This window comes from Coregonus clupeaformis, chromosome 31, assembly GCF_020615455.1.
Source record: "Coregonus clupeaformis isolate EN_2021a chromosome 31, ASM2061545v1, whole genome shotgun sequence".
In the NCBI taxonomy this organism is placed as follows: Eukaryota; Metazoa; Chordata; class Actinopteri; order Salmoniformes; family Salmonidae; genus Coregonus; species Coregonus clupeaformis.
The window spans coordinates 19,980,578-20,124,756 of record NC_059222.1 but is presented as its reverse complement, the minus strand read 5'-3'; the positions used below and the strand labels follow the sequence as shown (position 1 = coordinate 20,124,756).

At 43.1% G+C, this 144,179-nt stretch overlaps 4 protein-coding genes across 6 annotated transcripts; 3 read left to right on the top strand and 1 right to left on the bottom strand.

Moving 5' to 3' along the window:
* The first annotated feature begins 12,182 nt into the window (after nt 1–12,182).
* LOC121547234 (mediator of RNA polymerase II transcription subunit 24-like) lies at nt 12,183–51,681 on the top strand. Of its 3 annotated transcripts, none has more exons than XM_041858401.2 (26): nt 12,183–12,275; nt 13,085–13,215; nt 13,318–13,400; nt 21,513–21,551; nt 21,666–21,739; nt 23,698–23,921; nt 24,094–24,205; nt 24,294–24,444; nt 24,606–24,719; nt 24,855–24,902; nt 27,248–27,330; nt 27,453–27,539; nt 27,794–27,893; nt 28,241–28,383; nt 28,565–28,602; nt 28,733–28,815; nt 29,190–29,368; nt 29,665–29,764; nt 30,022–30,197; nt 32,249–32,513; nt 40,699–40,880; nt 46,298–46,391; nt 46,517–46,616; nt 50,654–50,734; nt 51,004–51,152; nt 51,361–51,681. In XM_041858401.2, the coding sequence occupies exons 2-26, from the start codon at nt 13,086–13,088 to the stop codon at nt 51,475–51,477; spliced, it is 2,952 nt and encodes a 983-aa protein (XP_041714335.1). In that variant the 5' UTR covers nt 12,183–12,275; nt 13,085; the 3' UTR covers nt 51,478–51,681. The 3 variants fall into 3 exon arrangements, with proteins under 3 accessions (XP_041714335.1, XP_041714334.1, XP_041714333.1); XM_041858400.2 differs by having other exon boundaries at nt 27,245–27,330; XM_041858399.2 differs by having other exon boundaries at nt 24,855–24,908; nt 27,245–27,330.
* Nucleotides 51,682–78,222: 26,541 nt separating this feature from the next.
* On the bottom strand, nt 78,223–84,692 carry LOC121547948 (leucine-rich repeat-containing protein 3B-like). The gene is made up of 2 exons (XM_041859350.1): nt 84,363–84,692; nt 78,223–79,904 (listed from the first exon to the last, which is right to left on the bottom strand). Exon 2 carries the CDS (start codon nt 79,819–79,821, stop codon nt 79,024–79,026), a length of 798 nt encoding a protein of 265 aa, XP_041715284.1. The 5' UTR covers nt 79,822–79,904; nt 84,363–84,692; the 3' UTR covers nt 78,223–79,023.
* Nucleotides 84,693–85,402: 710 nt separating this feature from the next.
* Nucleotides 85,403–108,826, top strand: LOC121546983 (DNA topoisomerase 2-alpha-like). The gene is given in 17 exon segments (XM_045209927.1): nt 85,403–85,525; nt 98,955–99,045; nt 102,382–102,437; nt 102,655–102,739; nt 102,884–102,951; nt 102,998–103,139; nt 103,578–103,675; nt 103,801–103,953; nt 104,559–104,732; nt 104,936–105,037; nt 105,776–105,913; nt 106,033–106,171; nt 106,387–106,544; nt 106,849–106,974; nt 107,414–107,518; nt 107,916–108,009; nt 108,577–108,826. Coding segments are annotated over 17 exon segments (1,971 nt in total). The 3' UTR covers nt 108,696–108,826.
* Nucleotides 108,827–112,744: 3,918 nt separating this feature from the next.
* LOC121548072 (histone 24-like) lies at nt 112,745–113,605 on the top strand. Its single transcript, XM_041859465.1, has 2 exons — nt 112,745–112,882; nt 113,125–113,605. The coding sequence occupies exons 1-2, from the start codon at nt 112,807–112,809 to the stop codon at nt 113,286–113,288; spliced, it is 240 nt and encodes a 79-aa protein (XP_041715399.1). The 5' UTR covers nt 112,745–112,806; the 3' UTR covers nt 113,289–113,605.
* The last annotated feature ends 30,574 nt before the right edge of the window (nt 113,606–144,179 follow it).

Sequence of the window (144,179 nt, the reverse complement as noted above, 5' to 3'; positions counted from 1 at the left end):
GTGCATTCAACTTAGGATAGCCAGTGGGACGACCACATCTTGATCACAGTAAGTACACTTCTTCAAACAAGCAGCTGTGAGCAAAGTCAGTGCAATCAGGGACAACTACATCTCGATCACAATAAGTACACTGTCACACCCTGGCTCTGGGACTCTATATGTTGAGCCAGGGTGTGTTCATTCTGTGGTGTTCATTCTAGTTTGTTGTATTCTATGTTTGCCTGAGTGACTCCCAATCAGAGGCAACGAGTGTCAGCTGTTGGCTGGTTGTCTCTGATTGGGAGCCATATTTAAACTGTCTGTTTTCCCTTTGTGTTTGTGGGTTTTTGTTCCGTGTTCGGTCATTGATACCGTGGACGTCACGAGTCGTTTCTTGTTTTGTATTTCATGTTTAAACTTTAACTAATTAAAGTATGTTTGTTCATCACGCTGCGCATTGGTCTCTCCCTGACGATCGTGACATACACCTGTGTGCAATCTAAGTGTCACATGATCTCAGTATATATACACCTGTTCTGAAAGGCCCCAGAGTCTGCAACACCACTAAGCAAGGGGCCCCACCAAGCAAGCGGCACCATGAAGACCAAGGAGCTCTCCAAACAGGTCAAGGTCAAAGTTGTGGAGAAGTACAGATCAGGGTTGGGTTATAAAAAAATATCAGAAACTTTGAACATCCCACGGAGCACCATTAAATCCATTCTTAAAAAATGGAAAGAATATGGCACCACAACAAACCTGCCAAGAGAAGGCCGCCCACCAAAACTCACGGACCAGGCAAGGAGGGCATTAACAAAGACACCAAAGATAACCCTGAAGGTGCTGCAAAGCTCCACAGCGGAATTTGGAGTATCTGTCCATAGGACCACTTTAAGCCGTACACTCCACAGAGCTGGGCTTTACGGAAGAGTGGCAAGAAAAAAGCCATTGCTTAAAGACTGGGATGGAGGTTCACCTTACAGCAGGACAATGACCCTAAGCATACTGCTAAAGCAACACTCGAGTGGTTTAAGGGGAGACATTTAAATGTCTTGGAATGGCCTAGTCCAATTGAGAATCTGTGGTATGACTTAAAGATTGCTGTACACCAGCGGAACCCATCAAACTTGAAGGAGCTGGAGCAGTTTTGCCTTGAAGAATGGGCAAAAATCCCAGTGGCTAGATGTGCCAAGCTTATAGAAACATACCCCAAGAGACTTGCAGCTGTAATTGCTGCAAAAGGTGGCTCTACAAAGTATTGACTTTGGGGGGCGGTTGAATAGTTATGCACACTCAAGTTTTCTGTTTTTATGTCTAATTTCTTGTTTGTTTCACAATAAAAAATAATTTTGCATCTTCAAAGTGTTAGGCATGTTGTGTAAATCAAATGATACAAACCCCCCAAAAATTCATTTTAATTCCAGGTTGTAAGGCAACAAAATAGGAAAAATGCCAAGGGGGGTGAATACTTTCGCAAGCCACTGTAAGAGTGTGGAGTATAGCAGTGGGTGTAATAATAATAATAATAATATGCCATTTAGCAGACGCTTTTATCCAAAGCGACTTACAGTCATGCGTGCATACATTTTTGTGTATGGGTGGTCCCGGGGATCGAACCCACTACCTTGGCGTTTCAAGCGCCGTGCTCTACCAGCTGAGCTACAGAGGACCACACATGACAGCCAAGTTGAGCTGTTCGCTGCTAGATAGGCAAGTTATGTCATTGGTGTACATCAACAACTTTTTGTCTCTATTTAATCTGCCATGCTTTGCATGAGAGCCCTGGACACAAACTCTTATAAATAATTTAGATAGGAGTGATTAAGTCAACCTCCAGTGAGTGACAGATGTAGGATTAGCGTAGCTAGCTTTGGTTGAGCTGAGGTCGGGGGGTCTGGAGAAGAATCATGGAGTTAGGTAATGGGGTTTGGGTGTGTTGATGTGAGGCTTTGGGGGGGTTTGGGATGTCAGTGTCATACGTTCGGGTGAAGCTGCCGTATGTTGGATTACTGGTGGATAGTGTTAATGAGTACATACAGTACGGTATCACATGAAAACAACCCTCTATGATGGTAACTGCAAGCCATGGTCAGTGAGGTCCTGTGCATGATAGGTAGCACACATACTGTAGATCCAAAATGGCTACCCTTGCAAGATTCAACACAATTCGTTGCCTTTTATAATAGCTGTCATGCTGTTTCCTTCGAGGTTGCTTGAAATTTCAAGGAACGTTGTAACATGGATTAGTGTTACAGCATGTAAAGGGTGCACTCGCACGACATGGGAGAAGATAAAGTCTTCTGTAACTGAGACCAGGGTTACTTTAATCTCAGATATGTTAGAAACATGCCACTATGCAACACTCTGACCTAATGAACCTATTCATAGATAAAGTTTCTGAGCATTTGGAAGGGTTACAAATATACTTTGGTTAACAAGAATGATATATGTTTGTTTGAACTTGCCATGTCTATGCCATGTTTCAAAATGCTGTTTCAATTGAAACCTTTGAAACATAGCAATGTCCGCTTTTGATCTATTCTGCTCATTACCGTTACAATTCCACAACCACACATATATACATATGATGGCGCTGGGAACCAAACATGGCAGAATATTACAAGGAAAAAAGGTTGAATGTGTTCTATTTGTTCTTAATATTTGGCCAAAGGTAAGTAAAAAAAAATGAAACTACAGAAACATTTCTTCAGATTCCAGCATGTTCCTAGCTGTACCCCCTGTGGCTGAAAAGGCTTGAATTCAATAATGGTATTTTAGCAGCAGTCTGAGCCCCTTGGCTGAGTGTCACCACTGCTCCGGCCTCTCCCTTGACACCCATGCCACGGTCCCTGAGAATCAGATCTATTAATTATCACACGGAGGCTGCTCCCTGCCATGTGACACGACGGCCCCCAAAAAATAGCCCGCAGCTGGAGAACCAAACACAACCCAAACACTGAGGCCCACTCACCAATTTGTGCCTGCCTGGCCCTACCCTTTATACATTTTTCCACAGCTTTTTGAGGCAAACAGAAAATATATTGTCTAATAAATACATATTTTTATTTTGACAATTGTTGACATGTCATCAGGTTTTGACCATTTCTACACTCAAAACAGCCTCCTATTCTGCTAAAATTGAGAGAAAAAATTGAGAGTGAGGATGACACCCATGACCCCAAAGAGAATGGCTGCCCCTTCTGTAGTCCAAGTTAGCATGTCCACACATGCCCCGGCCACCTGGGGGCTTTGATTCACATGCTATGAAACAAGAAACAACCCAACAACACACACTTAGAAGAGAGGAGACTGACTGACTGACTGATTATGGGAGCCAGAGTGTGTGGTACAGTACTGTATAGCCAGCGATGCTCTCTGTGAGCCTGCCTATGTAGCTATGTTAATTAGCCCCACGTCACACCCCCCAATGGCTGTGGCTCTTGCAGGGGCTCTTGGTGGCAGTAAAACAATGGGCAGTCGTGTTGAAGGGGATATATAAAGCGCTGCCGTCAAGCTGTGCGGCTCTCCGGTCACTTTCATTGCTCAAAAGTTCTCACTATTAGTTACCGAGATTATATCACTCAGCGATAGACTTTTAGCTCGGAGGTCTCTAGCTATTCAATCAGCATACTTCCGCTTTAAAATACAGTAATAGAAAATTATTCAACTGCAAATCCACCACCTTGTGAGGAGTGTTTGATGCCACAAGGCAAGCTGGATTATTATAATTATGTAAATGTTTCTTGAGTCAAATTTTTGTCACAATTAACCTTGATACAGGAAACATTACTAAGTGGTAAACATACAGTAGCCCTGAATCCAGGGGCTTTGCACCAAGGTAGCAAAACATTATCAATTTCTTCCAACATGAGAAGCATTGGCCAACTTCATCACAATGAAATTTAGTATCAATGGTTTCTTGAGTAACCTTAGTTAGCTCTATTTCAGCCTAGAATAGTGCCCTGCATGGTGAAGTCATGAGAAAAGACCAGCAGCTTATTGGTCTGTCTGGGAGTGGACTGGCCTCCATCATCACCTGCTCTAATAGCCCTTTCACTGGGAGAGAGCAGGGATGGGATTCTCATCTCCCTATCCCTCCTTCCACCCTCCTGTCTCTCCATCTATGCCAGCAGGAGTACTGTCTCTTTATAACCATCCTCTGCAGGGTCTGAAATAACCAAATGCACCCGGTTTTCAGTGGAAATGGAACGTGAGCCGGTGGTGCGACTTCCGCTTTTGGATGTTAACAAGGTGACACTACATCTTAACTCCTCCTCCACATTTACTGGATTAGTTCAACAGTGCAGAAGAGAACCTCCCCCGACAATGTTTTTCTCTCGTCAGGACCAGAAACGAAGAAACGCCTGATACCTTAGGTTACTCTATCAATGACATCACTGTCCCCAGTGGACACAGGCCCTGCTCCGGCCCACACAGAGTCTCCTGTGTCAGGCAGAATGGGAGCCATTGTGGAGGGGGGCTCTGGGGAACAGAACATCCACACAAAGACAGGCTGGGTTGGAGGCGTGGGGTGTTAGGGGGAGACAGCACCTCGCCCAACCTGTCTATGGCTATGCCACTTTAAGCCAGGCACAACAATAACCAGGGAGTCCTGCATTTAACCAGGGAGTCCTGCATTTAATGGCATGCACTAAGGGCACTTAGGGATGGGCCATTGACATAACTCTAAAATGGCATCTGAGATTGGCACACAGAGGACAGAGGACATTGCTGCTGACAGAGACAAGTGCAACTGGAGACACACAGTGACAGGTCCCCATTGCTACAGACAAGGACCTTACTGAGAACCCCAAAAATGAATGTCCCTATTACATAAGAATTCCATTCTTTCTCACGTCATTCATTCACTCTTTGGTAATCTACTGTGGTAAATTAAATAGTTACATTATGTAAGATATCAGATAATAACACTTGTTGTTGTTCATAAATTTGCCAACATGAATTAAACTAGTCATGGTCTAGTGGAATAATATTTAAAACACGTCTATGCATTATGCAGTGTTGGAAAAAGTACCCAATTGTCATACTTGAGTAAAAGTAAAGATACCTTAATAGAAAATTACTCAAGTAAAAGTGAAAGTCACCCAGTAAAATACTACTTGAGTAAAAGTCTAAAAGTATTTGGTTTTAAATATACTTAAGTATCAAAATAAATGTAATTTGTCTGTAGCAATGGGGACCTGTCACTGTGTGTCTCCTATAGAGCTCAATTTTTATGGAATGGTCTGCCTATCCATGTGAGAGACGTTGACTCGGTCTCGACCTTGAAGTCTTTACTGAAGACTCATTACATTTTACATTTTACATTTTAGTCATTTAGCAGACGCTCTTATCCAGAGCAACTTACAGTTAGTGCATACATTTTCATACTCATCTCTTCAGTAGGTCCTATGATTGAGTGTAGTCTGGCCCAGGGTCTGTGCCCAAACAGTTTGAGCTTCTACTTCTAAAAATCCACCTTTCCAGAAATAAGTCTCTCACTGTTGCCGCTTGCTACAGACCCCCCTCAGCCCCCAGATGTGCCCTGGACACCATATGTGAATTGATTGCCCCCCATTTATCCTCAGAGTTCGTACTGCTTGGTGACCTAAATTGGGATATGCTTAATACCCCGGCCATCCTACAATCCAAACTAGATGCCCTCAACCTCACGCAAATTATCAACGAACCTACCAGGTACAACCCTAAATCCGTAAACATGGGTACCCTCATAGATATCATCCTGACTAACATACCCTCTAAATACACCTCAGCTGTCTTCAACCAGGATCTCAGCGATCACTGCCTTATTGCCTGCGTCCGTAACGGGTCCGCGGTCAAACGACCACCCCTCATCACTGTCAAACGCTCCCTAAAACACTTTAGCGAGCAGGCCTTCCTAATTGACCTGGCCCAGGTATCCTGGATGGATATAGATCTCATTCCGTCAGTAGAGGATGCCTGGTTGTTCCTTAAAAGTAATTTCCTCTCAATCTTAAATAAACATGCCCCATTCAAAAAATACAGAACTAAGAACCGATATAGCCCCTGGTTCTCCTCAGACTTGACTGCCCTTGACCAGCACAAAAACATCCTGTGGAGTACTGCATTAGCATCAAATAGCCCCCGCGATATGCAACTTTTCAGGGAAGTTAGGAACCAATATACACAAGCAGTCAGGAAAGCAAAGGCAAACTTTTTCAAACAGAAATTTGCATCCTGTAGCACTAACTCCAAAAAGTTTTGGGACACTGTAAAGTCCATGGAGAATAAGAGCACTTCCTCCCAGTTGCCCACTGCACTGAGGCTAGGAAACACTATCACCACCGATAAATCTACAATAATCGAGAATTTCAACAAGCATTTTGCTACAGCTGGCCATGCTTTCCATCTGGCTACCACTACCCCGGCCACCAACTCTGCACCCTCCGCTGAAACTTGCCCATGCCCCCCCCGCTTCTCCTTCACACAAATTCAGACAGCTGACGTTTTGAAAGAGCTGCAAAATCTGGACCCCTACAAATCAGCTGGGCTAGACAATCTGGACCCTTTCTTTCTAAAACTAGCCGCCGAAATTGTCGCAACCCCTATTACTAGTGTGTTCAACCTCTCTTTCATAACGTCTGAGATCCCCAGAGATTGGAAAGCTGCCGCAGTCATCCCCCTCTTCAAAGGGGGTGACCCTCTAGATCCAAACTGCTACAGACCTATATCCATCCTGCCCTGCCTTTCGAAAGTATTTGAAAGCCAAGTTAACAAACAGATCACCGACCATTTCGAATACCACCGTACCTTCTCCGCTATGCAATCCGGTTTCGAGCTGGTCATGGGTGCACTTCAGCCACGCTCAAGGTCCTAAACGATATTATAACCGCGATTGATAATAGACAGTACTGTGCAGCCGTCTTCATCGACCTGGCCAAGGCTTTCGACTCTGTCAACCACCGCATTCTTATTGGCAGACTAAATAGCCTTGGTTTCTCAAATGACTGCCTCGCCTGGTTCACCAACAACTTCTCAGATAGAGTTCAGTGTGTCAAATCGGAGGGCCTGTTGTCTGGACCTATGGCAGTCTCTATGGGGGTGCCACAGGGTTCAATTCTTGGGCCGACACTTTTCTCCGTGTATATCAATGATGTCGCTCTTGCTGCTGGTGACTCTCAGATCCACCTCTACGCAGACGACACCATTTTGTATACATCTGGCCCTTCATTGGACACTGTGTTAACAAACCTCCAAACGAGCTTCAATGCCATACAACACTCCTTCAGTAGCCTCCAACTGCTCTTAAACACTAGTAAAACTAAATGCATGCTTTTCAATCGAACGCTGCTGGCACCCGCCCACCCGACTAGAATCACCACTCTTGACGGGTCTGACCTAGAGTATGTGGACAACTACAAATACCTAGGTGTCTGGTTAGACTGTAAACTCTCCTTCCAGACTCACATAAAGAATCTCCAATCCAAAGTAAAATCTAGAATTGGCTTCCTATTTCGCAACAAAGCCTCCTTCACTCATGCTGCCAAACATGCCCTCGTAAAACTGACTATCCTACCGATCCTTGACTTCGGCGATGTCATTTACAAAATAGCCTCCAACACTCTACTCAGCAAATTGGATGTAGTCTATCACAGTGCCATCCGTTTTGTCTCCAAAGCCCCATACGCTACCCACCACTGTGACCTGTACGCTCTTGTTGGCTGGTCCTCACTACATGTTCGTCGTCAAACCCACTGGCTCCAGGCCATCTATAAATCACTGCTAGGCAAATCCCCGCCTTATCTTAGCTCATTGGTCACCATAGCAGCACCCACCCGTAGTCTGCGCTCCAGCAGGTATATCTCACTGGTCATTCCCAAAGCCAACACCTCCTTTGGCCGCCATTCCTTCCAGTTCTCTGCTGCCAATGACTGGAACGAATTGCAAAAATCTCTGAAGCTGGAGACTCTTATCTCCCTCACTAACTTTAAGCATCAGTTGTCAGAGCACCTTACCGATCACTGCACCTGTACACAGCCCATCTGAAATTAGCCCACCCAACTACCTCATCCCTATATTGTTATTTATTTTGCTCTTTTGCACCCCAGTATCTCTATTTGCACATAATCTCTTGCACATCTAGCATTCCAGTGTTAATACTATTGTAATTATTTTGCACTATAGCCTATTTATTGCCTTACCTCCATAACTTGCTACATTTGCACACACTGTATATATATTTTCTGTTGTATTTTTGACTTTATGTTTTTTACCCCATATGTAACTCTGTGTTGTTTTTATCGCACTGCTTTGCTTTATCTTGGCCAGGTCGCAGTTGTAAATGAGAACTTGTTCTCAACTGGCTTACCTGGTTAAATAAAGGTGAAATAAATAAAAAATAAAAAGGGGTGCGAAGGTGAACGGCGAGGCACTGGAGCGACGAACTGCCCTTGCTGTCTATGCCTGGCCGGTTCCCGTCTCTCCATTGGGATTCTCTGCCTCTGACCCTATTAAGGGGGCTGAGTCACTGGCTTACTAGTGCTCTTCCGTGCCGTCTCTAGGAGGGGTGCGTCACTTGAGTGGGTTGAGTCACAGACGTGATTTTCCTGTACGTTTTTGCGCCCCCTCGGGCTCGTGCGGTGGAGGAGATCTTTGTGGGCTATACTCAGCCTTGTCTCAGGGTAGTAAATTGGTGGTCTGTTGATATCCCTCTAGTGGTGTGGGGGCTGTGGTTTGGCAAAGTGGGTGGGGTTATATCCTGCCTGGTTGGCCCTGTCCGGGGGTCTCGTCGGACGGGGCCACAGTGTCCCCTGACCCACCCCTGTCTCAGTCTCCAATATCTATGCTGCAATAATCTATGTGCCGGGGGGCTAGGGTTAGTCTGTTATATCTGGTGTAATTCTCCTGTCTTATCTGGTGTCCTGTGTGAATTTAAGTATGCCTCTAATTCTCTCTCTCTCCCTCTCTCCTTCCCCTCCCGGAGGACCTGAGCCCTAGGATCACGCCTCAGGACTATCTGGCCTGATGACTCCTGGCTGTCCCCAGTCCACCTGGTCATGCTGCTGCTCCAGTTTCAACTGTTCTGCCTGCGGTTAGGGAACCCTGACCTGTTCACCGGATGTGCTACCTTGTCCCGGACCTGCTGTTTTCGACTCTCTCTCTCTCTCTACCGTACCTGCTGTCTCTACCTCTGAATGCTTGGTTATGAAAAGCCAACTGACATTTACTCCTGAGGTGCTGACCTGTTGCACCCTCTACAACCACTGTGATTATTATTTGACCCTGCTGGTCATCTATGAACGTTGGAACATCTTGAAGAACAATCTGGCCTCAAATGGCCATGTACTCTTATAATCTGCACCCGGCACAGCTAGAAGAGGACTGGCCACCCCTCAGAGCCTTGTTCCTCTCTATGTTTCTTCCTAGGTTCCTGCCTTTCTATGGAGTTTTTCCTAGCCACCGTGCTTCTACAACTGCATTGCTTGCTGTTTGGGGTTTTCGGCTGGGTTTCTGTATGGCAATTTGTGACATCTGCTGATGTAAAAAGGGCTTTATACATTTATAAATAAATGTGATTGATTGATTGAATTGCTAGAGTATACCTAAGTATTGAAAGTAAAAGTAAAAGTATAAATCATTTCAAATTCCCTATAATAAACAAACCAGATGTCACCATTTTCTTGTTTTTTTTATTTACGGATAACCAGGGGCACACTCCAACACTCAGACATAATTTACAAACGAAGCATGTGTGTTTAGTGAGTCCGCCAGATCAGAGGCAGTAGGGATGACCAGGGATGTTCTCTTGATAAGTGTGCGAATGGACCATTTTCCTGTCCTGCCAACATGTAACAAGAACTTTTGAGCGTCAGGGAAAATCTATGGAGTAAAAATTACATTATTTTCCTAAGGAATGTAGTGAGGTAAAAGTAAAAGTTGTCAAAAATATAAATTGTAAAGTACAGATACCCCAAAAAAACTACTTAAGTAGTACTTTAAAGTATTTTTACTTAAGTATTTACACCACTGGCATTATGTGGGTTGAATACTGTAATAGCATAGAATAAAACAATTAATATAAGTCCCATGATGGTATTGACTGCCCATTACTGCTTATCACTTATTAACCATAATTTATTCACATTACTTTATGTTAATAAAATATTTTGTTGTGTATATTACATTTGTTTTATTTGATGACTTTATTATTTCATTCCAAGTCATCATCTCATCGCTATAGAGATGCTGCCTATGCTTTCTGACAAAGTCACTATTTTGTAGTTCTTCAAAGTAAATAAGGCATACTTTTATAACTGTTGAATACCAACTATCAATCACTTAGATCATGTATTTTCAGGTAGAGATACCTTGAGAACAGTGGAGGCTGGTGTGAGGAGCTATAGGAGGATGGGCTCATTGTAATGGCTGGAATGGAATCAATGGAACGGAGTCAAACATGTGGTTTCCATATGAATTATGTGTTTGATACTATTCCATTCCAGCCAGTACAATGAGCCCATCCGCCTGTAGCTCCTCCCACCAGCCTCCACTGCTCGTGAAACAACAGCTGCTCTCTACATGCCCTCACAATAGTGCATTCATCTGTCTCTTCCGTAACAGGCGTAAAAGAAACACAGACCAGACAAGTAGATGCGCAATGGATTATGGTCATTGTAGTTAATTACCACGTTTTAAGTGCTAAACTATGTAGAATATTGGTCCTGTTGGAAACTACAACTCCGTACTACATCACAGAGTTCAGGCTGTATCTGATTTATCTCTAGAGAAACTGTGCAATGTGCACATTGAGCTCAGAAAAAAACAATTCAAGTAATTGAACCGATGTCGGTCTTCTAGTTGCATAAAAAAACGAAATATAACTGACATTTCGGTTAATGGATCAGCCCTAGTATGCCTATTGTGGCCTTTTTAGTGTGATATGTTTATTTGTTTTTTTACTCCCAAATTGGTAGTTACAGTCTTGTCCCATCGGTGCAACTCCTCTACGGACTCAGGAGAGGCGAAGGTCGAGAGCCATGCGTCCTCCGAAACACGACCCTGCCAAGCCACACTGCTCGCTTAACCCAGAAGCCAGCCGCACCAATGTGTCGGAGGAAACACCGTCCAGCTGGCAACCGATGTCAGCTTGCAGGCGCCCAGCCCGCCACAAGGAGTCGCTAGAGCGCGATGGGACAAGGAAATCCCAGCCAGCCAAACCCTCCCCTAACCCGGACGACGCTGAGCCAATTGTGTGCCGGCTCATGGATCTCCCAGTCACAGCCGGCTGTGACACAGACTAGGATCGAACTTGGGACTGTAGTGACGCCTCAAGCACTGCAATGCAGTGCCTTAGACCGCTGCGCCACTCGGAAGGCCTTAGTGTGATATGTTACCATTAAATTAGTAACATCCATTCAACCATTTTTTGTTATTCTACACCTAACCCACTGTATTCTCTGTGGTGATTTGTCATAGACATAGATAGATTACACGTCTCTGCATCTGTCCTTTTATGGCATCTGTGAGAGCACGTGCAGCACCATTGAGGCCATTTCCATTTTGAAGTAGTCCATTTTTTTCCTCTACTACTGCTATTGGTTGGTAAACATTTACATTTTAGTAATTTAGCAGACACTCTTATCCAGAGCGACTTACAGTTAGTGAGTGCATACATTTTCATTTTCATACTGGCCCCCCTGTGGGAAACGAACCCACAACCCTGGCGTTGCAAGCGCCATGCTCTACCAACTGAGCTACAGGGGACAAACTGAAAGGGCGCATACTGCCACCTGGAGTGTGCTGTTTGAACAGGTATGAAGCCAAGGTTGCCGATATACTGCCCCATGCAGTTATGGTTGGAATGTTTGCTCACAAGTATAATTAATTGGCTGACCCCTCCTGGTGACCTGGATGGAATTATGTGATCCTTCCTTAACCCATAGGAGGCCCCACCCAGTTGACTACTTCAACATGTGAAATTCCTCAATGGCGCTGCCCATGCTAAAATGGGCTTTTGGGCACTAGAGTTGTCTAAGTTGATTTGTTACAAATTTAATTGTTCTGTGGCATGGAGCTCAACATAAGTGTGAAAGTGGTGACATCTAGTGTCAAAAATAGGTGATGACAGGTTTGAACGAAATAAACCAATGGGCTTGCTGTTTACTCAGAACTGTTTCTCTTGACCAATCAGTGCTAACGATGTTGTTCTAATCGTTGAAAAATAAAGATGGCGTTCATTGTCTTGTAAATCTGATTGAGTCCCACATTAGGCTAACTTTACATGTATCTATTAAATTGATACATTCTGGACGTTTCATGTAAGTATTCATTTAACTGGTAGTTTATCATAGTATTCATATTGAATACGCCAGGGCTGTCGTTGCAAGCCACTCGTGCAACTTCAATTTGCCTGCACAGACAGTACAGACAGCTAGCTACTGTAGCTAACTAATGATAGTTAGCTAGCTTGCTAGCTAGCCACTTTGCTGAGGAAGACAGATTGCTCGCTAGTCATGTTTTTGGTAGATAATTATATTTCTCAAATGTACATTGTAATACGTGAACAACTGTCTTGCAAACAGTCTACACGGTAAAAAAAAACAATAAGCTAGCTAGAACGCCTCCCCGGGACCACCCATACGTAAAAATGTATGCGCACATGACTGTAAGTCGCTTTGGATAAAAGCGTCTGCTAAATGGCATATTATTATTATTTATTAGTATTAGTTCTGTCTGGTCCGCATGGCGTTACGTGCGCGGCTGAGCCTTCTTTAACATCTCCTTTCCAGATGTGTTGCCACATTTTGTTTAGTGACTGGCTTCAATACTTTTGCTATTTCTCACCAAAGCAACGATGTTGGTAAAGCGCGCTCAAATTGTTATCTGTCTGGGTAGGGTGTCATTTCTCCAAAATACGAATAAACAACTTTTGAACACTTTGTTTACAACCAGACTGGTTCTGGTTCATGCGCGCGTGTCAGATCTGCACTATAAGCTTAATTGCGGTCCGACGTTTCACCAAGAAAAACGTATATCATGGAGCTTATACATCTTATGACATTTTCATATGCAAAAAAAACAAACACTTGATTTCCATGTGGTTGATAATGTGTGTGGCACTTGTCAGTATGAAGGTGGTCAATTTGAAACAAGCCATCCTCCAGGCTTGGAAGGAGCGCTGGAGTGACTATCAATGGGCCATCAACATCAAAAAGAACTTCCCAAAGGGAGCCACATGGGACTACCTCAACTTGGCAGGTCAGCTGACTTATGTTGATCATCCATGTAAATGCTTGCGAAGTGGAAAGTAAACAATGAATGAGTATGATTTAATTATTGTTGTATTTCCCTATGTTCCAGAGGCTCTCATGGAGCAGGCAATGATTGGCCCTTCTCCCAACCCGCTCATCTTGTCCTACCTCAAGTATGCCATCAGTTCCCAGGTAAGGTTGACATTTTGAAACCCATATTTTACCCTATACATAACCTCAAAATACACACATAGTCCAGGCGATAATGTGAAAAACGTTTTGCTGAAGGCATGAAACTTTGTACACTTGTACAGTTTGAGGCCCTGAACATTTTCAGATATGGAGCGATCGCAAAAACGTCTCATGGCGGCCATTTTCTATTCCGCCATAACCAAATAATGTATTTTGCGTCATATCTCCTGAACCAAACATGATAACATAGAACATGTCATGTCTAACCCTATGTTTTGATGGTCAATGATTACAATGGTGCCATGTACAACATCATAAACAGTTCAGATTATTATATAATGGTGGACTGCCATGGGAAGAAATCCAATAATCGCTTTTTCTGAAAACGTACTCAATAGAATATTATTTCTGTGGCATACTGTTGTCTATTGCTGTGAATGCGGATACTGTGTGTAGGGTTCACACAAGGTGCTTAAAGTACTTGAATTTGGCACTCTGAAATTCAAGTACTGGAATACCTTGAAAATCAGACATTTTCTCAAATTGGTACTTGAAAAGTACTGATCAAATATGTTAATATGAAAAATATTAGAAAAATGTCTTGGTCTAGTGAATTCATTTCCAGGCAGACTACCGAGTTTTATTTCCTCACGTTTCACACTCGGGTTGCTAGGCGAGCTTGCTCATTCCACCCACACTGCCACTCAGACAGGCAGGTACATAACTGACTAATTAGGCGCCGCCAAACGTCAATAGCTAAAATGCATGGCAGGATATTGATGTTTATGAATGGGTTTTGCCATACCCAACCAGGGATGTAGTGGAGGGTAAACGCCGTTTACGCAACTTTTTATTTGTGAAATAGCGTTTACTCACCTTATTATTTTGTTCATTATCATTTACGCACTTATTGTATTCCCAGTTTTGATCAACGCTCAAGGCTTCTTGATCGCGCCTACCTCTGTGAACAAGTGAACGATTCATGTATGCTCGTTACGTTCGCCTGCTCCCCCGGATTTGCCTTGTTAGCAGCGCATTCATTCACTACTCTGTCCAACGGGAAACTCTGCTCTGTCAACAGACATCCCCCAAACAAAACGCCCCTGACTCTCTGAGAATGAGTCTACAACTAAGCTAGCTATAATCAAAATATGGTCTACTATAGGTTCTCATGACAAAATACATTTTCTTTACAGAGAGTAGTGAGACAGACAGTGGTGAGTCAGGCTGCAATGAAGGAGGCAAAGAAGATGCATAGAGAGAGGAAGCATTGAAACAAGCAGGGAGCGAGGTTAGTAGTACAGTGGCTCCCAAACTTGGGGTCAGGGACCCATCTGGGGTCCCCTAAAATGTAAATAGGGTCCCCTGAGAGAATCTTTAATCTTATCAAACACATCAACTTGTTTCTCTTCAAATGGGTATAGAATACAACATTTAGAGTCAACTAAGAGCCTTTTACACTGTTAGAATTCACTTTCATGTCATGTGTTGGGACAGCCTTTGCGACCAAACATTTTGTGAAATATAAAGACAATTTCAATATAAAGACAATTTAATAATATTATAATGTACACTGAACAAAAATATAAACGCAACATGCAACAATTTCAACGATTTTACTGAGTTACAGTTCAAGTAAGGAAATCAGTTAACATCATCAGTACTGACTTACCACTCATGTATGTAGTAAGTAAGTAGTGAAACACGTATTATTGAGTAGAACTTGTAAGGAAGGTAGTGATGAATAGTATGTGGTCCTCTGTAGCTCAGCTGGTAGAGCACGGCGCTTGTAACGCCAAGGTAGTGGGTTCGATCCCCGGACCACCCACACACAAAAATTTTTTGGCACGCATGACTGTAAGTCGCTTTGGATAAAAGCGTCTGCTAAATGGCATATTATTATTATTATTATTATTAGTATGTTTTTTTCTTTTCTTCATGAGGTTGTGGCGATATACTGCCATCAGGTGGCGACTAGAGACAATTGCATAATAGGAACTATTAGAAATTGATGGTCCTTGAAAATAAATATTAGTGTTTGAAAAAGTTATTGAAAGTCTTTGAATTTGACTTGCCACTGTCTGTACGAACCCTGTGTGTAACATTGTAAAATCACAGAACACAGGAACCTTTGTAATTGTCTGGACCCAGGGACACATACAGCATGTACCTCAACTGCTTGTGGGTCCCAAATGCCACACATCACTCCTTAAATTATATTTCAGAAGAGAACATTTCCATTTTTGAGCAATTCACAATTCTCCTTTATGATTGCACTAACAGTCAAAATAACATCAACCAAGCTCGTTTTGAGATATTCATGAAGAAAGGAACAGAAAAGGTGCAAATCCACACACAAATTATGCTTTGGTTCAGCACATAAAAATCAATGAATACAAATATTATTTATATAGCCCTTTTCAAACAACAATTGTCACACAGTTTTCTATGTTATCATGTTTGGTTCAGGAGATATGATGCAAATTAAATTATTTGGTTATGGCGGAATGGTGTTTCTGATGTTGTGCGTGCATGAAGGAGAATTGTGAAGTGCTCCAAAATGGAAATGTTATTTTCTTAAATATAATTTGAGGAGTGGTGGGTGGCATTTGGGACCGACAAGCACTTTCACCATGCTCAACACAATGTTTACAGAGGACACTAATATTTGCGTATACTCTACATACAGTGCATTCAGAAAGTATTCAGACCCCTTCACTTTTTCCACATTTTGTTACAGCCTTATTCTAAAATGGATTAAATAGTTTTTTCCTCTCATCAGTCTACACAAAATACCCAATTTTGTCAAAGAAAAAACAGGTTTTTATAAAAAATGGAAAAATGACATTTACATAAGTGTTCGGACGCTTTACTCAGTACTTTGTTGAAGCACCTTTGGCAGCGATTACAGCTTCGAGTCTTCTTGGGTATGACGTTACAAGCTTGGCACACCTGTATTTGGGGAGTTTCTCCCATTCTTCTCTGCAGATCTTCTCAAGCTCTTTCAAGTTCGATGGGGAGCGTCACTGCACAGCTATTTTCAGGTCTGTCCAGAGATGTTAGATCGGGTTCAAGTCCGGGCTCTGGCTGGGCCACTCAAGGACATTCAGAGACTTGTCCTGAAGCCACTCCAACGTTGTCTTGGGTGTGTGCTTAGGGTCGTTGTCCTGTTGGATGGTGAACCTTCGCCCCAGTCTGAGGTCCTGAGTGCACTGGAGCAGGTTTTATCAAGGATCTCTCTGTACTTTCTTTGCTCCGTTCATCTTTCCCTCGATCCTGACTAGTCTCCCTGCTGCTGAAAACATCCCCACAGCATGATGCTGCCACAACCATGCTTCACCGTAGCGATGGTGCCAGGTTTCCTTATATAGACAGGTGTGAGCCTTTCTAAATCATGTTCAATCAATTGAATTTACCACAGGTGGACTCCACAGGTGGAAACAGGATGCACCTGAGTTCAATTTCGAGTCTCATACCAAAGGGTCTGATACCAAGATGGCGCCGGAGGAGATGGCTGCCGTTTTACGGCCCTCTAACCAATTGTGCTATTGTGTGTGTTTTCACGTTATTTGTAATTTATCCTGTACATTATGTTTCTGCCACCGTCTCCTATGACCAAAAAGATAGATTTTTCTTCAACGAGTCGGGCGCAAAGGATATTCTACAGACACCCGACAAGGCCCAAATCCCAGTCATTCGCATGAGAAAGAGACAGAGATATCGTGGACGTAGGTCAGGGTGCCTTCTAAGGATCCGACGCCGAGCGAGTAAACTGCCTTGTCCATCAATCCTATTAGCCAACGTACAATCATTTGAAAACAAAATGAACGACCTAAGATCAAGGTTATCCTACCAACGGGACATTAAAAACTGTAATATCTTATGTTTCACCGAGTCGTGGCTGAACGACGACATGGATAACATACAGCTGACGGGATATACGCTACATCGGCAGGATAGAACGGCTGACTCCGGTAAGACGAGGGGTGGCGGTCTGTGTATATTTGTAAACAACAGCTGATGCATAAAATCTAATACTAAGGAAGTCTCTAGGTTTTGCTCGCCTGAGGTACAGTATCTCATGATAAGCTGTAGACCACACTATTTACCAAGAGTTTTCATCTATATTTTTCGTAGCTGTCGATTTACCACCACAAACCGATGCTGGCACTAAGATTGCACTCAATGAGCTGTATAAGGCCATAAGAAAACATAAACGCTCATCCAGAGGCAGCACTCCTAGTTGCCGGGGACTTTAATGCAGGGAAACTTAAATCCATTCGACCTAATTTCTACCAGCATGTTAAATGAGCAACCAGAGGAAAATAACTCTAGACCACCTTTACTCCACACTCAGAGACGTGTACAAAGCTCTCCCTCACCCTCCATTTGGTAAATCTGACCATAATTCTATCCTCCTGATTCCTGTTTATAATAAAAAACTAAAGCAGGAAGCACCAGTGACTCGGTTAATAAGGAAGTGGTCTGATGACGCAAATGCTATGCTACAGGACTGATTTGCTAGCACAGACTGGAATATGTTCCGGTATTCTTCCGATGGCATTGAGGAGTACACCACATCAGTCACTGGCTTCATCAATCGTCCCCACAGTGACCGTACGTACATACCCCAACCAGAAGCCATGGATTACAGGCAACATCCGCACTGAGCTAAAGGGTAGAGCTGCCGCTTTCAAGGAGCGGGACTCTAACCCGGACGCTTATAAGAAATCCCGCTATGCCCTCTGACGAACCATCAAACAGGCAAGACTAAGATTGAATCATACTACACTGGCTCCGACGCTCGTCGGATGTGGCAGGGTTTGTAAACTATTACAGGCTACAAAGGGAAGCACAGCCGCGAGCTGCCCAGTGACACAAGCCTACCAGACGAGCTAAATTACTTCTATGCTCGCTTCGAGGCAAGCAACACTGAAGCATGCATGAGAGCATCAGCTGTTCCGGAGGACTATGTGATCACGCTCTCCGTAGCCGATGTGAGTAAGACTTTTAAGCAGGTCAATATTCACAAGGCCAGACCGATTACCAGGACGTGTACTCTGAGCATGCGCTGACCAACTGGCAAGTGTCTTCTCTGACATTTTCAACATGTCCCTGACTGTGTCTATAATCCCAACATGTTTCAAACAGACCACCATAGTCCCTGTGCCCAAGAACACTAAGATAACCTGCCTAAATGACTACCGACCCGTAGCACTCACGTCTGTAGCCATGAAGTGCTTTGAAAGGCTGGTCATGGCTCACATCAACACCATTATCCCAGAAACCCTAGACCCACTCCAATTTGCATACCGCCCCAACAGATCCGCAGATGATGCAATCTCTACTGCACTCCACACTGCCCTTTCCCACCTGGACAAGAGGAACACCTACGTGAGAATGCTATTCATTGACTACAGCTCAGCTCCCTCTACAACTGGATCCTGGACTTCCTGACTGGCCGCCCCCAGGTGGTAAGGGTAGGTAACAACACATCTGCCACGCTGATCCTCAACATGGGGGTCCCTCAGGGGTGCGTGCTCAGTCCTCTCCTGTACTCTCTGTTCACCCATGACTGCATGGCCAGGCACGACTCCAACACCATCAATAAGTTTGCAGACGACACAACAGAGGTAGGCCTGATCACCGACAACGATGAGACAGCCTATAGGGAGGAGGTCAGAGACCTGGATGTGTGGTGCCAGGATAACAACCTCTCCCTCAATGTGATCAAGACAAAGGAGATGATTGTGGACTACAGGGAAAAAAAGAGGACTGAGCACGCCCCCATTTTCATCGACGGGGCTGTAGTGGAGCAGGTTGAGAACTTGAAGTTCCTTGGTGTCCACATGACCAACAAACTATCATGGTCCAAACACACCAAGACAGTCGTGAAGAGGGCACGACAAAGCCTATTCCCCCCTCAGGAGACTGAAAAGATATGGCATGGGTCCTCAGATCCTCAAAGTTCTACAGCTGCACCATCGAGAGCATCCTGGCTGGTTGCATCACCGCCTGGTATGGCAACTGCTCGTCCTCCGACCGCAAGGCACTACAGAGGGTAGTGCGTACGGCCCAGTACATCACTGGTGCCAAACTTCTTGCCATCCAGGACCTCTAAACCAGGCGGTGTCAGAGGGAGGCCCTAAAAATTGTCAAAGACTCCAGCCACCCTAGTCATAGACTGTTCTCTCTGCTACCGCATGGCAAGCGGTACCGGAGCGCCAAGTCTAGGTCCAAAAGGCTTCTTAACAGCTTCTACCCCCCCCAAGCCATAAGACTCCTGAACAGCTAATCATGGCTACCCTGACTATTTGCATTGTCCCCCCCAACCCACCCCATCCCCTCTTTTACGCTGCTGCTATTCTGTTTATTATCTATGCATAGTCACTTTAACTCTACCCACATGTACATATTACCTCAATTACCTTGACTAACCGGTGCCCCTGCACATTTACTCTGTACCGGTACCCCCTGTATATAGCCTCCCTACTGTTATTTTATTTTACTGCTGCTCTTTAATGATTTGTTAATTTTATTCTTTACTTAGCTATTTTTTACTTAACCGTTAAAAAAATTAAAAAAACTTCAATGTTGGTTCAGGGCTTGTAAGTAAGCATAACACTGTAAGGTCTGCACCTGTTGTATTCGGCGTATGTAGCAAATAAAATTTGATTTGATTTGAATACTTATGTAAATAAGGTATTTCTGTTTTCTAAAAACCTGTGTTCACTTTGTCATTATGGGGTATTGTGTGTAGATTGAGGGGGAAAAAACGATTTAATCAATTTTAGAATAAGGCTGTAGCGTAACAAAATGTGGAAAAAGTCAAGGGGTCTGAATACTGAATACAGTGTCACTGAGTAGGCTGATACACCATTTCATGGGTGCACAATCTATAGGTTAGACCAGGGTTTCCCAAACTGGGGGAATACCAAGAGTGTGCAAAGCTGTCATCAAGGCAAAGGGTGGCTACTTTGAAAAATCTAAAATATTTTTTTAACACTTTTTTTGAGTAACTATATGATTCCATATGTTATTTCATAGTTTTGATGTCTTCACTATTATTCTACAATGTAGAAAATAGTAAAAATAAAGAAAAACCCTTGAATGAGTAGGTGTGTCCAAACTTTTGACTGGTAGTGTATATACGAACCCCGCTCTGCTCCTCAAATGAAAACGTGTGGTGGGCAGGGTCGGCCCAGGCTGACCCCACCCACAGCCGATACCGCGGCGAGGGGTTTCTCTAGCGGTTAGAGTGTTGGGCCAGTAACCGAAAGGTCGCTAGTTCGACTCCCCGAGCCGACAAGGTGCAAAATCGGTCGATGTGCCCTTGAGCAAGGCAATTAACCCTAATTGCTCCACGGTCACCGTTGATAATTGCAGACCCTGGCCGTGACCCCACTCTCCGAAGGTGTCTTGGGAGTGGGATATGCAAAAAACACATTGTGAAATAGGACAAATGTAAGCACCTACCCAAATTATTAATATTATAAAGTCCATGGGTCCTGCTTTTTTCAAAGGCCTTCCTGTGTTCCATGAATTTACACAGTATCTACTTTCACTACCAGCGGCAAGACAACAGCAGAAATAATATTCTATTGCGTACGTTGTCAGAAACAGCAATTGTATTGGAATTCTTCCCATTGCTTACCATGGCAGTCTACCATTATATAATAATCAGAACTCTTTATGATGTTGTACATGGCACCGTTGTAATCATTGACCATCAAAACATCGGTGTAGACATCACCTTTTCTGTGTTTGGTTCAGGAGATATGACACAAAATACATGTTTTCGCTATTGGTGGAATGGAAAATGGCCGGCTGGAGGTGTTTCTGCGACGGCTCCATGTCTGAAAATGTTCAGGGCCCCAAACAGTACAAGTGTAGTAAGTTTCATGCTTTTATGAAAAAGTGAACATATCACCTCAAATTTGGTGCATATCGCTTGGACTAATATAAGATCTGGTTGTAGCGATATTGAAGGGTTCATCATCATATTCTTCCCATAGTAGGAAAGACGGTGTAGAAGATTTGCTGGTGAAAAGAGACAAAAGGTGCTTGATTTATGCACAATTATTACTAATGGAAACCATTGTATTTCCTCAGATGGTCTCTTATTCAAGTGTACTCTTAGCCATCAGTAAGGTGAGTTTGGGCTCCTCTTTCTGTCACTCTGGCTAATAACTGTCTGACTGCTACTAGACATGCATGCTTTCATCGGTTGACAACTCTCTGACATGCTCCTTTTTGTTTCCGAAGTTTGATGACTTCTCCAGAGAGCTCTGCGTCAAGTCCCTGTTGGAGATTATGGACATGTTCTGCCACCGTCTCAGGTACTGCACACTTGCTTTATCCCGTCCCACTCTAATCCTGTTATATTCTTCCTTCCTTTCAATTTGGCATTGGTGTTATCCCTTGAAAATGTTTCATCCTGGCTCTGCCGAGAAAGAGATGACACACCTTCTTTTTTTGATTTTTGTTATTAAATATGGTTGAAGCACTAATACAGTCGTATGAAAAAGTTTGCACCCCTGACAATTTCTATGATTTCCATTTATAAATATTTGGGTGTTTGGATCAGCAATTTCATTTTGATCTATCAAATAACTGATGGAGACAGTAATATTTCAGTAGTGAAATGAGGTTTATTGGATTAACAGAAAATGTGCAATATGCATCAAAACGAAATTAGACAGGTGCATAAATTTGGGCACCCCAACAGAAAAATCACATCAATATTTAGTAGAGCCTCCTTTTGCTAAAATAACAGCCTCTAGACGCTTCCTATAGCCTCTAATGAGTGTCTGGATGAAGGTATTTTGGACCATTCGTCCTTACAAAACATCTCCACTTCAGTTAGGTTTGATGGTTGCCGAGCATGGACAGCCCGCTTCAAATCATCCCACAGATTCTCAATGATATTCAGGTCTGGGGACTGGGATGGCCATTCCAGAACATTGTACTTGTTCCTCTGCATAAATGCCCAGGTAGATTTTGAGCAGTGTTTTGGGTCGTTGTCTTGTTGAAATATCCAGCCCCGGCGTAACTTCAACTTTGTGACTGATTCTTCAACATTATTCTCAAGAATCTGCTGATATTGAGTGGAATCCATGCGACCCTCAACTTTAACAAGATTCCCAGTACCGGCACTGGCCACACAGCCCCACAGCATGATAGAACCCCCACCAAATTTTACTGTGGGTAGCAAGTGTTCTTCTTGGAACGCTGTGTTCTTTTGCCGCCATGCATAACGCCCCTGGTTATGACCAAATAACTCAATCTTTGTTTCATCAGTCCACAGCACCTTATTCCAAAATGAAGCTGGCTTGTCCAAATGTGCGTTTGCATACCTCAAGCGACTCTGTTTGTGGCGCGTGTGCAGAAAAGGCTGCTTCCGCATCACTCTCCCGTACAGCTTCTCCTTGTGCAAAGTGCGCTGAATTGTTGAACGATGCACAGTGACACCATCTGCAGCAAGATGATGTTGTAGGTCTTTGGAGGTTGTCTGTGGGCTGTTTTTGACCGTTCTCACCATCCTTAGCCTTTACCTCCGATATTTTACTTGGCCTGCTACTTCTGGCCTTAACAAGAACTGTGCCTGTGGTCTTCCATTTCCTCACTATGTTCCTCACAGTGGACACTGACAGCTTACATCTCTGCGATAGCTTTTTGTAGCCTTCCCCTAAACCATAATGTTGAACAATCTTTGTTTTCAGGTCATTTGAGAGTTGTTTTGAGGCCCCCATGTTGCCACTCTTCAGAGGAGAGTCAAAGAGAACAACAACTTGCAATTGGCCACCTTAAATACCTTTTCTCATGATTGGATGCACTTGTCTATGAAGTTCAAGGCTTAATGAGCTCACCAAACCAATTGTGTGTTCCAATTAATCAGTGCTAAGTAGTTACAGGTATTCAAATCAACAGAATGACAAGGGTGCCCACATTTTTGCATAGCCTATTTTTCACATCTGATTTAATTTCATACAACTTAATATTGCTACACAAAAAATCTTTGTTTGGACAATACCCCAGTACTCAGCTTTTATTAGAAAATGAATGGCATGCCACTGTGATCATTTTCTGTGACGACAGAGTAAATTATTATGCAAGCCTCAGAGGGGTGCCCAAACTTTTTCATACGACTGTAGTTATGAGTCTGCTGGTTGAAGGATTATCTCAGAGCGTCAGAGAGTGAGTGCATTTCCGACATCAAGTCACCTTTCACATTGAAAAATAATACCCCAGAATAATCCCAAACATCAATTCTACCCCCATCCACCCTCCATCCCAGCTGCCACGGGAAGGCGGAGGAGTGCATCGGGCTGTGCCGGGCCTTGCTGGGCGTGGTAGTGTGGCTCCTGACGGGCTGCGCCTGCTACTGCGAGAGGCTCAGGGATCTGGGGCCGTCGGCCAGCACAGAAGCCAACCTGAGGGCCTGTCTGGAGAGGCTAAGGGATTTGGTGAACAGCACGAAGAACAGGGCCCTGGTCCACATCGCTCGCCTAGAGGACCAAGGTCAGTCAGGGGCTACGGAATCTTCTAAGAGGTTTTCCTATAACTACATGCAGTTGGCTGCATATTATTTTGATAAAACTGAAATCACAATATATTAATATTGTTGTAGCATTTGATTTGAATGAATTTCATTGGTATGTTTGACTCCACGTCATATGATATGTTTCAAAAGCCTCCTGGACCAATGTGGAGCAAGCTTTGCTCACAGTGACAGAGGGGCTCAGCAGTCTGACCAATCAGACACTGAGAGGCAAGCTGGAGGAGTGTATTTCATTGGTGAAGAGGTGAGAATGTAGCACTTATGGGGTACAAGCCAATGGCCTTGGTAAATGGCTATTTTTTTATTATCATCTGACCTATCTTCCCCCTTAGTATTCCTACGATGCTGTCCGAACAGTCAGACCCCCCGCACCACTCGTTGTTCCCCTCGGTCCACGCCTTCATCATGCTGGAAGGAACCATGAACCTGACAGGGGAGACCCAGCCACTGGTGGAGCAGCTGATGATGATCAAGAGGATGCAGGTGAGCCTTGTTTGGTCTAGAGTTAACGTATGTAAAGCATATGCGACTTTCACTTTGAGTTTCACTTTGAGTTGAGGGAAATTGTAATTCCGTTTACTTCCTGAATTGACTGAATTGAAATGGAATATTGACCCCCAACCTTGGTGTGTTCCCCTGTGCAGCGTATCCCTGTGCCGCTCTTTGTGTTGGAGATCTGGAAGGCGTGTTTCACTGGCCTCATTGAGTCACCAGAGGGCACTGAGGAGCTCAAGTGGACCGCCTTCACCTTCCTTAAGGTACTTCTCACAATGAATGCCGGATAATTACACTACATTCATGTTTTATTGTCCTTGGAGCAAGCATTTTAATGTGTTCTTTTCATTTGAGCCCATGAGATGTCACCATCTTACTGACGATCCTCTCATCTCTAGATCCCCCAGGTTCTCCTCAGACTAAAGAAGTATCCCCAGGGTGAGAAGGTACAGGTATAGTACTGAGTTATTCTCTCTTTACATCCATAAAAATAAATTGTTATAATATCTGTTTCAAGTTTCTATACCAGTAATAAATACATTGGAAACATGAAAGGGATAATCAACGAGGGGCTATGCGTTCTGAAAATAATAAACGACGACGCGTCAGCCGAGTGGAACTAACCATCCACGGAGTTGCGTGATTTTCCTGAGAACGCATAGAGCCCCGAGTTCATTATCCCTTTTACACCAAGGCTATAATTTAACACATTCGCCGCTAGAGATGTGTTCAACATTCACTGAAGTAGCTAGCAAGTTTACTAGATAGCTGCAGTAGTTGCCTTGGTAACCAAACAGACTTGCTAGCTTGGTTAACCAAACCATCAGTCCTAGCTTGCTATTATGATAATTTAATTCAACAATGCCAGTAATGTTTTCAATTCGACTTTTGCTTTCAAAAGCAGCTCAAACATAGAACATGTAAGAATGAACTTCATAGCCATTGAATTCTACCGTGTATTATAGGGAAATAATGCACGGTCTAGAACAGGGGAGGTACTGCAGACAGATCAAATAAATAAATAAATGAAACAAACAAAAAACATTATTGAATACAGGGCTGCCAACTTTTGAAGATGGCTTGGAGTGAGAACTCTCCTGAATGTCATTGGCTCCACCCCTAGCTGGGGGGTATGGGCATCCCATCCCAGGAAAAATAATCCGTTTTAAAGCCAATTTCCTGCAATTCATATTTTCACATGGCCTAGGCCCATGACCAGGGTGGAATAAAATGTTTTAAAAAATCACAGGTCAAGTGTACAGTCGTGGTCGAAAGTTTTGAGAATGACACAAGTATTGGTCTTCACAAAGTTCGCTGCTTCAGTGTTATGAGATATTTTTGTCAGATGTTACTATGGTATACTGAAGTATAATTACAAGTATTCCATAAGTGTCAAAGGCTTTTATTGACAATTACATTACGTTTATGCAAAGAGTCAATATTTGCAGTGTTGACCCTTCTTTTTCAAGACCTCTGCAATCTGCCCTGGCATGCTGTCAATTATCGACAGATTTTTCACCTAGTCGGCTTGGGGATTAGAACCAGCGACCTTTCGGTTACTGGCACAATGCTCTTAACCACTAAGCTACCTGCCGTAACCATGGTTAACAGAGGAAGAACAATGATTTCAAGCACCACCCTCCTTTTAAAGCTTCCAGTCTATTATTCTAACTCAATCAGCATGACAGAGTGATCTCCAGCCTTGTCCACGTCAACACTCACCTGTGTTAACGAGAGAATCACTGACATGATGGCAGCTGGTCCTTTTGTGGCAGGGCTGAAATGCAGTGGAAATGTTTTTTTGGGGATTAAGTTCATTTTCATGGCAAAGAGGGACTTTGCAATTAATTGCAATTCATCTGATCACTCTTCATGACATTCTGGAGTATATGCAAATTGCCATCATCAAAACTGAGGCTACACTCATTAAAGAAAGCTAGTGATTTCAAAACGATTTGGAGGCACAGTTGAAAAGTTAAAGCACTGAATATTAATCAGAAAATAAAAGCAGCAGGCCTACTTTTTCCAATGCGTTAGAAATAAGAGGTGTGGCGTGTGACCGTGTGAAGAGGGTCCAATGCGTGTCTCACGCCCAATGTGTGAAAGTTAGCATCACTGTTGAATATTACTAACAACAGATGAAACTACTTTTGGCCAAGGGATCCGTGGGATAAGTTTAAAGTGTGTAATACAATACAACACAATGTCATATTATTCATCTACAATTGATGTTCTTAGTCCTGGCAAACATGGGCCTGGGAAGCTCACAGTGATATTGGTATCCGCAGTACTTTACTAATGATCCATTTGTGAATTCAATACTTATTGTATTTTAATTTTTTTACTGTAATTTAAGCTTTAAAACTGCAAAGTTTTCTCTCTGCCTCATGGCAAGATGTGAAGAATTGCAGGATATTAGCTTGAAAACGGCAAAATTTTCTCTTCGTGGCCAAGAGATGGGCCTTTAAAATGTTACTTCCCAGGGCCAAAACTTGTTTAACTGGCCATGCACTGCTGAAGTCATAGTAAAACTCCTATTTTTATCTCACTCAAGTTTTGTTCTGATTAGGAAGGGGAATGCTGATGAATTTGCTATCACAAAAGTGGTCCCCGGCCCCCAACATTTTGAGAACCTTTGCTCTAGAATGCCCTTCCAGCCAATCAGAAACTAGTATTCAAAAATACCATGATATAATACTCAATATTTATTACCACTGAGTGATATGAATGTAGGATAGTGAAGAGTGCTGGTCTCTCTGTCTTGACATGCTTTATGGTCAATCTGCAGCAGGACTTCATGGATGACGTGAACATTGCCTTTGAGTACTTGCTGAAGCTCACACCACTCCTGGACAAGGCTGACCAGAGATGCAAGTGAGTGATAATGGAAAACAGAACAGAGGAAGCATATTATCATGTTATAATCATGTTTATAACACTCTGACAGGTTATAGAGTGTCTGACAAGCTTTTCACTCCATGTCTGTTTTTTTACAGCTGCGACTGTCTAAGTATGCTACTGCAGGAGTGCAATAAGCTGGGTCTCCTGTCGGACTCCAACACGACCAACCTCACTTCTAAACGGTACGGGTAGCCATCCTGCCCCTTCAGATGTGTAACATCACTGGAAGAGAATGATACAGTATAAAATACATCAAGTTTGGAGCTAATATCTGTCATTCTGTCTCCTCTCACTCTTTCCTATCACTACATTACTCTTTCTCTCTTTGCCTGCCTGTCTGTCAGTGTCTCGCTCTCTCCCTCTCTCTCTCTTCTGTCTCTCCCTGTTTCTCCCTTTCTTTCTCTATCTGCAACCTTTTCTTTTGGGCTGAGGACAGGGAGTACGCTCCACGGCTAAAGACTGCAGAAAACGCCAACATCCAGCCCAACCCAGGCCTCATCCTGCGAGCCGAGCCCACTGTCACCAACATCCTCAAGGTCCTCTTTCTCCCCATTCCAACCCTACCTAACCTTACACAGCTTTACAGTCAGCAGGGTCATGTTGTTCAATAGGCACGAAACGGGAAGGTTCTATTTGAACTAGTCTAATAGAAACGCTTGTTGTCATTTTCCATTGGAAAATGTTTCGCTACGGTGTGCCCTAATGAACGTGACGCTGACTTTGACCCTCTACTATATCCCTGAATAAGTACGGATGTTAGGACCGTTAGTTCACCTCATAATAAAGCTCTCCCAGAGCTCCAACTTTTGCTGAACGTCTTCCAAGTCACCCATATCACACTCTCATTACTGTTTTCTATGTCTGTCTTCTCCTGTTGTGTTAGACGGTGGACGCAGACCACTCCAAGTCTCCAGAGGGCCTGCTGGGGGTGCTGGGACACATGCTGTCTGGGAAGAGCCTGGACCTCCTACTGGCTGCAGCCGCAGCCACGGGAAAACTAAAATCCTTCGCCCGGAAGTTCATCAAGTGAGACACACATCAAGCCACTAAAAGTCAATCAGGACTGTTCAATACAATTTATTGACAGACTCAAACCATATTACTGTGGAGAGAATTTTAAAGGGCAAAATGGGAAAATCTACATGATGTAAGAGGGACACAATGTTTAATGGAGATGATTTATTGATGCTCTGTCTTTGCTTCTCAGGCTGAATGAGTTTCCGAAGCACATCAGTGGAGAAGGATGTGAGTACATGAGTGTTGCTGAGTATGGGACTTTTTGAATAACATTAACGTTAGGGACTTGCTGGGTGTGGGAGTTTTTGAAACAGATTTGATATTGACATTGGGGACTATTTGTTCTACCTCGTTGTAGCCAAGTCTGCCTCGGTGCGAGCCCTGCTGTTCGACATATCCTTCCTCATGCTGTGTCACGTGGTGCAGACCTACGGATCAGAGGTTGGTCTCACACCTAGTACTAATGCTATCTATGTAAGTGATCTAGGTCCGTATTCAGAAAGTGTCTCAGAGCAGGAGAGCTGAACTAGGGTCAGGTCCCCCTTGTCAGGTCCCCCCTTGCACTTCTCCTGTAGATTTTGCATCATTGTCCTGCTCTTTCAGCACAACTCCACTAGGTGGCCAAACACCCAATAGCTTTCTGCTTGTGCTATCTGACTGGCACAGCTGCAATGTCTTTGCAACATTCATATGATGTGTAATATGACTGATGTTACATACGTTTAATGGTCAGAACCTGGCCCTCATATAAATTGATATAATATTTCCCACTCCATATTATTATATGATATGAATCTATGTTGTGACCCATCCAGGTGATCCTGTCGGATCCCAGCCCCTCAGGGGAGACCCCGTTCTTTGAGACGTGGCTGCAGACCTGCATGCCAGAAGAGGGCAAGACCCTGAACCCAGACCACCCCTGCTTCAGGCCCGAGTCTGGCAAGGTGGAGAGCCTGGTGGCCCTCCTCAACAACTCCTCTGAGATGAAGCTAGTGTGAGTGATGGGTTCTATCTTTGACTCTAGGGTCAGAATCGGAGTGGAATTCAGTGTTTCTCAGCTGCTGAGTTAAAAAACAAAACAAAGGAAGAAGTCCAGGCTATGGTTGAAATGTTGTCCGCCATGTTCAAATGTATTTTTTGAGGAGCATAATTTAAACCAGTGGGGAAAAAACATAATTTAAACTGGAGTCCTTTCTGCACCATCTCTTTTCCTTCCTTAAATCAATTTATTGGCATGACTCATTGTTTTCCTGAAGCTATACCGATTTGTTATCTACTGCTGTGTGTCAGTCAGATGAAGTGGCACGAGATCTGCCTCAGCACGCCGGCGGCCATCTTGGAGGTGTTGAACGCCTGGGAGAACGGCGTGCTGTCTGTGGAGGCCGTGCAGGTGAGTCCAGTATTATGTGTCACAGTCTATTTTGTCCTACTTTGCGCTCAATACGACGTAGACAGTGAACCATTGAATCACAGAAGTCAACTTGCTCTTGCCATAGTGGAAAATGAGTGGTCATAGCGTGTAGGTCTAAATGACACTGCTGACATAATGGTTACATTTTTATTCTCTTCCTCATTGAAACCATTCATAAAGTTAATTCATTTGTCGTACATGTGCAGAGTTCACACACTTGTTCCCCCCGAGGGTAGAAGATAACAGACAACATCAAGGGCAAGGTATGCAGCATGGCTATCTGTGCTGTGGCCTGGCTGGTAGCCCATGTGAGGATGCTGGGGCTGGATGAGAGGGAGAAGCCCCAGACCATGATCCGTCAGCTCATGACCCCGCTGTACGGGGAGAACACTCTGCAGTTCTACAATGAACGGTACACACACTAGACCGTGCCTTCGGAAAGGATTCAGACCCATTGACTTTTTCCACATTTTGTTATGTTACAGCCTTATTCTAAAATAGATTAAATAAATAAAAATCCTAAGCAATCTACACACAATACCCCATAATGACAAAGCGAAAACAGGTTTTTATAACTTTTTGCAGATTTATAAATAAAATAAAACGGTAATACCTTATTTACATAAGTGTTCATACCCGTTGCTATGAGAGTCGAAATTGAGCTCAGGTGCATCCTGTTTCCATTTTTCATCCCTGAGATGTTTCTACAACTTGATTGGAGTCCACCTGTGGTAAATTAAATTGATTGGACATGATTTGGAAAGGCACACACCTGTATATTTATGGTCCCACAGTTGACAGTGCATGTCAGAGCAAAAAGCAAGCCATGAGGTCGAAGGAATTGTCCGTAGCGCTCTGAGACAGGATTGTGTCGAGGCACAGTTCTGGGGAAGGGTACCAAAAACTTTCTGCAGCATTGAAGGTCCCCAAGAACACAGTGGCCTCCATCACTCTTAAATGGAAGAAGTTTGGAACCACCAAGACTCTTCTTAGAGCTGGCCTCCCGGCCAAACTGCGCAATCGGGGGAGAGGGGCCTTGGTCAGGGAGGTGACCAAGAACCCGATGGTCACTCTGACAGAGCTCTAGAGTTCCTCTGTGGAAATGGGAAAACCTTCCAGAAGGACAACCATCTCTGCAGCACTCCACCAATCAGGCCTTTATGGTAGAGTAGCCAGACGGAAGCCACTCCTCAGTAAAAGGCACATGACAGCCTGCTTGGAATTTGCCAAAAGGCACCTAAAGACTCTCAGACCATGAGAAACAAGATTCTCTGGTCTGATGAAACCAATATTGAACTCTTTGGCCTGAATGCCAAGTGTCACATCTGGAGGAAACCTGGCACCATCCCTACGGTGACGCATGGTGGTGTACAGAGAGATCCTTGATGAAAACATGCTCCAGAGCTCTCAGGACCTCCTTCCAACAGGACAATGACCCTAAACACACAGCCAAGACAACGTTGGAGTGGCTTCGGGACAAGTCTCTGAATGTCCTTGAGTGGCCCAGCCAGAGCCTGCCTGGACTTGAACCCGATTGAACATCTCTGGAGAGACCTGAAAATAGCTGTGCAGCGACGCTCCCCATCCAACCTGACAGAGCTTGAGAGGATCTGCAGAGAAGAATAGGAGAAACTCTCCTAATACAGGTGTGCCAAGCTTGTAGCGTCATACCCAAGAAGACCCGAGGCTGTAATCGCTGCCAAAGGTGCTTCAACAAAGTACCAAGTAAAGGGTCTGAATACCTATGTAAATGTGATATGTAAGTTCTTTATTTTTAATAAATGAGCAAACATTTATCGAAAATTGTTTTCTTTGTCATTATGGGGGATTGTGTGTAGATTGAGGGGGGAAAAAACAATTTAATCAATTTTAGAATAAGGCCGTAACGTAACAAAATGTGGAAAAAGTCAAGGGGTCTGAAAACTTTATTTGTTATTTAAATACTTATTTTCTGTGTATTAGTATTTTCTTATGTGGCCCGAATCAACTACTTCTATTGGAAGTATTTTCAAATAATTACCTATACATTTTCAAATACTTATTTCAAATACAAATACTATTTTCAAAAACCTCGGTTAAATGTATGGGAGTGTATTTTCAAATGCATGCCAATACTTTCCAAGTGCATTTCCAAATGCATTCCAATATTCAACTACTTGTCTTTTCAAATATAACATATCTGAATACTTACTTCGAAAAGTATGTGAAAGTAATTGATTATATTTGAAATAGTATTTGAACCAAGGTCTGACACACACATACAGCTCGCTCTACACATGCACAGCCGCTGGACAATGTTTTTCAACAACCAAAGCATAAGCCTGATTGTTTAGCCTTAGTGTTCAAACCGCTTCACATCGTAACCAGGCAACTCACATAATTCACCACCAGTGTATAGCAACCAGACTGAAGATCACATGAGCACAAGACTCATTAACCCTTCATCTCTCCCTCCCTCCCCAGAGTGGTGATCATGAGTTCCATCCTGGAGAACATGTGTGCTGACGTGTTCCAGCAGACAGGCCTGGCACTGCGGCCGCCCATGGAGGGCCAGGAGCCCATCCCCTACCGCAACCTGCTCTCGGCCAAGGAGCCCATCCACGAAGCCCTCCGCAAGCAATTCCGTTCGGTGCTGTGGAAGGGCTGGGTGGACAGTGGCGCACTACACCTCTTTGAGAGCCTGCTGCACACAGGAGGGGTGTTCTGGTTCACCAACAACCTGGTCAAGGTTAGTGAATGTTATGAGAGGGGGAGGGGGCGGGGGCAGTTGGCCTATATGGCAGTGGAGTTACTGTACTTTGGTATTTTGGAATCCTTGCAAGGTGACAATGGGCTACGATTTCTTTTGATGTGTTTTCACGCCTACAAGATTTTCATCAAAGATGTAGCACTAGTTAAACATGTTTATGCTGAATGTCTTATAGCACAATATGGATTAGACACCTTATTTTCTACTTTTAGACATAACTCAATAAAGATGGCATGGCACACCTACAGTGGCTTTCGAAAGTATTCACCCCCCTTGGTATTTTTCCTATTTTGTTGCCTTACAACCTGGAATTAAAATTGATTTTTGGGGGGTTTGTATCATTTGATTTACACAACATGGCTACCACTTTGAAGATGCAAAATATTTTTGGGGGTAAAACAGAACTTGAGCGTGCATAACTATTCACCCCCCAAAGTCAATACTTTGTAGAGCCACCTTTTGCAGCTGCAAGTCTCTTGGGGTATGTCTCTATAAGCTTGGCACATCTAGCCACTGGGATTTTTGCCCATTCTTCAAGGCAAAACTGCTCCAGCTCCTTCAAGTTGGATGGGTTCCGCTGGTGTTCAGCAATTTCTTTTTGCGCCAGACATAGTGTTTTCCTTGATGGCCAAAAAGTTCAATTTTAGTCTCATCTGACCAGAGTACTTTCTTCCATATGTTTGGGGAGTCTCCCACATGCCTTTTGGCGAACACCAATCGTGTTTGCTTATTTTTTTCTTTAAGCAATGGCTTTTTTCTGGCCACTCTTCTGTAAAGCCCAGCTCTGTGGAGTGTACGGCTTAAAGTGGTCCTATGGACAGATACTCCAATCTCTGCTGTGGAGCTTTGCAGCTCCTTCAGGGTTATCATTGGTATCTTTGCCTCTCTGATTAATGCCCTCCTTGCCTGGTCCGTGAGTTTTGGTGGGCGGCCTTCTCTTGGCAGGTTTGTTGTGGTGCCATATTCTTTCCATTTTTTAATAATGGATTTAATGGTGCTCCGTGGGATGTTCAAAGTTTCGGATATTTTTTTATAACCCAACCCTGATCTGTACTTCTCCACAACTTTGTCCCTGACCTGTTTGGAGAGCTCCTTGGTCTTCATGGTGCCGCTTGCTTGGTGGTGCCCCTTGCTTAGTGGTGTTGCAGACTCTGGGGCCTTTCAGAACAGGTGTATATATGCTGAGATCATGTGACACTTAGATTGCACACAGGTAGACTTTATTTAACTAAATATGTGACTTCTGAAGGTAATTTGTTGCACCATATCTTACTTAGGGGCTTCATAGCAAAGGGGGTGAAAACATACAGTGGGGAGAACAAGTATTTTATACACTGCCGATTTTGCAGGTTTTCCTACTTACAAAGCATGTAGAGGTCTGTAATTTTTTATCATAGGTACACTTCAACTCTGAGAGACGGAATCTAAAACAAAAATCCAGAAAATCACATTGTATGATTTTTAAGTAATTAATTTGCATTTTATTGCATGACATAAGTATTTGATACATCAGAAAAGCAGAACTTAATATTTGGTACAGAAACCTTTGTTTGCAATTACAGAGATCATACGTTTCCTGTAGGTCTTGACCAGGTTTGCACACACTGCAGCAGGGATTTTGGCCCACTCCTCCATACAGACCTTCTCCAGATCCTTCAGGTTTCGGGGCTGTCGCTGGGCAATACGGACTTTCAGCTCTCTCCAAAGATTTTCTGTTGGGTTCAGGTCTGGAGACTGGCTAGGCCACTCCAGGACCTTGAGATGCTTCTTACGGAGCCACTCCTTAGTTGCCCTGGCTGTGTGTTTCGGGTCGTTGTCATGCTGGAAGACCCAGCCACGACCCATCTTCAATGCTCTTACTGAGGGAAGGAGGTTGTTGGCCAAGATCTCGCGATACATGGCCCCATCCATCCTCCCCTCAATACGGTGCAGTCGTCCTGTCCCCTTTGCAGAAAAGCATCCCCAAAGAATGATGTTTCCACCTCCATGCTTCACGGTTGGGATGGTGTTCTTGGGGTTGTACTCATCCTTCTTCTTCCTCCAAACACGGCGAGTGGAGTTTAGACCAAAAAGCTATATTTTTGTCTCATCAGACCACATGACCTTCTCCCATTCCTCCTCTGGATCATCTAGATCACAGGTGTCGAACTCATTCCATGGAGGGCCGAGTTTCTGCAGGTTTTCGCTCCTCCCTTGTACTTGAATGATAAATTAAGGTCACTAATTAGTAAAGAACTCCCCTCACCTGGTTGTCTAGGTCTTAATTGAAAGGAAAAACCAATACCCGCAGACACTATGTGACGATCGTGACACACTAGGCCCTCCGTGGAATGAGTTTGACACCCCTGATCTAGATGTTCATTGGCAAACTTCAGACGGGCCTGGACATGCGCTGGCTTGAGCAGGGGGACCTTGCGTGCGCTGCAGGATTTTAATCCATGACGGCGTAGTGTGTTAGACTGTGGTCCCAGCTCTCTTCAGGTCATTGACCAGGTCCTGCCGTGTAGTTCTGGGCTGATCCCTCACCTTCCTCATGATCATTGATGCCCCACGAGGTGAGATCTTGCATGGAGCCCCAGACCGAGGGTGATTGACCGTCATCTTGAACTTCTTCCATTTTCTAATAATTGCGCCAACAGTTGTTGCCTTCTCACCAAGCTGCTTGCCTATTGTCCTGTAGCCCATCCCAGCCTTGTGCAGGTCTACAATTTTATCCCTGATGTCCTTACACAGCTCTCTGGTCTTGGCCATTGTGGAGAGGTTGGAGTCTGTTTGAGTGTGTGGACAGGTGTCTTTTATACAGGTAAAGAGTTCAAACAGGTGCAGTTAATACAGGTAATGAGTGGAGAACAGGAGGGCTTCTTAAAGAAAAACGAACAAGTCTGTGTGAGCCGGAATTCTTACTGGTTGGTAGGTGATCAAATACTTATGTCATGCAATAAAATGCAAATTAATTACTTAAAAATCATACAATGTGGTTTTCTGGATTTTTGTTTTAGATTCCGTCTCTCACAGTTGAAGTGTACCTATGATTAAAAATTACAGACCTCTACATGCTTTGTAAGTAGGAAAACCTGCAAAATCGGCAGTGTATCAAATACTTGTTCTCCCCACTGTATGCACGCACCACTTTTCCGTTATTAATTTTTTAGAATTTTTGGAAACAAGTTATTTTTTTAATTTCACTTCACCAATTTGGACTATTTTGTGTATGTCCATTACATGAAATCCAAATAAAAATATATTTAAATTACAGGTTGTAATGCAACAAAATTGAAAAAACGCCAAGGGGGATGAATACTTTTGCAAGGCACTGTACATTAAGTTATTAAGTATACTTTTTTTTATGTAACTAAGAAAAATCCCTGGGCTTGATGTTTTCAAAGAGTAAAACATCCATTTATTATTAAATGAAAATAAAATAGATATTTCTGAACATGTAGTGTGACTATCAAATGTTGTGTCTTAGGTCGTATCTCCTGTATTGTATGCACTGCAGCAGAAATGTCCTCTACTCTCCTTGCAGTAGTGGGACAGGGGTGTTCACTTCAGTCTATAGAGTAGGCTTGGTTGCTATCCAGACTTTCATATACCTGGATTTTAGCGGCATAGCACATAAAGGCCCTCTATTACCAGAATGCTAACAAAATTAGCACAAGCTAATAACGAAATCACATAGACGCTGTTAGCTAAATGCTAACGTGCAAAAACAAACTACATTTACATTTACGTCATTTAGCAGACGCTCTCATCCAGAGCGACTTACAAATTGGTGCATTCACCTTATAGCCAGTGGGATAACCACTTTACAATGTGGTTTTTGTTTTGTTTTTTGGGGGGGGGGTGGGTTGGGGTAAGGGAGGGGTAGAACGATTACTTTATCCTATCCCAGGTATTCCTTAAAGAGGTGGGGTTTCAAATGTCTCCGGAAGGTGGTGAGTGACTCCGCTGTCCTGGCGTCGTGAGGGAGCTTGTTCCACCATTGGGGTGCCAGAGCAGCGAACAGTTTTGACTGGGCTGAGCGGGAACTATGCTTCCGCAGAGGAAGGGGAGCCAGCAGGCCAGAGGTGGATGAACGCAATGCCCTCGTTTGGGTGTAGGGACTGATCAGAGCCTGAAGGTACGGAGGTGCCGTTCCCCTCACAGCTCCATAGGCAAGCACCATGGTCTTGTAACAGATGCGAGCTTCAACTGGAAGCCAGTGGAGTGTGCAGAGGAGGGGGGTGACGTGAGAGAACTTGGGAAGGTTGAACATCAGACGGGCTGCGGCATTCTGGATGAGTTGTAGGGGTTTAATGGCACAGGCAGGGAGCCCAGCCAACAGCGAGTTGCAGTAATCCAGACGGGAGATGACAAGTGCCTGGATTAGGACCTGTGCCGCTTCCTGTGTAAGGCAGGGTCGTACTCTCCGAATGTTGTAGAGCATGAACCTACAGGATCGGGTCACCGCCTTGATGTTAGCGGAGAACAACAGGGTGTTGTCCAGGGTCACGCCAAGGCTCTTCGCACTCTGGGAGGAGGACACAACGGAGTTGTCAACCGTGATGGCGAGATCATGGAACAGGCAGTCCTTCCCCGGGAGGAAGAGCAGCTCCGTCTTGCCAAGGTTCAGCTTGAGGTGGTGATCCGTCATCCATACTGATATGTCTGCCAGACATGCAGAGATGCGATTCACCACCTGGTTATCAGAAGGAGGAAAGGAGAAGATTAGTTGTGTGTCGTCAGCGTAGCAATGATAGGAGAGGCCATGTGAGGATATGACAGAGCCAAGTGACTTGGTGTATAGCGAGAATAGGAGAGGGCCTAGAACTGAGCCCTGGGGGACACCAGTGGTGAGAGCACGTGGTGCGGAGACAGATTCTCGCCACGCCACTTGGTAGGAGCGACCGGTCAGGTAGGACGCAATCCAAGAGTGAGCCGCGCCGGAGATGCCCAGCTCGGAGAGGGTGGAGAGGAGGATCTGATGGTTCACAGTATCAAAGGCAGCAGACAGGTCTAGAAGGACAAGAGCAGAGGAGAGAGAGTTAGCTTTAGCAGTGCGGAGAGCCTCCATGACACAGAGAAGAGCAGTCTCAGTTGAATGACCAGTCTTGAAACCTGACTGGTTTGGATCAAGAAGGTCATTCTGAGAGAGATAGCAAGAGAGTTGGCTAAAGACGGCACGCTCAATAGTTTTGGAGAGAAAAGAAAGAAGGGATACTGGTTTGTAGTTGTTGACATCAGAGGGATCGAGTGTCGGTTTTTTGAGAAGGGGTGCAACTCTCGCTCTCTTGAAGACGGAAGGGACATAGCCAGCGGTCAAGGATGAGTTGATCAGCGAGGTGAGGTAAGGGAGAAGGTCACCGGAGATGGTCTGGAGAAGAGAGGAGGGGATAGGGTCAAGCGGGCAGGTTGTTGGGCGGCCTGCCCGTCACAAGTCGCAAGATTTTATCTGGAGAGAGAGGGGAGAAAGAAGTCAAAGGATAGGGTAGGGCAGTGTGAGCAGGACCAGCAGTGTCATTTGACTTAACAAACGAGGATTGGATGTCGTCAACCTTCTTTTCAAAATGGTTGACGAAGTCATCCACAGAGAGGGGGGGGGAGGATTCAGCAGGGAGGAGAATGTGGCAAAGAGCTTCCTAGGGTTAGAGGCAGATGCTTGGAATTTAGAGTGGTAGAAAGTGGCCTTAGCAGCAGAAACAGATGAAGAAAATGTAGAGAGGAGGGAGTGAAAAGATGCCAGGTCCGCAGGGAGTCTAGTTTTCTTCCATTTCCGCTCAGCTGCCCGGAGCTCTGTTCTGTGAGCTCGCAATGAGTCATCAAGCCACGGAGCTGGAGGGGAGGACCGAGCCGGCCGGGAGGATAGGGGACATAGAGAGTCAAAGGCTGCAGAAAGGGAGGAGAGGAGGGTTGAGGAGGCAGAATCAGGAGATTGGAGGGAGAAGGATTGAGCAGAGGGAAGAGATGATAGGATGGAAGAGGAGAGAGTAGCGGGAGAGAGAGAGCGAAGGTTGCGACGGCACATTACCATCTGTGTAGGGGCAGAGTGAGTAGTGTTGGAGGAGAGCGAGAGAGAAAAGGATACAAAGTAGTGGTCGGAGACATGGAGGGGAGTTGCAGTGAGATTAGTAGAAGAACAGCATCTAGTAAAGATGAGGTCAAGCGTATTGCCTGCCTTGTGAGTAGGGGGGACGGTGAGAGGGTGAGGTCAAAAGAGGAGAGGAGTGGAAAGAAGGAGGCAGAGAGAAATGAGTCAAATGTAGACGTAGGGAGGTTGAAATCCCCCAGAACTGTGAGGGGTGAGCCATCCTCAGGAAAGGAACTTATCAAGGCGTCAAGCTCATTGATGAACTCTCCAAGGGAACCTGGAGGGCGATAGATGACAAGGATATTAAGCTTAAATGGGCTAGTGACTGTGACAGCATGGAATTCAAATGAGGAGATAGACAGATGGGTTAGGGGGAAAAATTGAGACTGTCCACTTGGGAGAGATGAGGATTCCTGTGCCACCACCCCGCTGACCAGATGCTCTCGGGTATGCGAGAACACATGGTCAGACGAGGAGAGAGCAGTAGGAGTAGCAGTGTTTTCAGTGGTAATCCATGTTTCCGTCAGCGCCAAGAAGTCGAGGGACTGGAGGGTAGCATAGGCTGGGATGAAGTCTGCCTTGTTGGCAGCAGAACGGCAGTTCCAGAGGCTGCCTGAGACCTGAACTCCAGGTGGGTGGTGCGTGCAGGGACCACCAGGTTAGAGAGGCAGCAGCCACGCGGTGTGAGGCGTTTGTGTAGCCTGTGCGGAGAGGAGAGAACAGGGATAGGCAGAGGCATAGTTGACAGGCTGCAGCAAATGGCTACAATAATGCAGAGGAGATCGGAATGAAATGAACTAAACATCTGGGAAAGGAGAGAGCGGGGCCTCCCTCAGCACAACTCCCAAATATAACTCTCCCAACTTCCACCTCAGAAACTAATTGCTAAGACAAGGTAAATCCAGCTCATAAAGTTATACAAGCATAGATTGTAGCTACCCAATGTCATTTTCTGTGATTGTGGACATTTACAAACAAAAGTGAACGAGAAATTGTGCAAATGAACAAAGTTGTAATGCATGCTTTTCTGAAGGAAGATCAGAGTGTGTACACAGAGCAGATGGGAGTAGAACAGAGGAAAAAACGCTAGTAGGAAACACAGGGAAAAAATGGCAGATATCTGATGGCAAAGATTTAGTACTGAATTGCATACAAGTGTAACTTCATCACCTTATGTGCGCCGCACAGCGTTGATAGATATAGAAGGCTATGGACTCTCAAACTCGCTTTCTCCCTTTGCTATTTACAAACAAACATGTGACTGGCTCAACTGTTCTAGGGAACTACGGTAAGTTTCATAATTTAAACTAATGTGACAGGTGAAATGAAGTACGCAATCTGCTTAACTCCTAAGGTATTGCACAAGTTGACTGCAGGTAATAACTTAAAGTAACTACAAGTATAACAATTTATTGAAAAACTTCAAATAAATAGTTTTGATGGTATTTACAGTATTGAAAAACTATCCCGTGGCTTTTTCCAAATATCCTGGTATACGATATACCGCCCAAGCCTACTATAGAGCCTGGCCCCTCTCCCCTGGGCCCCTCACCGGTCCAGACCGATGAGTAAGCGGCTCCTCATCTTCTTTCTGGCTCTCGTTCTTCAGGTCAGCAAACAGCTGGAAGAAATAATGCAGGTCCATGTTCATCTGGAGCATGTTGGCACTCATTAGGTTGATGATGGACAGGCAGCGCTCCCAGAAGATGTCCCTGGAGCTCTCCACCAGGAAGGGTCTCAGTGGGTAGGAGGTCTCGTTGCCCATGTAGGAGCAGGTCAGGTAGAGGCAGGTGATCACCACAGCCTGCAGCTGGTGCTCTGTGGCTGCCTCGGAGGAGACCACCTTGCGACACAGCATGTAGACAAACACCACGTTGGCTGGGCTGAGGATGTTCTGATTCCCCCAATCGTGGTCGAGCAGGAAGCGGTCCACGCTCTGCAGCCACAGCCCTAGGTCGTTGGGGACAGGTTCAGTAGCCGGTAGCAGTGACGACACAGGAACTCACCAAGGAAGCGCAGCAGCTCGCTGGTGGAGTATGGAGGGTATAAGGTGTGTATCAATCCATTCCTCATTCCTAATTTCTATGTGTGACTCAGGAGCTGCTGAAGGAGACTCGCCAGGAGTGGGCCAACCGGGTGGTGGAGCTGCTCTACAGCATCTTCTGCCTGGACACCCAGCAGATCACTCTCACCCTGCTGGGCCACATCCTGCCCAACCTGCTCACAGACTCGGCCCACTGGCACAGCCTGGCAGACCCGCCCGGCAAGGCCTTGGCTAAGTAAGACTGAGTCCTCCTAGTGTATGCTCTCGGGTTCTCAGTGACAATGTTATGTCTTTCCCATGTGCTAGCTAGCTAAATCATAGGGACTGTATATTGCTAGCTACCTGGCTTAATAGGTGACTGTAGGGGCCAGTTTTCAGAACACAGATTAAGCCTAGTCCTGAAAAGGGCAGTGAGTCAGTGGTTCCTGCGCCACATGCAATTTGCTTTGGAGATGTTGAAAGACTGTTTTGATATTTCTATATGATCAATCCATAAATAATCTAGACCTACATTCAACAGTATCTCTTGTGCATTTGACACTGATTTCACATGTCTATTTCACATGATATGCCTATATACTTATAACCACTACGCTAATAAATAATCACATTTTTCTTTCTATTATTTAATTAACCTACAGTGAGGGAAAAACGTATTTGATCCCCTGCTGATTTTGTACGTTTGCCCACTGACAAAGACATGATCAGTCTATAATTTTAATGGTAGGTTTATTTGAACAGTGAGAGACAGAATAACAACAAAAAAATGTTAGCAATTGATTTGCATTTTAATGAGGGGAAATAAGTATTTGACCCCTCTGCAAAACATGACTTAGTACTTTGTGGCAAAACCCTTGTTGGCAATCAGAGGTTAGACGTTTCTTGTAGTTGGCCACCAGGTTTGCACACATCTCAGGAGGGATTTTGTCCCACTCCTCTTTGCAGATCTTCTCCAAGTCATTAAGGTTTCGAGGCTGACGTTTGGCAACTCGAACCATCAGCTCCCTCCACAGATTTTCTATGGGATTAAGGTCTGGAGACTGGCTAGGCCACTCCAGGACCTTAATGTGCTTCTTCTTGAGCCACTCCTTTGTTGCCTTGGCTGTGTGTTTTGGGTCATTGTCATGCTAGAATACCCATCCACGACCCCAAGATTTGACGGTACATGGCCCCGTCCATCGTCCCTTTGATGCGGTGAAGTTATCCTGTCCCCTTAGCAGAAAAACACCCCCAAAGCATAATGTTTCCACCTCCATGTTTGACGGTGGGGATGGTGTTCTTGGGGTCATAGGCAGCATTCCTCCTCCAAACACGTTGAGTTGATGCCAAAGAGCTCGATTTTGGTCTCATCTGACCACAACACTTTCACCCAGTTCTCCTCTGAATCATTCAGATGTTCATTGGCAAACTTCAGACGGGCCTGTATATGTGCTTTCTTGAGCAGGGGGACCTTGCGGGCGCTGCAGGATTTCAGTCCTTCACGGCGTAGTGTGTTACCAATTGTTTTCTTGGTGACTATGGTCCCAGCTGCCTTGAGATCATTGACAAGATCCTCCCGTGTAGTTCTGGGCTGATTCCTCACCGTTCTCATGATCATTGCAACTCTACGAGGTGAGATCTTGCATGGAGCCCCAGGCCGAATAATCACGCCAACTGTTGTCACCTTCTCACCAAGCTGCTTGCCGATGGTCTTGTAGCCCATTCCAGCCTTGTGTAGGTCTACAATCTTGTCCCTGACATCCTTGGAGACCTCTTTTGGTCTTGGCCATGGTGGAGAGTTTGGAATCTGGTTAATTTATTGCTTCTGTGGACAGGTGTCTTTTATACAGGTAACAAACTGAGATTAGGAGCACTCCCTTTAAGAGTGTGTTCCTAATCTCAGCTCGTTACCTGTATAAAAGACACCTAGGAGCCAGAAATCTTTCTGATTGAGAGGGGGTCAAATACTTATTTCCCTCATTAAAATGCAAATCAATTTATAACATTTTTGACATGCGTTTTTCTGGATTTTTTTGTTATTCTGTCTCTCACTGTTCAAATAAACCTACCATTAAAATTATAGACTGATCATTGCTTTGTCAGTGGGCAAATGTACAAAATCTGCAGGGGATCAAATACTTTTTTCCCCTCCCTCAACATCTTGGTATTTCAAAAAGATGCCTAAATTGGCCATGCCAATAAGTTAAGCAATTGAAGGCATCTAGGGCCTATGTTAACGTTGATTGTGTTCGATTAAAATTATAGACCTTTCAAATGTTTTATGCAACATTATCAGCAAGTGACTTGATGCCAACTGTGCCAAAGCGATTTAGTTTTTTTTTTTTATATGCATGCCAACATATTAGGCAACAGGTGAAAATGATTTCAAACGTTTTACCATTGCAACATTTGATGTACAGTCACATTCACCATGGTTGTATGAAGCGTGCTATAGAGTTCACAGCTGGCGATGCCTCATTGCGATTTGGTTATTCCCCATCATGTGCAACAATGTCAGTGAGCGTCATCACTATCTTTCCTTTGTGGTACCTCGAACTGTTGTGATTACCAGCTGAGAAACTTTTATGAATTGATTTTACTCCTGGCTCAGTTTGTCTGAGCAGTGCCTTAAAGGTCCAATGCAGCCGTTTTTATCTCAATATCAAATCATTTCTGGGTAAAATTTCAAGTAGCAGATAATGGTCCCTAACAGATATTAATGTAGTTGGTGGTGTATATTAACTAATATACATGTCATTGGTTCAAATTGGAGTATTTGTTAGTTTACAATTTATGCTCCCCGCATATAAAAACCACGAAGACTGCCGGAAAGCCCCGAACGCAAGATTGTAATATCTTTGACTCACACGGTGGAGGAACATATTGCCTGTAGCCTACTTTTTAGTATGGAAAACGGCTGTGAGGATTTTTGTACAATATTCACAACATATTGACATAACTATAGAATACAAATCTAATTTAATCAATTACTTGTGGAAATACGTATTTGAGTAACCATTAGAAAGCCAGCAGCAGATGAAACAAAGTAAATTCTCTCCTCTCCCTCTCCCCGGTTTTAGCTTGTGGTTATCACCATCTAGCTGGCTAGGTTTAGGATATTTACTAGCCCATACCAGTAACAAACTTAGCTATGTTATCGACATATGGCAGTACACAAACAAAATCAAGCTCACTTACTTTGCCAGCTAGAAAGAAATAGCCATAAATTCATTCAGAAACAACTGACAACGTTGATCCAAAAATAAACTTTCCCAATGAGCAAAATCCACAATGTACCCCTCCAAAGAAAACATGGCTATGGAGCTTCTCCAAAATGCCACCAGATCCGCGATCGGATCCATGGCCGACGTGTCACATTTCAGTGTAGCCCGCACTCGGTAGGCTGTATATAAAACTCCTGAGCCACAGAATGGCTGAATTACTGCAATGTGCAGCCCCCACAAACACCTTGAAAACATGCTATGTTTCCATTAATTGTCCAGTGATTTTTTTGTTGTTGACATTTAGAAAGTTTGCATAGAAAATAGATTCGACAATTGCCTGCAAGGGTGCTTTTCCATTTAACTATCTTGTGTTGATGAAAACAGCTGGACGTAATGACGTCACACTTACAAAAATAAACGTTTTCACAAAAACCTAGTGTCAAATACAATTTTGGTCATTGAAGTGTTTCCATGACCCATTTAGGCAAATTAATAAATTTCCGACAGCCTGTATGCAATCCCACCTATCTGTTTCATGTCTCAGGTAGCCTGCGAAAGCCAGCATGGATAAAGAGCAATAATTGACTAATATTTGCCATAATTCTCATGTGCCAACGTATCGCCATGGTCCGTGCCATGGTGAAACTTGCACTCCTGTAAATCTGATATAATTTGATGGTGAAACTTGCCAGCCAACCAGAAAAGCAAGGCAAGCAATTCAGCCAATTCTTGAAAGTCAGGAAAATACTTTTCCTGCAGAGAAACATTATTTTTAGTTGAATATTTTTTATTTTGCAAGACACAGGCATTTAGAATGAATTGAATGAAAGCGGAGCTTTATAGTTACGCGGTGACATCACGTGTCCCACGTTCCTTCAAAATGATTAGGCAATCATCATTTATTTGAAAATCACAGATTCCATTTGTTGCAATAAAGTTTGACAGCAGAAAAATCCACCCCTGTCGAATGGATACACATTTTGCCGATCTTTAGAAAATGTCTCCTATATCTGCCATTTCCATTACACGTCGCAATGATTTTCTTTCCGACATTGCTTTTGTTGAATAAACCTGGGTCAATGGAAACCTGCCTAGTGACCTCCATCGCGGCCAAAACTACTCTTTCCCATAGGCTTGTACTGTCTATAGTATGACCGCACCAGCAGTTAGCTACCAACAGCTGGCAGACATGTTTACATTTGGTGAGTTTTATCAGTGTTATTTAGATGGAAGACGTGAGCTAAATGCACTATAGCTTGCTAAAATTAGCATAGAGATAGCAAGCGAGCTCTTTCAATTACCCGGTTCACTTCCATGCTCACTGAAGCCCGTGATAATGCTCGGTCTCTGATGGTGCTGCTGGTTGTTTGAGATGCTTTAGAAGCCACATTTATGGTTTGGACAGCATCCACTTTGAGAAGCAACTTCTTGCTGAAGCTCTCCTTTGATTGTTGATAGCTGTGGAAGTTCTCAAGGATGAAATGTGCCCCGCAGATTGACGAGTAGACGCCCAATTCGCCCGCCTCATTCTCACGAATGTATCCCACTTTTTACAAAGTTTTTCATTTGTGTGACGCTGTCGGCGGGGTGTTATGGGATTGTTTCCGAAGTTAGAGCTGATTTTGGAGAACCTCAAACCCAACTTTTAGAACAACATAATATAACAATTGATTGTCATTTGAGAATGTTTTCTTGGGGTGTTCTAAGTTACTATTATATGCGTTTCTGGCATTGAGAAATAGGTGCTATACTCCCTTTAAGTCCTTACTGTGATTTGTTTTAAATAAAAATGGTCAAAAAGAAACAAAAATAGCTTCTTAGCAAAGAGCAATTTCTCAAGCAAAAATTTAGCTAGGACTATCTCGGAGTGGTCTGAGTGGGGAGGGGAAAACTGAAAACTAGCTGTTATTGGCAGAGAGGTTTGGAACTCTCTTTCTTATTGGTTTATTAACTAATTTACCGCCTGGTGATGTCTCCAGGCAGGCCAAAACTCCATCCCACCAAAACAGGCAAAAATGTCAGGCGGCCTTTTCAAACAGCTCTTAAACTAAAAGGGCATTATCCTGATTTTCACAGTATTATTCCAACCTCATATTATGGAAATATATAGAAAACACAGGAAAATCATGTTTTTGACTGAATTAATACCTACTGAGCTGGGAGTTTTTTGTTATTGTCTTAAAACAGATTTTAACAGTATTCCTAGGACCTTTTCTGAGACGCTTTGTGGATACTTCTCCAGGACTAGGCTTCATCTTTGCCTTGGAAGCTGGCCCTAGTTATACATCTTCCCTGTACAGTATATATGTAATGAATTACTGAATAAATAGGTTTTTCCTGAATCTTATTTTAACAAATGTATTCCTCTTCTCTGCATCTTTACAGTTTTGGTTTTGGCTGTGTTCCATTGTTGATGTCCAGTTGACAGTCTTGTCCTCTTGTTCTCCAGGCTGTCTGTATGGTGTGCTCTCAGCTCCTTCTCCACTCACCACAAAGGCCAGGCCTCAGCTCGACAACGCAAGAGGCAGCGGGAGGATATTGAGGTAACAACACAGACAAACAAATCAATTTATTTAAAGTGCATTTAATAAAGTCACAACACACTATATTGTCATGTTTCCCCAGTGCTATGGGTAATGTAGTCTAACATGCCTCTCGTTAACCCCAGGACTACAGTAGCTTGTTCCCTCTGGACGACACGCAGCCCTCCAAGCTCATGCGTCTGCTCAGCTCCAACGAGGACGAGCCGGTGGTCCTTTCTAGTCCAGGTCAGTTTGCTGTTCTCTGGTGTCAAAGAAAGTACATCAGCGGCAGGTTCAGTGAGCAAACTTTTTGAATGTTGCAAATAAAACATTTATGAATAGAGCTGATATGGTTCCTTATTCTACATGTCAGAGAGGCATGTTTGTTCCCAGCATCATATATTTCTATCTGAAATGTTCCACAACTTCGTGCCTGCTGAATGCAGCCCTGCATACATATAAAGATAATAGGTGATGGTATTATTGTTATATTCTGCTCAATGCAGGAGAGCGCAAGTTTCAAAAGTCTCTTTGTGACGTTGTGAATATACTGTGTCTTTTCATGTGACATCCCCATTTCCTTAGGGGATGAATGCCTTCACCCAGATTCCATGAAGGTTTTTAAGACAGAGTAAGGTTATGAACCCCCGTCAAAAGCAAGTAGACAAGTTCTCTCAACCAAATGACAGGCATACGCAAATGAGCTTGCGTCTGAGCCTTCCAAGCGTTGTAAGACTTTTGTAAAATACTGTCTTCGGAACCTCACTTTGTCAGCAAGTTGACTGTTGCACGGCTCATGGTTCATCAAAGCTTTTGTTATTTTGTAATAATTCAGTGCTCAACAATAACAACCGTTTTTCATGTCGAAAGAAAAAGGGTGACTTTTTTCCCCTGATGTCACTAGGGTGATTATGACATTAGTAAAAACACCACTAGTGTAAGCGTAATTAAACTAATTAGTGTCAGGTAGAAACCCAATGTGCAAAAAGGGGGTGTAGAGGGACATTTTGGGCAAACACACACTTTAAGAGTAGTGGAGGGAAAAAAGTAATTTAGAAACTTGTCTTGACTTGAAATAGGAGGGAGTGTCCTTAAAGACTCACTCCAGTGATAAGCATTTCACCAGTCCTTTTTATGGGAATGGCGCCGGAGGAGATGGCTGCCGTTTTGCGGGCTCCTAACCAATTGTGCAATTGTGTGTGTGTGTGTTTTCGCATTATTTGTAACTTATTTTGTACATAATGTTTCTGCCGCCGTCTCTTTATGACCGAAAAGAGCTTCTGGATATCAGGACTGAGATTACTCACCTTGTACTGGACGAAGATTGTTTCTTTAACGAGTCGGACGCAAAGGATTTACTTCAGACACCCGACAAGGCCCAAATCGCCGTCATTCGCAGGAGAAAGAGACTGAGATATCAGGGACGTAGGTCGGGGTGCCTTGTCAGGATCCAACGGCGAGTGGGTAATCTGCCTCTACCATCAGTCATGATAAGCTGTAGACCACACTATTTACCTAGAGAGTTTTCATCAATATTTTTCGTAGCTGTCTATTTACCACCACAAACCGATGCTGGCACTAAGACCGCACTCAATGAGCTGTATAAGGCCATAAGCAAACAGGAAAACACTCATCCAGAGGCGGCGCTCCCATTGGCCGGGGACTTTAATGCATGGAAACTTAAATCCATTTTACCTCATTTCTGTGCAGCCAGAGAATTCTAGACCACCTTTACTCCACACTAGAGATGTGTACAAAGCTCTCCCTCGCCCTCCATTTGGCAAATCTGACCATAATTCTATCCTCCTGATTCCTGCTTACAAGCAAAAACTAAAGCAGGAAGCACTGTCAATAAAGAAGTGGTCAGATGACGCAGATGCTAAGCTACAGGTCTGTTTTGCTGGCACAGACTGCAATATGTTCCGGGATTCTTCCGATGGCATTGAGGAGTACACCACATCAGTCACTGGCTTCATCAATAAGTGCATTGATGATGTTGTCCCCACAGTGACCATACGTACATACTCCAACCAGAAGCCATGGATTACAGGCAACATCCGCACTGAGCTAAAGGCTAGAGATGCCGCTTTCAAGGAGCGGGACTCTAACCCGGACGCTTATAAGAAATCCCACTATAACCTCCGACGAACCATCAAACAGGCAAAGCGTCAATACAGGGCTAAGATTGAATCGTACTACTCCGGCTCCGATCCTCGTCGGATGTGGCAGGGCTTGCAAACTATTACAGACTACAAAGGGAAGCACAGCCGCGAGCTGCCCAGTGACACGAGCCTACCAGACGAGCTAAATTACATCTATGCTCGCTTCGAGGCAAGCAACACTGAAGCATGCATGAGAGCATCAGCTGTACCTGACTGAGTCTGTAATACCAACATGTTTCAAGCAGACCACCAATAGTCCCTGTGCCCAAGAACACTTAAGGTAACCTGCCTAAATGACTACAGACCCGTAGCAGTCACATCTGTAGCCATGTGAGTGTAGCTTTGAAAGGCTGGTCATGGCTTACATCAACACCATTTTCCCAGAAACCCTAGACCCACTCCAATTTGCATACCGCCCCAACAGATCCACAGATAATGCAAACTCTATTGCACTCCACACTGCCCTTTCCCACCTGGACAAAAGGAACACCTACGTGAGAATGCTATTCATTGACTACAGCTCAGCGTTCAACACCATAGTGCCCTCAAAGCTCATCACTAAGATAAGGACCCTGGGACGACACAACAGTGGTAGGCCTGATCAACGACGAGACAGCCTATAGGGAGGAGGTCAGAGACCTGGCCGTGTGGTGCCAGGATAACAACCTCTCCATCAACGTGATCAAGACAAAGGAGATGATTGTGGACTACAGGAAAAGGAGGACCGAGCACGCCCCCATTCTCATCGACAGGGTTGTAGTGGAGCAGGTTGAGAGCTTGAAGTTCCTTGGTGTCAACATCGCCAACAAACTATCATGGTCCAAACACACCAAGACAGTCGTGAAGAGGGCACGACAAAGCCTATTCCCCCTCAGGAGACTGAAAAGATTTGGCATGGGTCCTCAGATCCTCAGAAGGTTCTACAGCTGCACCATCGAGAGCATCCTGACTGGTTGCATCGCTGCCTGGTATGGCAACTGCTCGGCCTCCGACCGCAAGGCACTACAGAGGGTAGTGCGTACGGCCCAGTACATCACTGGGGCCAAGCTTCCTGCCATCCAGGACCTCTATACCAGGCGGTGTCAGAGGAAGGCCCTAAAAATTGTCAGACTCCAGCCACCCTAGTTATAGACTGTTCTCTCTGCTACCGCATGGCAGCTTCTACCCCCAAGCCATAAGTCTCCTGAACAGCTAATCAAATGGTTACCCGGACTATTTGCATTGTCGATCCCCCCCCACGTTGCTCTGTTTATTATCTATGCATAGTCACTTTAACTCTACCTACATGTACATATTACCTCAATTACCTCGACTAACCTGTGCCCCCGCACATTGACTCTGTACCGGGACCCCCTGTATATAGCCTCGCTACTGTTATTTTACTGCTGCTCTTTAATTATTTGTTATTTGATACTTATTTATTTTTTACTTATCTATTTTTTACTTAACCAATAATGCAGTTTAAAGAAAAATAAGTGTTAAGGGCTTGTAAGTAAGCATTTCACTGAAGGTCTACACCTGTTGTATTCGGCGCATGTGACAAATAACATTTGATTGTATTTTTACCCTTCATTTCTGACACCAGTCCTTTTTACCCTTCATCTCTGACACCAGTCCTTTTTACCCTTCATTTCTGACACCAGGCCTTTTTAAGCCTTCATTTCTGACACCAGGCCTTTTTTTACCCTTCATTTCTGACACCAGTCCTTTTTTACCCTTCATTTCTGACACAAGTCCTTTTTTACCCTTCATTTCTGACACCAGTCCTTTTTTATCCTTCATTTCTGACACCTAAGCCTTTTTAACCCTTCATTTCTGACACCAGGCCTTTCCTTTGAAATCCATTAAGGGAAGTGGACCAGTGCCAACTTAGAGCAGAAGGTTATAGAATTGAGACGTAAGGAGAGTTTCTTTGAATAAGGACGTTATGTCAGAGCAGTGACGTATTGATACATTGACAAAACTTCCATATGGGGTCTTTAACCTTGCCTGCCTATGAACCACAATAACCCCCTACTCTCTTGACTTTGCTATTGAAGACCCTTTCCCTTTCTCCTTTCCTGTTGATTGTCACTATAATGACCTTTGATCTTTGCCTTGGCTCCTGTGGTTGTGTTGTAGGTGACCGGTCCATGTCCACCTCCCTGTCGGCCTCCCAGCTCCACACGGTCAACATGAGGGACCCTCTTAACCGCGTCCTAGGTTAGAACAACGCACCTGTCTCAAACCTTTAGCACCTAGCAGGCATCATGGCTTACCAGGGCATGTTCTCCTACTAAGCGATTGACAGTTTGCCCCCTTGCTTTTGATATTTTCAAAATGTACAATGTGCCTTTATGTTGTATTGCTTGTCATAATGATCATTTTACGATTTCATTCTACCTCCTATGTTTAATTAAAAAAACGCTTAGTAAATCTGTCCCCTAGTTGACCGCTCGCTTACATCCGCCATGCTTTCTCTTCCTGTGAAGCCAACCTCTTCCTGCTGATCTCGTCCATCCTGGGCTCGAAGACGGCAGGGCCACACACCCAGTTTGTGCAGAGCTTCATGGAGGAGTGTGTGGAGTGTCTGGAGCAGGGCAGCCGCGGAAGCATTCTGCAGTTCATGCCTTTCACCATGGTGAGTGGTGGGAGGAAAGCTAGGGTTAACCATGTGATAGCAGTTGGTTGTTAGTGATTAACAACTTTTGATAGGAATTGTGACCTCTGGCATTAGATATTTACTTACTGCCATGATGGGTTTTAGAGTGGTGTTGAAGAATGTGGAGAATGCCACAGCTGTTCATGTGTGTCTGTCTGTTTGCGTGTGTCTGTGTGTCTGCCCCCAGGTCTCAGAGCTGGTGAAGCTTCCTGCGCTGGCCAAGCCCAAGGTGGTCTTGGGCATCACTGACCTGACTCTGCCCCTGGGGAGGAGGGTGGCAGCCAAGGCCATCTCAGCCTTATAAACCCCTGATGGTGCCCACTGCCCGGGCATCAGCTCACCCACCGCCGCCTTCTCCATGGATTCTATTCTCCCAGTCACTCAGGGCCGAACCCAACTTCCACTTAAATCAAATTTTCATGTAGTCTCACGTTACATTTTACATTTTAGTCATTTAGCAGACGCTCTTATCCAGAGCGACTTAGTGAGTGCATACATTTTTCATACTGGCCCTCCGTGGGAATCGAACCCCGAAGTTCATGCGCCATGCTCTACCAACTGAGCTACAGGAGGCCACATTGACATCGATGCATGACTAAGTGAAAATTAGACTAAAGTGGAAGTAAGGATTTGCTCCTCAAAGCTTGGCCCCTCATAGACGGAACATGCTATCGTAGTTTCATCACCTTGGCATGGAAATGCCAGTTTCACCATACTCTTGAGTTGGTGACCAAATAGTTGTGTTATTAAACCATGGTTGCATCCATCATTCATTCGAAGATAGTTTGTCTTTCATTTTGATCTCAATGGTTGCTATATCGGTGAAAACATAATTTGTACACTTTTGTATTGCTCCCCTGGCATCCTATCGATAAAATGTACATAATGTTTTTTTTTTTATAATAAAGAATCATGAAAATGTAATTACTTTTGTATTTAGATATTTTCCAGGGATGTTCTTTATGCTGATATTTTTCAGAACTCTAATATTTTCACTTAAACACAGTTGAATATAAGTTAATTGACCTTCAGCACTTCTTGTAAGAGAAAAATAGGTTACCTGTAACATTGTTTACAGTGACGTCCTGCCTTGACTGGCTTTGAATTTTGTCCTAAAAAATATGGCTAGTGAATGTCACAATCCCATGACAGATGATCACATGACATTATGTAAATCTCGAAATAAACACTGTTTGAGACATATAGGGCCTTATTCATTAGGGCACAACATAGCAAAATGTTTTATAATGGAAAATCAAAACTATTGTTTCTTATTGGTCAGATTTAGGTAATCCCTCCCTGTTTTAGTCTGTTTTCTTCCCGTTTGGTGCATAGTGAACACGACCCAGCGAAAGACCACAGTGACCATAATAATCCCACATTGCAGAAGATGCTTACTCACTGTGTTGAATAATCCTGAACTTCCTCTGTAGCCGGTCAACTAAGCATCTAGACACAAGGCTTTTAACGAACTACTGCTTTTACTAGACAGCCCCTGTCCTACTTTCCCATGGCAAATGCAAAAAAGGGAGCGTCGCAACAGAGGACAGAGGATTTTTATGCGCTTCAGTGGTCCTGTTCTGTGAGATTGTCTGGCCTACCACTTCGCTGCTGAGCCGTTGTTGGTCCTAGACGTTCTCTTCACTATAACAGCACTTACAGTTTACCGGGGCAGCTCTATCAGGGCAGAAATTTGACGAACTGACTTGATGGAAAGGTGGCATCCTATGACAGTGCCACGTTGAAAGTCACTGAGGTCTTCAGTACGGGCCATTCTGCCAATGTTTGTCTATGGAGATTGCATGGCTGTATGCTCAATTTTATACACTTGTTAGCAACGGGTGTGGCTGAAATAGCCGAATCCACAAGTTTGAAAGGGTGTCTACATACTTTTGTATGTATCTAAAACAGTTACATCATTAGATCCCCACTGACTTTTAAAAAATAAAGAGTTTAGGGCTTCTTACTCCATAAATACAAAATGAAAGTTAGCTCAGGCTCCAATATCCATTCAGTTCAGTAGGAGTAGTGGGTGGACATGGGTTGGAATAATATTTGGTGTGAGCTAATGCATTGCACGTGACAAAATAAAATGTACCAATATTCCTTAGATGAAGGACAACATACAGTATGAAATTGCACTTCCCTGTGGTTATCAGATACGTGTGTGGAATTGTCACTATAAAAATCATTTTTCATCTAACTTATGAAATACACATGGTGGCTTCATGGAATGCATTTGATATATCAAAATATTTTTTCAAAATACATCACAATTAAATATCAAACAATAACTTAATAAATATTAATATTACATTGTAAAGCTGGTAATTACTCAAGAATACCCCCCAAAAAACGTTCTCAATGCCACATTAGGAAAAAAGTTTATAACAGCTCACAAAGCTTACAGGGGAATTATTGAGTAGACTTAACTGAAATGTGCAATAAAAAAGCTTTTAAATAACATTTTTAAAGCATTTATATAAATAAACATACAATCATAAATAGACAAAATAATAAATAAATATACATCACCATAAAAACATAGCAATTAGTAAGTTTTGGATCAATACCAAAAACTATAAAGACATAGGCTACAGTCCAGCATCATCCCTCTCACCATTGGCTTGGGCTATGTTTCTTAAACTGCAGACTATGCCCTGGTCATAGCTTTGGAGCTGCACCAGGCTCAGGTGTGTGGCTACCTGGACATCATAGTCCCCGTTGAAACAAGAGGCCAGGCTTGTGGCTGTGGGCTGCTTGGACCGCTTTCAGCATCTGAGATACAAAGAACACTTCAATCATCATTTATGTCTGAACAGTGTTTGAATCGAATGGATTTTATAATGCAATGTGTGTGTGTGTATGTGCGCCTTTTTTTGTGTATGCCCTTTATTGTGTGTGTGGTTTGTAAGTTGTTTTATATGGAGTCTCACCCTGTTGATCTGGACATGGAGATCTCTGATATCAGTCAGCAGTGCAGTGAGGTTCTCTGTTTTGGCCAGGCGTTGTTGGACAGCTCTCAGCAGGTCCCCCTCCACCGATGGAGAGAAATCAAATGTCAAAATAATGCCTTATTTCTAATTTCTTACGCCATATTTCTTATAGTTTATAATCAGGACCCAGAGTTGTTCCTGGTCAGGTCAAGAAGTCACTATAGACTCCAGGTAGTTTCCCAGCCTGGTCTCAGAAAGTAGTCAGACCCCTTGACTTTTCCCACATTTTGTTACGTTACAGCTTTATTCTAAAATTGCTTAAATTATTTATTTCCCCCTCATGAATCTACACACAATACCCAATAATGACAAAGCAAAAATAGGTTTAGAAATGTTTGCTAATTTATAAAAAATACAAAACTTAAATATGACATTAACATAAGTATTCAGACGCTTTACTTAGTACTTTGTTGAAGCACCTTTGGCAGCGATTACAGCATTGAGTCTTCTTGGGTATGACGCTACAAGCTTGGCAAACCTGTATTTGGGGAGTTTCTCCCATTCTTCTCTGCAGATCCTCTCAAGCTCTGTCAGGTTGGATGGGGAGCGTTGCGGCACAGCTATTTTCAGGTCTCTCCAGAGATGTTCGATCGGGTTCAAGTCCGGGCTCTGGCTGGGCCACTCAAGGACATTCAGAGACTTGTCCCGAAGCCATCCTGCGTTGTCTTCGCTGTGTGCTTAGGATCGTTTTCCTGTTGGAAGTTGAACCTTCGCCCCAGTCTGTGGACCTGAACGCTCTGGAACAGGTTTTCATCAAGGATCTCGCTGTACTTTGCTTCGTTCATCTTTGCCTCGATCCTGACTAGTCTGTCAATCCCTGCCGCTGAAAAACATCACCATAGCATGATGCTGCCACCACCATGCTTTACCGTAGGGATGGTGCCAGGTTTCCTCCAGACGTGACCCTTGGCATTCAGGCCAAAGACTTCAATCTTGGTTTCATCAGACCAGAGAATCTTGTTTCTCATGGTATGAGAGTCTTTAGGTGCCTTTTGGCAAACTCCAAGCAGGCTGTCATGTGCCTTTTACTGAGGAGTGGCTTCCGTCTGGCCACTCTACCATAAAGGCCTGATTGGTGGAGTACTGCAGAGATGGTTGTCCTTCTGGAAGGTTCTCCCATCTCCACAGAAGAACTCTAGAGCACTGTCAGAGTGACCACCGGGTTCTTGGTCACCTCCCTGACCAAGGCCCTTCCCCCCCGATTGCTCAGTTTGGCCGGGCAGCCAGCTCTAGGAAGAGTCTTGGTGGTTCCAAACATCTTCCGTTTAAGATTGATGGAGGCATTGTGTTCTTGGGGACTTTCAATGCTGCAGAATTTTTTTGTACCCTTCCCCAGATCTGTGCCTCAAGACAATCCTTTCTCGGAGCTCTACGATCAATTCCTTCGACCTCATGGCTTGGTTTTTGCTCTGACATGCACTGTCAACTGCGGGACCTTATAGACAGGTGTGTGCCTTTCCAAATCATGTCCAATCAATTGGATTTACCACAGGTGGACTCCAATCAAGTTGTAGAAACATCTCAAGGATGATCAATGGAAACAGGAAGGACCTGTGCTCAATTTCAAATCTGATATGAAAGGGTCTGAATACTTATGCAAATACACTACCGTTCAAAAGTTTGGGGTCACTTACATCTCGCACAACGCTGTGTACAGCTCCTTTCACAGAACAGCGCAAACTGGCTCTAACCAGAATAGAAAGAGGAGTGGGAGGCCCCGGTGCACAACTGAGCAAGAGGACAAATACATTACAGTGTCTAGTTTGAGAAACAGACGCCTCACAGGTCCTCAACTGGCAGCTTCATTAAATAGTACCCGCAAAACACCAGTCTCAACATCAACAGTGAAGAGGCGACTCGGGGATGCTGACCTTCTTGGCAGAGTTGCAAAGAAAAAGCCATATCAAACACAAGGCCCGCATTCCGAATAAGACACACAGGCGAGTATAAATGAGTCAACAGTTGAGTCATCTACTTTATAAAATTACAGCCTGATGCGCTGGCATCGGTGAATTCAACATCTATATAGTCATAATACTCATAAAACCTAGCAGTCAAACAGGGAAATGGTTCCAATCATTTTTGCACCATTCGTTTTTCCCATAGGGGATTTTAGAAACACTTAAAATAAGGTCTGTGTTCCGTGTAGGCTTACCCTGGTGTGACGTTTTGATAACCGTGTAAATCTCTCTAAGATAAGGTGACTTTTATCTATATATTCGCCTGTATTCAGCCCCCCAAAATGAAACGCTAATTAGCTGCTAATATGGCTATCATAAATAATAATATGTCACTTAGCAGACTCTTTTATCCAAAGCGACTTACAGTCATGCGTGCATACATTTTTGTGTATGGGTGGTCCCGGGGATCAAACCCACTACCCTGGCGTTACCAGCTAAGCTACAGAGGACCACATAAAGAACTACAAATGTCATGATCTGGACGAGACTGCCGAATCGAGGTAAAAATCACTGGATTAACTATCTAATGTTCACTTGCAGGGATTTGTAGTATTGCATGATGTCTACTTTGATGCTAACAAGCATTTTCAAATCTAAGAGTAACTACTTACTACTTTTAAGCTACTTTGGAACTACTTAGCATGTTAGCTAACCCTAACCTTAACAGTAAGCCCAGCCTGTTACTTACCTCAGAATGAATGCAGGATTCGTGTGTCTCGGGAATAGCATCCAACAGCATCCAACCTTTGACTCTGATGTTGGTTAGAAACCAAAATTGCTTCTGTGAAAGTTCCCAGAACATTCGTTTGGTTGCGGCAATTGTTCTCATAACTCAAAAACTGTCTAGTCGTGCTGATGATTATGGAATGTTTGTATAAAACATTCACCTGATGTTGCAAGAACTTTCCTATAACATATTTAATCTGTTCTTTAAAGGTTTCCAGAATGATTCATTTGGTTGTGGGAACAGTCTGGTGGGAACATTGTAGGGACATCACAAAAGAGAAGTTCCCAAAACACAAAAACTGTCCAGTTGTGCTGAGGATTCTACAATGTTTATTTTAGGGTGCAAAAAACATTCAGCTGATGTTACAAGAATGTTCCTAGACACATTTCGTCTATTATTTAAAGGTTCCCAGAATGTTCTTTAGATTTTGGGACCATTGTGGGGATATGACTAGAGATAGGTTCCCAAAGCACAAAATATGCTCAGTTGTGATGACATTCATACAATGTTTAAGTTAGGTTGCACAGGACATTCCTATAATGTTGTAAGAATGTTAACAACAACAAAAGAACACCTGGTCTAAGTTCTTTAAAGGTTCCTAGAACATTTCATCAAGTTATGGGAGTTGTCTGGGATGTTGCAAGAATGTTCTTGTGATATTCACATACGCTGCACAGAACATTCCCCCACAATGTTTCACAATGTTCCACAATTTCCAAATAAGTCCGTTTTGATGTTCATAGCATATTTCTTTACGATTTAACACAATATTCCATTGATGTTTATGCAATATACATTTTACCTTGTCTTGGAGTTCCTCAGAAGATTTCAAGAACATTTGGAAAATGTTATATTTAAGTTTTACCTAATATTACTACAACATTCTCAGCATGCGAATGTGTTGCTCCTTAAAGCTTAAAAAGCACATTGGAATACATCCCCATTGTTTCTCTCCAGATTTAATGGAAGTTCGCATTTGAAGGTGATATAGAGACACATGGCATTTTATTTTCATTCATAGGACAATTGAACAGCATTTAATAATACAAACACAACCATATTATTTTGTATGTTGACAATCTCCACATGTTGGTCCCAAGCCAGGTCTTTTATCCTCTGTGCCACCAGGAAAGCTCTCTTGCATCTTATCTTTTCAGTATATAGCCATGGAAGTATGATGAATCAGGAATTCATTCCACACATCCTTTTTAGCCTTCTTACATATAACTAACCTAGGGAAATACTGGTAACTGGGTTATTCACCATCACTTCACCCATCCTCTTTTTATGCTGCGTTCTTTTGGGCCCATATTTAAGGTACCCAAGATTATGAGTGCTGATCTAAGATCAGATCATGAAAAATATGACAGAAGGGACCTTATCAAGCGTCTCAAAGTAGGAATGATATCAGATGCGTTTTTTTAAAAGTTTTTTTTTTTTTTACAGTTATTCTAAATTCTGCATTTCTGACTGGATTTATGAATCTGGATGAAATAAAGGCATCTTCTATTTTAGTAGATTATATCTGAACTGCAATTTCACCGTTTTTCTTTTTCAAAAGAAACATGTTGAAATAATGTGTGGGCTTGAACTTGCAATTTTCAGCTCTGCAGTCAGATCAGTAAACCTCTGAACTACCAAAGGATAATTGTGGTGTTGCAGGGTTATTTCTGAGTTATTCAAATGTTCCCATCCTTTTCATATGCTGTGTACTGTTAAGCACTATATTTTATGATTTTCTTTCTTCATCACAGTGATTTTAGTTGGATAGAGCTTTCGTTAAATAACTTGTATTCTTGTGTATACATATGCTTCTTAAATACAGGCTCAGAACCGTTAAAGTAAAAAAAGACAACAATTTTACCTTTTATCAATTTCAATCAAAACACATACAAATGCAGGCAATACCCATTCTGAAAAATTATGGCACAATAAATATACAAAAAAAAATTCAGGTTCAATTCAATAATCTTTTATTGATTTAAAGATCCAACGCAGCTGTTTTTAACTCAATATCAAGGGCTTTATTTAATCAGTATTGCAGAAATTCTGCGTTACAGCGTGATTGACTGCATTCACGGTAAATGCTGCATATGTCGGCTCAATCGGAAATTACCTTTACATTTCTATTGCGCAATCTGTAACGCATTACAGATTGAATAGAGCCCCAAATCATTTCTGGGTAACAATTAAGTACCTTACTATGATTGTTTTCAATTAAAATTGTCAACAACAAACAGAGCGCAATAGCAAAGAGCAAAATCATAAAATACAGTGTTACAAGTACACAGCATATGAAGAGGATGGGAACATTTTAATAACTCAGTCACAGCTATTCCCTGGGGGTGCAGAGGGTTAATGATCTGGTTGCATTTCCAAAGACTGCAGGTTCAATCCCACATATTCTTTAACCATGTGGGATTCTTTTGAGAAAAACTGTGAAATTGAGGCTGATACACTACTAAAAGAGAGGATGTCTTTATTTTGTCCAGATGTACAGTATAAATCCAGTCAGAAATGCAGAATTTAGACTTACTGTAAAAAATAAACATTGTGTAAAAATTGACTTAAAAAAAAATGCTCCCAATATACAGTACCAGTCAAAAGTTTGGACAAACCTACTCATTCTAGGGTTTTTCTTTATTTTTACTATTTTCTACATTGTAGAATAATAGTGAAGACATAAAAACTATGAAATAACACATATGGAATCATTTAGTAACCAAAATAGTGTTAAACAAACAAAATATATTTTATATTTGAGATACTTCAAATAGCCACCCTTTGCCTTGATGACAGCTTTGCACACTCTTGGCATTCTCTCTACCAGCTTCACCTGGAATGCTTTTCCAATGAGTAGGTGTGGATAACTTGTAAATATGGGCCCAGAAGTATGCAGCATATAAAGAGGATGGTTAAAGTGATGGTGAATAACCCAGTTACCAGTATATCCCTGGGTTACTTATGTCTAAGGCTAAAAAAGGAAGCATGTAATTCATGACTGATCATACTGCCATGGCTATATACTGAAAAAATAAGTGCCCTAGTGGCGCAGAGGATAGGCTAAAAAGGAAGCATGGAATTCAGGAAGGTGTTCCTAATGTTGGTATACTCAGTGTATAATGTCATGTGTGTCTATACAGTGCATTCAGAAAGTATTCAGACCCCTTGACTTTTTCCACATTTTGTTACGTTACAGCCTTATTCTAAAATGGATTAAATTATTTATTTCCCTCATCAATCTACACACAATACCCTTAATGACAAAGCAAATACCTTATTTACATAAGTATTCAGACCCTTTGCTATGAGACTCGAAATTGATATCAGGTGCATCCTGTTTCCATTGATCATCCTAGAGATGTTTCTACAACTTGATTGGAGTCCATCTTTGGTAAATTCAATTGATTGGACATGATTTGGAAAGGCACATACCTGTCTATATAAGGTCCCACAGTTGACAGTGCATGTCAGAGCAAAAACCAAGCCATGAGGTCGAAAGAATTGTCTGTAGAGCTCCGAGACAGGATTGTGTCGAGGCACAGATCTGGGGAAGGGTACCAAAAATTATGTTATGGAAATTCTTACACAGGGACACTCGAAGTCAATCTTAAATGAATCATTGTTTATTGTCAGCGCGCTGGAGAGGTTCCAACCAACTCAATGCACCAATGCATGTCAATCAGAAGCTCTGCTCGGGCAGTCCCAGCAGTTGTCTTATATATGGCTATACACAGACAAGTCATATTAGCATGATTTAGCATAATTAATTAATCATTACTGTTTTGTTTCGTTCATGTGACCGGCCAATACTGGTTCATAACATGTGACAGTTCAATACCTCACTAGGCTTCTTCTCTCCAAGCTAATATCTTGAAACTGAGATATCTTTCGTTCTCAAAACAAGGTCTGGGCGTACTGCCAAATTGCAGCTACTGATAGTGAGGATTTGTTCAGTCAGTCACTTGCATGAACACAGAGCATGAACACAGAAATTGGTTTATAGAAAAGCACAAACATAGAACATAGAAATTGGTAGATAGAAAAGCACCATCATAAAAATGTCTGCAGCATTAAAGGTCCCCAAGAACACAGTGGCCTCCATCATTCTTAAATGGAAGACGTTTGGAACCACCAAGACTCTTTCTAGAGCTGGCCTCCCAGCCAAACTGAGCAATCGGGGGAGAAGGGCCTTGGTCAGGGAGGTGACCAAGAACCCGATGGTCACTCTGATAGCGCTCCAGAGTTCCTCTGTGGAGTTGGGAGAACCTTCCAGAAGGACAACCATCTCTGCAACACTCCACCAATCAGATTTTTATGGTAGAGTGGCCAGACGGAAGTCACTCCTCAGTAAAAGGCACATGACAGCCCACTTGGAGATTGCAAAAGGCACCTAATGACTCTCAGACCATGAGAAACAAGATTCTCTGGTCTGATGAAACCAAGATTGAACTCTTTGGCCTGAAGAGCTTCACGTCCGGAGGAAACCTGGCACCATCCCTACGGTGAAGCATGGTGGTGGCAGCATCATGCTGTGGGGACATTTCTCAGCGGCAGGGACTGGGAGACTAGTCAGGATCGAGGGAAAGATGATCGGAGCAAAGTACAGAGAGATCCTTGATGAAAACCTGTTCCAGAGCGCTCAGGACCTCAGACTGGGCCGAAGGTTCACGTTCCAACAGGACAATGACCCTAAGCACACAGCCAAGACAACACAGGAGTGGCTTCGGGACAAGTCTCTGAATGTGCTTGAGTGGCCCAGCCAGAGCCCGGACTTGAACCCGATTTAACATCTCTGGAGAGACCTGAAAATAGCTGTGCAGCGACGCTCCCCATCCAACCTGACAGAGCTTGAGAGGATCTGCAGAGAAGAATGGGAGAAACTCCCCAAATATAGGTGTGCCAATCTTGTAGCATCATACCTAAGAAGACTCGAGACAGAGTACTGAGTAACAGGTCTGAATAAAATTTCTAAAAAACTTTTTTTGCTTTGTCATTATGGGGTATTGTGTGTAGAATGATGAGGTGGGAAAAAAACACATTTAATCGATTTTAGAATAAGGCTGTAACTTAAGAAAATGTGGAAAAAGTCAAGGGGTCTGAATACTTTCCGAATGCACTGTATCACCTTGTAGTAGGCCTACAATACAGTCCTCAAATGCGAACTTCCATTAAATCTGGAGAGAAACATAATGGGGATGTATTCCAATGTGCTTTAAGGAGCTACACATCTGCATGCTGAGAATTTTGTGGTAATATTAAGTCAAACTTAAATATAATATTTTCTAGATATTCTTGAAACGTTCTAAGGCCCTCCAAGACAAGGTAAAATGTAAATTGCTTGAACATCAATGGAATATTATTTTAAACCTAAAACAAATATGCTATGAATGGCATAAAAACAGACTTACTTGGAAATAGTGAAATATTATGCAACATTGTGGGAATGTTTTGTGCAACCTTCGTGAATATCACAATAATATTCTTGCAACATTAAGGAAATGTCCTGTGCAACCTAATTTAAACATTGTATGAATGTCATCACAACTGAGCATATTTTGTGTTTTGTGATCTCTTGTAATGTATACATACTGTTCCCACAACCTAGTTACATTTTCTGGGAACCTTTAAAGAACTCAGAAAGGCTGTTCTGTCAACATTCTTGCAACATCAAAGGAATGTTTTTTGCGCACTGATACAAACATTGTCTGAATGTCAGCACATCTGGACGGTTTTAGTGTTTTGGGAACCTATCTCTAGTCATATTGCCACAATGTTCCCACAACCTAAAGAAACATTCTGGGAACCTTTAAAAAACAGAAAAAGGGGGTTCTGGGAACATTCTTGTAACATCAGGTTAATGTTTTTTGCAACCTAAAATAAACTTTGTATAATCATCCGCACAACTGGACAGTTTTTGTGTTTTGGGAACATATATTTTGTTCCCACAACCTAATGGAACATTTTGGGAACCTTTAAAGCTGCAATATGTAACTTTTTGGGCGACCCGACCAAAATCACATAGAAATGTGAGTTATAGATGTCATTCTCATTGAAAGCAAGTCTAAGAAGCGGTAGATCTGTTCTATACGCGCTTTTCTATGCTTCCCGTTCTTAAGTTTCGTTTTTGCGTCTTTTACTTTCGGTTTTGTAGACCAGCTTCAAACAGCTGAAAATACAATATTTTTGGTTATGGAAAATACATTTCACAACGGTTTAGGTGGTACAATGATTCTCTATACTATACTTGCTTGTTTTGTCACATAAACTGAAATTAGGGGAACTATTCTAATTTTAGCAACCAGGAAATGTCGGAACAATTTCTGCCTAGTGCACCTACAGTACCAGTCAAAAGTTTGTAGAATGAAACGCCTACATGCCTTAAATGCTTATGAATTAAGAACCAATTAAAGGGTTAAAACAGAGCAGAGACATTTCTTTAGTGCAAACACTGTGCTTCTGATAATGGATAGTTCCCTCTAACTCCCTGCAGTTGGTCTGGGTATGTCAATGACATGAGATGGAGATACAACTTCTCGTTGTAGCTGTGTGGAGATTGGAGTAACAATGGAACTAGTGTTGTCACTTGTTTGTGCTGATGACTTGACACACATAGCCACATGCACATAGTCACAAGGAAAAACCATAGTGGCTCAGGGTCCTGGGAGGATGGCTGTTGGGAAAGGCTTAAATGTATGTTATGGACATGACATGTGTAAACCATGTTTAAGTATTAATTTATATGTTTTATAATGTGTTATGAAATGATAAGGGTAAAACAGAATGAACATGATTGATACTTTGTACTCCAGATGCATGCCTGGATAGTGAATATAGTTTATACAGAGTGTGATTGTTCTTTAACGTATGTATGTATATAATTTCTTGAGTCACGCCACCAATATAATGAGATAAGTGACAGAGGCCTCATTTAGAGAAGCGCACGTAGCCCTCGTGAGTAAACAACATGTGACACCGAAGGATGTTAATCATGTACATATAATGGAGTAACTGTGTAGGTTGTATAAGCATGACTATGCATTTGTGTCTGTATAAAAGGAGAGCTCCGGGTCAGGGCAAGCAGTTGCTCCATGGACCAGCTCGGCTTTGTTACGCTTTAATAAAGTATATTCTGAATTCACAAGCTCAGGTTTTTTGAGAGATATTTTTTAGTTAAATATTTCTACCACATAAATGGCGAGTTAGCCCAGGAGTGAAAAACAGGGACCAGAGACAGTGAACACTTGCAGCTGTGAACGGTTTGTACGAGCTACACAAACAAAGTGGCCACTAAATAAAGGTAAGCTAAAGTTCTTACTTAATAGTATAAAGTTTGTGTGGTTCGCTCCGGGACCCGGCCTCAGCTGCAGTACACCAAGTAGGTCTCTCCAAATGTAAGAACTAGAAAACCAGATACTGGGAGCTTTTGAATTCGAAATGCATGCTAAATGACAAAGGGATAAAAAGCCTTGAGGGTTGCAATACATATAAAATAGTTTAAGTAGATCTGCTCGGTCCGGGCAGGTGGGTGGTTTGCTTGGGTTATTGTGATTCATTCAGTTGTGGTCAGGTTGGGTGTTTCATCTGTCTCGTTCGGGTTGCATTTGTTCAAATTCGATCGATTCATTTGATTTATCCTGCTGATCATTCTGTCTGGGTCGCTTCAGCGCGAGCGGCTGTCCATCGGTTTGGGCGATCAGAAAATAGGCGTGTCAAGGAAGTCGAGGAAGTGAATCGCTTAGAGGGCTGCATAGGTGGGCAAAAACCCTGTATAATACCGCTTTTCCTGTGTCGAGGAAGTGAATCAGGAAAAGGGCTGAATTTACAGGTCGCTTAGGAAAGCATAGGGTAGGTACAAGTCCTGCAAAGGCATGTTGAGGAAGTGAATCGCTTAGAGGGCTGCATAGGTGGGCAAAAATCCTGTATAAAACCATTTTTCTTGTGTCAAGGAAGTGAATCAGGAAGGGGGTTGAATTTGCAGGTAGCTTAGGCAAGTGTATGGAAGAGTGAGAGTGCAAGTGAGTGTGAAAATAATTCTGCTCTGGTGAGGGAAAAAAAATTAAAGAATAAAAAAGTGTGAAAGTTTCTGTCTTTGGTGGGGAAAGGATGGCGCACCTCTTCTGGGCCGTTGCTTAAGTGTAACCTGGTAGAGAGGACGCATCCGGTCTCACACTAAGAGAGGAAGAGTGAACGGTGTGTGAAAGCCCATTAAAGTACTAGGGGTAGAAACACACATACAGTTAAGTGGTTTGAAGTTAAGAAAAACACTAGCAAAGGAAAGATTCATGAGGTGTTCCACACAAAAGAAAAGTGGACATCAGGAAAGATATGAGAAAAACCGAACATATATTTATGAAAACTAGATATTCAATGGTTGGGAAATAGGAGAAATACGCAAAGGAAAGATTCATGAGGTGTTCCACACAAAAGAAAAGTGGACACCAGGAAAGATAAGAGAAAAACCTAACATATATTTATGATAACTAGATATTCAGTGGTTGGGAAATAGGAGAAATACGCAAGGGGAAGATTCATGAGGTGTTCCACATGCGAGAAAAGTGGACATCAGGAGATATAAGAAATAACCAAACAAGTTCTGGTTAAAATAATCAAAGGCATGAACAGATCAACAATAAGAGAAAAGCAAGTACCAATATAAAAAGGATTTAGGGAACAAAAATAGGACGAATATTAAAATAGATAAAAAATAAACAAATAAATATAATATAAAAAAGTATTATAATTTAAAAAAGGGGGTTGAATATGGGACTGACATTGGGGAGTTCAAAAATACAGGCCATAAACATGAATAAAACGGCGGTAGAAATCCTGAGTGCTAGATATCCCCTACACAAGGTAGAAATAATAGAAACATCTAAAATTAAATGGGAACAACGCACCAGGAAGATGGGCACCAAATGGCCAGAAGGAGGAACGTTTGACGTCACAGTGTGTGAGGAAATGGAAACACTAATAAAAAACTATAAAACAAAAGACACAGGAAAGAAGAGGATGGCCAAAAGAGAAAGAGAAAAATAAGTACTCAACATGTTTAAAATAGAGGGAGAAGGACTGCTAAAGAACATACAAGAAGCCAGAAACATGTTGAGAAAGGATGATAAGAAAACAAACAGAAAGAAAGTGGACTGGTCCATGGGACCTCCGCCATACACCGGTGGACAATATCCACAGGTGTCCAGAGTAGTATCAATAAAAGGAGAAATAGAAATGGAAGAAGAAAGAACTCCTTTTACATCTTCCCGGAGGAGAGAAAAGGACCCGAAAGAAGCAGGAAGAATCAAACAAAGGGCAGAAACAAAGCCAAACAGATTTGACTGCAATGGAGAGCTAAGGGAGGCCTTGGGAAGAATGAAGATGACAAAAGAAGACGATGGGGAATCTCCGGATGAAGATATTACAAATATCGAAGCAACAAACAAACTAACAGGAAGAGAAATAGACAAAATGACGAGAACATTTAGGAAAAGGGAGGAAAGGAAGAGAGAACAGAGCTGGGTTAGACAACAGACTGACAGGGAACTAGAGGAGGAGGAAGGAGCAGCGGCTGAAATATGGGGGGGAGCCTGCGACCAAGAAGTAAGGGAGGAAAGAGTGTGGACTAGGAGAACACTGAAAAAACCTGAAAAATATGAGGGGCAATATCCAATTTTAATAAAAGGTACCCTGGCACATTATGTTCCATGGGGATCGCAGGACCTGGAAGGATTGGTTGCCCGTCTGCCAGATTTGCATGATGGGGCAGGAAAATGGATAAGGACTTTTGAGGAACAAACCATGGGGAAACTGCTGACTGTGGGGGATCTGAAGGCACTGTTGGCAAGGGTGGTAGGAAAGGCAAAAATGGAGGATATACTGGGGAACAGTGACCTGAGGAGAGAAGTGACAGACCCGCAAGGAGACGGGATGGACTTTGACTCACATCGCCCTGAAGTCTGGCGAGCACTGAGACTGGAATATCTGGCGGGAATTGACCCCAAGTCACTAAAAGTGGGGACACTGGGGGAAATGGAGAATCCAGCTGCCTATCTACACGAACAGATGAAACGATGGAGACTGGAAACAGAAAGAGACCCAGAAGGGGACCCACTAATGACAACTCTGTTCCGAAACTCAGTGATAGAGGCCATACCCCAGCCAGTGAAAAGCAGGCTGGAGGATGTGGTAGGACTAACCTCAAAGTCACACAAAGAATTATGTGACCATGTGATACATGCAGTAGAAAAACACAGAAAGGATGAACAGAGACTCACAGAACAGGGGAGAGACATTCAGAGAAAGCTGACTTAACTCCAACTGGAAGAACTGACAAACAGAGGAAAGAAGAAAATCCAGGCTCCAGTAACAGCACCTATGACTGAGACAGGAATGGTGGCTGCAGTCTCCTCCGGAGGGCCACATATGCTTCCCGTGCCACAGGCTCAAGTGCAACCCACACCACCAGTAGTGAATGTGTATGCACAACAACCCCAGCAATGGAACAATAGACAACAAAAACCTCTGCAAAACAATCAAAAAGGAGGAAACCGGGGCCCACAAGGGCCACCTGGAATCTGCTGGGGATGCCAACAACCAGGGCATACCAGACTTCCCCACAAACCCCTGGCAACAACAGGGGAACAGAGACCAAAGTAATTGGAAACAAACTGGCGGCTGGCAACAAAATCAGAAACAATTCCAAGGTCCTGTGAACACATGGGCAGGGCCTAATCAGGGGTACTAGGGGTGCCCAGAGAATCCTACAGGGGAGGGTCAGTTTCCAGTGTTAACTACGCGAGTTGATCAAGAACCTATGCTGCTGGTTCAAATAGAAAACAGAGGCACACCCATGATGATAGAAATGATGCCTCTCACCTCCCCATGTCTGGCAAATACGCCATAACTGTAGGATTCTTGGGACAAACGCAGTTAATTCCAATGACAGCTCCAGTTCGCCTGACAGCGGATGACAAATCCGCAACCCTCCCTATACTCGTATCAGAACACACCCCTGTCAACTTATTAGGAAGAGATGCCCTATGCAAAATGAGTATACAAATTCGGTGTTCCTCTGAAGGGGTAATCATAAATAAAGCAGGGTTAAACTTACAAATGGTAATAACACAGGATACAGCAAATGTATATTGGTTAGGGGGCATTGAGACAGAAGTAGGTAAGACAGCGAAGAAGTGGGGTAGGTTTATTCAGGCTCAGATACCAGAAGCAGATAGGGGAAAATCAGAATATCCCTATCGTGATTATCTTTTAGAACAGCTACGTATGGTTGTTAAACACAAATGGGAAATCAGTACCAATTATGTCTCAGTACATAGTCATAGGAAAACAGGGAGCAGCAATGGAGGTAACAGACAGGGACGGCTCAGACTTTGTGGCAAAATGGTATAATGTTTCTGGTGCTGCCCCACACATTACTTTACTAGTAAACAAGGGAATGGAGGCCAAGGATTTGGGCCCCATGATGAAGCAAGCAAAAACAAGTAAATGGAACAAAACAGAAAACCCGCTGATTGTGTTGCGTAATCTACTGATAACTGATGCGCATGGTTTTGACCATTGCGCAAGGGGGGAAGTGATAAGGAAAATTAAAAAACAGGGATACGGGTCACCATATCTACAGGCAATGGTAGATGAGGCATTAACAAAATGTGAGGTGTGTGCATAAAACAATGTACAAAAAGGAATAGCCGCGCCTATAGGTCACATACCAGTCCCAGAAGGACTATTTCGAAAAAAAAAGGTGAATGGCAAAAGATACATACTAGTGATCATAGATAGATTTAGCAGATGGGTAGAGGCGGTACCATCAGCAGACCTAGGATCAGGGACAGTAGTCAAATTTCTAACCAGAGAAGTAATACCCAGAATAAATGGAACCCTCAAGGCTAAATTGAATAAAATCTGTACCAGTGCAAAGCTCAATTGGGTGGATGCACTACCACTAGCTTTAATGAGCTATTGCATGCAAACTAGCAGAAATACGCACCTAACCCCGCATGAAATGCGTGGTTGACCCATGCCAGTGCCAGTTCTGAGAGGGCCCTACAAAGGACCCTCATTGGAACAATTAGAGATGGAGCTTAAAGCATATGTAAGACAACTAACTGCTATACATAAAGTGATCTATCTCCAGGAAAAAAGGCGAGAACCGGAACCCGGACCAGAGGAGCCAGGACCGGTGATTCCAGGAGACCAAGTTTACATCTGAGTGTTTCGCAGAAAGTGTAACGAGCCCAAGAGAGAAGGACCATACACGGTGATCCGAGCGACGCCCACAGCGATACAGGTCGAAGGAAGTACAACGTAGTACCATCTGAATCACTGGACCAGGGTCTCGAAGGGAACCGGCCTACCAAGGCGAGCCATGAGGAAGCTGAGGATGTCGAGGCACCAGGTGGAGTCCAAGAAGAAGAAGAAGCAAGCACGAGCCTTGGCACCAACATCGAAGGCCAGCAGCCACTCCCTCCTGAGAATCCGAAGAGTCAGGAGATGGGGCCTGATTAGGTAGGGAATACTGCTGATAGGATACCTGCTATGGCAGATGCCCCAAGCACAAGCGATCACCCAGGCAATGGAGGGACAACAGGAGATGGAGGGGAGAGTGACTTCCCCGCCATTGAAGAAAGTGACTCCCCTGCCATTGAGGAAGGTGACTTCCCTACGATTGACTTCTCTGCCCTATTATGGTCCCCAACAACTGAAGAACTGTGGAATTGCTCTGACACTAATAGCAGTTAACCTAGGAAAGATGGTAGTGAGTTTGCCCACAACTATACAGTATTCTAGAGATAGCCTTACTGAGCTAGGAAGAGTATCTGTTGTGAACAGAGACCAAATATTGTACACAGGCTAGCCTAGACTAGGTAGATAGATAGAAGGATATGCACTGTTTAAAATAAAATGCCTAAAAAAATCATTGTGTGGAAGTTAAGCCAAAAATAAATAAAAATGGAAAACTTGTGGGGAATAGATATGCAAAAATAATGGATATAAAACAAGCCAAACATCTTATGATCTCACCAGTACTTAAGGCATTGGCCACTGAAGCTAGAATCAAAAATAGAATAAAAAAGCAGGTATCATTGGAAACAGCTCGAATTAGTATTTTTATTCCAGCCCAAGAAATGACAGCTACAGAAACTCAAAGATCCTTTCCAATACGGAGGATCAAACCTCTGCCAGAACTATCACTTTGTGGGTGGGCTAATCATCAAACAATGGGAGAAGCAATCTGGGATGAATATGGCTGTAAAATAGAAATTGATAAGGGAAACACTACTTGGGAAATTACCTTAGAGGAGTTGACACAAGAGAATGATGCAAAATATGTTTTGGAAATAGTCAGCACTAAATGGTCAGAAGGAACAATACAACAACGATTGATATTACTCCTAATTCCACACGTCAGCCTAGACAGGAAAGAAAAATAGGGACAGATAATGCAACCATGGCAATCACCAAAGGACTGTCAATTATTGTAACAACTAAACCAATAATGACAAAATTGGAAACAACAGAATCAACTGGGTTCTTTCAAAATGTATGGGAATTTTTGACTAATTGGGGAAACCAGGAAAATAAACAATCTAGCTCAGCCCCAGCAGTAATACCGGAAATAATGAAAACACCAACAAAACTAAGGAGACTATGGGAGGGAGCATTACAAAATGATTGGTACAGATGGGCACAGTATTCAGCTAAAGTAATTAATAAGAAAATGGATAGTCTAGTATGCTCCCCCTCCCCATTAAAGGAACTGATGGTAATACCAAGTCCACATAGCCACCTGGACTGTGCTGACTTTAAACGAAAATTCTGTCACCTCAAAAGATCAGAGAGACCCTATTGCCCTGCAGAATGCTTATCCTTCTTAGGAAGTCCTGACCATCACAAATACTATAATCAAACAAGATGGGGGAAGTGGTGTAAAAACATTTGATGTCAATTGAATGTCTGTATGGTGTTGTCCCTGGGGGTGGATGGGCCTGTCATGGTTACAAAGCTCAACAGCAGCAATTGGAGGTTAGCTTAGAGGGAAACCGTCTGGATTTGTACCCAGTACCCGACTGGGCTCCTTGTCCTCATCGTGATGGGTCAGACAATGAGGAAGATACATTGGTCTGAATATATATTATTATAAAATGAAATCACAAATAGCAAGGCTAAGAATAAGTATATGCACATGCTTACACTCATTTTATGTTAACTTTTGTTTTATTGGTTGGGACTTACAAAGTCCCAAAGGGGGGAATATATGGATGATTTTCAGGTACATATGTTGTAGAATGAAACGCCTATATGCCTTAAATGCTTATGGATTAAGAACCTATTAAATGGTTAAAACAGAGCAGAGACATTTCTTTAGTGCAAACGCTGTGCTTCTGATAATGGATAGTTCCCTCTAACTCCCTGCAGTTGGTCAATGACATGTGATGGAGATACAACTTCTCGTTGTAGCTGTGTGGAGATTGAAGTAACAATGGAACTAGTGTTGTCACTTGTTTGTGCTGATGACTTGACACAGATAGCCACATGCACATAGTCACAAGGAAAAACCATAGTGGCTCAGGGTCCTGGGAGGATGGCTGTTGGGAAAGGCTTAAATGTATGTTATGGACATGACATGTGTAAACTATGTTTAAGTATTAATTTATATGTTTTATAATGTGTTATGAAATGATAAGGGTAAAACAGAATGAACATGATTGATACTTTGTACTCCAGATGTATGCCTGTATAGTGAATATAGTCAACACAGAGTGTGATTGTTCTTTAACGTATGTATGTATATAATTTCTTGAGTCAACCCACCAATATAATGAGATAAGTGACAGAGGCCCCATTAAGAGAAGCGCACATAGCCCTCGTGAGTAAACAACATCTCTCTGTGGTCCGACTCATCCCAAACCATCTCAATTGGGTGGAGGTCGGGGGATTGTGGAGACCAAGTCAACTGATGCAGCACTCCATCAATCTCCTTCTTGGTAAAATAGCCCTTACACAGCCTGGAGGTGTGTTGGGTCCAGATGGGATGGTGTATCACTGCAGAATGCTGTGGTAGCCATGCTGGTTAAGTGTGCCTTGAATTCTAAATAAATCATAGACAGTGTTACCAGCAAAGCACCCCCAGAGCATAACACGTCCTCCTCCATGCTTTACGGTGGGAAATACACATGCATAGATCATCCGTTCACCCACACCACGTCTCTCAAAGACACGGCGGTTGGAACCAAACATCTCCAATTTGGACTCCAGACCAAAGGACACATTTCCACCGGTCTAATGTCCATTGCTTGTGTTTCTTGGCCCAAGCAAGTCTCTTCTTCTTATTGGTGTCCTTTAGTAGTAATTTATTTGCAGCAATTCGACCATGAAGGCCTGATTCACACAATCTCCTCTGAACAGTTGATGTTGAGATGTGTCTGCTACTTGAACTCCGTGAAACATTTATTTGGGCTGCAATTTCTGAGACTGGTAACTCTAATGAACGTATCCTCTGCAGCAGAGGTAACTCTGGGTCTTCCATTCCTGTGGCGGTCCTCAAGAGAGCCAGTTTCATCATAGCGCTTGATGGTTTTTGCGAATGCACTTGAAGAAACGTTAAAAGTTATTGAAATGTTCCGTATTGACTGAGCTTCATGTCTTAAAGTAATGATGGACTGTCGTTTCTCTTTGCTTATTTGAGCTGTTCTTGCTATAATATGGACTTGGTCTTTTATCAAATAGGGCTATCTTCTGTATACCCCCCCACCTACCTTGTCACAACACATCTGATTGGCTCAAACGCATTAAGAAGGAAAGAAATTCCACAAATTAACTTTTAAGAAGGCACACCTGTTAATTGAAATGCATTCCAGGTGACTATCTCATGAAGCTGGTTGAGAGAATGCCAAGAGTGTGCAAAGCTATCGTCAAGGCAAAGGGTGGCTATTTGAAGAATTTCAAATATACAATATATTTTGATTTGTTTATCATTTTATTGGTTACTACATGATTCCATATGTGTTATTTCATAGTTTTGATGTCTTCACTATTATTGTACAATGTAAAAAATAGTAAAAATAAAGAAAAACCCTTGAATGAGTAGATGTGTCCAAACTTTTGACTGATAGTGTAGAACAGAATAAATGTGTTCTAGGAACGTTCTTGCAACACCAGGTGAATGTTTTTTGCACCCTAAAAGAAACATTGTAGAATCATCCGCACAACTGGACAGTTTTTGTATTTTGGGAACATATATTTTGTGATGTCCCCACAATGTTCCCATCAGACTGTTCCCACAACTTAATGAAACATGCTGGGAACCTTTAAAGAACAGACAATATGTGTTCTGGGAATGATCTTGCATCATCAGGTGAATGTTTTATTCAGACATTGTATAAATATCAGCACGACTGGACAGTTTTTGTGTTATGAAAACATTTTCAGAAACCTAACGAATGTTCGGGGAACTTTCACAGAACCAATTTTGGTCTGCTAGGAAAACATTACTGGTACATTGTGTTATTACATCAGTGGAGGCAGCTGAGGGGAGGACGGCTCATAATAATGTCTGGAAAGGAGTGAATGGAATGGCATCAAACGCATGGGAACCACCATTCCCCTTATTCCACTTCAGCCATTACCACAAGCCCGTCCTCCCCAATTAAGGTGCCACCAACCTCCTGTGTATTACATTACCTGGAAACCTAATGAGAACCTTTGGGGAATATTCTTTGGTGGTTGTTACAGATGTTGTGCACAACATTTTAGTGAATGTTAGGTAAACATTCCAAGGATATTTAATTTAAAACAAAAACAATTTTTGGGGGAGGATGTTATCATCCTAATGTTAGATAAAACCCTAACTAGAACTTAATGGGAATCTTAGCTAATGTTCTGGGAATGTTCCCGGTTTGCTGGAGAGGCATGGAGGAGTTGAGCAAGAATAATTGGTTGCTGTGGAAACAGAGTGTATTGAGCAAAACGATGACATCAACTTCTTGAAATGGGAACCAACACGGCAGGCACTACCCATGGGCTTCGCTATTTTGATAAAAATGTCATCCTTTTCTCAGTAGACCCAGAATCGGTCTGTTCTAAAGCAGATGGTTTATCCCTACTCTTCCTTCCTCTTTCCCTCAAAAATATAAAACCAACCCATATTTCTCATGCACCTATACTGTATACTGTATGTGCAACGTCATCTGAATAGACTAGACTGGGCATAACCTGGCAAAAGCCTTGTTGAAACTGATCAAAATAAATTGCTATCTAGTTGCAAAATTGACCCTGCTGTGACCAATATGACTGGTATAGTTGTAATTGTTGGTGTTTGGCTTAGATAACCACGACAATGAGGTTTGGAAATGTTGATGAAAACTGGGGAAGCCTTTTTACTCTGCCCTCCTTTTAGATATATTCAAGGACAGGGGGAGCTGTGGAGTACCAATAGAATGGGGAGAGAGAGTAAGGAAATGGGAAGAGAAAGGAGAGCATATCAATAGTCCTACACAGCTTCCTCTCCTGGTCTCCTTTCTTTCATTCACACTGAAAGAATTGGACAGGTGAAAGCACATTTATTTTAGGCATCCACCATATTGCTTTCACCTGTCATTGGTTTCCAGGTCATTATAAAGGTGATGGAAAGCAGACAAGGAGAGGAATAAACTTTACACTATTGAGATGTACCCAGGGACATCCTCACTCACTGCTCATCAATAGTCTTCACTTCAGGCCGGAAGAGGAAACAGTGTGTCCATCCAAGCCCTCACTGTGAGCCCCCATGCTACCAGGCCCTGGCTGGACACATTTTAATCTGCAACACAATGCCAAGTGGGGCTGCGGAGCTGCGCTCTGTGGGATTGGATGCGTCACCCTATCCCCCACTTTGTGTCCCATTACCCAGCAGTTGTAATGCTCACACCAGTGTAACGTGTCTGGGGGTAGCGGGCGGGCAAGGTGAGCTGAGCTAGCCTGAAATGTACATTTCAATTAACCACAGCGACAGCTAGAGAACAGGGGGTGTTACATTACACGTATGGCGCCCCACATACTCACAAAGAAATACATGCAGATACACAAATACACAAAAACACACACACGTACACACACACAGAACTAATTTGTGTCACACACACACACACACACACACACACACACACAGACACACTCATTTGTGTCACACACACAAAACACACACAGAATTTCTGTCTTCTCTACCACCCCCACCCCACAACCCCACACACACACACTCACACACATACTCACGCACATACTCACATGCACACACACACACACACACACATACACAAGCATGCTAACTGGGGAGGGCGGGACAGGCCAGCTAGCTGTGTGTGTGGTAGGAAATGTCAGCGAGGGAGGCTTACCATTTATATTTCAGTGCTGTTGAACCGCCTGCTCGTCACGGGACCTGCTGTATTTGGGCTTCCTTGAGATAAGCTCTGTCAGGATCAATAACACTGCCCTGTAAAGCAAACTCAGCCAGGAGGAGAAGTGATGTGGAGAAACGCTGATGCACAAGAGAATATACTATATGTGCTCATATCACAACAAACAAATGAAAAAGGTACTTATTAAATAATGTCTTAGAGTGTCCTTGAGTTGACCCTCTATAGTAAGAGTAAGCGAAATGGATGAACAAGCTACAGGAGAGAGAGGACTCTTAAAGCTGAGGTGTTGCCTTAGGGACTAAGGAAGTGTTAGGAGGATGTGACAATGGATGGCGGCCACTCTGCGAGCTCTACCCAGGCAGGTCACCTCCTGGCCAGGCAACACGGAGAGGGTCAGGTGGTCACCTTTTTCCCTCCTCACCACCAGAACTGGGTCACCCAAGTTGATGGATTCCTTCCCATACTTTCTCTCAGGGATACCCTTGTTGACAAACCCAGTTGTAGGGTTTGCTGCTCTAACAGCCGATTTCATTACTCATCATCGTGTTCTGTGTTAAATCTCACCAGTTCATGTAGAATAGACACAAATTCAGCATTTTACATGGTGTTCTTTTGCTTGTTCTAATTAGAGATTCAAGTATGTATTGTGTGTCCTTTGTAACCTGCATAGTGATAATAAAGTTATTAAATGCAGATTGGAGTTTTCCTTATTCCATCTTGTTCTAAGGACAGCTCTGCCTCGAGGGCAGAAACCAATGTGATTGGTTAAGTTTAGGCAAGTAGGGCCTCCCGAGTGGTGCTGTGGTCTAAGGCACTGCATCGCAGTGCTAGCTGTGCCACTAGAGATCCTGGTTCAAGTCCAGGCTCATGGGGCGGCGCACAGCGTTGTCCAGGTTAGGGGAGGGTTTGGCCGGCAGGGGTATTCTTGTCCCATTGTGCACTAGCGACTCCTGTGGCGGGCCTGGTGCAGGTGTTTCCTCCAACACATTGGTGCGGCTGGCTTCCAGGTTAAGCAGGCATTGTGTCAAGAAGCAGTGCCGCTCGGCTGGGTTGTGTTTCGAAGGACGCACGGCTCTCGACCTTTGCCTCTCCCGAGTCCGTACGGGAGTTGCAGCGATGGGACAAGACTGTAACTACCAATTGGATATGATGATAAAAATTGAAAACAACAAAAACGTTTAGTCAAGTGGTTCAATTTAGGGGTTGGGGTGGGCTTTTAACTAGCGACCTTGTGTGTGGCAAGGTCGCTAGTTAAAGCTGTGAACCTATTGTTTATTTCACTCTCACTGTGCTGATTGTTGAGCTTTCATTTAACCAATCACATTCATTCAGCCCAGGAGGAGCTGCCCTCGGAACAAAAATGAATAAGGAGTTTTCTCTCTTGGTTTACTGCTGTGTCTTGTTCAATTCTGTTTTATTCCACTCTACTTAACTCCCCTTTCCCCTATTTCTCCTCTTCTCTTTCCTCTCCTATCAGAATACACTGAGGGGAAATGGACATGCATTTATTTGTGCCCGAGTCTGTCTTATTAGGCAATTAATATCTACCGCAGCAGCAAACGGACCGGCAGGTCATGGCCCCTGCAATGCAGTTTGAGAAACCCCAGGGGAATGGCCTCGGCAGACGGCCTGGCTCCCACCATGACACCAGGACCTCTCAGAGACACTAGGGGGAAGAGGAGGGCGGGAGGCGTCCCAATAGTCTAAAACGTCCTATTCCTTTTCTCCTTTTATTTGTGATATGTCTGGGCTGTTTTCCTGATCATGTGACCTTGACCAGGATAAACTCTGGTCCCTACTTATAGGTTATAACAAGGCTATAGCTAGGTTATACTGTAGGTTATAATAATTTATCCTAGTCAGCTCACATGGTCACCATTGCTCTGAATGGATATGAAATCGATCCAGTTCTTGTACTTAAAAAGAGAGATATTCAAGACTATTGGGCCAGAGCACAAGATTAGAATATCATTAGCAACTGGCTATGGGGTAATTCCAAAGGTTGTTGTTGGTGTCAGGTTGGCAGTTTGTGTATTTCAGCTATCAGGCAGACTGACTGACTGCGCCCTTCACCGCTGGGTAATGTCAGTCATGGTGTTTCCCTCACCACCGAGGGATAGACTACTGCTAATTCAGAGGTTCCCAAACTTTCTCACTAGGACTACCTGAGTGTCCCAGCAGCTTTTTTTCCACCAGGGTATGACAAGCTAATTTCTTACAATCTCATATCTCATCTCTTTCTGTTTCTTGGAACCCACCATGTGGCTAGTTCTGCTAAAAATGTTTGGTCTTAAGAAATATATTTTGTATTTTATACTTTGTTTCCAAATATTGACTAATGAACGTGAGTATAAGCTCTTTCTGACAGTTTTTGTCCCGGTGGACTCGCCCCACAGTTTTTGAAGCATCACGAGGAACTCGAGGAAACAGAAGCGAACTGAAAGGAACACAGTAGGAACACATTTTCTCCCTCTTGGGATTATTTATGTATGAAGGATCATTGTGCCATGGTGTGTAGGGAGGTTTGTTCCTATACTGTACTGGCTGTTTCTTTGTCTTGGTGAGAATACTAAAGGCTCTTACAGTACAGCTAGGAGGGGTTTCCTGTATAGACCTACTTCAAAGTACATAACAGAAATGCAGCTTGTAGGTGTACTGTTTTATGTGTGTGTGTGTGTGTGTGTGTGTAAAATGGTGCACAGTACATCAATCAGATCTCTAAGCCTTTTACCGGTATGAGTGTTTCATTGATTAATGATTAATGTGCATCATTTATTTATCCTTTATTTAACTAGGCAAGTCAGTTAAGAACAAATTCTTATTTACAATGATGGCCTACACCGGCCAAACCCAGACAACGCTGGACCAATTGTGCGCCACCCTATGGGACTCCCAATCACGGCCGGTTGTGATACAGCCTGGAATTGAACCAGGGGGTCTGTAATGACACCTCAAGCACTGAGATGCAGTGCCTTAGACCGCTGCGCCACTCGGGAGCCCAGTACAGTACAGTACTGAATTCAGTATAGCCAGATTCAACTGATGGTTTAGTTCACACATGCACATACATTTGCTGAGTTTATTGAATTTCTTGAGGTAGAAATAGACCATTTGAACCAACAATAATTAAACATGAAACCCATAAAATACATTATTTAATTGAAAATAACTACATTTCACTGTTTATAGACTGTATACTGTATGGATGTTGTGTGTAAAACAATAATACTACATGGAAGGATACGAGTGACAGAGTCGTTAATAGAGTTCGTGTTGCTGCTTGTTGCTATCCTGTTGTTGTTATTGCTGTTTGATGTGTCCAAAGGACCATTCACAGTCCCCTTGAGTGGCCCCCTTTTGATAAGAGTGCATCAAGGTGCATGCACCACTGGATGAATCCAATTTAATCCATTTTAAATCCCATTTTTGGACTTCTCCAAAATGCCCTGCTTTTACTCCCCTAGTGCCCAGGCAGAGTAGACTATCCACTCAGCCAACAGAAACTCTTAATGGGCCACTTCTGGTTGAATTATTCATCTGGGTTACGTATGGTGCCCAGATCTGGACAGGCTTCCTGCATACATGGGCACAAATCCTGGAGCCGCTGTGGCACCCACGTAACAGTCAGGCAGAGCTGTCCTTGGCTGACACTGAATGGCCTGGGGTGTGGGTGCAGCTAAGTTATGGCCCTATAACCACCTGTCTTAGCCCTCCAGGCTCTCCAGCCTTAGCTCCCCTCTGGGTTCTCCTGGCCCTGGGCTATACCACAGTGCTGATGGTAGAAGAGGCCTCGGATTGTTCCTGCTTGGTGGGCAGAGACTTGAGGTACTCCAGGTGGCGGCGGGCATCCTCCGTGTTGTGCCGGACGTAGTAGACCAGGTAGGAAATTACCATGGAGAACCAGCCGAACATGGTGACCAGCATGGCCACGTCCGTGGTCTTCTTCATCACCACGCACAGGTCCAGGTCCTGGGCCAGCAGGAAGGGCACACCCTCTGCCCCCACATCGGGCGGATCCGACGTCTCGCACACGATGCCCGTCAGCGACAGGGGCTCCAGGTCGATGTGGGGCATGGCCAGCTGCAGGTTGCAGTCACAGTGCCACGGGTTGTTGGTTAGGTTGGTGCGCGCCCGCAGCCCCTCGAAGGCCTCGGGGTTAAAGTTGACCAGTTTGTTGGAGGAAAGGTCCAGGAAGGTGAGTGAGGGCCCCAGGCCCCTGAAGGCCCCTGGCTCCAGCTGGGCCAACTCGTTGTTGGAGAGGTCCAGCTCGCTGAGCAGGGGCAAGTCTCGGAAGGCATTGCTGGGGACCATGGTGAGCAGGTTGAAGTCCAGGTAGATGTGTCTCGTGTCATTGGGCAGGTCCTGGGGGATCTCCGTGAGACGCAGGTTGCTGCAGCGCACAATCTTGCCACGGCCGTCGCTCTCGGAGCAGTAGCAGCCCTGGGAGCAGCTGGTGGCGGCATTGTGGAAGCAGAAGGTCATCAGCACCAGGCTGTGCAGCAGCAGACACATGACCACCGAGTGGCGCAGTAGCCAGCCGCTCGCCAGCAGGGGCATGGTGCGATATGGGCATGCTCCAGGGAAGACCAACCTGGGAGAAGGGGCGGAGCCAGTGTCAACCTCCCCAATAGCTGTCAAGCCTATGGAGAAACAGGAAGCAGGATTGGTGGAGGGAGACAACACAACCTACTGATAGGAGAGGTACAATGAACACCTTCCAGTAGCTGCAATTGGTCACCAACCATGCAAAATATAAATGATAAACAGTGTTGGGCCAGTGACCGAAAGGTTGCTGTTTCGAATCCCGAGCTGACTAGGTGAAAAATCTGTCGATGTGCCCTTGAGCAAGGCACTTAACCCTTATTGCTCCTGTAAGTCACTTTGGATAATAGCGTCTGCTAAATGACTAAAATGTAAATGTAAAAATGTTAATAGCAGGTAAGTTATTTCATACACAGATGCAGGATAACTAGCCCTGCGGTGAGGAGGCAGAGGGGATCTCGCAGTCTTGGTTGACTAGACCGTGTTTATACTTATAGCTTTAGGGGAAGCATAATAATCAAAATCAAAATCACACTGGCAAAAACAAGCATCAAGCAAAGAGCTTTGGTGTCACTGTGAGTCTATGGTAATTGACATCCCTGCAGTGCTGGCCTATTTCAGTGCAAAGCTGCTGATTCTATTAACATAATCCATGTCGCACCACAGTGACAGGGATATGAACAAAATGTTTTCATCCTTAGACATATTTCACTAAAATACCCGCCACATTATATTATACACTATGGTTGTACCGTTTGAACGGTACCTCTAAATTGACATTCTACCAGCAAGGACTCCAGGACTCCAGAATCTATAATTATCTTTGACCTTTGTATACTCTTTGTACTATGTTGAAATTGTTTACTGTATTTAGTAACATTGTCAGACCTGTTTGGCCATTTGGTCTTTCAATGCCACCACTGTGTTCATTTGGCTAATCCATAAACTGCTTATGCGCTCAGAACCAGGGTAATTTTGTCTGAAGTGCAAGTAACACTGAGGTAACAACTTGTTTGTGTGTCCTGTAATTTACACTTTTTATTTTGCATGTAAGCCTCTAAAAATAGTCTGTCCTCCCACCTTAACACACTTCATTAATACCTGAACACCAACCATCTGCTATCACATTACTAATCCATCATTGTATGTTGGCCACCCAACACCATTGTAAGGCTAAATGCTAATGCTAAAACAGCAACAAAGGCAATCAAAACAGCCTTAGCATGTGGTGTTGGCAGCTATATCCTCTCCTTTAAAAACAATAGAACTTACAACTCTCTGACTTCGGCTGGTTCTTCAAAATGGCTGGAGACCAGGGCAAGATCCACTTACCCAGATTAAAAAATGAAATCGATCTCTAAGTACCTCTTAGTATCACATGACGGAGTCGTCTAAGGGACTCATCCTAATAAGACTAGACCAGACCAGTTGAAGGAATGCCAGGGCAATAGCCCTTGTAATGAGTCTGGGGAGAAAGAGAGATAGATCCAAAGCACCCAGACTAGATCAAGACCGTCCCTATCAGCCCTGCCCTGAACTTCCTCCTCCCAAAGACACACTCAGATGATTATCCCCAATTCTTCCTTAGTGCTAAACAAAGAAGCCCAACGTATTTTAGTCTGCAGTCTGCACTTATTGAAAGGGTATGATATAGTGGAACAGCACTGACTACAGATAACACCAAATGCCCAGGGATATGAAAAGGATGCCTAAATTGAATGGGATGTAACAGAGTGTTCCTGTGTAAGACAAGTGGTCGTTTTTCCATCATGCTCCATGCTGCCCTGACATTTCACTGACTGGGGGGAGGGAGGGAGCGGAGGTGTGGGGAACCAAGGAAATTGGACACATTGGAAACAGGACAGAGTTGTGAGAGACCGAAGAGAGAGAATGAGAGAGAGAGAGAGAGAGAGAGAGAGAGAGGGGAGTGATCTGAGGAGAGTAGGTAACATTACAATGACAATGGAGAAGAACACAGAGGAAGGAACACTGAAGAGAGATGAATGAAATGTATAGCGGAAAGACGGAAATATTAGCATGTCATGGGCTGAGGAGGACAGCTGTCAATGAAAGGTGGAGGATGGAGGGATGACAGAGGAATGGATATGGTGATGGAGAGACAGGAGTTAGTGAGGGATAAAGCTATGGGACAACATGAGGAGAGAAAGAGAGCAACAACAATCTCATTAAAGGTCCAATGCGTTTATCTCAATATCAAATAATGGCAGAGAGGTTTGGAACTCTCTTTCTTATTGGTCTATTAACTAATTTAACACATGGTGATGTCACCATGGAAGGTCAAAACTCCCTCCTATCAAAACAATATTTTCAAACAGCTCTTACACTAAAAGGGCATTATCATCATTTTCACAATATTATTCCAACCTCATAGTGTGGAAATATATATATAAACACAGGAAAATCACGTTTTTAACTGCACTGGGCCTTTAAATCAATAAATCAGGTTAAGTTAATTCTGTCCACAACCCACTGGGCACAGACGTAATTTCAATGTCTAGTTTTGATTTACATATGGTTGAATTGTCAACTAAGGTGATTTCAACATGAAATCAACAGACAATGTCACCATGCCATTTGATTTAGGTTAAAAGTTGGGTGAAAAAAGGTGGCAAATCTGTCAGTGTGCCCCTGAGCAAGGCACTTAACCTTAATTGCTCTTGTAATTCGCTTTAGATAAGAGCGTCTGCTCTTGTAATTCAGCGTCATCACATTGAATGTTTTTGTTGAAATGACGTGGAAACATCGTTGATTCAACCAGTTTTTGCCCAGTGGGAAGACATAATTTAATTTGACAAACACACTGTGCTAAAGACAAGAGCCCAAAGGTCAGTTTTGGCAGTTCATAAATTGACTGCAGTCAATATTCCAATAATACATCTCAGGCGCCAAGTGCGCAAGAGTAATCATTTAAACAGGTCCTAAATTTGCTTCATAGCTCAGCCAAACAACAGCTTGAGCTGAATGAAATATAGGTTCCCTTTCCATTGTTAATCACCATAATAATCCTGAAGGAATTGAACTACGAAGTCCTCAAATGCAAAGGATTGTCAAAGTTGTTCATGTATGATTTTAGTGTGATTGTTCATTGTATTATCTTTCTGTCCAGACAACCAATGATAGGCCTAACCTGTCTATGTCTAAGCAGGTCATGAGAAAGATACATAGAAAGGGGGGTGGAGAGAGAGAGAGAGAGAGAGAGAGAGAGAGAGAGAGAGAGAGAGAGAGAGAGAGAGAGAGAGAGAGAGAGAGAGAGAGAGAGAGAGAGAGAGAGAGAGAGGAAGAAGAACAGGAACAGCTCTGAGGGAAATATCAATATGTTATTTTGAGATGCATACACTTAGGTATGAGTCTAACCTTATTACCATGCTCTCCAAACCCCACTCTTCTGTCCCTATCCACCCAAATTACGAACACATTTGTGTCTGATTAGGGACTGAGATTATTGTTGACTGCCTTACTGATTTCCATTGGAAGCCCTCATGCATTTATTTACAGAATAATACATTCTGGTAGAGAAACAGGAACACACGTTTTCATTAAAGGGGCAATCTGCAGTTCAAACTATAATAAAGCCACCACGCTACTGTTTTAGTAAACAGCTGAGGGATAGGGCTGGAGAAATGTAACCACTCTCACAAATTCTTAGACATACCTATGGATACAAGGACCTATGGATCCTTGATATTATATATCAAATTATAGTTCTAAACATGTTTTGAGGCTATAAAGTTAGTTTTTTTTAAAATTATTACATTGTTTCCAACAATGGAGTAAAACATGCTTATATTTTGGGTTCTGATGGGGTAAGCTCGAGGCATTTATAAGTTATATTCTTCAAGAATCAATGGGTACCGTACATATAATTAATTTAAAAGTCAAAAATGTATTTAGCAATCACAGATTGCCCCTTTAAGGAGAACATAATTTAGATGTATTAGTCCATACAATAATGTACAGCTGCAGGAATGAATTTACATTTTGAACTTTTATCCCTGCCTTTGAAATGTTTTTTCAATTAAAATGAAAGCAATGAAGGAATTATTTAAGTTTTTTATTAAATTGTTCACTTTGAAGGGTATTCAGACATCCAATAAATTCATACATAAAATGACTTAATCATAAATAATGATATGATTATCACTTAGGCTATTATTAGACTATTCTTCTATTATTGTTTGGTACACACAAATATTTTATCTACTCCTTTTCTTTGGTTTAATAATCAGAATTTTCATTGTAAGCAAAAACCGTGTCTCCTGGGGAATTGATAGCCTTGTGAAGTTATGTCTTCTATCTTGTCAGGCTAAATAATAAGCTACTACTGTTTGGCTTATTCTTCAACAATAATTTTCTGAGCCTGAATGTATTAAATAAGCTGCAGTTATTTATTTCCCGTTATTTCCAGAAGTGTAGCCTATAAATACTATATGACACTGCATGCTGTATTTAAAAGTAGATGTTAATGTCTGTCTATTGATTTCACATTAAAATGGATGCATTTTGAATAAGAACATGCACAAGCATCACTTACCTACATATTTAGCATTCTTCCTCTCCTTCGCATGGCGGGTGGCACACAACAGAATCACTTTAGTTTCAAGACACACATTTTCACATTTTCAAAATAGATCATAATTCATTCCACTCCAAACTGCAATTCGGCCAATATTTTCCGTCGCTTCCATGAGGTCCTCTGTTGCAGCTCGCCCAACTTGTGCGAAGAGCCACACTGACAACAGTGCGCAAACAGTAAATCTACCTTAACATGAGTGCTCGCTCAATGCAGCCTTTTAGTTTCCACGCAACCAGAAAACTAAGCAACATTGCTGTAACCATCGGAAATTGGCAAGGACACGACGCGCAAGGTTAGGCCGCCTATAGATGGCTTCATACAAGTGTGTGATCCTGACAATTATGACAAATAATGATAGTGCAAGCGGCAGCCACAGAGCGCAATGCATTTACACACTGAAATGACATGGGCTACTGAAATCTGAAATCATTTTCCTACATAATTAGGAAACTTCATTTGTTCCAAAAGCTTGTGTTTTGACCAACAGCTTTACAGATTTCAAGTACCCCATCTGTGGTCCCATATATTCTCTATAGTAAACTGAGATTATTAAACATTATCAGAAGAGTTATGACACAGTTGATATTGGAGTTTTATTAGAATACACTGCACACATACACACAGCCATTGATTCTTGAATAATATAACGTATACATGCCTCAAGAGCTTAGTTCAACTGTTGTATCTCATCATAAACCAAAATATAAGCTTATTTTACTACAATAATTATAAAACAATGTAATTGTAAACAACCAGTGTATCAAAACATGGTTCAAACTATCATTTTGATCTCATGGATGCAGTCCTTGCATCCATAGCTCCATCTATGAATTTGAGAGTGGTTACATTTCTCCAGCCCATCCCTGAGCTATTTACCAAAACAGTGGTGGGGCGCCTGCTTGGTTATCGTTTGAACTGCAGATTGCACCTTTAAGAAAGTGGGATTGACTAATCATGTTTGATCTGCAGGTTGTTGTTTCAGTACTGTGTTGCCCTCTGACAATGCTGTGGATATTTGTCTGTGTCGGGGTCTCTTCCTGCCTGCTGCCAACCGATAAGGACGCCGTCCAATCAAAACCACACTGTGATAACAGACACAGGCTGGGGCCCGAGAGTGGCTTCCAAGTAAGCAGTCAAAAGGCATTAATGGAATATAAATCAATAGAAACACCCCAACTAACTCCCCCACAATGTCCCCTCAAACCATCAAATCAAGGTTAATGACAGAATGTGTGTGTGACTGAATAATGGACTGAATGTATTTGTGTTTGCAAAATAGATCAAGAATAGACTTCATGGGAATTCATTTGTATTTTATCCCCTGGGAAGACTAAAGATGCTATTGTGATGTATTGGACACATAATGACTGTGCTCAGTGAGGCTGGATTATGAAGCTTTTCCTTGATTTAGGATCGGATTATAAACGATGACGAGCATATGAAGATGAAACAGCAGAACATGTGACTAGTTTCTCATCATCGAGAGGGGCGGCGTCCCAAATGGAACCCTATTCCCTGTATACTGCACTATACACTGAGTGTACAAAACATGCTCTTTCCATGACATAGACTGACCAGGTGAATCCAGGTGAAAGCTATGATCCCTTATTGATGTCACTTGTTAAATACACTTCAATCAGTGTAGATGAAGGGGAGGAGGCAGGTTAAAGAATGATTTTTAAGCCTTGAGACAATTGAGACATGGATTGTGTATGTTTGCCATTCAGAGGGTGAATGGGCAAGACAAAAGATTTAAGTGCCTTTGAACAGGGTATGATAGTAGGTGCCAGGCGCACCGGTTTGAGTGTGTCAACACTGCTGGGTTTTTCATGCTCAACAGTTTCCCGTGTGTATCAAGAATGGTCCACCACCCAAAGGGCATCCAGCCAACTTACATTTACATTTTAGTCATTTAGCAGACGCTCTTATCCAGAACGAATTACAGTTAGTGAGTGCATACATTTTCATACTGGTCCCAACTGACACAATTGACACAACTGTGGGAAGCATTGGAGTTAACATGGGCCAGCATCCCTGTGGAACGCTTGACACCTTGTAGAGTCCAGGCCCCGACGAATTGAGGCTGTTCTGAGCGCAAAGGGGGGAGGTGCAACTCAATATTAGGAAGTTGTTCCTAAAGTTTTGTACACTCAGTGTATACGGAAATTGGTGCCATTTGGTAGGCAGTAAGGAAGAGGAGGAGAGAGCACTACCAGTCAGCCAAATGCCTTACCTTCTCCATGTAGTGTCAGATCACTTAAAACGGCCAGTGATGATTGGCGGATGCTTTCTGCATTAACAGAGTATACTTAATACAAGACTGGTCTCATAGACTAGATGTAACATAGTAAAGGTAAATCTGGGATACCGAAATGAGTGTGGTATGGTTATATAAGATAGAATGTTACTTAACCCATAAGAGTCTAAGCCCTGTCTAAGCTATATGGAATTGTTTTAAGAAGGTCATACCAAGGATCATTTAGTTATTTGATTTGGAATTTTAAGACCCCTTGAAGTATAAAAAAAATATATAAAACAATTATTTGATGAAAAATTATTTTTGGCCTTACTGCTATTAGCCCATACAAACACATTGCATAACAGATTGACTACATGGAACAACAGTTAGTCACCCTAAAAAATCTAAAGGAAGTTTATCCTGGAGTGTCTGTCCTATATCTGAGAGAGATAAGAAAGATCAGGAATATTGTTTAGTTATATATATATTTTTTTACATGTATTTAACACCTTATTTTTAGCACTAAACAGTCTCCATATATACACTACCGGTCAAAGGTTTTAGAACACCTACTCATTCAAGGGTTTCTTTATTTTTAATATTTTCTACATTGTAGAATAATAGTGAAGACATCAAAACTATGAAATAACACATATGGAATCATGTAGTAACCATTCTCTCAACCAGCTTCACCTGGAATGCTTTTCCCACATATGGTGAGCACTTGTTGGCTGCTTTTCCTTCACTCTGCAGTCTCATCCCAAACCATGTCAATATGGTTGAGGTCGGGGGATTGTGGAGGCCAGGTCATCTGATGCAGCACTCCATCACTCTACTTCTTGGAAAAATAGCCCTTACACAGCCTGTAGGTGTGTTGGGTCATTGTCCTGTTGAAAAACAAATGATAGTCCCACTAAGCCCAAACCAGATGGGATGGCGTATCACTGCAGAATGCTGTGGTAGCCATGCTGGTTAAGTGTGCCTTGAATTCTAAATAAATCACAGACAGTGTCAAAGCACCCCTACACCCCTACACCATAACACCTCCTCCTCCATGCTTTACGGTGAGAAATACACATGCAGAAATCATCCGTTCACCCACACCATGTCTCACAAAGACACGACGGTTGGAACCAAACATTTCCAATTTGGACTCCAGACCAAAGGACAGTTTCATCATAGCGCTTGATTGTTTTTTGCAACTGCACTTGAAGAAACGTTCAAAGTTCTTTAAATGTTCCGTATTGACTGACCTTCATGTCTTAATGTATTGATGGACTGTCGTTTCTCTTTGCTTATTTGAGATGTTCTTGCCATAATATGGACTTGGTCTTTTACCAAATAGAGCTATATTCTGTATACCCCCCCTACCTTGTCACAACACAACTGATTGGCTCAAACGCATTAAGATGGAAAGAAATTCCACAAATGAACTTTTAAGAAGGCACACCTGTTAATTGAAATGCATTCCTCATGAAGTTGATTGAGAGAATGCCAAGAGTGTGCAAAGCTGTCACCAAGGCAAAGGGTGGCTATTTGAAAAATCTCAAATCTCAAATATATTTTGATTTGTTTAACAATTTTTTGGATACTACATGATCCCATATGTGTTATTTCATAGTTTTGATGTCTTCACTATTATTCCACAATGTAGAAAATAGTAAAAATAAAGAAAAACCCTTGAATGAGTAGGTGTGTCCAAACTTTTGACCGGTAGTGTACTTCCATTAATATTTTCAGCTGGTACCGGGGGAACTTCATACGAGTCTTGTGAGGCCTGTGGGTGTCCTAGAGCAAAACTACCAATATCTACGTGTTCGAGAGTCTCACCTTTTCACAGAGGGGTCATATTTGTGGCCCAAACTGTTTGGAGGCTACAGACAGAAGTTGGTAGATCGGCTGTACCGACTTCAGACGAGTCCCAAGACGCTTGTGGGGGTAGTAGAGCAAAAAGGAGAACACCATCGTGTTCATGAGAGTCTCATCTTTCGGATGTTAGCGTTAGGGGAAGGATTCGTTAACATGCTAAGTAATTGCAAAGTAGTTAAAAAGTAGCAAGTAGTTGCAAAGTTGCTAATTAGCTAAAATGCTAACGTTTTTCGTGATGAGATTCGAACACTTTCTAACATTTTGTGAGAAGACCAATTTCCAGGATGTCTCATGGTCTGACAAACGCTGCTCTAGCTCTGTCACCTTTCACCGCAAATGCGGAAGAGCGACATAGGCGGATGCGGTGGATTGAGACATATCCAGTGCAAAAAAACGGATATCTCTAGATTAAACCGACAGATTTTTATGGGGACTTTTGTGTTATGCTAATTTATTTTATGCGGGGGAAGGGATACTTCAGGATTTTGGCAATCATTTTTATGTCTCAGTATGAAGGAAGTTAGAGGTAGTTTTGTGAGCCAATGCTAACTAGCATTAGCGCAATGACTGGAAGTTTATGGGTACACTGGCTTGCGAAAGTATTCACCCCCCTTGGAATTTTTTCATATTTTGTTGCCTTACAACCTGGAATTAAAATTGATTTTTGGGGGGTTTGTATCATTTGATTTACACAACATGCCTACCACTTTGAAGATGCTAAATATTTTTTTCTTGTGAAACAAACAAGAAATAAGACAAAAACACAGAAAACTTGAGCGTGCATAACTATTCACCCCCCCAAAGTCAATACTTTGTAGAGCCTTTTGCAGCAATTACAGCTGCAAGTCTCTTTGGATATGTCTCTATAAGCTTGGCACATCTAGCCATTGGGATTTTTGCCTATTCTTCAAGGCAAAACTGCTCCAGCTCTTTAAGTCATACCACAGATTCTCAATTGGATTGAGGTCTGGGCTTTGACTAGGCCATTCCAAGACATTTAAATATTTCCCCTTAAACCAATCGAGTGTTGCTTTAGCAGTATGCTTAGGGTCATTGTCCTGCTAGAAGGTGAACCTCCGTCCCAGTCTCAAATCTTTGGAAGACTGAAACAGGTTTCCCTCAAGAATTTCTCTGTATTTAGTGCCATCCATCATTCCTTTAATTCTGACCAGTTTCCCAGTCCCTGCCGATGGAAAAACATGGTGATGGTGTTCTCGGGGTGATGAGAGGTGTTGGGTTTGCGCCAGACATAACGTTTTCCTTGATGGCCAAAAAGCTCAATTTGAGTCTTATCTGACCAGAGTACCTTCTTCCATATGTTTGGGGAGTCTCCCACATGCCTTTTGGCGAACACCAAACATGTTTGCTTATTTAAAAGAAAGTTTTGGTGGGCGGCCCTCTCTTGGCAGGTTTGTTGTGATGCCATATTCTTTAAATTTTTTAATAATGGATTTAATGGTGCTCCGTGGGATGTTCAAAGTTTCTGATATTTTTTTATAACCCAACCCTGATCTGTACTTCTCCACAACTTTGTCCCTGACCTGTTTGGAGAGCTCATTGGTCTTCATAGTGCCACTTGCTTGGTGGTGCCCCTTGCTTAGTGGTGTTGCAGACTCTGGGGCCTTTCAGAACAGGTGTATATATACTGAGATATTGTGACAGATCATGTGGCACTTAGATTGCACACAGATGGACTTTATTTAAATAATTATGTGACTTATGTAGGTAATTGGTTGCACCAGATCTTATTTAGGGGCTTCATAGCAAAGGGGGTGAATACATATGCACGCACCACTTTTCCGTTATTCATCTTTTAGAATTTTTGGAAACAAGTTATTTTTTTCATTTCACTTCACCAATTTGGACTATTTTGTGTATGTCCATTACATGAAATCCAAATAAAATCCATTTAAATTACAGGTTGTAATGCAACAAAATAGGAAAAACACCAAGGGGGATGAATACTTTTGCAAGGCACTGTATCTACTAGCATGTTAGCAACTTCCTTCAAACTGTACACAGACATAAAAATGGTCCATGAGTTCATCTGACTCTGGGGAAGTAGATAAAGGGCCTCATTTTCAAAATTCTGCAGTATCCCTTTAAGGCAAAAATTAATGGTGGGTGGGGGGTCGGGGTGGATGGGTAGGCATTTAACGAGAACGTCTAGCAACCCAAAGGTTGCGTGTTCGAATCTCATCACGAAAAACGTTATCATTTTAGCTAACTAACAACTTTGCAACTACTTACTACTTTTTAACTGCTTTGCAATAACTTAGCATGTTAGCTAACCCTTCCCCTACCCCTAACCTTAACCCTTTTAGCTAACCCTTCCCCTAACCCTAACCTTAACCCTTTAACCTAACTCCTAACCCTAACCTTAACCCTAACCTTAACCCCTAACGTAGTTAGCATTAACCAGCTAGCTAACGTTAGCGTTAGCAACCTAGCCACCTAGCTAACGTTAATCACAACAAATTGGAATTCGTAACATATCATACGTTATGCAAATTTGTAACATATTGTACATTTGCAAATTCTTAACATATTGTACAAATTGCAATTCGTAACATATCTTACAAATTGTATTACCAAATGGAGGATGGACATCCACAAATTAATACATACCATACGCTTTTGGGAAAGAGCAGTTAGAAACATATGGAATATAGAAGCAAACCGGATGGATCGGAGAGGTTGAGAGTAGAAGAAGTTCAGGAGCAAAAACAAATAAAATATAATTATTGTAAAATTGACTGTGTCCATAAGGTGTAGATAGTAAGTATAGGCTGGAAGTAGAGGCCTGGGCATTGTTGTTCACTAATTTACCCCAAGTAGGGAAAGGATGGCGGGGTTGAAAAGTAATAAAGGGGAGTATATATATATAAAAAACATAGGGGACTGGATGTGATGCAGACAATTACATTGATAGAAGTTACAATCTATCTGCAATATTTAGCTGATCTACCCCCACCCAAAAAATAATAATAATAATAATAATACATACCATACGAAATTTAAGATATCACACTAAATGTGTCTCTGATTAAGTACAGAATAATACGAAATTATCTGAAACTACGTTGTTAATACTACACAGACTACACTCCAAGCGCTCCGATCCAATCAGCTGAGCCCCTAAGGAGGAAGAGTAGCCTGGATCGCTCCCATCAACATGGACACAGAGGGTGCATACAACTTACTAATCAGCCATGGTTGTGCTGCAGTGCTGCTTAGTGTGAACTCAGCTGAGGTGCATACTGTATGTGTTAGAAAATCCCCGGGAGGCAGGGGAACGTTGTGCCATGATCAGAGGAGCTAGACTTCGCTCCCTCTGGCTCTCTCTCTTTCTCTCTCTCACTGTCTCTCCCTCACTCTGTCTCCTTACTGCTCCCAGCTCATTCCAAGATCAAAGCCATTCCATGTCTTTGTGAATATGACATTACTCACAACTTATTTATTTATTTCCCTGGCTTTTTCACAAGTACAGTCGTGGTCAAAAGTTTTGAGAATGAGACAAATACTAATTTTCACAAAGTCTGCTGCCTCAGTTTTGATGATGGCAATTTGCATATACTCCAGAATGTCATGAAGAGTGATCAGATGAATTGCAATTAATTGCAAAGTCCCTCTTTGCCATGAAAATGAACTTAATCCCCAAAAAACATTTGCACTGCATTTCAGCCCTGCCACAAAAGGACCAGCTGCCATCATGTCAGTGATTCTCTCGTTAACACAGGTGAGTGTTGACGAGGACAAGGCTGGAGATCACTCTGTCATGCTGATTGAGTTAGAATAACAGACTGGAAGCTTTAAAAGGAGGGTGGTGCCACCATCATTGCTTTGCACAAAAAGGGCTTCACAGGCAAGGATATTGCTGCTAGTAAGATTGCACCTAAATCATCCATTTATCGGATCATCAAGAACTACAAGGAGAGAAAGTTCAATTGTTGTGAAGAAGGCGTCAGGGCGCCCAAGAAAGTCCAGCAAGCGCCAGGACTGTCTCCTAAAGTTGATTCAGCTGCGGGATCGGGGCACCACCAGTGCAGAGCTTGCTCAGGAATGGCAGCAGGCAGGTGTGAGTGCATCTGCACACACAGTGAGGCAAATACAGCCTGGTGTCAAGAAGGGCAGCAAAGAAGCCACTTCTCCCCAGGAAAAACATCAGGGACAGACTGATTTTCTGCAAAAGGTACATGGATTGGACTGCTGAGGACTGGGGTAAAGTCATTTTCTCTGATGAATCCCCTTTCCGATTGTTTGGGGTATCCGGAAAACACCTTGTCCGGAGAAGACAAGGTGAGCGCTACCATCAGTCCTGTGTCATGCCAACAGTAAAGCATCCTGAGACCATTCATGTGTGGGGTTGCTTCTCAGCCAAGGGAGTGGGCTCACTCACAATTTTGCCTAAGAACACAGCCATTAATAAATAATGGTACCAAAACATCCTCCGAGAGCAACTTCTCCCAACCATCCAAGAACAGTTTGGTGACGACCAATGCCTTTTCCAGCATGATGGAGCACCTTGCCATAAGGCAAAAGTGATAACTAAGTGACTCAGGGAACAAAACATCAACATTTTGGGTCCATGGCCAGGAAACTCCCCAGACCTTAATCCCATTGAGAACTTGTGGTCGATCCTCAAGAGGCGGATGGACAAACAAAACCCCACAAATTCTGACAAACTCCAAGCATTGATTATGCAAGAATGGGCTGCCATCAGTCAGGATGTGGCCCAGAAGTTAATTGACAGCATGCCAGGGCGGATTGCAGAGGTCTTGAAAAAGAATGGTCAACACTGCAAATATTGACTCTTTGCATAAACTTAATGTAATTGTCAATAAAAGCCTTTGACAATTATGGAATGCTTGTAATTATACTTCAGTATACCATAGTAACATCTGACAAAAATATCTCATAACACTGAAGCAGCGAACTTTGTGAAGACCAATACTTGTGTCATTCTCAAAACTTTTGACCACGACTGTATATAAAAGGAATTCCTCCCCCACCACATCGGGGAATAAAGTTACTGCAGGTCAGCATATCTGTGAGGTTCGCTCGAATCAAAGACTACAATGCGGTTACACAATGCACCTCACTGTGAAACTCTGACATAGTTATAAATAGTTTCCTTTGTGATATATTACAGTTGTTATAGGAATTCCCCATTGAGGAGTTGGGTCTTTTTCCAAATATTAAAATGCATAGGCCATAGAAATATAATTACACTGAAAATACCATGTCAGCCATGGTATATTCTCAGGAGCTTTACCCGTTCTAGTAATTATATTTCTATTGGTTAGACTGACCTTGTTCCTAGATGGTTGAGGATGATTCCTTCATCACAAGGGAAATTATCAGTGTGCTATGTATATGACAAGCTTACGAAAAAGTTATTCAAACTTCTGCAGTTAGTCAGATATGACCTGAAAGGCACAGGCAATCAGGGTTGGGGTCAATTCGAATTGAAGGCAGTCAATTCAGGAAGTAAACTGAAATTACATTTATAAAAAAAAAAAATACATTTCAGAATTTTTCTGTTAAATCACTTCCTGACTGCCTTCAATTTGAATTGACCCCTGCAGGAAATGCATGGAGACCCGGCCGGAGGGATTTGTGAATCAAGTCGTGGTGTCTGATAGTTTGTGAAGGGCATGTAGAGATGGGGATTTGACTGACTGTCTAACTTCTCTTCACATCTCAAAGCCTCAGACATCATCTGTCAACAGGAGCGGAGGGAAAAAATTGGAACGGGTCAAAAATCAACTCCAAAGAACCGTCTGATTTCACTTCTATATTGTGGCCTTGTTTATATACAGTCTTAGCACTCGTGTGATGTTTACATAGTGGGACAACAGTTGGCTTCAATGGCTAATGGATTTACAGTGACCTGGCTGGTTTCAGTATGGGGTATCATCTAAAGAGTGACTGAGGTTGTAAAATACGTCAATACAGGATTAAGATCGAATCCTACTACACCGGCTCTGACACTTGTCAGATGTGGCAGAGCTTGCAAACTATCATGGATTACAAAGGGAAACCCAGTTCCGAGCTGCAACGGTGACGCAAACCTACCAGACATGCTAAATGCCCTCTATGCTCACTTTGAGGCTAGCAACACTGAACCATGCGTGAAAGCACCAGCTGTTCCGGACGACTATGCTCTCCGTAGCCGATGTGAGTAAGACCTTTAAACAGGTTAACATTCACAAGGCCGCAGGGCCAGATGGATTACCAGGACGCGTACTCAGAGCATGGCTGACCAGCTGGCAAGTGTCTTCACTGACATTTTGAACCTCTCCCTGACCCAGTCTGTAATACCTACATGTTTCAAACAGACCACCATAGCCCCGTGCCCAAGAACACCAAGGTAACCTGGTCATGGCTCACATCAACACCATCATTCCAGACATCCAGGACCCACTCCAATTCGCATACCACCCCAACAGATCCACAGATGACGCAATCGCTATTGCACTCCACACTGCCTTTTCCCACCGGACAAAAGGAACACCTACGTGAGAATGCTGTTCATTGACTACAGCTCAGCATTCAACACCATAGTGCCCTCCAAGCTCATCACTAAGCTAAGGACCCTGGGACTAAACATCTCCCTCTGCAACTTGATCCTGGACTTCCTGTCGGGCCAGGTGGGTAGGCAACAATAACAACAACCACCACGCTGACCCTCAACACAGGGACCCCTCAGGGGTGCGTGCTTAGTCCCCTCCTGTACTCCCTGTTCACCCACGACTGCGTGGCCGTGCATGACTCCAACACCATCATTTTTTTGCGGGTTTGCCTATTACACAACGGTGGTAGGCCTGATCACCGATGATGATGAGACAGCCTACAGTGGCTTGCAAAAATATTCACCCCCCTTGGCATTTTTCCTATTTTGTTGCCTTACAACCTGGAATTAAAATTGATTTTTGGGGGGTTTGTATCATTTGATTTACACAACATGTCTACCACTTTGAAGATGCAAAATATTATGAAAAACATCCCCACAGCATGATGCTGCCACCACCATGCTTCACTGTGGGGATGGTGTTCTCGGGGTGATGAGAGGTGTTGGGTTTGCGCCAGACATAGCGTTTTCCTTGATGGCCAAAAAGCTCGATTTTAGTCTCATCTGACCTGAGTACCTTCTTCCATATGTTTGGGGAGTCTCCCACATGCCTTTTGGTGAACACCAAACGTGTTTGCTTAATTCTTTCTTTAAGCAATGGCTTTTTTTCTGGCCACTCTTCCGTAAAGCCCAGCTCTTTGGAGTGTATGGCTTAAAGTGGTCCTATGGACAGACACTCCAATCTCCGCTGTGGAGCTTTGCAGCTCCTTCAGGGTTATCTTTGGTCTCTTTGTTGCCTCTCTGATTAATGCCCTCCTTGCCTGGTCCGTGAGTTTTGGTGGGCGGCCCTCTCTTGGCAGGTTTTTTGCGGTGCCATATTCTTTCAATTTTTTTATAATGGATTTAATGGTGCTCTGTGGGATGTTCAAAGTTTCTGAATATTTTTTTATAACCCAACCCTGATCTGTACTTCTCCACAACGTTGTCCCTGACCTGTTTGGAGAGCTCCTTGGTCTTCATGGTGCTGCTTGCTTGTTGGTGCCCCTTGCTTAGTGGTGTTGTAGACTCTGGGGCCTTTCAGAACAGGTGTATTAGATCATGTGACAGATCATGTTAAACTTGTTAAATGTCCACCTGTGTGCAATCTAATTATGTGACTTCGAAGGTTGCAGCAGATTATTTACTTCATAGCAAAGGAATACATACACTGGAAAATAGAGCCCCAATTGTGCAAGTTCTCCCACTTAAAAGATGAGAGAGGCCTGTCATTTTTCATCATAGGTACACGTCAACTGTGACAGACAGAATCTGAGAATCCAGAAAATCACATTGTAGGATTTTTAATGAATTAATTTGCAATTTATGGTGCATGAAAATAAGTATTTGGTCACCTACAAACAAGTAAGATTTCTGGCTTTCACAGACCTGTAACTTTTTCTTTAAGAGGCTCCTCTGTTCTCCACTCGTTACCTGTATTAACGGCACCTGTTTGAACTTGTTATCTGTATAAAAGACACCTGTCCACAACCTCAAACAGCCACACTCCAAACTCCACTATGGCCAAGACCAAAGAGCTGTCAAAGGACACCAGAAACAAAATTGTAGACCTGCACCAGGCTGGGAAGACTGAATCTGCAATAGGTAAGCAGCTTGGTTTGAAGAAATCAACTGTGGGAGCAATTATTAGGAAATGGAAGACATACAAGACCACTGATAATCTCCCTCGATCTGGGGCTCCACGCAAGATCTCACCCCGTGGGGTCAAAATGATCACAAGAACGGTGAGCAAAAATCCCAGAACCACACGGGGGTACCTAGTGAATGACCTGCAGAGAGCTGGGACCAAAGTAACAAAGTCTACCATCAGTAACACACTACGCCGCCAGGGACTACGCCTCCTCACCTTCAAAATATATCTACTTAACCAGCACCTGCACTTAGCTAAACTATTGTATTAATAAACACGATGCATTTTACATTAAGGTAATTTCTGTCCATTTTAATCTTTCCATGGCTTTTCTGATGTTTTTTTTAAACACATTGACAAACAAATGTTAGTTATACAGCTAACTGACCATGTGAAACAACATTTCACTGCGGTGTGTGTTACAATAACGTATTTAGTTGACTAACAGTACATTCTTTAACTCTGCATTGTTGGAAAATGGCACGTAAGTAACGTTAAGCATTTCACTCTTAGTCTACACCTATTTCAAGCGCTTATTTTACGCCTACTACGTTAGCTTAGTCTACAGCTGTTTACTAAGCACATGACAAATAAGATTGATTTATTTAGCTGCCAATTGGTAGTTAACTATGACAGTAAAGTACAGTAAAGTTAGGTCACTTGGCTAGCTGGCTAGTCATCTCATCTGATTTTCAATGGTTATCATCATATATACTTATGCAGCTTACTTCTCACAAGATGAGTTTCCTAACAACATCAAGAAAACCCCCAGACCATCAGGCTGCTGAATAGCCACCACTAGGCAGCTACCTGAACCCCCGGACTTCCTACTGCAGGTACAGGATGGCAGCAACAATATGCCATTTAGCAGACGCTTTTATCCAAAGCGACTTACAGTCATGTGCGCATACATTTTTACATATGGGTGGTCCCGGGGATCGAACCAACTACCCTGGCGTTACAAGCACCATGCTCTACCAATTGAGCTACAGAGGACCACAACTGCCCGAGTTACACCAGGAACGCACAATCCCTCCATCAGTGCTCAGACTGTCCGCAATAGGCTGAGAGAGGCTGGACTGAGGGCTTGTAGGCCTGTTGTAAGGCAGGTCCTCACCAGACATCACCGGCAACAACGTTGCCTATGGGTACAAACCCACCGTCGCTGGACCAGACAGGACTGGCAAAAAGTGCTCTTCACTGACGAGTCCAGAGGTGATGGTCGGATTCGCGCTTATCGTCGAAGGAATGAGCATTAGGCCTGTACCCTGGAGCGGGATCGATTTGGAGGTGGAGGACCCGTCATGGTCTGGGGCGGTGTGTCACAGCATCATTGGACTGAGCTTGTTGTCATTGCAGGCAATCTCAACGCTGTGCGTTACAGGGAAGACATCCTCCTCCCTCATGTGGTACCCTTCCTGCAGACTCATCCTGACATGACAATGCCACCAGCCATACTGCTCGTTCTGTGTGTGATTTCCTGCAAGACAGGAATGTCAGTGTTCTGCCATGGCCAGCGAAGAGCCCGGATCTCAATCCCATTGAGCACATCTGGGACCTGTTGGATCGGAGTGTGAGGGCTAGGGCCATTCCCCCCAGAAATGTCCGGGAACTTGCAGGTGCCTTGGTGGAAGAGTGGGGTAACATCTCACAGCAAGAACTGGCAAATCTGGTGCAGTCCATGAGGAGGAGATGCACTGCAGTACTTAATGCAGCTGGTGGCCACACCAGATACTGACTGTTACTTTAGATTTTGACCTCCCCTTTGTTCAGGGACACATTATTCCATTTCTGTTAGTCACATGTCTGTGGAACTTGTTCAGTTTATGTCTCAGTTGTTGAATCTTGTTATGTTCATACAAATATTTACACATGTTAAGTTTGCTAAAAATAAACCCAGTTGACAGTGAGCGGACGTTTCTTTTTTTGCTGAGTTTATTTGAGGCAACTGCTCATTGTGCAAATGTATTTGTTATCAAGTAAACATTTGAAGACACTATATAGTTTACATGTTGTCAACAATCTAAGCCAACCCTGTCTGTTTTGCCCCATAGTTGCGCACGCATCGGTTTTGTTGCTAAACAACCAACCCGTCTATTGCATATTTTGACCTGATGCAGAACAGTCTGGTCCATCAACGGTAACCAGCTAAACAACACACTTTTCCCCCATTGATTTCACACAGAGCTTGTTTGAGAACAAGACGGTGGAGAAGACCATGAAGAACCCTGACTGCCTCTCAGTGGAGAGGATCTACCAGAAGAAGACCCAGCTGGATGTCACGATCATTTACGGACGAGACGGACCAAGGCGCAGCGTGATAAGCATACATGTTTATTTACACGAATAAACCCAACACAGAAAATACACACCCTGACTCAACAAATACAAGTCCCTTGAGTCAGGGCGTGACAGTACCCCCCCCCCAAAGGTGCGGACTCCGACCGCGCCACATAAACCTAACAGGGTAGGGGCCGGGTGGGCATTCCGCCTCGGAGGCGGATCCGGCTCCGGGTGTGACCACCACTTACTCTCCACCTCCCCGTTGCGCCCCTGGTCTGGTCTGGACCTTGGCGCGCTGCTTCCTCTCTCCTTCCTCCCACGAAGTACCACGCCCTGTCTGGACCCTGGTGTGGGAGACCCCGAACCTGGAGAGGGGCTGACGTCTGGGTCTGGACTGGAACCACTGACTGGAGCTGGACCCGACGACGGTGGATCGAACTGCTCTGGCTCCGGGGTGGAGCCGCTGACCGGAACTGGATCAGGCACCGGTGGAGCGGACTGCTCTGGCTCCGGAGTGGAACCGCTGACCGGAGCTGGACTGGACCCCGGTGGAGCGGATTGCTCTGGCTCCGGAGTGGAGCAGCTGACCGGTGCCGGACCAGGCACTGGTGGAACAGGCACGGGCCGTGCCGGACTGGACACACGCACCACTGGCTTGGTGCGGGGAGCAGGAACGGGCCGGACTGGGCTGACGACGCGCACCCCTGGCTTGGTGCGGGGAGCAGGAACGGGCCGGACTGGGCTGACGACGCGCACCACTGGCTTGGTGCGGGGAGCAGGAACGGGCCGTACCGGACTGGCGACGCGCACCACTGGCCTGGAGCGGGGAGCAGGAACGGGCCGGACTGGGCTGACGACGCGCACCACTGGCTTGGTGCGAGGGACAGGAACAGGTCGGACCGGGCTGGCGACGTGTACCACTGGCTTGGTGCACGGGGCAGGAACAGGCCGGGCCGGGCTGGCGAAGCGCACCACTGACTTGGTGCGAGGAACAGGAACAGGCCGGACCGGGCTGGCGATGCGCACTACTGGCTTGATGCGAGGAGCAGGAACGGGCCGAACCATACTGGGAACACCCACCACTGGCTTAGTGCGGGAATTAGGAACGGGCCGGACCAGACTGGCGACACGCACCACTCGATTGGTGCGAGGAGCGGGACTGGGTTCCTTCATTAACCCCCGCTCCTTCTGCTGCCTAACCAGCTCCTCTCGCCGTGCCTCTACACTTTCCTTCTGCTCCCCCTAAACCAATGACCCCCTTAATCTGGCGGCCTCCTCTGCTAAACGGCTGAACCGGCGGCCTCCTGCTGCCTCGTCGTCCACGGCGTGAGCCCCCCCCCTAAAAATGTTTGGGGCTTGTCTCTCCCCCGTGATCATGGCCTCTATCCCTCTTGCCAGACTCTCTCATCTCCTCCCAAGTCCATCCTCTCTCCTCGTCACGCTGCTTGATCCAGGATTGGTGGGATCTTCTGTCACGATCGTTTACGGACGAGACGGACCAAGGCGCAGCGTGATAAGCATACATGTTTATTTACACGAATAAACCCAACACAGAAAATACACACCCTGACTCAACAAATACAAGTCCCTTGAGTCAGGGCGTGACACTGGAGCACATTCAAAGGGGGTGACACTCTAGATCCAAACTGTTACAGACCTATATCCATCCTGCTCTGCCTTTCGAAAGTATTTGAAAGCCAAGTTAACAAACAGATCACCGACCATTTCGAATCCCGCCGTACCTTCTTCGCTATGCAATCCGGTTTCCGAGCTGGTCATGGGTGCACCTCAGCCACGCTCAAGGTCCTAAACGATATTATAACCGCGATCGATAAAAGACAGTACTGCGCAGCTGTCTTCATCGACCTGGCCAAGGCTTTCGACTCTGTCAACCACAGCATTCTTATTGGCAGACTAAATAGCCTTGGTTTCTCAAATGACTGCCTCGCCTGGTTCACCAACTACTTCTCAGATAGAGTTCAATGTGTCAAATCGGAGGGCCTGTTGTCTGGACCTCTGGCAGTCTCTATGGGGGTGCCACAGGGTTCAATTCTTGGGCCGACTCTATTCTCTGTGTATATCAATGATGTCGCTCTTGCTGCTGGTGATGCTCGGATCCACCTCTATGCGGACGACACCATTTTGTATACATCTGGCCCTTCAATGGACACTGTGTTAACAAACCTCCAAACAAGCTTCAACGCCATACAACACTCCTTCCATAGCCTCCAACTGCTCTTAAACACTAGTAAAACTAAATGCATGCTCTTCAACCGAACGCTGCTTGCACCCGCCCACCCGACTAGAATCACTACTCTCGGCGGGTCTGACCTAGAGTATGTGGACAACTACAAATACCTAGGTGTCTGGTTAGACTGTAAACACTCCTTCCAGACTTACATTAAGCATCTCTAATCAAAAGTTAGATCTAGAATCGGCTTCCTATTTCACAACAAAGCCTCCTTCACTCATGCTGCCAAACATGCCCTCATAAAACTGACTATCCTACCAATCCTTGACTGTTAATTACAAAATAGCCTCCAACACTCTACTCAGCAAATTGGATGTAGTCTATCACAGTGCCATCCGTTTTGTCACCAAAGCCTAATATACTACCCACCATTGTGACCTGTACGCCCTTGTTGGCTGGCCCTCACTACATATTCGTTGCCAAACCCACTGGCTCCAGGTCATCTATAAATCACTGCTAGACAAATCCCTGTCTTATCTTAGCTCACTGGTCACCATAGCAACACCCACCTTTAGACTGCGCTCCAGCAGGTTTATCTCACTGATCATCCCCAAAGCCAACACCTCCTTTGGCCGCCATTCCTTCCAGTTCTCTGCTGCCAATGACTGGAACGAACTGCAAAAATCTCTGATGCTGGAGACACTTATCTCCCTCACTAACTTTAAGCATCAGTTGTCAGAGCAGCTTACCGATCACTGCACCTGTACACAGCCATTCTGAAATTAGCCCACCCAACTACCTCATCCCCATATTGTTTTTCATTTTGCTAATTTGCACCTCAGTATCTCTATTTGCACATTATCTTTTGCACATCTATCATTCCAGTGTTAATACGAAATTGTAACAATTTTGCACTATGGCCTATTTATTGCCTTACCTCCATAACTTACAACATTCGCACACTGTATATATATTTTCTGTTGTATTTTTGATTTATTTTGTTTTACCCCATATGTAAATCTGTGTTGTTGTTTTTATCGCACTGCTTTGCTTTATCTTGGCCAGGTCGCAGTTGTAAATGAGAACTTGTTCTCAACTGGCTTACCTGGTTAAATAAAGGTGAAAAATATATTTAAAAAAAATGTTTTGCTGCGTCCAGACATCTACATTGGCTCTGTGGAGCCTGGTGCCATTGTACCTTATCAAACGCGTACCACTCTGCCTCAATATTTTCCCTGGAAACGACCACAGCCCTGTTTGTAGAGGCATACACATATTTGATGGTGGGACAGGGGTGTCAAACTGGAGTAAAATATAGGCAGAAAATGCTTATCTTTAGAACACAACCAATGGTTAATGGTTCCTGTTTGTTAGAATTGTCAGTAACGTTTACCGTCACTTTCCTCTCCAGCAATTGTGGGTGTTTGATGAGGATGTTGGAATTAACTGTCGAGATGTGACCCAGTGTCTCTACAAGATATTTGAAGAGATCCTTGGTGAGTAAGCTACTATTACAAGTGTAATGTTATTCTATTCATTTCACGGATTGTTTACTCACTGTATAGTTAAACCATCACTATATGAAAAGCCCTTCCAAGATTGTGAAGTGACTATTTTCTGATTTGTTCTTCTCGCCACAGTAAATGCTGCAGATAACAAGCAAAGAGATAAAACCATGACCTGCATCAAAGTCAACATTGACGTGTGAGTATTCTCACATATTAAATGTATTATACCATACTGTTTATTATGAGAACAACACCATCAGTGTTTGGAACAATGGGAAAGGCATCCCTGTGGTGGAGCACAAGGTGGAGAAGGTCTACGTGCCAGCGCTCATCATCGGACAGCTCCTCACCTCCAGTAACTATGACGACGACCAGAAGAAGGTCACCGGTAAGGCTAATGCAATCAGACTTCCAAAATAAAGGAGAGACTTGAGTAAATGAGGGAAACAAAGTATATTGAAGCAGGCGCTTTCACGCAGGTGTGGTTCCTGAGTTAATTAAGCAATTAACATCCCATCAACTTAGGGTCATTTGGGGGGGGGGTCAGTCTCCAGATCTGAACACAATTGAACACTTATAGGAGATTCTGGAGCGGTGCTTGAGACTGCATTTTCCCCCACCATCAACAAAACACCAGATCATGGAATTTCTCATGGAATAATGGTATCGCATCCCTCCAATACAGTTCCAGACACTTGTAGAATCTATTCCAAGGTGCATTGAAGCTGTTCTGGCCCAACACCCTATTAAGACACTTTATGTTGGTGTTTCTTTTATTTTGTCACTTACCTGTATATCGTCACATGTTATTGTACTCAATCTTTAGGCGGACGTAACGGATATGGTGCGAAGCTTTGCAATATCTTCAGCAACAAGTTCACAGTGGAGACAGCCTGCAAGGAGTCAAAGAAGACATTCAAGCAGGTCATCCAATGTCACCATACAAAACACACCCATTTCTTGACATTTTCTTAGGCTTGTGATGATGTAGCCATTTACCAAAGCCCCTATTCTATTTGATCTTACCTGTGCTCTTTGTGCCCCTGCAGACGTGGTATGACAACATGGGGCGGGCCGGAGAGTCCAAGTTCAAGATGCAGACCCTGGACAAGGACACCGTGGCCATCATGACCCGACGGGCATACGACATTGCCGGCACCACCAAGGGTGTCCGCGTGTTCCTCAATGGGAAGAGGCTACCCGTGACTGCAGGCTAACTTACTAGTAATCTAATAGTGCTTTTTTTCCATCTAGACTTAGTCCGACACCAGGGAGTCGTCAGTGTTTTATGTTGATGTAAGCTCTAGTGTTTCCATCAGGAGTGTGACACTAAAGAGTTGTCGATCAGAATCAACAACCTCTTCATCATTCAAGACTGTTGCTTTCTGAGGTGTTAAAGTACACCGTTAGCCATTTGTTATGTAAATGCCAGCTGAAAACTACCCAGTGCTTTGGCTCCAAGTTAGAGGTCCGCTGGAGCCATGGCCCATTGAGAGACAGGTTCTGGCCCGCGTAGACGGAAACAAAAGTGAGCCTTTTGGGTAAAAACTGGGGTAAATCGTCATTGGAAATGCGCCATAAGAGTAATCGCCAGACTAAGAAATACTCTGCACTAAAGTTACTGGAACAAAAGACACTAACAAGAACATCTAATTTGGCTAATATAGGACAATGTCAATACTGTCTCCAAATCTATACTTTTGACGGTTGCAATTCTGTTGGACTGCAATGTTAGATGTTTGTCTGTTTGATTTACAGCATTGACGCTTGTGATGTCCCTGAGAAACTCCACCCCCTCTCTCTCTAGGTGACAAGTTTCCGTAACTATGTGGACCTGTACCTGAAGGACAAAGTGGACGAGCTGGGCTCTCCCCTCACCGTGGTCCACGAGGTGGTGAACGAGCGTTGGGAGGTGTGCCTCACCATGAGTGAGAAGGGCTTCCATCAAGTCAGCTTCGTCAACAGCATTGCCACCACCAAGGTAACAGGGCATTTGACTAAGGGGCTTGTGGTTTTGTTGTGATGTGTGTACTGTAATGTTTGGGATTGAGCTGAGGTTTGGAAGCTAATGGCAAATGTCAACTTATCTCTTATTGGACGATAACATTTTGGATTTTGAGAGATAACGGCTTACCAACCGCTTTTGGTTTTATTACTTGAGTCATTTTCCATTTTTGGCAACAGGGTGGGAGACATGCTGACTACGTGGCAGACCAGGTGACCTCCAAGCTCATCGAGGTGGTCAAGAAGAAGAACAAAGCTGGAGTGGTTGTCAAGCCTTTCCAGGTACCCCCACCATACTGTCAACTAGGGGTGTGCCGACTAGTCGGACAAAACAAGTATCGTAACGGATATGGGTTATTTTCCTGATACGATTATAATCTGAGTCTTTTTTTGTAATTATCCTCAAAGTCAGGTGCCAGCACGCATCTTTCAATCAAGTGTGAGGTGCTACATGGTCTAAATAAGTCAACTGGCTATTTTGCTTGTCTATAAAGAGAAGGGCGGTCTGTAGGTTGATCCTGTTGCTCTGATTGGATAGTGACTATTCCTCCGTCCACTCACTTCGCTTCATAATTTCACCTGATCACTTCTCGCATTTTTCGGTCTGACCCTTTAGATTGCTGCTGCCTACTGTTAGCCTGCTATTATGATCAATCGAATGGCGAGGACGTTTACTAGCAAGCTATTAATGTGCATAATATCTAACAAGCGGGCGAGGGTAGTGGGAAAAATATGAAACTCCGATGCGCATTCTAGCTGAGTGACAGCAAACGTGTCTGCCCGCTGCAAGTTGAGGACACAGGCTACATACCTCTCCGCGAGCTGCTCCTAATCTGCACTTGTTTTGGTCTATAAAACGTGCAGGGAGATGGGTATTTTGCCAGCATCTACATAGGCATATTAAAAACGTCATATGAGCCATATTCCTTCATCAGAGATAATAAGATAAAACCTTATTGTCCATGAATTCTTCGTAACGTGGACATTTAATAGGTTTGTACTTTGTCCAACTCTCCCCAGGTGAAGAACCACATGTGGCTGTTTGTCAACTGCCTGATCGAGAACCCCACCTTCGACTCCCAGACCAAGGAGAACATGACCCTGCAGCAGAAGAGCTTCGGTTCCACCTGCCCCCTCTGTGACAAGTTTATCAAACAGGTAAAATAAGCCTTACCCAAAGTTCATAGTTCATTCTCTCCATAGAATGTCCAGGGCCACTCATACAAAATCTCATACGCTTGGAACCATTTCGTAAATGGTTTATTTTTGTCACCCAGGCCAACTCCTGTGGGATAGTGGAGAGCATCATGAACTGGGTGAAGTTCAAGGCCCAGACGCAGCTCAACAAGAAGTGCTCTGCCATCAAGCACACCAAGATCAAGGGCGTGCCAAAGATGGATGACGCCAATGACGCAGGTAAATCTGATTAAGTCATATGTCTGGTCAGTAAGGCAGAACATTATTTATCTTCAAGAGGTTCTCCCTTACAGTTCACTTTTAGTTACTTATACTCTTCCCCTTAGTTGTCTAAAACTGAAACCATAAATCAACTTGTTAATCGGTAAAGTTTTGCACTTAGTAATGACTTCATATGAATAATGATGACTAAGTTGTCATGTTGTTATGACCAGGTGGTAAGAACTCCAATGGCTGCACTCTCATCCTGACTGAGGGAGATTCGGCCAAGACGCTGGCCGTGTCTGGTCTGGGTGTGGTGGGCAGGGATCGCTACGGAGTCTTCCCTCTCAAGGGGAAAATGCTCAACGTGCGGGAGGCCTCGCACAAGCAGGTGAGAACATAGGCCTAAACAATACATTACTAAGACTATTGTATTAACTGTATTAAAGGGAAAATTGGTTAGCATCATAGACATAGTTATGTACTGTATATTGTTATATAATGCTCTGATGAGAATACAATTGATAATGACTTTATTATCCCTGTGGGGAAATGTTGTTCTGTGTTGAATCAATCCTCACCATACCGTATGTTTTACAAAGGGCCCTCCCCTCTAGAAAGTTTGGCATTTGCTGTGGTCGTTCACTATTGGACTAGATGTTAATGGTTTGATCCCTGTCTGTCCCCTGTATCAGATCATGGAGAATGCTGAGATCAATAACATCATCAAGATCCTGGGGCTGCAGTACAGGAAGAACTACAGCGACCCAGAGTCCCTCAAGTCTCTGCGCTACGGCAAACTCATGATCATGACCGATGAGGTCTGCACTGTCTAATGGAAAATTCTCACTGGAATTTAGAGCTTTGTCTGTAAACTCATTTGTGTAGAACATTTGAATTTCTTTTAAAATGTAACCTTGATTTAGCCATGAACTCCTATTGATTGAGACAATATTTTCCACCTAGCCAGTAAAGCAGCTCTATTCTAGAATAAAAATCAGACTTTTCATCAAAGGCTGCGATTACACAGGCAGCTCAATTCTGATCTTTTTTCCACCAATTGGTCTTTTGATCAATCACGTCAGATATTTTTCAGAGCTGATCTGATTGGTCAAAAGACCAATTAGCAGGGAAAAAACTGTTTGTCTGCCTGTGTAGACGTAGCCATAATACTGTAGTCAGAGTCCAGAGTAGACTAGCTGTTTCACCGACAATTGCTCACATCATTGATCTCTCCTGTTTGGTTGTCTGACTGGACAGGTCCTGGACGGCTCCCACATCAAGGGGTTGCTCATCAAATTCATCCACCACAACTGGCCTTCGCTGTTCATCATCCCCATCCCCATCATCAAGGAACATGGTACAGTCTGACAGACTAATGGTTGCTGTTTTGTGCACTGATACTTCAAGGCAACTCCCTGTAGTGAAAAATCTCATTTGAATACAGCTATATTTAATACAGCCATGTCAACTCTTAGGTTGAACTAGAACTAAGACAACAACAATGTAGAAGCTTTCCATGTACAGTATCCTGAACTAGTCTTTACATGTAACACCAGTGTCATCTGTTGGTGATATATTGTTAATGTAATAAACACAGTTTTACAGTAGCAAGCATTTTGAGGTTATTGCAAATGTAGAGATATTAGGTAATATTTAGAAGGATGACAAAGATTCAAAAGTCCATTTGATTTGACACTCACCTAAGCAGTAACAATTAAAACTCTATACTCAATTTGAATTCTTCCAGGCCACCAACAAGAAGCATGAGCTGCCCTTTTACAGCATCCCAGAGTTCAACGAGTGGAAGGACAAGCAGCCCAACATCAAATCTTGGAAAACAAAATACTACAAAGGTTTGTCCCCTGTGGTAGTGAAGCTGAACATGTAAGCAGCCACGTCATATCTTTCACATACCTGCTCCTTTTGAAGGTGGTATTTTACAATAAACCACATATATTTAGATACGCTTCTGCACATGCAGCCCAATTCTGACCCTTTAGTCTTATGACCAATCGCATCAGATTTACATTTTAGTCATTTAGCAGACGCTCTTATCCAGAGCGACTTACAGTTAGTGCATACATTATTTTTTTTCATACCCCCTGTGGGAATCGAACCCATAACCCTGGCGTTGCAAACGCCATGCTCTATCAACTGAGCTACATCCCTGCCAGCCATTCCCTCCCCTACCAATTGCCCGCCGCCGGCTACGACAGAGCCTGGATTCGAACCAGGATCTCTAGTTGCACAGCTAGCACTGCGACGCAGTGCCTTAGACCACTGCGCCACTCGGGAGATTTGTCACGTCAGAATTTTTTTAGAGCTGATCTGATTGGTCAGAAGATCAATTAGTGAGAAAAAGATCAGACGTGTGCTGCTTGTGTAAACTCAGCCAAACATCAGCACCTGTAACTGTCCAGGTATGGGTACCAGCACTTCGAAGGAGGCTAAGGAGTACTTCTCCGACATGCAGAGACGTCGCATCCCCTTCAAAAAAGCAGGACCTGTTGACGACGAAGCAATTACCCTGGTAACTTGACCATTTACACTCATTTGAGTGTACTACATGACAAAACCAAACAAAGATGTTTCTCAATCAGCCAATATTTTGATTGTCTGAAGAATATCTTTCAGTATCAATGATTCTGTTAGAAGTAGTTTCTCCATCTGTGAAGGACTGTAAAGCCTGTGCCACACGAAGCAATTTGGACTCCATTTATAATATAATAATATGCCATTTAGCAGACGCTTTTATCCAAAGCGACTTACAGTCATGTGTGCATACAATTTTACGTATGGGTGGTCCCGGGGATCGAACCCACTACCCTGGCGTTACAAGCGCCATGCTCTACCAATTGAGCTACAGAGGATCACGGTTGTGGTACAGATGCAAGTTGCAAGTGACATCTCAAGCAACTTTGTGGCTATATGAAGCAATTCAAACGCAGTTGCAATTGCATGCAACAGCCAATCCTGTCATGCATCACATCATTGGTTCAAAAATGATTTGTTTATCCAAACGTTTGGTAATTGTTTATTTGCCAACCATGTTTTAACTAGCTAGCTAGCTAACCAAGCTAGCAACCAGCTGAGCTAGCTAGCTAGCTAGTGGAGTTCATGTTGGACAATTTCAGTTTAAACTGGACAGAGAAAGGTCTGGGTTCACTTTTTAAATGAAATTGACTGACTGCCAGCACATGTACAGTCCTGGTCAAAAGTTGAGAATGACACAAATATTACTTTTCACAAAGTCTGCTGCCTCAGTTTATATGATGGCAATTTGCATATACTCCAGAATGTTATGAAGAGTGATCAGATGAATTGCAATTAATTGCAAAGTCCCTCTTTGCCATGAAACTGAACTTAATTCCCCCCAAAAATGGGCTGGTCCTTTTGTGCATTTCAGCCCTGCCACAAAAGGACCAGCTGCCATCATGTCAGTGATTCTCTCATTAACACAGGTGAGAGTGTTGACGAGGACAAGGCTGGAGATCACTCTGTCATGCTGATTGAGTTAGAATAACAGACTGGAAGCTTTAAAAGGAGGGTGGTGCTTGAAGTCATTGTTCTTCCTCTATTAACCATGGTTTCCTGCAAGGAAACACGTGCCGTCATCATTGCTTTGCACAAAAAGGGCTTCACAGGCAAGGATATTGCTGCTAGTAAGATTGCGCCTAAATCAACCATTTATCGGATCATCAAGAACTTCAAGGAGAGAGGTTCAATTGTTGTGAAGAAGGCTTCAGGGCACCCAAGAAGCCAGCAAGCCAGGACCGTCTCCTAAAGTTGATTTCAGCTGCGGGATCGGGCACTACCAGTGCAGAGCTTGCTCAGGAATGGCAGCAGGCAGGTGTGAGTGCATCTACACGCACAGTGAGGCGAAGACTTTTGGAGGATGGCCTGGTATCAAGAAGGGCAGCGAGGAATCCACGTCTCTCCAGGAAAAACACCAGGGACAGACTGATATTCTACAAAAGGTACAGGGATTGGACTGCTGAGGACTGGGGTAAAGTCATTTTCTCTGATGAATCCCCTTTCCGATTGTTTGGGGCATCCGGAAAAAAGCTTGTCCGGAGAAGACAAGGTGAGCGCTACCATCAGTCCTGTGTCATGCCAACAGTAAAGCATCCTGAGACCATTCATGTGTGGGGTTGCTTCTCAGCCAAGGGAGTGGGCTCACTCACAATTTTGCCTAAGAACGCAGCCATGAATAAAGAATGTTATCAACACATCCTCCGAGAGCAACTTCTCCCAACCATCCAAGAACAGTTTGGTGACGAATAATGCCTTTTCCAGCATGATGGAGCACCTTGCCATAAGGAAAAAGTGATAACTAAGTGGCTCGCGGAACAAAACATCGACATTTTGGGTCCATGGCCAGGAAACTCCCCAGACCTTAATCCCATTGAGAACTTGTGGTCGATCCTCAAGAGACAGGTGGACAAACAAAAACCCACAAATTCTGACAAACTCCAAGCATTGATTATGCAAGAATGGGCTGCCATCAGTCAGGATGTGGCCCAGAAGTTAATTGACAGCATGCCAGGGCGGATTGCAGAGGTCTTGGAAAAAGAAGGGTCAATACTGCAAATATTGACTCTTTGCATAAACTTAATGTAATTGTCAATAAAAGCCTTTGACACTTATGGAATGCTTGTAAATATACTTCAGTATACCATAGTAACATCTGACAAAAATATGTCATAACACTGAAGCAACGAACTTTGTGAATATCAATACTTGTGTCATTCTCAAAACTTTTTTTGGCCACGACTGTACACACACAGACCACTGCCCCAATCCAATCTGAGTGGTCTGAGCCATCCAAACTGAGTTCTAAATCGACGATTGCGTTATCCAGCAGTCACCTCCTTATATGCCCATCGGCATCCCATGCTCACGTCACGTGTAGTACATCAAGCCTACCAGGCAATAATAAGATGGTAGGTACAGTCCCGATGCCCCAAAGTGTTATGTCTGGCTACTTGTTGTGGCTCATGATTGAGGGTGTTTGGAAACTCAACCAAAATGTGCTGATGGCGGTATAGCATCACTTTGTCTGAGCAATAAGCTGTACTACTCACTTCTGATTAGGCATAGATTAGATAGCTTGATTATTTACAGTATGTTGAATCAGAGGACATTCCCATGACTGTGTCCTACTTCGCGACATCAATACAGGATGCTGTTATTTTAACACAATCTAACCGCGATGTCTTGTCTAACAGTTGCTGTTTTCTACAAGCGTAGAAAAGGATGCCTACTTACACCAGCATGTTGCACTAAGTTGATGGGTGACCTGATCAGTCAAAATAAAATGTTGCCAGCTAGCTGCACTTTATGGCTCCGATTCAATACATTTATTAACAAGCTGCTTTTGTCACGGGTTTGTGTTTAGTGTTCCTGCAGTGATAATGCAACAGGTGTTTCTCCTCCCAAAGCTGCTGTGAAGTACAGCATGTGCAGCAGTGAGGATGAGTTTGATGACTGTATGAAGAGCGCCCCCAAGAAGAAGGCAACAGCCATCAGTGACGATGACGACAGCTTTGTCCCCGAGCCCAGCGCTGCAGCCGATAGTGAGGTGGACTCTCCACCCCCTAAGGCTCCTGAGCCCACATGAGTCTTTATACAGTATAGTTTAACAGGAGTTTTGTAAGCCTGGTGTCACTGGTAATTATTTTTTTTGGGGGGGTAATGCAGAGACTTAAGCCTAAGCAAGCAATCATCTTGTCTCTGTGCACATTTCCTTAATTGAGAAGCCTGTTTCTCTATCAACAACGGTAAAAGCCAAAAGCAAATCCAGCTGTAAGTAGATTCCACACCTAATTCTCCCCCGGGGATCAATAGTGATCAAATCAAAATCACTACACCACACCATCTGAACTGTATAACAGAATGTATCCAACTTCACAAGTTTGCCACAATTAAACAGGGTGCTGACATTCAGAATAGAACATTCTGCGTTGACAGCACACTGTCGCAGACGTCTGAGGAGATTCTTGGACTAGCACAGTTGAAAATGGAAACTGAACTTGTTTCTGTGTTCTGCAGCTCAGTCTGATGCCGATGATGCGATGGCCTCCAAGCCTCTAGCCAAGGCCAATGTCCCGATTCTCTAAAGCAGACCAGGACAAGGTGAGTAGACAGAAGGGGAGTATTTATTTAACGACTCAAATGTGGAAGCAGGATAATTCAGGAGACGGAGCGGGCAGCGGAGGTGAGTTGGTGGAAGTGAATAGGCAGATCCAATGATACAGAACCCACCGACGACCAGGCAAGGGTGGAGTGAATGTTCCGGGAGAATAACTGTAGACAGAGTAAACGGAGGTAAGTACACGGCAAGCAAAAAGTACAAAACAACAAAACAAATTCTAGAAAACTTGAGGCTGATACGCTGACACAACATACTGTTCATGGCTAACGATCCGGCACGGAATGGATGTCAGGTCAGAGCTTATGAAGTGAAGAGGTGATGATCAGGACCAGGTGTGCAGATAGCTGATGAGATGCAGGTGCGGGTAATCAAGAGATCTCCCGCCTAGCTTCGTCGCCCGGCAACCAGACAGGGTGCATTCAGGAACCTTCAGGAAACAGACTCCAAGACAGAAAACAGGCAACTCAGGCAGAAACAGACTCAGGAAGCGGGATTCATGACAGCCAAAGGGGCATCCCCCAAGAAACCAGCCGCCGCCAAGAAGCCAGCCGCCCCAAAGAAGGCGGCTGAAGGTATTGTAGAACAGCCCCTCCAACCCTGTACTGATACACCGCAGTAGTTGTGAAATTAGCTTTCTGCGTTAATCAATTTATTGCGTCAATGAGTAATAAAACAGATTGTTATACTGTACATGTACATTTACATAATGTTGTATCATGGATGATATATTGAGAGGTTATGCTTTGAGCGAATAAATCATTATGAAGAATACACTCCTAACCCTGTCTGTGTATCTCCCCGTCATCCCCTCCAGATGCAAAGCAGCCGTCCATCATGGAAGCTCTGTCCAAGCCCAAGCCAGCTGCCAAAACCGCCGGCAAGAAGGTCCCGTCGTTTGACTCCAGCGACTCGGAGGGCCCGTCCAAGGCCTCTGCCCCGTCTAAGACCGCTCCGGCGACTCTCGGCCCTGGACAGTGACAACTCTGACAGCAGCTCTGATGACCACCTCAATGCTTTTATATTCTCCTCTCTACTGCCACTTGTCCAAGAATGGCTTTGAATTTTGTAACACTTGGAGACTTGACTGCTTTTGCACATTGGTTATATGCTAGAATTTGTTCCTTTTTTTCCCAGGTATGATAGAAATCTAATTTTAAGAATTGTTTAAAAATTACTGTGTGCTAATAACAAAAACAATGTAATATATAAAGCATTAGTCTTGCAAATAGCTGCATATTTGACAATTTCTTTAATGCTACATTTCGTTTTTAATGTCATTTTTTGTTACATGTTCAGTCTTTGGTTTTCATATTTTTCTTAATGTTGTCTTGTCATGTAAATATTTAATTGGATGTCTTTTTCTATTTGTTTTTGGAAAATAAAGTAGTTGCTTATGTTGTATTTTTTTTGTAACTGGGAGTTATCCTTTGCTAGTTAGTGAGTTAGTGCAATTATAGATAATTTGTGGTCAGCAATAGGGGAGTGGTTGCTTCCTACAAGAGCACAAACATTTTACATTTCTAGACCTCTTTGAAAAGCAAGTCTGGTGAAGAGCTTTTCTTTGTCTTAAAGGGGCAGTGTTGTATTTTGAGACAGGCTTGAATAAGCTACGTATCCAATAGGCAGAGGGTAGCATAATGTGTCTGATTCTCTGTAATAATGGTATGGGAATAATAATGCAAAGTGGTTTCTTGCATCAAACACATTTTCAGTCACCACCTTGTCTGACGGACAAGTGGATAAACAAGTTAATGTCAAGCCCTGCATGTTTTTTTTATAGGTCTCATGGAATGTTGGTCTACATTGAACACCACATATTGGCTGCTACTGTAGGCGGAATGATAGAACAGCTATTTCCATGTTATGGAATGCATTTCCTCAATTGTTTTTGATGGTAAGCCTACATTACGATCAATTGGCCACTGTTAACACTAACTTAACGCAGGTACAGCCTCAGTGTTCACAGTAAACGCGCGCTGGAAGTTGCACTGAATTTTCACGTTTGCGCTCAGCAGACCTGAGATTTGCTCAGTGCCCCCAAAAATTAAAGGGAACATTGCCCATCACACACACTGTCTGATACCATCTGTAGTGTGAGACTGCGAACAATCATCGTTTGGCTGGCAGTGTAAAAAAAAATATGTAATGGTGTGTGTGCATGAATATGCGTAGGGGTATGCAAAGCCATTTTTTATTATAAAGCATTTATTCACAAGTCCGTCTTATGTACCTTTTGTCTTATTTTAAATGGATTCAGTTTAGTGCTCTCAAAATAACATATGTACCTTGTTACAATTATGTAATCTACTTGAATGCAAGAGAGAACCACCCAATGACTGTATATGAATTAACAAAGCCATCGATCACGTGACACCATTCATTCCTCTGAATAATCAGGTAGGACCATTCAAGCTAATGAGGGCAGATAAGCATGTGAACAGGCACAACCGATAGTATTTTTTCAAAGTTGCCGAAATGCCACGTGCATACACTTATCAGTGCATTTGTAACCTAACCATTATGAAACTTCTATTTGATTAAATAAGCCTCACGTAGCAAATGATCAATTACATATTTTCTTTAACCAAATTTTGCAGAAACACCTTATTTACATAAGTATTCAGACCCTTTGCTATGAGACTCGAAAGTGAGCTCAGGTGCATCCTGTTTCCATTGATCACCCTTGAGATGTTACTACAACTTGGAGTCCATCTGTGGTAAATTAAATTGATTGGACATGATTTGGAAAGGCACACACCTGTCTATATACAGTGGGGAAAAAAGGTATTTAGTCAATTGTGAGTTCTCCCACTTAAAAAGATGAGAGAGGCCTGTAATTTTCATCATAGGTACACGTCAACTATGACAGACAAATTGAGAAAAAAATCACATTGTAGGATTTTTTATGAGTTTATTTGCAAATTATGGTGGAAAATAAGTATTTGGTCACCTACAAACAAGCAAGATTTCTGGCTCTCACAGACCTGTAACTTCTTCTTTAAGAGGCTTCTCTGTCCTCCACTCGTTACCTGTATTAATGGCACCTGTTTGAACTTGTTATCAGTATAAAAGACACCTGTCCACAACCTCAAACAGTAACACTCCAAACTCCACTATGGCCAAGACCAAAGAGCTGTCAAAGGACACCAGAAACAAAATTATAGACCTGCACCAGGCTGGGAAGACTGAATCTGCAATAGGTAAGCAGCTTGGTTTGAAGAAATCAACTGTGGGAGCAATTATTAGGAAATGGAAGACATACAAGACCACTGATAATCTCCCTCGATCTGGGGCTCCACGCAAGTTCTCACCCCATGGGGTCAAAATGATCACAAGAACGGTGAGCAAAAATCCCAGAACCACACGGGGGGACCTAGTGAATGACCTGCAGAGAGCTGGGACCAAAGTAACAAAGCCTACCATCAGTAACACACTACGCCGCCAGGGACTCAAATCCTGCAGTGCCAGACGTGTCCCCCTGCTTAAGCCAGTACATGTCCAGGCCCGTCTGAAGTTTGCTAGAGTGCAACAAAAAAAAAATATAGAAAAAAAAAATTTGATTAAAAAATATCAAATATAAATATAAAATATAAAAAGGCTAAATATTTAAAAAAATGTTTTTTGAAAAGTGGTTATCACACTGGCTATAAGGTGAATGCACCAATTTGTAAGTCGCTCTGGATAAGAGCGTCTGCTAAATGATGTAAATGTAAATGTAAAATACATAATGCAACATAATGACAATGAGACATTTGGCTACAATCAGTTGGTATATTTTACTAACCAGTTGTTCCACGTTACAGTTGTGGAATGTTACTAAATGTGTTATTACATAAAGTGAATAATCATTGAGTATTTGTCCTATGGGCAATTCACTGGGACCATCAGGTTATCAACTGCTAAAGGTTACAAAACAAACCTGGTGTAGCTGGCCGTGACCGGGAGACCCATGGGGCGGCGCACAATTGGCCCAGTGTCGTCCAGGGTAGGGGAGGGAATGGCCGGCAGGGATGTAGCTCAGTTGGTAGAGCATGGCGTTTGCAACGCCAGGGTTGTGTACTCCTGAGTGGCGCAGTGGTCTAAGGCACTGCATCGCAGTGCTAACTGTGCCACTAGAGATCCTGGTTTGAATCCAGGCTCTGTCGCAGCCGGCCGCGACCGGGAGACTCATGGGCGGCGCACAATTGGCCCGGCGTCGTCCAGGGTAGGGGAGGGAATGGCCGGCAGGGATGTAGCTCAGTTGATAGAGCATGGCGTTTGCAACGCCAGGGTTGTGGGTTCGTTTCCCACGGGGGGCCAGTATTAAAAAAAAATATGTATTCACTAACTGTAAGTCGCTCTGGATAAGAGCGTCTGCTAAATGACTAAAATGTAAATTTGGATGATCCAGAAGAGGATTGGGAGAATGTCATATGGTCAGATGAAACCAAAATATAACTTTTTGGTAAAAACTCAACTCGTCGTGTTTGGAGGACAAAGAATGCTGAGTTGCATCCAAAGAACACCATACCTACTGTGAAGCATGGGGGTGGAAACATCATGCTTTGGGGCTGTTTTTCTGCAAAGGGACCAGGACGACTGATCCGTGTAAAGGAAAGAATGAATGGGGCCATTTGAGTGAAAACCTCCTTCCATCAGCAAGGGCATTGAAGATGAAACGTGGCTGGGTCTTTCAGCATGACAATGATCCCAAACACACCGCCAGGGCAACGAAGGAGTGGCTTCGTAAGAAGCATTTCAAGGTCCTGGAGTGGCCTAGCCAGTCTCCAGATCTCAATCCCATAGAAAATCTTTGGAGGGAGTTGAAAGTCTGTGTTGCCCAGCGACAGCCCCAAAACATCACTGCTCTAGAGGAGATCTGCATGGAGGAATGGGCCAAAATACCAGCAACAGTGTGTGAAAACCGTGAGAAACTTTTGTTATTGACCAAATTCTTATTTTCCACCATAATTTGCAAATAAATTCATAAAAAATCCTACAATGTGACTTTCTGGATTTTTTTTCTCATTTTGTCTGTCATAGTTGACGTGTACCTATGATGAAAATTACAGGCCTCTCTCATCTTTTTAAGTGGGAGAACTTGCACAATTGGTGGCTAACTAAATACTTTTTTCCCCCACTGTACATAAAAAGATTCAATAAACAATGTATTTCGGAAATATCCAGTCTTTGCTCTTTTCTTCATTAGCATGCTGATGATTTCAAGTTGTATTGGATTTATTTTTATCTGTAAAAAAAAACTGATTTAATTTGCATATTCATACTTAGTTTGTAGCAAATTTGCAGCAAACAGTAGAATGTTCGCCACAAGTTTCCCAGAATTGTTTGCCAGAAGTTCAGAAGTCTAATTTGCATGTGAAAATATGAGCTTGCTGCAAATTTGCAGCAGATTGCCAAATGTTTGCCACAACTGTTCGCCAAAAGCCTGTTTTTCGGTAAGGGAAATGCTAAACCCTTATAATGTTAATTTATAATTCTATAATGCATAATATCCTGTGCAATATTATGCCTTGATCTTGTCAATTCCGACATGTTGGCCTACATTGTCAGTTCCTTGTGATTATTCCTCAAATGATTCATGTAGTAATACAGTTTAAATCTCCCACATTTCTAAATCTCCCCAATAAGTATTTTTGGTTCAAACCTTCTCCCTCCCAGACCCCTCTATCTTTTCCCTGGACACACCTTGCAGTATATGCAGATTGTGAGGCGGCGCGCGAGGCTTTGATGTTTCATGTAACAGAATTATAGATTACTTTTACATAACCACCTTCTTACTGGAGGAGAGGAAAAGAGAGAGAGAGAAAGGAAAGGAGGATTATCGGACCAAACCCCCCCCCCCTCTCAAATTCAAAGGGCTTTATTGGCATGGGATACGCATGTTGTCTTTCCAGTGTGTCAAATAGTTAGCTTTTTGCGTTCTCATAATTTGGTTGGGTCTAAATGTGTTTCTGTCCTGGGGCTCTGTGGGGTCTGTTTGTGTTTGTGAGCAGAGCCCCAGAACTAGCTGGCTGAGAACACTATTTTCTAGGTGAATCTCTCTGTTGGTGAAGTCTTTGTGGTGGAATGTGTGGGCATCACTTACTTTTAGGTTGTTGTAGAATTTATCTGGATTTTGATAACTAGCGGGTATAGTCCTAATTCTGCTCTGCATGCATTGTTATATGCAAGTATATTTTTGCAAAATTCTGCATGCAGAGTCTCAATTGGGTGTTTGTCCTATTTTGTGAATTCTTGGTCGGTGTGGACCCCAGATCTCACAACCATAGAGGGCCATTGGTTCAATAATGATTTAAGTATTTTTAGCCAGATCCTAATTGGGATGTTGAGTTTTATATTCCTTCTTGCCTTGCCTCTTAGATCGTTCACAGCCTTGTGGAAGTTACCTGAGGTGTTGATGTTTAGGCCGAGATAGGTATAGTTATTTGTGTCCTCTAGGGCAACAGTGTCTAGATATAATGTGTATTTGTTGTCTTGGCTACTGGACCTTTTTTGGAACACAATTTTTTTTGTCTTACTGAGATTCACTGTCAGGGCCCAAGTTTGACAGAATCTGTGCAGAAGATCTAGGTGCTGCTGTAGGCCCTCCTTGGTTGGGGACAGAAGCACCAGAACATCTGCAAACAGTAGACATTTGATGTATATTTCTGAGTCCAGTAGAGTGAGGCTGGGTGCTGTAGACTGTTCCAGTGCCCTCGCCAATTCATTGATATATATGTTGAAGAGGGTGGGACTCAAGCTGCATTCCTGTCTCACCCTAGTATCACGTTTCAGGAGAAGACCCAGATGCAGACAGTGTCGAAGTAACAAAAGTTTATTACAAAAACAGGGGGCAGGCAAACGACAGGTCAAGGGCAGGCAGAGGTCAGTAATCCAGATCAGAGTCCAAAAGGTACAGAACGGCAGGCAGTCTCAGGGTCAGGGCAGGCAGAGGTCAATAATCCAGGGGGGTGTGACAAGGTACAGAACGGCAGGCAGACTCAGGGTCAGGGCAGGCAGAATGGTCAAAACCGGGAAAACTAGAAAACAGGAACTTGAGAAAGACAGGAGCAAGGGGAAAAACGCTAGTAGGCTTGACGAAACAAAAATGAACTGGCAACAGACAAACAGAGAACACAGGTACAGTGAGGGAAAAAAGTATTTGATCCCCTGCTGATTTTGTACGTTTGCCCACTGACAAAGAAATGATCAGTCTATAATTTTAATGGTAGGTTTATTTGAACAGTGAGAGACAGAATAACAACAAAAAAATCCAGAAAAACGCATGTCATAAATGTTATAAATTGATTTGCATTTTAATGAGGGAAATAAGTATTTGACCCCCCTCTCAATCAAAAAGATTTCTGGCTCCCAGGTGTCGTTTATACAGGTAACGAGCTGAGATTAGGAGCACACTCTTAAAGGGAGTGCTCCTAATCTCAGTTTGTTACCTGTATAAAAGACACCTGTCCACAGAAGCAATCAATCAATCCGATTCCAAACTCTCCACCATGGCCAATACCAAAGAGCTCTCCAAGGATGTCAGGGACAAGATTGTAGACCTACACAAGGCTGGAATGGGCTACAAGACCATCGCCAAACAGCTTAGTGAGAAGGTGACAACAGTTGGTGCGATTATTTGCAAATGGAAGAAACACAAAAGAACTGTCAATCTCCCTCGGCCTGAGGCTCCATGCAAGATCTCACCTCATGGAGTTGCAATGATCATGAGAACGGTGAGGAATCAGCCCAGAACTACACGGGAGGATCTTGTCAATGATCTCAAGGCAGCTGGGACCCTAGTCACCAAGAAAACAATTGGTAACACACTACGCAGTGAAGGACTGAAATCCTGCAGCGCCCGCAAGGTCCCCCTGCTCAAGAAAGCACATATACAGGCCCGTTTGAAGTTCGCCAATGAACATCTGAATGATTCAGAGGAGAACTGGGTGAAAGTGTTGTGTTCAGATGAGACCAAAATCAAGCTCTTTGGCATCAACTCAACTCGCCGTGTTTGGAGGAGGAGGAATGCTGCCTATGACCCCAAGAACACCATCCCCACCGTCAAACATGGAGGTGGAAATATTATGCTTTGGGTGTGTTTTTCTGCTAAGGGGACAGGACAACTTCACCGCATCAAAGTGACGATGGACGGCGCCATGTACCGTCAAATCTTGGGTGAGAACCTCCTTCCCTCAGCCAGGGCATTGAAAATGGGTCGTGGATGGGTATTCCAGCATGACAATGACCCAAAACACATGGCCAAGGCAACAAAGGAGTGGCTCAAGAAGAAGCACATTAAGGTCCTGGAGTGGCCTAGCCAGTCTCCAGACTTTAATCCCATAGCAAATATGTCGAGGGAGCTGAAGGTTCGAGTTGCCAAACGTCAGCCTCGAAACCTTAATGACTTGGAGAAGATCTGCAAAGAGGAGTGGGACAAAATCCCTCCTGAGATGTGTGCAAACCTGGTGGCCAACTACAAGAAACGTCTGACCTCTGTGATTGCCAACAAGGGTTTTGCCACCAAGTACCAAGTAATGTTTTGCAGAGGGGTCAAATTCTTATTTCCCTCATTAAAATGCAAATCAATTTATAACATTTTTGACATAAATTCTTCTGAATTTTTTTGTTGTTATTCTGTCTCTCATTGTTCAAATAAACCTACCATTAAAATTATTGACTGATCATTTCTTTGTCAGTGGGCAAACGTACAAAATCAGCAGGGGATCAAATACTTTTTTCCCTCACTGTATAAATACACTGGGGATAATGGGGAAGATGGGTGACACCTGGAGGGGGTTGGAGACAATCACAAAAACAGGTGAAACACATCAGGGTGTGACAGCTACGACCCTGATGAAATAAATATGTGTGTTTATTGTCAAATTTAACTGCACACTTGTTTTTTTGTGTACATTGATTTTATAATGTCATATGCTTTCCCCCCAACACCGCTTTCCATCAATTTGTATAGCAGATCCTCATGCCAAATTGAGTCAAAAGCTTTTTTTAAATCAACCAAGCATCAGAAGACTTTGCTTTTGTTTTGTTTGTTTGTCAATAAGGCTGCGCAGGGTGTACATTGTGGTCTGTCTTACAGTATTTTGGTAAGTAGCCAATTTGACATTTGCTCAGGACATTTCACTGAGGAAATGTTAGTCTGCTGTTGCTGATACTGCAGAGGATTTTTCAGAGATTGCTGCTGACACTTATTCCACGGTAATTATTGGGGTCAAATTTGTCTCCACTTTTGTGGATTGGGGTGATCCGGCCTTGATTCCAACTATTAGGGAAGATGCCAGAGCTGAGGATAATGTTGAAGTTTAAGAACAGCCAATTTGAATGTGTGGTCTGTATATTTTATCATTTTGTTTAGTATACCATCAACACCACAGGCCTTTTTGGGTTGGAGGGTTTGTATTTTGTCCTGTAGCTCATCCAATGTTATTGGAGAATCCAGTGGGTTCTGGTAGTCTTTAATAGCTGATTCTAAGTTTTGTAAATTATCATGTACTGTATATGTTTTTGGTCTTGGTTCTTTGTTATATGGCCGAAAAGGTTGTAGACGTGGTTTATCCATACATCTCCATTTTGGATAGATAGCTCTTTCTGTTCTGTTGTTTGTTTAGTGTGTTCCAATTTTCCCAGAAGTGATTTAATTCTATGGATTCTTCAATCACAATGAGCTGTTATCTGTCATGCTGTTCCTTCTTTTTTCTTAGTGTATTTCTGTATTGTTTAAGTGTTTCACCATAGTAAAGGCGTAAGGTTTTCTGGTTCTCTGTGTTTTTGGTTAGATAGGTTTCTCAATTTCTTTCTTAGGTTTTTACATTCTTCATCAAACCATTTCTCATTGTTGTTAGTTGTCTTAGGTTTTGTGCCGGAATTTAAATTTGATATGTTAGCTGACAGGTCAAATACACTGCTCAAAAAAATAAAGGGAACACTTAAACAACACAATGTAACTCCAAGTCAATCACACTTCTGTGAAATCAAACTGTCCACTTAGGAAGCAACACTGATTGACAATACATTTCACATGCTGTTGTGCAAATGGAATAGACAACAGGTGGAAATTATAGGCGATTAGCAAGACACCCCCAATAAAGAAGTGGTTCTTCAGGTGGTGACCTCAGACCACTTCTCAGTTCCTATGCTTCCTGGCTGATGTTTTGGTCACTTTTGAATGCTGGCGGTGCTTTCACTCTAGTGGTAGCATGAGACGGATTCTACAACCCACACAAGTGGCTCAGGTAGTGCAGCTCATCCAGGATGGCACATCAATGCGAGCTGTGGCAAGAAGGTTTGCTGTGTCTGTCAGCGTAGTGTCCAGAGCATGGAGGCGCTACCAGGAGACAGGCCAGTACATCAGGAGACGTGGAGGAGGCCGTAGGAGGGCAACAACCCAGCAGCAGGACCGCTACCTCCACCTTTGTGCAAGGAGGAGCAGGAGGAGCACTGCCAGAGCCTTGCAAAATGACCTCCAGCAGGCCACAAATGTGCATGTGCCTGCTCAAACGGTCAGAAACAGACTCCATGAGGGTGGTATGAGGGCCCGACGTCCACAGGTGGGGTTTGTGCTTACAGCCCAACACCGTGCAGGACGTTTGGCATTTGCCAGAGAACACCAAGATTGGCAAATTCAACACTGGCGCCCTGTGCTCTTCACAGATGAAAGCAGGTTCACACTGAGCACATGTGACAGACGTGACAGAGTCTGGAGACGCCGTGGAGAACGTTCTGCTGCCTGCAACATCCTCCAGCATGACCGGTTTGGCGGTGGGTCAGTCATGGTGTGGGGTGGCATTTCTTTGGGGGGCCGCACAGCCCTCCATGTGCTCGCCAGAGGTAGCCTGACTGCCATTAGGTACCGAGATGAGATCATCAGACCCCTTGTGAGACCATATGCTGGTGCGGTTGGCCCTGGGTTCCTCCTAATGCAAGACAATGCTAGACCTCATATGGCAAGAGTGTGTCAGCAGTTCCTGCAAGAGGAAGGCATTGATGCTATGGACCGCCCGTTCCCCAGACCTGAATCCAATTGAGCACATCTGGGACATCATGTCTCGCTCCATCCACCAACGCCACGTTGCACCACAGACTGTCCAGGAGTTGGCGGATGCTTTAGTCCAGGTCTGGGAGGAGATCCCTCAGGAGACCATCCGCCACCTCATCAGGAGCATGCCCAGGCGTTGTAGGGAGGTCATACAGGCACGTGGAGGCCACACACACTACTGAGCCTCATTTTGACTTGTTTTAAGGACATTACATCAAAGTTGGATCAGCCTATAGTGTGGTTTTCCACTTTAATTTTGAGGGTGACTCCAAATCCAGATCTCCATGGGTTGATACATTTGATTTCCATTGATAATTTTTGTGTGATTTTGTTGTCAGCACATTCAACTATGTAAAGAAAAAAGTATTTAATAAGATTATTTCATTCATTCAGATCTAGGATGTGTTATTTTAGTGTTCCCTTTATTTTTTTGAGCAGTGTATATTGTTCGGGCTTCCTACTACTAAGTTTACACCTTCACTATTGCAGGAAAACATGTTGTCCAGGAAGTTGTCTAGGAGGGATTGGATTTGTTGTTGGCCAATTGTTTTTTGGTAGGTTTCTACACTACCCTCCTTCCATTTATAGCATTTCTTAATAGTATGCAGTTTGTTCGGCTTCGATGCCTCATGGTTGATTATTTATCTGTTCAAGTAGACTGTGATTTCTCTGTGATCTTATAGGGGTGTCAGTGGTCTGACTGTGAACGCTCTGAGAGACTCCGTGTTGAGGTCAGTGTACGTACAAAAATATGAAAATGTATCCACTCACTACTGTAAGTCGCTCTGGATAAGAGCGTCTGCTAAATGACTAAAATGTAAAAATGTAAATGATAAAGTAGTCTACAGTACTACTGCCAAGAGATGAGCTACCGTAGGAGTCCTATCGAAGCCTACCACTGATTATGTACATACCCAGCATGTGACAGAACTGCAGGAGTTGTGACCCGTTTTTGTTGGTTATGTTGTCGTAGTTGTGTCTATGGGGGCATACGGGAGGAGGGAATGCTGTCTCCTCCGGGTAGGTGTTTGTCCCCCTGTGTGCTGAGGGTGTTAGGTTCTTGTCCAGTTCTGACATTTAGGTCGCCACAGACTAGTACTGTACATGTCCCTGGGCCTGGAAATGATTGATCTCCCCCTCTAGGATGGAGAAGCTGTCTTCATTAAAGTATGGGGATTTTAGTGAGGGGATATACTGTAGGTAGCACACAGGAGGAAATTTTTCTGTTGAGATAATTTCCTTTTGAATTTCTAGCCAAATGTAAAATGTTCCTGTTTTTATTCATTAAATCTGCTCTATACCAAATTAGCATACCCGCTGAGTCCCTTCCCTGTTTTACTCCTGGAAGTTTGGTGGATGGGACTGCCAGCTCTCTGTAACCTAGAGGGCAACCAGTCGGTCCATCTCCTCTATACCATGTTTCTTGTAGGATGACAATATCTGTATTTCTGATTTCTTTGGTGAAGTCCAGGTTTCTGCTCTTTAGGCCAAAGGCAGATGACCTCAGGCCTTGGATATTCCAGGATGAGATAGAGAAGGCTTTGTGTTCCATAAAGTGTCCAATGTTGTTAGTCGTGTGGTTTGGCCTCAGACCAGTAAGTGTGAACAGAGCCTGCTGAGCATCCGATACATGCCATTGGCTTGGGCTAGTGTAAGAGTGGGGATTGGGCCTGTTTGCCTGCTCACGGCCTGGGCGTACACTACCGGTCAAAAGTTTTAGAACACCTACTCATTCAATGTTTTTCTTCATTTTTATTATTTTCTACGTTGTAGGATAATAGTGAAGACATCAAAACTATGAAATAACACATATGGATTCATGTTGTAACCAAAAAAGTGTTAAACAAATCAAAATATATTTTATATTTGAGATTCTTCAAATAGCCACCCTTTGCACACTCTTGGCATTCTCTCAACCAGCTTCATGAAGTAGTCACCTCAGGTCTGAGAGAGTGTCTCGCTGGTCTTGGCGGTGTGTCCGTTGATCTATTGCTTCTGTGTGAGGTGCTGGGGCTGCGGTTGAGGGCGATGTCCTTTAGGGTCCTGGCGAAGGTGGGCACTGCTGCATTGTATAGGTGGACTTGGTCGTAAAGGCTGTTTAAGTCCAAGGTGGAGTGGTGGGTCAGGTAAACATTTGGTTTTGAGGCACAGTCATGGGAAACACTTGCATTTACCCGCTGTATGGTAGCAGAGTAGAAGAAGCTTTTTAAATCACTCCCTTAAGTGCTGTGGCCACCCTTTCCTGCTGTGCTCTCAGGTCGTTTGTGCCTGTGTGCATTATTAAATTATGTGGCCGGGTAACCCTAGTTAGTCCTCAAACAGAAGGTCTAGGGCACACTGGGTGTTTGGACACCAGTGTCTAAACACTATGTGGTTGGGGAAAAGTTTATTTTCTTGTATATATTTCCTGTTTGAGTCCATAAGGAGTACAATATGTGGCTTGTGTGTGTCCTCAGTGGGTGTTGGGGGTTGTCAGGAGGGCTATCAGGAGGTGGGGTCCCCTGGGCTTGGGGTTCTTCATTTATCTGTCCTGCTGTGATGTTGAGGCTATGGTCAGGATCTGAGGAGGTCTTCTCTGTGGGGGTGGCCAGCTCTCTCATGGGTTGTTCTCTGTCACATGTCATCTTTCTCACCTTCTCCTCCAGCACACTCACCTTCTCTTCTAGTGCTCACATCTTCTCCTGTCGCTGGACCTCCTTCTTCTGCTCCTGCTCTTTCTCCGGGCAGCAGGTAGCTTAGTGGGTAAGAGCGTTGTGCCAGTAACCGAAAGGTCGCTGGTTTTAATCCCCGAGCCGACTAGGTGAAAAATCTGTCGATGTGCCCTTAAGCACCCATCTGTCAGAATCTTGCCCGCAGCTGTTTCTCCCCACTCAATCACAACAAACAAACCTCCTGCAGGTTGAGCTCAATAACTACATGCATATGTATAGTGAGATGCCGGAGGAAGCTTTGAATAGGTCAGTAACCTACAGAGTAATATGAGAAGAATGCAACTGCTGAATTTATGTAGATATTCTAAACTAAGTGTTTTATTATCTTTCAAATGTAGTAACAGGTCCACGTAGAATAAACAACCCTTTACATAATACCATAGAAGCCGTGTTCTGCTAATATAACAATATGCACCTTTCACCTTTCATTGTCATTCCCAGCCGATACAGATACTGTGCCCATCGGCATTTTGTCTGGTGGAAATGGAACTACCTTGGCAAACGTCAGATCTGTCATACCTTCCTGTGTGGTGTCCCGTATATACAACAGGAGTTCCCTGATCCTGGTGCAGAATACACAGGGTTTCTACCTCCCAATATTGATTGATACCATTCAATTCAATAATAAAAAAAGACAATACAAGTAAAAGTTGTGTCTTGTAAAATGTTCATGCAGAGTACCAGATCTCTCTCCATTTAGAGACATCAGTATCATCTGTCAGTCTGAACTTCATGACATCTTGCAAGTCTCCATGTGCTGGCTCATACACACATAGTCACTGTTCTATTAACAGTGGCAGGATAGGTAATATCTGACACACAAACAGGTACTATGTTGAAGTTTGAACAGGTCAGATAATAATAATATAATAATATGCCATTTAGCAGACGCTTTTATCCAAAGCGACTTACAGGCATGCGTGCATACATTTTGTGTATGGGTGGTCCCGGGGATCGAACCCACTACCTTGGCGTTACAAGCGCCGTGCCCTACACAATTATAGTCTCCCCATCAAACGACTGTTGGTGAGCAGGCAAGAGGTGAGGCTGAAGGTAAGGTCTTTGCCAGCGCCCCATCGATGGGCATGGCAGCGTAGATCAGCTTCTGGCCCCTCTTCAAAGATACTGGTCAGTCAAACACACACAGAGCACTGATTACATTATCAATGGTGGTTATGATTAGCCTGGTGGAACCAACCTGATCGCTGCATTCACCTTTCTATTTCACTTCAGATATTATGATATGTGGTTCCAACAAGCTAGGTTAAGGTGAATTGGGACAAAACTCAAAACTGTTTTGACAATTGACCATGTCAAATGTCACCAACCTGAAGTGTCCTCCCTGTTCCTTTTATAGGAATGCTTACAGAGAGGGCATGTCTGTGTGATGCTGAGGGTCCCCTTGCTGGTCTTCTCTATGTTGTATGTTCGGTTGCAAACTGAACATCTCTCAAACAACTGCAGCAGGCAATCCTCATAAACAATGTACTTCCTCATCTTATGAGGTGGTGGTGACTGGCAGGGCCTGTGACAGGGTGAAACAATAGACAGCCAAGTGGTAAATTGCATTTTGTTATAAAGAAAAGACAAAGCTTTTTGATAATGCACTTCACAACCCAATTTACTCTACTACTTGTATCTGCTTGGCTGGGTAATAAACCTACTTTTTTATCAAAACTGGTATTTTATTTAATACAACTTTTCACATAACACACATTACCGTTGTTGATGAAGTCGTCTGTGTAATCAGGGAAGTAACTTGGGTCAAGCTAATTCTAGGTCGTCACCAGTTACCACAGTCACAAAGTCATACAGGCCACCTATTTCTACAATTTATCTTCTAAAAATGTGATATTAAACCTAATGCTAACATTAACCCTAACCACACTGCTAACCTTATGCCTAACCCTAACCTTAAATTAAGACCAAAATGCAAATTTTTGTTTTCAAGATTTTTCGTTATCAAATGATAACGTTACATGAAGCCCTAATCAAGCTACAAAAACCTTGACAGAAACCTTCCCAGTTGAAGGAGGAGAGCCCCCTGCTCTGAGAAGAGGACGAAGTAGGAAATAACGATGCGCTCACGAAGCTACATACAGTAATGCCTAACACCAGCTTATCGTTAGTTGAGACCATAGCCTTTCCCACTCCACCAAATACAATCGATTCTCTACTTTCCCCAAATAACTGTTCTTCTCTATGAAGTAACGATAGAAGTAGCCGAATGCCAATGGGCTACATGGACACTGAAAAGACAATTCAAAGGGGGAAATATAGCATTACACTGAAAATACCATGTCAGCCATAAGGCTGTGGTCTCAGGGGCTGTACCCGTTCTAGTAATTATATTTCTATTGGTTTGACGACCTTGTTCCTCGATGGTTGAGGATGATTCCTTCATCCCAAGGGAAATTAATAGTGTGCTAGTACAGTACGTCAATAACTGCTCTATGGATGTGCGTGTGTGTGTGTGTATGAATGGAAGTGTGAGTGAAGAGTGAGGGATGGTGAATGTGAATATGTGTTGGAGGGTGGGAGAGAATGGGTGTGTGGATGCATAGGGTATATGTTGGGAGGGAATGAATGAAAATGGATGAGTAAGTCGATGGATGGCTGTAAGTGTGCCTGTGAGGTAGGGAGGGTGGGGAAATATGGTAGGTTGAGACAGGGTTAGGGTGGGAAAGGGTGGGAAAGGCAGCCGTCTTCATCGACCTGGCCAAGCCTATTGACTCTGTCAATCACAGCATTCTTATTGGCAGACTAAATAGCCTTGGTTTCTCAAATGACTGCCTCGCCTGGTTCACCAACTACTTCTCAGATAGAGTCAATGTGTCAAATCGGAGGGCCTGTTGTCTGGCCCTCTGGCAGTCTCTATAGGGGTGCCATCGGGTTAAATTCTCGGGCCGACTCTATTCTCTGTGTATATCAATGATGTCGCTCTTGCTGCTGATGACTCTCAGATCCCCCTCTACGCAGACGACACCATTTTGTATACATCTGGCCCTTCACTGGACACTGTGTTAACAGACCTCCAAACAAGCTTCAATGCCATACAACACTCCTTCCGTGGCCTCCAACTGCTCTAAAACACTTGTAAAACTAAATGCATGCTCTTCAATCGAACGCTGCTTGCACCCGCCCGCCCGACTAGAATCACTACTCTCGGCGGGTCTGACTTAGAATATGTGGACAACTACAAATACCTAGGTGTCTGGTTAGACCGTAAACTCTCCTTCCAGACTGACATTAGCATCTCCAATCCAAAGTTAAATATATCAGCTTCCTATTTCGCAACAAAGCCTCCTTCACTCATGCTGCTAAACATGCCCTCGTAAAACTGACTATCCTACCGATCCTTGACATCAGCGATGTCATTTACCAAATAGCTTCCAACACTCTACTCAGCAAATTGGATGTACTCTATCACAGTGCCATCCGTTTTGTCACAAAAGCCCCATATACTACCCACCATTGTGACCTGTACGCTCTCGTTGGCTGGCCCTCACTACATATTAGTCGCCAAACCCACTGGCTCAAGGTCATCTATAAATCACTTCTAGGCAAATCCCTGCCTTATCTTAGATCATTGGTCACCATAGCAACACCCACCCGTAGTATGTGTTCCAGCAGGTACAGTGAGGGAAAAAAGTATTTGATCCCCTGCTGATTTTGTACGTTTGCCCACTGACAAAGAAATGATCAGTCTATAATTTTAATGGTAGGTTTATTTGAACAGTGAGAGATAGAATAACACAAAAAAAATCCAGAAAAACACATGTCAAAAATGTTATAAATTGATTTGCATTTTAATGAGGGAAATAAGTATTTGACCCCTCTGCAAAACATGATTTAGTACTTGGTGGCAAAACCCTTGTTGGCATTCACAGAGGTCAGACATTTCTTGTAGTTGGCCACCAGGTTTGCACACATCTCAGGAGGGATTTTGTCCAACTCCTCTTTGCAGATCTTCTCCAAGTCATTAAGGTTTTGAGGCTGACGTTTGGCAACTCGAACCTTCAGCTCCCTCCACAGATTTTCTATGGGATTAAGGTCTGGAGACTGGCTAGGCCACTCCAGGACCTTAATGTGCTTCTTCTTGAGCCACTCCTTTGTTGCCTTGGCCGTGTGTTTTGGGTCATTGTCATGCTGGAATACCCATCCACGACCCATTTTCAATGCCCTGGCTGAGGTTCTCACCCAAGATTTGACGGTACATGGCCCCGTCCATCGTCCCTTTGATGCGGTGAAGTTGTCCTGTCCCCTTAGCAGAAAAACACCCCCAAAGCATAATGTTTCCACCTCCATGTTTGACGGTGGGGATGGTGTTCTTGGGGTCATAGGCAGCATTCCTCCTCCTCCAAACACGGCGCGTTGAGTTGATGCCAAAGAGCTCGATTTTGGTCTCATCTGACCACAACACTTTCACCCAGTTCTCCTCTGAATCATTCAGATGTTAATTGGCAAACTTCAGACGGGCCTGTATATGTGCTTTCTTGAGCAGGGGGACCTTGCGGGCGCTGCAGGATTTCAGTCCTTCACGGCGTAGTGTGTTACCAATTGTTTTCTTGGTGACTATGGTCCCAGCTGCTTAAGATCATTGACAAGATCCTCCCTTGTAGTTCTGGGCTGATTCCTCACCGTTCTCATGATCATTGCAACTCCACAAGGTTAGATCTTGCACGGAGCTGCAGGCCAAGGGAGATTGACAGTTATTTTGTGTTTCTTCCATTTGCGAATAATCGCACCAACTGTTGTCACCTTTCTCACTAAGCTGGTTTGCGATGGTCTTGTAGCCCATTCCAGCCTTGTGTAGGTCTACAATCTTGTCCATGACATCCTTGGAGAGCTCTTTGGTCTTGGCCATGGTGGAGAGTTTGGAATCTGATTGATTGCTTCTGTGGACAGGTGTATTTTATACAGGTAACCCTTTAAGAGTGTGCTCCTAATCTCAGCTCGTTACCTGTATAAAAGACACCTGGGAGCCAGAAATGTTTCTGATTGAGAGGGGGTAAAATACTTATTTCCCTCATTAAAATGCAAATAAATTTATAACATTTTTGTCATGCGTTTTTCTGGATTTTTTTGTTGTTATTCTGTCTCTCACTGTTCAAATAAACCTACCATTAAAATTATAGACTGATCATTTCTTTGTCAGTGGGCAAACGTACAAAATCAGCAGGGGATCAAATACTTTTTTCCCTCACTGTATATCTCACTGGTCATCCCCCCAAAGCCAACACCTCCTTTGGCCGCCATTCCTTCCAGTTCTCTGCTGCAAATGACTGGAACAAACTGCAAAAATCTCTGAAGCTGGAGACTCTTATCTCCCTCACTATCTTTAAGCATCAGTTGTCAGAGCAGCTTACCGATCACTGCACCTGTACACAGCCCATCTGTAATTAGCCCACCCAGCTACCTCAACTCCATATTGTTATTTACATTGTTATTTATTTTGCTCATTTGCACCCCAGTATCTCTATTTGCACATCATCTTCTGCACATCTATCATTCCAGTGTTAATACTAAATTGTAATTATTTTGCACTATGGCCTACTTATTGCCTTACCTCCATAACTTACTACATTTGCACACACTGTATATAGATTTTCTATTGTGTTTTTGACTGTACGTTTTTTTTATTCCATATGTAACTCTGTGTTGTTGTTGTTTTTATCGCACTGCTTTGCTTTATCTTGGCCAGGTCGCAGTTGTAAATGAGAACATGTTCTCAACTGGATGGGAGGTTGGGACAAGCTTAGCTTGGGTGAGGTAAACGGGGGAAAAACAGGGAGGGGAAGGTGGAGAGGGATGGGTTTGGCTTGGCAGAGAGAGAGAGAAGGAAGTATTTAACTATACTACAGTGTAATTGTATTTATTTTTGTGACTTACAAACCTGCTGTAAAATGAATAAGAGTTCTGGACAGATTAGGAGAGGACGTCGAGTCATTATTATTCCTTGTTTGTCATGATAGGTAAGATTCAATGGTGGTTATTGGTGAGAGGGGCTCTATCTGAGGGATCGGGACGGGGTGACTGGGAGGACATCAGGCACTTCTCTGAAGTGTGTGTGGGGCCTCCACTCATCCCACTTGTCTCTTGGTGGACCCACTCTCCCCAAGTAGACCCTCACCAGCCACTATATTTTTATTTAATTTACAAGGTAATACAAACTGACCGCAATACTTAAGTGGCAGTCTTTCTGCAATGTATGTACAATGACATAATCCACAAACGTTTGGTACATTAGGAGTTGGAGCTTAAAAGCCCTAAAAAAGGCACAGCACCTCAAAGTACAAAGAAGTACTTTACTTAGTTTGTGTGTTTTCTGTTAAATGTCTGCTCAGCCTACATGCTCACACACTCTATATATGTAATGTATACAATAACTACAGTATGTACACTGCTCAAAAAAATAAAGGGAACACTTAAACAACACAATGTAACTCCAAGTCAATCACACTTCTGTGAAATCAAACTGTCCACTTAGGAAGCAACACTGATTGACAATACATTTCACATGCTGTTGTGCAATTGGAATAGACAACAGGTGGAAATTATATTGCAATTAGCAAGACACCCCCAATAAAGGAGTGGTTCTGCAGGTGGTGACCACAGACCACTTCTCAGTTCCTATGCTTCCTGGCTGATGTTTTGGTCACTTTTGAATGCTGGCGGTGCTTTCACTCTAGTGGTAGCATGAGACGGAGTCTACAACCCACACAAATGGCTCAGGTAGTGCAACTCATCCAGGATGGCACATCAATGCGAGCTGTGGCAAGAAGGTTTGCTGTGTCTGTCAGCATAGTGTCCAGAGCATGGAGGCGCTACCAGGAGACAGGCCAGTACATCAGGAGACGTGGAGGAGGCCGTAGGAGGGCAACAACCCAGCAGCAGGACCGCTACCTCCGCCTTTGTGCAAGGAGGAGCAGGAGGAGCACTGCCAGAGCCCTGCAAAATGACCTCCAGCAGGCCACAAATGTGCATGTGTCTGCTCAAACGGTCAGAAACAGACTTCCTGAGGGTGGTATGAGGGCCCGACGTCCACAGGTGGGGGTTGTGCTTACAGCCCAACACCGTGCAGGACGTTTGGCATTTGCCAGAGAACACCAAGATTGGCAAATTCAACACTGGCGCCCTGTGCTCTTCACAGATGAAAGCAGGTTCACACTGAGCACATGTGACAGACGTGACAGAGTCTGGAGACGCCGTGGAGAACGTTCTGCTGCCTGCAACATCCTCCAGCATGACCGGTTTGGCGGTGGGTCAGTCATGGTGTGGGGTGGCATTTCTTTGGGGGGCCGCACAGCTCTCCATGTGCTCACCAGAGGTAGCCTGACTGCCATTAGGTACCGAGATGAGATCCTCAGACCCCTTGTGAGACCATATGCTGGTGCGGTTGGCCCTGGGTTCCTCCTAATGCAAGACAATGCTAGACCTCATGTGGCTGGAGTGTGTCAGCAGTTCCTGCAAGAGGAAGGCATTGATGCTATGGACTGGCCCGCCCGTTCCCCAGACCTGAATCCAATTGAGCACATCTGGGACATCATGTCTCGCTCCATCCACCAACGCCACGTTGCACCACAGACTGTCCAGGAGTTGGCGGATGCTTTAGTCCAGGTCTGGGAGGAGATCCCTCAGGAGACCATCCGCCACCTCATCAGGAGCATGCCCAGGCGTTGTAGGGAGGTCATACAGGCACGTGGAGGCCACACACACTACTGAGCCTCATTTTGACTTGTTTTAAGGACATTACATCAAAGTTGGATCAGCCTGTAGTGTGGTTTTCCACTTTAATTTTGAGTGTGACTCCAAATCCAGACCTCCATGGGTTGATACATTTGATTTCCATTGATAATTTTAGTGTGATTTTGTTGTCAGCACATTCAACTATGTCAAGAAAAAAGTATTTAATAAGACTATTTCATTCATTCAGATCTAGGATGTGTTATTTTAGTGTTCCCATTAGAATTTTTTTGAGCAGTGTATTAATACTATGACTCTGCCATTCCATGGAATGCCCACCACCCTCATATGACGTCTGCTAAAACATTTTACTTGGTTCACCAATGATAGACGGAAACAGACAAGGTTAACTTTTTATATTATTTTATATAAAGACCAACAAAATCCAACTTTTTACATGGAATGTGCGCAGGCTCCATGATAAAATAAAATAAAGCATATGGAGATGAAGAGATTGTCAGCAGATGTGGTTTTCCTGCAAGAGTTACATTTCAAAAAATGATACATGGAATATTTAAAGAGGAGCTGGCTTGGAGAGGCCTATGCTGCCACCTACTTGATGGGTAGGCAGCCTGATAACTAAGAATACACACTTTCCCTTATATCCCAGAACACGTACCAAGAAGGCCGCTTTCTAATGTTGAATTGTACCTTCCACAGTGAAAAACACATTGATGTCATTGTACAGTGCCTTCAGAAAGTATCCATACCCCTTGACTTACATTATTCCACATTTTGTTGTGTTACAGCCTGAATTCAAAATGGATTACATAGATTTTCTCACCCATCTACACACAATACCCCATAATGATAAAGTGAAAACATTGTCGAAATTTATTGAAAATGAATGCATAAGTATTCACACCCCTGAGTCAATACATGTTAGAATCACCTGTGTCAGCGATTACAGCTGTGAGTCTTTCTGGGTAAGTCTCTAGGAGCTTTGCACACCTGGATTGTACAATATTCGCTCATTATTCTTTTCAGAATTCTTCAAATTGGTTGTTGATCATTGCTAGACAACCATTTTCAAGTCTTGCCATAGATTTTCAAGCAGATTTAAGTAAAAACTGCAACTCGGCCACTCCGGAACATTTACTGTCTTCTTGGTAAGCAACTCCAGTGTAGATTTGGCCTTGTGTTTTAGGTTATTGTCCTGCTGAAAGGTGAATTAATCTCCCAGTGTCTGGGGGAAAGCAGACTGGACCAGGCTTTCCTCTAGGATTTTGCCTGTGCTTAGCTCCATTCCGTTTTTTTTTTTTTTTATCCTGAAAAACTCCCCAGTCCTTAACGATTACAAGCATACCCATAACATGATGCAGCCACCACTATGCTTGAAAATATGGAGAGTGGTACTCAGTAATGTGTTGTATTGGATTTTCCCTTAACATAACACTTTGTATTCAGGGCAAAAAGGGAATTGCGTTGCCACATTTTTGCAGTATTACTTTAGTGCCATGTTGCAAACAGGATGCATGTTTTGGAATTTAAAATCTGCACAGTCTTCCTTCTTTTCCCTCTGTAAAATTAAGTTAATATTGTGGAATAACTACAATTTGCTGATCCATCCTCAGTTTTCTCCTATCACAGCCATTAAACTATCTGTTTTAAAGTCACCATTGGCCTCATGGTGAAATCCTGAGCGATTTCCTTCCTCTCCGGCAACAGTTAGGAAAGACGCCTGTATCTTTGTAGTGACTGGGAGTATTGATACACCATCCAAAGTGAAGTTAATAACTTCACCATGCTCAAAGGAATATTCAATATCTGTTTTATTTACATTATTACCCATCTACCAATAGGTGCCCTTCTTTGATAGGCATTGGAAAACCTCTCTGGTCTTTATGGTTGAATCGGTGTTTGAAATTAACTTGCTCGAATGAGGGACCTTACAGATAATTGTATGTGTGGGGTACAGAGATGAGGTAGTCATTCAAAAATCATGTTAAACACTATTATTGAACACAGTGAGTCCCTGCAACCTATGTGACTTATTAAGCAAATTTCTACTCCTGAACTTATTTAGGCTTGCTATAACAAAGGGGTTGAATACTTATTGACAAGACATTTCAGCTTTTAATTTCTTATTTGTAAAAATGATGGAAAACATCATTCCACTTTGACATTATGGGTATTGTGTGTAGGCCAGTGACAACAATTCTCAATTTAATCCATTTTAAATTCAGGCTTTAACACAACAACATTTGGAAAAAGTCAAGGGGTATGAATACTTTCTGAAGGCACTGTAAATCCCACCAGGGGCAAATCTGGTGTTTTACAATAGAATTCAAGCTATATTAGATCAAATCCAGAAAGGAACTATTATTTTAGCAGGCAACCAAATCATACATTCGAAAAGATTGACAGACACAGGCAAATTCAAGGAACCTCCAAAGAGGCTGGAAAATGTAATCGCTATAAGTAATTTACAGGACACCTGGAGATTACTATTCCCAACTACAAAAGACTACTCCTTTTTTCTCAAAGTAAGAAAAGCTATTCAAGAATTGACTACATTTTTACTTCCAAAAATGCTCTCAATTTACTAGGTTCAAAAATAGATGAGTGATATCGGATCATTCTCTGGTATCATGCTTAATTACACCAACAGAAAATATACTTAGTGACAGAATATGGAGAATGAGCAGAGCGCATCTTCAAGATCCAAAATTAATTAAATACGTAAATGAAAGAATGTAAACTTGACCATTACAAATGTAGACAGATGAGCGAAAAGCCATCCCCCGATATAATTTGGGATGCTTTTAAGGTGTACATTAGGGGAATGATAATCTTATACTCTGCAAATGTTAAATCGGAATTAGAAATTTAAATAAGAAAAATAAATCACTATTTTAGAAAAAGCCCATAAAGAATATTTACGAGGTAAAAATAAAATGTATGAACGTAAGCAGGAATATTATGTTTTACTTTTGAAGAGAGCCAACAACTACAGGTTAAACTCTGGCAAATTAACCTGGTAAACATCTCACAGCCCTCACAAAACTAATACATGCCAAACCAGTTATATAATTTTTAAATAAAATATAAAAAATGCATTAATTAGAAACAATGGGATTTACAATTTTAAAAGCTTCTATGAAAATCTATATAAAATCAGATTAAAACAGTTGGACTGATCTTACAGCCTTCTTAGACTCAACAACCCTGAAGCAATTATCAGCAGACAAAAAAGAATCCCTAAAAACAGATCACCCAAAAATAAATATTAGACACTGTTAAAACATTAGCGCAGAGAAAAGCACCAGGAATGGATGGTTTTCCCATAAAATTCTATTTAACATTTTGGGACAAAGTAGCGCCCCTATTTACACAAATGACAACACACGTCACTCAATTCAGTACTTCCTCGTTCCATGTATCAAACAGCTGTTTCACTTATATTAAAACCAGGAAAATCTGGAGAGTCCCCTGCTGATTACAGACCAATAAATGTAATAAAGACAAAATAATAAAGATCATAAGCAATAGAATGGCAAAAGTCTTACCAGACTTGATACATATCAAACAGGGTTTATTAAAAATACACGTACAAATACAAGAACATGTTTCAGATTAATACGCTAAAAAACAAGATATAGGGGCACTGGAAAAAGTCAAGGGGAGATGGCGGACTGAAGATGGCGGTGCAGAATACCTAATGAGAAATCGCAATATTCAATATCTCTAAAACAGACTAAATAGTAGCACTACACTGATCTATTTACTTGTGGGCAATAACAGTCAAGCTGGATAATAACCCCCAAAACGTATAAGGCTATTGATAAATATTACAAAAGCAGTCAAGGCCAAAACATGTCGGAGAGGAATTAGGAAAAAAAGAAAAATGGAGAACCAAACTCCAAGAGAAAACTAAGAGATTCCTCGACCGACACGGATAATTTATGCTTTTCACCACCTGGTACTGTAAGAGCGGAAACCAACCTGCTAAAATAAAGAAATGATAAATTGGGTGTACTTGAACTTGTCAGTGAAGAAATAAAGGAGATGAAGGCGAACGTCGAAATGAGTGACAAAAAAGCTGCGACAACAGAGAAAGAAACAAACAAGCTAAAAGGTACAGTCATTACTATTGAAATGGGAGAAACCTTACTTGGAATACAGACTAGATCTACGCGAGAAAATCTGGTACTTACCGGTATTAAAGAAAATGAGGGTGAAGATACTGAAAGTGTGGTGATAGAATTCCTTCTTAAAGCGCTACAGATCCCATGCGATACTGTTTACAAAATCAAAACGTGTACACCCTTTCGGACAGAGAGGACAGCGATACGAGCACCCAATTGTTGGCAAATTTGCATTCTTTAAAGATAAAATAATGATTAAAAGCCTGGACAAAAGACTCGCTGGCACGAAAATAGGAAATTGCAGAACGACACAAAGTTCTGTACCCAATTGTCAAGGTGAATAGACTAAAAGGAAACTTGTAGCTCTCATAGTCGATAACCGGTACATTGATAACCAACTGTTCCGAGACCAAGACTACTCCTTGGTAGGGATTGTAAAAAATAAAATAAAAAAACAATAAAATACAATTGATAAAGAAATAAAACTACAAATACACTATACCATTCAAGATAGAGAATGTAAAATAATTAGTATTCGACTTTCTATTCATAGTATTTATAAATAGATAAAAGACCGTATTAGAAAAAAATTATAATTTTTGAAATAGTACATCTTCAAATATAAGGAACTGGAACACAAAAGTACTTATAAGCCCCAAATGAGGTAGAAATCAACATGGTAGGGATAAAAATACAGCAAACAGAGGACATAGAAGGCACAGTGTATTGTGATGGAAGGTGGGGTGTGTGTTTGGGAAAGTGTGGAGTTAAGTGAGTGAAAAATAAAAATGGCTGCAAATGCCAGAGCCCATGTGTGTCTGCATGCAGGAGTTGTGACAAAGAGATTTACATTTTGTACAGATATGGGATATACATTTTAAAATAAATTGTTTATTTGTCGTCGTATCATGATGGAACGGTCCCCAACCCTATACCCTAGACACCCACCTGAGCGACCCACACACTAAGGAGAAGTCCTTATCTGTTCTATAGGCCTACTGCACGTAGCCTATATGCAGCCAAGACAAAAGATAAATGCGGTCAGAAACCCACTAAAGCAGCACCGTCCCCTCAAGAGTCTGAGCCTGCCTGGCAGGGTTGGTCCAACAAAGCCAAAACCCCGGGTGGGTGAGCATAATATATAAGGATTTTCTCAAAGCTGCTAATGAGAACCTTCATGACCTTGTACCTAGCCGGTGGGAATTACGGTAGGGTGCCTCCACCCAGGTAGTAGCAGTGCTGGCAACACTAGCTGCAGTAACCCATGGGGAGGGGGGGGGGGTCACACTCAAACAATTAGAGGGGTCAAATTATTGTGGTCCTGGTAGCACAAAATAATCCAAAGGTCTAACTGCACAGAGTTGTGTCGTGTCTGTTGTTCGTGGCTGTTGCCGTCAATCAAGGAGTCCGCTTAGACTGCACCGTGTTCAAAGGCTTTTATTAAAATCACGAGGTTACAGCGTAAGTTACAGACCCGCGGAGTCTGGAGAAGCCCCGTCCCAATTTAATCTGAATGCTTCTGCCTTTCCCTTTGTCTAACCCATACTTATAAACAATGGCAATAAATGGGTTGCTCCCTTTTTCGTCCAATCACCAGTCTCCCTTGGGGCGTCACCCTCCAACTGCTACATTCAAACTTAAGATAAACAGTTCTTCTTTGTCCCTCAAGACTAGTCATAATCTTCATACACGACATATCCCCCCTTCGAGACGAACTAAAAGTCTCGAAAACAAACAGAATAGGATTATGACAAGTAACAATTTATCTTATTGAGTATCTTTAACATTAAACCAAAAACATTCTCCTCTAGAGTGTATATACCTTTCTATGAAATATGAATAACTGTTTATGAAGTGTGAATACATTACTATCTTTATGAAGTGTGAATACATTACTATGAAATATGAACAAATCTTTATGGAGTGTAAGAGCGAAAAACTGTCCGGCAGCCATCTTTTCAGATATCCATCCATCAATCAAGACAGTAAAATTCTCTCACGGTCCCTCTGCCCCAGGCAACCACCTCGGTACTCCAGATAAACTCATAAACAATGTAAATGCATTTGAAACTATGATGCAATTAAATACACATGTAAGCCCCTGCAAACAAAATCCTATCCAAAAAATATCCACTCTAAGGCTGGTCAACCCATTGGACCCTACAGTGGACCTCTCCCTGCCTAGACTCCCTGTCCCTAAGCATCACCGAAATAAACAAAAACATCTAAGATCCTCACATGTATTCAATAACATCAAACATCACTCTACAAAACTTTTTAATACCTAAGAATATGACACAATTATATATTACACATCAAATATGTCTATATTTCATTGCAGACACTGGAATGTAGTCCACTACACTTCATCTCCCCGTAGTCTCGACTTCCAATGGATTGTTGATGATGGAATCGGCCACACCCTCCTTGTTTCATCTCCTCCAGTCATATTGTCCCTGTTTGAGTATTTCAATCTCCACATGTTCCCCCAAATGCTTCTGGAAGAAAAGAAAAAACCAAACAGTATCTTTTGCAAAACAACACTTTCAAATTAAACATCAATATCAACTAAGAATATAAAAATGCTATATAAATGATATCAACTAAGAATATAAAAATGCTATATAAATGATATCAACTAAGAATATAAAAATGCTATATAAATGATATCAACTAAGAATATAAAAATGATATATAAATGATGTATGAATCACATTATCCTCTTCCCCCCTTTGATTCATAAAATCATACTAAAAATCACACTAATATTGAAAAAATTGAAAAATGATCAAATAATCAAAAATGATATTTATCCATTAGTAGTCCATCCAGACCCCCTTGTCCATCTTCATCCAGATCAGGAACAGTCAACAACGGCATCTGAGTGTTGTCTCCAGGCATCACAACACCAACCCATCTTAATATCATAGCTTTTGCAAAGGTCAGTAACAAAGTACAAAAGCAAAACATGACACACAACGCTATCAGAGCTGCAACTAAAATCTGAACCATCACTGCTCCTATTGGGCCTAACTGATCTTGCAACCAAGACTTCGCTGACCATCCAGCTCCCTCAGATCTCCCAAATGCATCCCTTATATTCTTCAACGCCTCTATAACACTCGTGATATTATCGGAACTATCTGGGATCAAAGTATAACAATCATCCCCGTCAGATTCATAGCCAAACATAAGCCACCTTGTTTTGCCAAAATATAATCAAGAGCCATGTCATGTTTCAACAGCGTCAGTCTGTGACTTCTTTGAGTATTTGACAGAAGGTGAAACCCTCTTATTGTTTCATTCGCAAACCCCTGCAAAGTATATGTAATATTATCAATATGATCTGCTAAAAATGTTACACCATACCATGGAAAAGACCAAGTCCCCACTTCTCTCCCAGACTTATTCTCCAATGGTAGGCTTCAAGATTATTAAATGTAGCCATGTCTCTTTTCACCCTATTTTCAACAGTAGTTTCAGATTGATCTGTGTTCGGTGCTACCCCTCTTCTAATGGTAAAAACCTCATATGGAAGCTTCAACGTTGACATGTAACAACATCCTTTCCATCCATAGGGTAAGAATATATATGCTTTATCACCACAAACCCACCAAATATCTCTAAAATTCCCAATAGTTACATTGACGCAAAAGCTGATCTTTCACCATCAAAGTCCTGCTCTTCTTACTACCTGGTACATAAAAAGTTACATTATATTTGTCCTCTCTAACCTTATGTCCGTGCTTATCCAAAGTCATCATATAATCATCACAATCTGATATTCCCATGAACATACCATTTACATCATCTGTTTTATTAGAACAAAAACAACTTTTAGCCCTCACTGCTTTCACCTCAAATGCTTCAGGGATCGCTGTTACCTGACTTTCTTTACCATCCAACATATTCACATAGGGTAATTCATTTAACCAAGAACACTTATACCTAGGCTTAAACAAATGTTGTGACAACGACATTACTTTATCTGTCAATGCTCGTTGATGATACAACAGCCATCTCAACGCATAGGACTGACACCCACTTGATAGCGGTTGAGCGACCGTCTCTAAAATGGAACCCCACGTCTCTGGTGCTGGAATTCTCAACAGATATGGACCCTCAAGATTCCTCACTGATCTTACAGAATGAGTTAACTGCTGGAACCAAAGATTTCTCCCTGCCCATTGATCTTTAATCTTCAAAACAGACAAATCAAATCCATATGCTTTCCATTTAGCTTCTCTTTTCCCTAACGAGCGGTATTGATCAGATGTATCTTCTGATGTTAAGTTGAACCCAAAGACCTCATCCTGTACTTCCATGATATTATCTTGTACTATTTCAGATGAACCTATATTGTTCTCTACCACTATTTGCTGAGTCATTCCTGTTACATCGTTTAATTTCAGAAAAGTTGTTGTCGGTGTCGGTGTTATACTTCCTACATTTTTTATTGCCGTCCGTACCATTAAATCCCTTCCAAAGTTACCATTAAAGTAGTTGATTTAGTTGATGTATTAACCTTAATTATTTCTAGTGGGAAAGTTACCGATTTTCTCTGTGTATTATATTGTTGGAGTGACTACTGTGATAAACTTATCCTGAACTCCTTTGGTGACCGTGGAGGCTACAACAGACCTCAATTCTTCCATTATAATCGTGACTTTACGAATTACATAGCCTTTTAACCAATAATTTTTAACCGAAACAAATTTTAACGCTTGTTCACTAGATAAGTACACATATATTCTCCCTGATCTTTCTCTGTAACATTGCAACATAAGTGAACAATCATTCACAACCCTCTTATTGTTGTACAAAATATACTTTCTTTCACTAGGGGGCACCGCTTCTACATCTGGTCCTGATAACAATACTTCTTCTCCCATAATTATCTCTCCATGTGGGAGGAACGTCCCCCTCCCCCACTCCATCTCCTCACAGCTACACGGAAGATGAGCTGTCTCCCCCCTCCTAACCTTAATAACAGTCTTTTCTTCTAAAATTGGTGCTGGAGCTATTGGTTCCCTTGTAATCGAATGCGATATATTTATGGCTTTAATAACTGTCAATGTTGAAAGAGTTAAATTGCTTCCCACTGTTGTTATAACAGACTGAAGTGTTGGTGTTATTGTTGTATCTTCATCCCTAGTTTTCGTAACGTTTTGGTCTGACTTTTCTCCTAACTGGTCTAGGCCTACTTTGTCTAACTGAATCACTAGCTTCTCCTGTAACATAGTTGCCCTTGGTGGTCTTTGCTGCTTCACATCCCACTGAAATATTCCCTGTTGCTTCTGGGACGTATTGAAAATCAATTTCCCCAAATCCCCTTTCCTTTCCATCCCCTGCATAGTCATCTCTGGCATCATCAAAGTGTCACCATTATCAACGTTAACCCCAACATTGACAATCTCTCCCCTCTTCCTGTTCTCCCCTATCTCTCCATCCTCTCTCTCTGCGCGTGGCACCTCTTCTGTAGGTGCTTTAACACAATGTGACAAATGATACCACGTAGGAGACCCCTTAACCTGGACAGCTGTTCCAGTACTACGAACCACTTCAAATGGTCCTTCACGACGTTCGTTATACCACTTCCTTCTGAATACCTTCTACGAATACTTTGTCTCCCGGTTGTACTGTATTCCTCTTATCCTCCTCAAAGCGCCTTCTGCACCTCTTCTTGTCTTTGCCTGTCAGAAACATATGTGGACAACTTTTTATGAAAATTGGCCAGTATATGTAACGACGCTCTCATTTCATCTTCCAACAGAGCCAAGCTTGGACCCTTTCCGGTTGTTCGCAAACAAAGGCGTAGGCATCCTTCTTCCTGTTACCAACTCATGGGGTGTCATACGAGATCACGTAACTCACTTGAGCGACACACCATTAGTGCTAAAGGAAGCGCCGCTATCCAGTTTAGACCTGTATGTTGACAAATTTTCACAATGCGATTTTTTCAAGACACCGTTCATTCTTTCACACATCCCTTGACTTTGTGGGTGATAAACTGCTCCAAGACGTTGCTTAATTCCCAATTTTTGCAACATCAATTTAACTGATTTATCCACAAATTCCCTTCCATTATCGAGAGAGGATATTCCATCGGGTAATCCCCACCTGCTTATGACTTCTTTACACAAGAACTTGGCAACCGACTGAGCATCCTTACGCTTGGTTGGACAAGCTTCCGTCCATCGTGAAAATCTATCTACAACCACCAACATGTATCTTTTCCCATCAACTGGTTTGTATCATATCAACAAAGTCAATGACCAACTCACGCATA

Coding starts and splice junctions, on each gene's coding strand:
- LOC121548072 (XM_041859465.1), top strand. CDS start 112,807: ATGACAGCCAAAGGGGCATCCCCCAAGAAACCAGCCGCCGCCAAGAAG. Junction 112,883..113,124: donor CCCAAAGAAGGCGGCTGAAG/GTATTGTAGAAC, acceptor CATCCCCTCCAG/ATGCAAAGCAGCCGTCCATC.
- LOC121547948 (XM_041859350.1), bottom strand. CDS start 79,821: ATGCCCCTGCTGGCGAGCGGCTGGCTACTGCGCCACTCGGTGGTCATG.
- LOC121547234 (XM_041858399.2), top strand. CDS start 13,086: ATGAAGGTGGTCAATTTGAAACAAGCCATCCTCCAGGCTTGGAAGGAG. Junction 13,401..21,512: donor AGTATGCCATCAGTTCCCAG/GTAAGGTTGACA, acceptor GTATTTCCTCAG/ATGGTCTCTTATTCAAGTGT. Junction 24,909..27,244: donor CCCAGGGTGAGAAGGTACAG/GTATAGTACTGA, acceptor GTCAATCTGCAG/CAGGACTTCATGGATGACGT.